The sequence below is a fragment of the Mirounga angustirostris genome, unplaced genomic scaffold (assembly GCF_029215605.1).
Source record: "Mirounga angustirostris isolate CCGP_5_RB_7025 unplaced genomic scaffold, mMirAng1.0.hap1 SCAF_16, whole genome shotgun sequence".
NCBI lineage: Eukaryota > Metazoa > Chordata > Mammalia > Carnivora > Phocidae > Mirounga > Mirounga angustirostris.
In genome coordinates, this window is record NW_026991724.1 from 45,219,814 (window position 1) to 45,341,470 (window position 121,657).

Here is a 121,657-nt window from a genome sequence, read left to right on the forward strand (position 1 = left end):
TTTCTAGACATCTAGGAAATATAAGAAAGAATAAAGAAATGGCATGGATTTTCAGCATATCAAGTGACATTTTAGTTAGATGTAATATGTTTTGCAGTGTTTTATAATCACTGTATTTTTTCTGTTTAAGGTTTGAAGTATTAAGTCATACTTACTCTGCAGTTTCAGTTTCATGGCACTCTGTCTTAATATTTAGGAAATTTTCAGATTTGTATTAATATAGGTATAAATTGACTAATAAAGAAATTATAAGAGTAGTAGTCATTGTTTCACTCCACACACATATATAAATCCTTTATTCTTTCCTAGTTCATTTGTTCTGTTGTTTTTATAGATGCTTTCCAGACAATATCCAAGATTCTAACAATTCTAACTATTCAAGGTGGCACCATTACCATATCATCAGTTTACCTCTCTACATCCACTCAGATAAAATAGGAATATACTGCTCTTTACCCTCATATTCCTCATTACTCATAACTTATGCCCTAAAAATTTTAGGCTCCAACTGTTTTACTTTTACCATGAGTTGAAAATGTCCCATCCTATCTGCTGGTAATATCTTTGTCTGAATCTCTAGTTCCAAAGAAGTTATCCATAAACTTCTTTTTTTCTTTAAAGATTTTATTTATTTATTTGACAGAGAGAGACAGCGAGAGAGGGAACACAAGCAAGGGGAGTGGGAAAGGGAGAAGCAGGCTTCCTGCGGAGCAGGGAGCCAAATGCAGGGCCAGATCCCAGGACCCCGGGATCACGACCTGAGCCGAAGGCAGACGCTTAAGGACTGAGCCACCCAGGCACCCCATTATCCATAAACTTTTTTTTTTTTTTTAAGATTTTATTTACTTATTTGACAGAGAGAGAGACAGCGAGAGCAGGAACACAAGCAGGGGGAGTGGGAGAGGGAGAAGCAGGCTTCCTGCCAAGCAGGGAGCCCGACGCGGGGCTCAATCCCAGGAGCCTGCGATCATGACCTGAGCCAAAGGCAGACGCTTAACGACTGAGCCACCCAGGCGCCCTATCCATAAACTTCTTAAGCCAAGCTTTCAATCTCCCCACAAAAGAAGACCTCATTTACAATTCTATTATATTCTATTACACAGTATGTTTAAACCCATACTGAAAACAGAAAATCAAATAATTCCTTTAAGATGAGGAGCCATTCATTAATATGACGGATCCATTATTCTCTTAGCTTGCCGCTCTTTCTTTAAAGGCCTATAGTGAGTCACCACCACAAATGATTTTAATTCCTTATGGGAAAACCTGTTAAGGAGTTTTACTAGGTGAATTTTTAAAAATCTATCCTTATCATGAGTCTAATAAATACCAAATTAATTTTTATCAACAAATAAAATGTAGTAATTCTCTCAACTTTATGAAGGCTGTGTATTCAACTTCCATATACTTGTTTTAGCAAAAGGTTTCTCAGGATAATTATGCCATAAAAGATTAAGGCTTTCTCACATGTATAGCAAACACAGGGTGTATGAATCAGAACTATAATTCCAAGAGGCAAAAATCCAATTCAAATTAAGCAAAAAGAGAAAATTTATTGGATCACAAAAATTAAAAAGTAAAAGATGGTATAGACTTCAGGCATGATTGAATTCAGAAGGTCAAACAATGTCATCAGATTTGTCTCTTATCTCCATTTTCCTCTGTCTTGGACTGATCTTGGGAAGGCTTTCCTCATGCGGTGACAAAAAAGCTACTGGTGAGTTTTGAACCTTGAAAAATCCTTTAAATCCGTGAAACTTGCAATTCCAGGAAAAAAAATGATCTTTTCTTACTATCCATAACAATACCCCCCTAGGGCTCTAGTGGTCCAAACAGGGCCATCTGCCACTCCCTTATTAACCAAATTGTGGCCAGCCTATGACCAATCCACTGCTCTCCCTAATAGTTTCATCAGAATGATATGCACTGAGGGTGAGGTAAGTTTCAAATGGGGCATAGAACAGATCCAAAAGTAATAGATGTCTACTATTCAGGCTATTTCAAATAAGGGATGCTCATAAACTGAAGGCTTTTCCATATTTACTACATTCATAGAATCATTAACCAAAGAATTCACTGATATTTATTTAATAAGGACTGAGTGGTGACTAAATGTTCTTTCATATACTTGTTATAATCAGAGAGTTTCTCTATTATGAATTTTCTGATGTCGTCTAAGGGCTGAGGCACAGCTAAAATTATTCCCACACTCATTACAGTTATAGGGTTTGTCTCCAGCATGAATTCTCTGGTGTAGCCTAAGGGACAAGATCTGATGGAAAGCCTTCCCACATTCATTACATTCATAGGGCTTCTCTCCAGTATGAATTCTCTGATGCTGATTAAGGTATGAGCCACAACTGAAGGCCTTCCCACATTTGTTACATTCATAGGGTTTCTCTCCTGCATGACTTCTCTTATGATGAATTAGAACTAAAGCATCACTGAAGGCTTTCCCACATTTACTGCATTCAAAAGGTCTCTCTCCACTATGTATTCTATGATGTCGATTAAGTTGTGAGTCAGTCCTAAAAAACTTCCCACATTTGATGCATTCATAAGGCTTTTCACCTGTATGAATTCTCTGATGTTGATTAAGGTGTGAGCGATAGCCAAAAGTCTTCCCACATTCATTACATTTAAAGGGTTTCTCTCCTGTATGAATCCTTTGATGCAGAGTAAGGGCAATGCGTCTGCTGAAGGCTTTTCCACATTGATTACATTCATAGGGTTTCTCTCCAGTGTGAATTCTCTGATGCTGATTGAGGTGTGCACTCTGTCTGAAGGCTTTGTTACATTCCTTACATTCATATGGTTTCTCTCCTGTGTGAATTCTCTGATGTTCAACAAGGAAGGCATAACGGCTAAAGGCCTTCCCACATTCATTGCACGCAAAAGGTTTCTCTCCAGTGTGGATTCTCTGATGTTGAGCAAGGTGTGCACTCTGTCTGAAAGCTTTGTTACATTCCTTACATTCATATGGTTTCTCTCCAATATGAGTTCTTTGATGTTCACTGAGAAAGAAATCATGGCTAAAGGCTTTTCCACAGTCATTGCATACAAATGGTTTCTCTCCACTGTGAATTCTCTGAGGTTGAGTAAAGAATGAATAACACCTAAAGGCATCATCACAGTCATTGAATCCATGCGGTAATTTTCCAAAATGAGTTGCTTGATGTTGAGTAAGTAATGAGTGGAAACTTAAGAGATTTGAAAAATCATTACTTTCATAAGGTTTTTCCCCAGGAGGAATTCCTGTATCTTTACTAAGGTATGTATTCTGGTTGAAATCTTCACATTCATTATCTATCAAAGATTCGTTCTCAGCAGGTAATCTTTTATGTTCAATTAGGATGGAATTTGGGGGAAACATTTTATCATAAATATCAAATTTATGTACTTGCTCTACTGTGGGAACTCTCTCTTGTGTTGAAAGTACTGATTTCAAGAGAACACTTCTCTCATTATTATTATATTTATTGTCTCTTTTCACAGCAGAGATTTCCTTAACAGCTGTCACTTGCCTGAAATGCCTCTCCTGCTTTCGTTGATGCTGCTCAAATTCACCCTTATATTTCCAGGCTTCTCTGAAACTGGAATATTCCAGGTCATAACTTGTAAGTCTTTCCATTACCATCCCCTGGGATATATCCTCTTCATCAATGTACCATTTTGGAGATAATTCCTTGATTTCATACCAAGACTCCCAGTCTGAAAAATATCAAGAAAGCAAATGTGTCCTTTTTGCCTCTGCAAGGAGAAAACTGTTATAGAAGAAACTGAAGAATTTAATTGGAGGAATGAGGGGAAAGTACATGGTTTTGACACCTTTCAAATATGAAAAAAATACAAAGAAAGAACAAAGAATGAAGAGAGCTGATAAAGGAAGATATATGTGTTGGCAATGGGGAGGAGGTTATAGGGGAAATGTAGGGCATCAAACACATTAATATACAGGTAAAATGCAGAGTATCAGCCATGGATTTTCTTTTACCTCAGGCTCTATCTTAACCAAGGCCCAAGAGGGATTTGTTCACTTATCCTCTATTAGGTCTACACTATTGTTCTTTTTTTTTTTTGGTAGAAATTCACTGTTCCCTCACCAACTTTCCTAGAACCTTCTTTCCTATGTTCATCACCCAGGGCCACTACATTCCCTCTTACCAAGAATAAATCTTTTCTCTACTCCAGGCAAATGGCAGCTTTATACAATACCTACTGTAATGCTGAGTAAAAGAAGACTGATGGGAGAAGACTAGATATTTTCCAAATTCAGGTATTCTGAGATGCCTGGAGCTCCAAAAATTCTTTGAAAAAAAGATACTCTGTACGTAGGCATATGAATACTATAGGGGAAGGAATTCCATATAGGGGACTCCAGGGGACAGTATAGAGTATAGCCTGGGAAAGTACAGAGCAGGAAGTAAGTATTGTATATGTGGAAGACATATTCACAATGATTGGAGTACAGAAATACCTAGAAGTCAATGGTATTAAGGTATTATGGTGGCATTCAGCAAAAAGGAGAAGACAGACAATTCACCCATATCAGTGATTGAGAGGAAAAGGAAAGTTATGGATTCAGGCAAAGTGGAAGAGAGTCCAGTGGGCATCCATGTGGCACAGTGGAAACAACACAGGGTTTGGGGTCATAGGTGAGTTTAAATCCTACTTCTTGACTTAGCTATCTAGTTATTCTAACTTTAACAAATTAACAAATTGATTAACCCAACTCTTGAGCGTCAGTTTCTTAGTAGGCAAAATGAGGTGACCTTACAAGTATGGTATAAGAATAAAGAATACATTTAGGGGCGCCTGGGTGGCTCAGTCGTTAAGTGTCTGCCTTCGGCTCGGGTCATGATCTCAGGGTCCTGGGATTGAGCCCCACATCGGGCTCCCTGCTTGGCGGGAAGCCTGCTTCTCCCTCTGCCACTCCCCCTGCTTGTGTTCCCTCTCTCGCGGTCTCTCTCTCTGTCAAATAAATAAATAAAATCTTTAAAAAAAAAAAAGAATACATTTAGAAAATATCTAGGAGTGTCTATTTCACTATATGTATTCAGTGACACTTAACATTTTAAAATGAAACAAATTAATATGTATTCATTAAGTTATTCTTTTTTTTTAAGATTTTATTTATTTATTTGAGAGAGAGAATGAGATAGAGAGAGAGAGCATGAGAGGGGGGAGGGTCAGAGGGAGAAGCAGACTCCCTGCTGAGCAGGGAGCCCAATGCAGGACTCGATCCCGGGACTCCAGGATCATGACCTGAGCTGAAGGCAGTCGCTTAACCAACTGAGCCACCCAGGCGCCCCTTCATTAAGTTTTTCTTATACTTACACCATTAGTACTCTTAGAAATTACATTTATGTCCAAAAAGGGATTATGAAATAGACTGATGGTCAAATGGCAAGACAAAGATTTACTGCCAAAGCCCAGAATTCATGTTCCCATGAATAGCCTAAACAATGACCCACAGACTTATAGACTGGATCTCCATCTTTAAAAAACTGTATAGAGCTATGCTGTCCAATATGGTAGCCACTAACCACATATGGCAATTTAAATTCATTAAAATAAAAGAAAATTTAATTCAGTTTCTCAATAATACCTAGCCATATTCCAAGTGCTCAATAGCCAAATGTGGCTAGTGACTACAATACTGGAAAGCACAGATATAGAATATATCCATCATCACAGAATGTTCTACTAGATGTCACTGGACAGAGATCCAAAGTAACATGACAAAGATGTTATGGTGGAATGAGGAAAAAACAGAAAAATAGGGGCATCAGTCAGTTAAAGGGAGAGAGAAACAGAATAGAGCTTTGAACAGAGAAAATGAATAGTGGTCAGAAATATCTTATAAATCTCAGGAAGCTGATGAATAGAAAAATAAAGAAAGGCACCTGGATTTAGCCAAATTGGAGGGAGCAGAGCCAGACTGCAAGTGGTAAGGCAATGTAAGAGAATTTGAAGTAAAGGCAATGAGTGGAGATTATAATTGGTATACAAGTAATTCGAAGAGAGAAGGTAGTATGGTGTACAGAAACACTGAAAAGGTCCTATGAAATGGTATGAAATTATTTCAAAGGAGTTTTTTTTTTCAAAGAAGATTTAAGTGAACAAAAATATAAGACATAACTGTACAAAAAGGAAAACATACATACACATGCTTGCTTACCCCAACTTAATTTGTATCAGGTCAATTTCAATCAGAACTCCACAAGGATTTTATCTCTGAACTTAAATTATTTTAAAGAATGGATGGCAAAAGATGAGCAATAATATAAAAGAAAATTCTAAAGAAAAAAATTCTAGGACCAGTAATATGACCTAAGTATTGCATTTTATACCTTCCTTTCATTAAAATCCCTATGAAAGGTCTCAACCAAGGTGATTTGTAAAATTCTCTTTAATTATGGGGAAATGTCAAAGAGAAACACACCTGAAGCATACAAATTTATGGGATGCAGAGGAGAACAAAGAGCTCTGTAGTTCATCCCTTACCCCCCCTTCCCTCTCACAACCATCAATTTGTTCTCCATATTTACAGGTCTGATTCTGCCTTTTGTTTATTCATTTGTTTTGTTTATTTAGATTCCACATGAGTAAAGTCATATGGTATTTGTCTTTCTCAGTCTTATTTCACTTAGCAGGTACCCTCTAGAAGTCCATCAGTGTTGTCACAAATGGCAAAATCTCATCTTTTTATAGCTGGGTAATATTCCATTGTGTATTTATACACATCTTACTTCTCCATTTGTCTATCGATGGATACTTAGGCTGCTTCCAGATCTTAGCTATTATAAATAATGCTGCAATAAACATATGGGTGCATACATCTTTTTGAATTAGTGTTTTTGTTTTCTTCAGGTATATACTCACTGGTGGAATTATTGGATCATATGGTATTTCTATTTTTAACTTTTTGAGGAATCTCTACACTTTTCCACAGTAGCTGTACCAGTTTACATTCCCACTGGCAATAGACTACGGTTCCTTTTTCCTCCACATCCTAACCAATACAATGGTCTAAGTTTAAAAATTTTTTTAAAAAGCAAGTTGTAAATAGATGCATATAAAAATTGCATGTGTGTATTTGTGCAAGGGAAATTCTAGAAAGATATAGATCCAACCATGCACAATACAGGTCTTTAGATGATATCTTGAGAGAAGAGTATACTTCCTACTTTATACATTTTTTAATTGCTTGAATATTTTCTAACAATATTATTTCTATTTCAAAGGAAAAAGGAAAGGGGTGCCTGGCTGGCTCAGTCAGTAGAGCATGAGACTCTTGATCGCAGGGTCATGAGTTCAAGCCCACACTTGGTGTAGAGATTACTTTAAAAAAAGAAAAAAGGAAAAATGTTATAGAGCAGCCCTAATGCTGCTGGTCCTTAACTGCACATTTCCATATCAATCTAGATGCAGATTCCATGTGTTTTTTCCATGAGATTCCCTTCAACTAGGTGTGTTCAGGATGATGGAGTTTACTCAAATAAAAAACAACTCAGGGGCATCTAGGTGGCTCAGTCAGTTGAGCATAGGCCTTTGGCTTGGGTCATGATCTCGGGGTCTGGGGATCAAGCCCCTCGTCAGGCCTGAAATTCCACCTCATTTTTAGGGACTCTGGGACCTCAGAGAGTCAGAAATAGCCCAGTGAGCACTCTCACCACTTCTCTCCCTTAACTACTTCATATGATCTCTCTACAAATCATTTACTATCTTTTTTACTCAGTGCTGTGCTGAAATATGTGATGGAAAAGAACTATCCTCTTTAGATGGATCATGATTTGTTATGCTGGAGATCAGTGCAAATGAAATAAAGGACAGAGGTGTGATTACTGAGTGCCCTATTAAATAGGGGGGTCCAGGATGGCCTCTCTGAGGAAGTGACATTTAAGCTAAGAAAAGCCCCAGTGAAAGTAGGGGGTTATTAAAGCCAAAAAAAGGGGGCACCTGGGTGGCTCAGTCGTTAAGCGTCTGCCTTCGGCTCAGGTCATGATCCCAGGGTCCTGGGATCGAGCCCCACATCAGGCTCCCTGCTCAGCGGGGAGCCTGCTTCTCCCTCTCCATCTCCCTCTGCCTTTCCCCCTGCTTGTGCTCCCTCTGTCAAATAGGTAAATAAATAAAATCTTTAAAAAAAAGGGAGGAGGAATAGCAAATATGAGGTTGCTGTGGTGGGAAGATGTCTGACGTATTCTAGGAATATCGCTGAGCCAGGATCCTTAGAGGGAAATGAGCACTATGAGATCAGAGGAGTAGCTGGGGAACAAGTTATGTGGGCCCTTGAAACTCATGGCCAGAACTTTCAGTTTTGTTCTGAGGGTGAAGGAGAGTCATTGGAGTGTTTGTGATTTAATGTGATTTCTATTTTAAAAGGAAAATAGAAAGGAAGTAAGGGTGGAGCAGGGAGATCAGTCGGGAGACTACTACAGTAATCCAGGTGGAAGGTGGTAGCTGCCTGGGCCGTGGTGGTGGCATTGGAGCTGGGGGGATCTGGGGTATATGTTGAAGATAGAAAATATGGGATTTGGCCAGGGACTGGTTGTGGAGTGTGAGAGAAAGAAAGTCAAGGATAACAACAAAGATTTTTGACCTGGGCAACTGTACAAATGACCTTACCATTTACTGAGATGGAAAGACAGGGCAGAATGATAAGATGGGAAGAAAAATTGAGTTCTTGATCTATTAAGTTTGAGAGACCTGTTGGATACCCAAGTGCAATAGTGATTAGATACCTGGAGTCAGGATTGGAGGTATGCATTTGAGAATCATTAGTGTATTTAAAGCTATAGGACAGGATAGGATTTTCTTTTTTTTTTAGATTTTATTTACTTATTTGAGAGAGAAAGAGCACACACATGCACACATGAGCAGTGGGGGAGGGGAGGACACAGGAGAAGGGGCAGAGAGAATCTCAAGCAGACTCCACGCTGAGCGAGAAGCCCCACATGGGGCTCGATCTCAGAACCCCGAGATCAAGACCTGAGCCAAAAGCAAGAGTTGGACGCTCAACTAACTGAGCCACTCAGGCGCCCGTAATTTTATATTTCTATAAGATACATTTCTAAAAGAAGTGTTAAATAAAACTATAAATGTACGTATTTTATTTTATTTTTTTAAGATTTTATTTATTTATTTGACAGAGAGATAGAGAGCACAAGTAGGCAGAGTGGCAGGCAGAGGGAGAGGGAGAAGCAGGCTCTCCACCGAGCAGGAAGCCAGACATGGGGCTCGATCCCAGGACCCCAGGATCATGACCTGAGCTGAAGGCAGCTGCTTAACCGACCGAGCCACCCAGGCGCCCCTAAATGTATATATTTTAAATATTAATATCCATTGTCAAACTGCCCTCCAAGGTAATTTTTATCAACCTGCATACCTACCAGAACATAAAGTACATGTCTTCAAACTAATCTACACTGATTGGTATCATTCTAAAATTTTTGCCCCTTTAAGTAAAGAGTACCTCATTATTTTATAATTTACAATTTTCTGATTGTAAAATAGAGCATTTTCATACATGTATATGTACCAGCTTTGTATTTTGTGGTTTCTTCTTTGGTGAATTATTTATTTGTATCTTTTACACATATTTTAAATGGACTAGCATTTTTTTTTTAAGATTTTATTTATTTGACAAAGAGAGAGACAGCAAGAGGGAACACAAGCAGGTGGAGTGGGAGAGGGAGAAGCAGGCTTCCCACGGAGCACGGAGCCCAATGTGGGGCTCAATCCCAGGACCCTAGGACCATCACCTGAGCCGAAGGCAGATGCTTAATGACTGAGCCTGCTAGGCGCCCTGCACTAGCATTTTCTTTTAAGTGGTTTATAGAAGTCATTTATAAATTTAGGGCATTAAGGCTTTATAGTATTTTTTCCCTCAGATCATCACTTTTTTTTTTCAAGTCATCACTTTTTATTGTCACATGTCATCTTCATTTACAGTGCTTTCAATAAAATTTTTGAAAACACGTTATGAAGTCAGATCTCCCATTTTTCCACTACAGAGTCTGGTCTTGATGTCATTTTAAGAAAGACTTTCCAAAATTCAGTATTCTACAAATACTATCTTAACTTTTAAGAAAATCTCTTCACATCACTAATTTAAAAAAACACTTTGTTATCAAATATTAGGTTCTCATATACACACGGGTGTATTTCTGTACTTTTTCTATTGTTCCACTGATCTATTTCACTACCCTTATAACAGACCAATCTCCCCCATGGATAACAGGCAATATTCTTTAATATTAAAAATTGAATCAAGCAGCATATTTAATGAATAATACACATGAACAAGTATGCAATTCAGAAATACAAAAATAGTTCAGCAATAGGAAATCTTTACTATAAATTCTTATAGAATTTTTCTTCTATAAATTTTATGGAAGAAAAAATGTAAAAGAAGAGAAAAAAAATAATTGCCTTAAAAGATGCTGAAAATATATAAAATCCAAAAGCCTCTCATGCTTAAAATATATACACCCATAGGTACAATACATAGAGCTAGGAGTAGGAAAAAAAAAAAGGTACATTTAGTGTGAAACACCTGAAAATGTCCTGTGATATCAGAAAGAAAAAAAAGTTATAGCAACTGTTCAACATAGATATGGAAACTGTAGTTGATAAAGTAGAACTGAAAACAAGAAAAGGTAAGAGGGAACATAAATACAGAAAGGTCGCTACATCCAGCAAAAATTTTGCCTTAACCATCTAGGTACAGAGGAATCTGTATCTCCCAGACTCCTGTGCAGCCAAGTGACTGAATTCTGGCCAATCAGAAGTAACAGATGTCACAAATGCTACTTCCAAACTAGTCCGTTCAAAATGTCCTTAGAGATCCCCATCCATTTTTATCTTTGTGTGTGTGTGTGTGTGTGTGTGCGCACTGAGTGTTTGTCTGTCTCTGTCTCCTCCCTCTCTTTTTCACTGGCTGGCTTCAGAGGATTCAGCACAGGACTTCAAGGCAATGGTGAGTCCTAAGGGATGACACAGCCAACAGAGGAAATACGACTGCATATCTGAATGACAGTACACAACAGAAGTCCCAGATAAGCTCACACAGGATTGTGACATGTACAAGGAACAATCTTTATTGTTTTTATTCACTGAGGCTTTGTTAAAGTAATTAGCTTTATGTTGACTAATACACTCAGACAATTGAGTAAGAGAGTGCAATAAACTGCCCAGACAGATGAATATATGCAATACTTTTTCTATATACCAACAATAACCAAACATTGAAAAGGAAATAAAGATATATAGTAAGGAAAACAGCATAGCACTGGCTTAAGAATAAGTAAATGGTCAGTGGAACAAAAAAACAGAGGACAGAAATAAGATTCTTGCAAACATAAGGACTTGGCATATTGCAGAGGTGGCATTACAATCAATAGAGAAGAAATGGATTAATATACAGTACTGGGAAAACTCCATGTGGAAAAAAAAAAAGCCTAATACATCATATTTTAAAAGTAAAGTCCAGATGGATTATAGGGCAAGACTGAAAAACTGAACCTTAGAACTATTTAAAAATAATACAGGAGAATATCTTTATGACCTCTGTTAGGGGAAGATTTAGTAAACAAGACTACAGTAAAGAACAAACAGTGATGGAAAAGATGGGTGAATTTGACACTATCGTGAAAAACTTCTGGGTGAGAGAAGGCACTACAAAGGTAAAAGGCAAGGGACAGTCTGGGAAAAGATAACAAAAACACACATTATAGAAAAATGATTAATGCTCAATACATAAAGAAGTTCTACAAGTTGATAGGAAAAAGACAAATAACCTTAGCTCAAAGAATGGGTTAAAAATATGAGCAGGTAATTCACACAAGAGAAAAACTGAATGGTTAATTCATTTCCGGAAAAATGCTCAGTCTTACTAGGCAAATTAAAACAATTTCAAGAGCATTTCTCTTCCATCATACTGGCAAAAAATTATCAAGGGCAGTATCACAAACTTAAATTGGAGAATATCAAGAGAATAAGGAAACAGAAAATCGCAGACATTGTTACTAGAGGTATGAACTGACACTATCACTTTCAAGAACAATTTGAGTATCTAGTAAAATGAAGTGTGCACTCCTATGCTCCAGAAATTTTATTACAAATCCTTGACGAACTCTTATGTGCATGTACATAGAAACATACCGGGCTACTACATGAGACAGCAAAGAATAGAAACAATCTAAATGGCCATCAGTCGTAGGGAAAGAGTTAAATAAAATGTGGCAAATTCAAAACATGAAACACTAGATAGCAGTTTAAAAAATGGAACTATATTACATAACAGATTTACCAAGGACAAATCTCAGAAACATGTTGAGTAATACAGGTAAGTTGCAGAACAAAATGTAAAGAATACTACCTCTGAAAAAATAAAAACCCTTTTTTAAACAGATGCATAAATGTTTACAAAATATGCTTAAAAATGAATTGGAAGGACATATGATTTATGATTGGTGACTGTTGTTGCTTCTCAGAGCAAGAGGTAGATGAGGGAAAGTGAACTGAGAATGAGAAACAGAATTTGTGCTTAAGATAGTATATCTCTTTCATCAAAAAAATGAAAGTATGTCAAAATATTAATAATGATCAATTCTGGGTGGTAGGCATTTGTTGTATCATTCCCTTTACTTTCCTATATATTTTTTTTTAAGATTTTATTTATTTATTTGACAGAGAGAGACACAGTGAGAGAGGGAACACAAGCAGAGGAAGTGAGAGAGGGAGAAGCAGGCTTCCTGCGGAGCAGGGAGCCCGATGCGGGGCTCGATCCCAGGACCCCGGGATCATGACCTGAACCGAAGGCAGACGCTTAACGACTGAGCCACCCAGGCGCCCCTACTTTCCTATATTCTTAACTTCATCACAAAAAAATTTCCTGAGATAAAAACTTGATTCTCCATCCTGAAAGATAATACACGTGCCAGGAAAAAGTGATCCAACATGGTCAAGACTGAGATGTACTCTAACGAAATAACTTTAAAATTAAAGAAAGAACCTACTAGGAGACCAGAACAAAATATAAAGCTAATTATACATAAAGGAAAATATCAAATTGGTATCAGACTTCTTCATAACACTATTCAACATTAATACTATACTACAATAAACTTTAGCAAAGAACGGCCAATTATGAACAAGGCAGAACTTGGGGGGACATTATTGGCATGAACTCTTTGTGAAGAAACTGCGAGAAGACAAACTTCAGCCAAATGAGAGATATCTAGAGAAATTTCAGCAAAAGGACCTTGTGGAAAGCACTGAATATATTTAACTATAGAACGAAGATGAAATGAAAGGTTGGGATAAATGTGACAGAAGAGCATGTAAGTATAATATGCCTTGACAATATGAAAAGTGTACAACTAACAAAATTTGGGAAGAGAAGGTGGGAGGTAAAACAAGCCTACTTACTGACTCATCTGTAATAGGTGAAAAATCAAAGGTTAATTTTTAAAGCCAACTAATCAAGTAATAGAAGGAATAAATATTGTCTACAGAAACAGAGCACTCTAATACTAGAATAAAAGAAAAACCTTCCTAGTTATTACAAAAACTATAGTAGTAAATGAACAAAATAAAAGGCTAGGGAAATAGATAAGTGAAAGTCTTTTTTAAAAACTGTAAAAACCATGATTCATTGTTATAACACCATATCAAAAACTGTATGGTGACTAACATAATAAAAAAATAAAAATAAAATGGAAAAATCTCTCTTTAAAAAAAAATAATAAAAACTGTAAAAACCAGAAAATGTCATATAAAACAATATACAGAATTAAGCCCAAACATATCAAAAATGTAATTGGACTTTCACCGATTAACTTGAAAAATGATATTCAGATTGGTTCACAGAGCAAAACTCAGTTCTATACTGCATATAAATGCCACACTTCAAAGTGATTTTTAAAGGGGTGCCTGGGTGGCTCAGTTGGTTAAGCAACTGCCTTCGGCTCAGGTCATGATCCTGGAGTCCCGGGATCGAGTCCCTGGATCGAGTCCCGCATCGGGCTCCCTGCTCAGCAGGGAGTCTGCTTCTCCCTCTGACCCTCCCCCCTCTCATGTGCTCTCTCTCTCTCTCATTCTCGCTCTCTCAAATAAATAAATAAATAAAATCTTTAAAAAAAAGTGATTTTTAAAAATTGAAAATAAAAGGATGAAGAAAGATCTTAAAAAAGCAGAAAAGGGCAAGAAACAGATTCTCCCCTAGGGCATTCACAAGTAAGGCAGGCTGCTGACATCTTGATTTTAGTCCTATAAGACCCATTTTTCAACTGTTGACCTCTAGAGCTATAAGATGATAAATTCATGTTATTTTCAGCCAGTAAATTTGTGGGAATTTGTTACAGCAGCAATAAAAATCTAATATAGAAAGCAGTCTGCTACAACCTTTATGGAAGGGAATTTGACAATTCCTATCAAAACTACATATGCAATCCTACTTACTTACTTACTCAGCAATCCTACATCCAAGAATCTATCCTGAAAATACAGCCTTGACAATATGAAAAAACATACATACAAGGTTATTTACTGAAGCACTGGTCCTAATTGTAAAATAGTGCAAACATCCTAAAAGTCCACATGTCAAAGAGTACTTGAATAAATTACCATAACATCCAGATAATGGAGTATTTTGCAGCTGTTAAAAAAATGAGGAAGATCTCCATGACTAATATGGAGTGTATTTATAGTTAAGTGAAAAAAGCAAAATGCAAAGGGCATCTATGGTATGCTATCCTTTATGTAGCATACAAAGAGATACAAGAAACTACATATATGTTGACTCATTTGTACAAAAGAAACATAAAAAGGACAAACCTGAAAATAAAGAGATTGGTAATCTATAAGAAGTGGGTAAGAAAGGGGTAGGAATAAATTAGGGAACAGAAATAGGATAGCGGGGATGAGGAGACACTAACACATTTCTGAGGATATTTTCCTATAGCTCTGATTCTTAAAAGCATAGTAATGTTTCAGATACAGAAATAAATAAATAATTAAAACCAACCAAGATGTGGTAGGAACCCAAAATAGAATACAAATAGTAACAAATGAACCTAAAAGAGCTAACCTAGGCAACTTTGGAAAATAGTATTTTGACTGAATCTGTAAGACTAAAGACAAAAAGAACCATATACAAATAATGTAATCTAGTTAATAAATTTGTTTCTCACAGAGGAATAGCTTGGAAATTCTGAAGCTACTTAATGTGTATACTAATGAGCAAATAAGTAAATACATTGTTCCTCATTGTCAGAAAAAGAAATTATGGATAAGTAAAGGAGAAAGGCTAAAATAAACCCTGTGGAGTAGGACTAGAATCAAGATATCAAAATAAACTGATAATTTTAATATATAAAAAGACAGGGGCGCCTGGGTGGCTCAGTTGGTTAAGCGACTGCCTTTGGCTCAGGTCATGATCCTGGAGTCCCTGGATCGAGTCCCGCATCGGGCTCCCTGCTCAGCGGGGAGTCTGCTTCTCCCTCTGACCCTCCTCCCTCTCGTGCTCTCTGTCTCTCATTCTCTCTGTCTCAAATAAATAAATAAATAATCTTAAAATAAATAAATAAATAAATAAATAAATAAAATTAAAAAAAAATAAAAAGACAGAGGCAGGGGCACCTGGGTGGCTCAGTCAGGTTAAGCGTCTGCCTTCAGCTCAGGTCATGATCCCAGGATCCTGGGATCGAGCCCCACATCAGGCTCCCTGCTTGGCAGGGGGCCTGCTCCCTCTCTCCCTCTGCTATTCCCCCTGCTTGTGCTCTCTCACTCTCTCTGTCAAATAAAATCTTTAAAAAAAAAAAAAAAAAGACAGAGGCAGAAACAAATATAGAAATGTGTATACCCGTGTGTATTGGTATACACACATATATTTTCCAGTTCAATCTGCTGTGAGGGCCTAGGAACAATGACATCCCAGTAGCAATGAGCACACATAGCACCCAGACCTTGGTTTCTAAACATCATTTCCCAATAAAAGGAACCAGAGCTCCTAGGAGAAACAGTTGATTCAAGGCTAGGGCAAGGAAAACAAGATGAACCCAGAATACCAGGAACCAGGAAGAAAAGAAGTGCTCAAAAATGGATGGGGGCATGTTAAAAAGTCAAAGAAACCAACTGGAAGGAGATCCCAATGGGAAAAGCAGAAGAACTTGAGCAAAAAATGATTCATTGGATCTACCTCAGCCAGGAAAAATTAAAATCCATGATTTATAAAAAGATAATTGAATATATAAATAAATAGAGAAGGAACAGCTCTTCTCTATAGGACAATCCTAATTAATATACATAAAGAAAGAAGGGAAATGGAAAAATCAATATTAGGCCAACATCACATTAATAACTGTTGCAGACAAGACCCACTGGGCCAATGGATGCTAAAATTAGTAGGCAAAAGTTTCAGAAGAAACTGAATAGTCTCAAAGTATCTCCCCAAAGATATTTATTAATTACAAACAGAAAAATAATAACTTTACAATGGAGAAATCAGGCAGACACCACCTTTACCAAGGGATCAAAATTATCATCCATAGTAAGACTTATCAATATTATGACTCCTCTGGTATGTTGCACTGAGAGGAACATAACGTTATTTCTGTGGCACTCTTTCCAAAAATGCATTACTTCCATCTAATCATGACAAAACAGCAGATAAACCCAAATAGGGTGCAAGCAGATGTAATGAGCCATTTATCCAGAGTGAAGCATATCTGAAGACTCTGGGAGAGATTTCTCCAAGACAATAAAATCAACAGATTACCTTAATGTGTCTGAGTATCTTAAGAGATTTAGACAACTGATGGGGAGTTGGGAATTGAGTTAGGAATATGTATATAGAAAACTAAAGAAAAAAACAAATAACCCCCCAAATTATTAACCCCAGGAAAAATAAAAAATCACATAGAAAAAGCAATCTTGGTATATACACAGCACGGCTGTGACTAGCACTTAATAGCCATAATACTGTAAACACTGAACAGTGATTCAATCAAAATTATGATAGGCAGATGGGAAGAGTGTGTGGGTACATGTGCGCACCTACACACACATATTTTATTCAGGGTAAGAAAGTACTAAATTCTTATTTTTTTAAAAAGATATTGGATGAGGACTAAACCTGGAAAAACAATTAAGAAATAGCAACATATATATTTGTTAAAGAAATGAAGGAAACATCAAAAAAAAAAGACTGCAAAAGCAAAGAAAGTCAATCCTTCTAAGGAGAGGGAAATTGAGGAGGAGGACAAGAGACTGCCTTTTTTAAGGGAATAAGCCTTGTAAAACTACCTGATTCTTTAAACAATGTGCATGCATAAGTTTGACAACTTTGATAAAAATAAAAACTCTAAAATTTAATCTGGAAATGTATATATTTCTGACCCTAAAAGGGAAAGAAGAGCTGGGAAGGACTGAGATTCAGGTTATATGCAGAAGAATCACAAGTGTGTAATTTGATAACAATAGGGAGAAACCCACCCCCGCCAAGCCCAGGGCAGCCTCCTCAAGTGCAGGGCAGCCTTCTCATGACCTCTTGGCCTTGGCCTGACACCCTACAACAGCCCCCCTTGCCCAGTTCCCTGTCACTCACCAGCACACTGACCATCTGACATCTCTTTCTCCACCATCCAAGGCTCCTTCCCTTGCTCCAATAAGGAGATCATGTTGGGCTTAGAAATGGAGAGTCCTGTTTACAGGAGAAGAAAAATGAGAGCAAGAAAGAGACAAACAGGGAGACAATCAACTTGCTATAGCCTTTCTAGGACTCAATCTCAATGTCTTGTTCATTAGGCAAGAAAAGAAATTAGAGGAACGGCCAGAGAATGGAATGATGCTTGTATGAAGGATGAAGATGAAGCTTCTTCCATAGCAGTGGTTCTCAAAGTGCTAGAGCAGAAGCACCACCACCTAGGATCTTATGAGAAATGCAAAGTCTTAGGCCTCAACCCAGACCTACTGAATCAGAAACCACAGTGGTTCTCAAACTTTAATAGGCATCAGAATCATTTGGAGGGCTCATTAAAACCCAGACTACTGGGCCTATTTCCTGAGTTTCTGATTCTGTAGGTCTAGAGTGGGACCCCATAATTTGCAATTTAACAAATTCCTACCTCATTCTACAGCAATGGGAACTACTAATTTCTAACTCTTTGAAACTACTTCAAATTATTTCCTGGGAGCAGGAAGTAGAAATTCAGCTAAAGCACTTAAGTAATGACCTAGATATTCCCAATGGAGGAAACAAAAATACCCCAGAGGGAAGATTCTGAATTATGGGGGAGACATCCTTACCAAGCCATACCAAGTTCCTGTAGTTCTCCAACATGACATCTCTGTATAAATCCTTCTGAGACGGGTCCAGCCATTCCCATTCCTCTTGGGAAAAATCTAGAGCCACATCTCTGAAGGTCACCAGACCCTGAAATTAAAAAAAAAAAAAAAAAAGATCTCGTTTGCCAAGTGCTCCCATATGGTTCTAGCAGAAAAGATGAAATTCTGCCAGAGTTCAAAGCTCTACGTGGTCCAAGGAAAATAACTATTGGGGAGCAAGTACATGCCCAGGTTTGTCAAATATTTTGAGAGAAAGAGAAATATTAGAAACAGACTCACCCCTTGAAAATTTCACATTTTTGTGAATAAAAAAAGACATATATACGGGAAAAAAATTAGCTTATGACATGAAACATGAGTTCATAACATGAAAGTATGTGAGCAAGGCTATTTTATATTACATATACTATGTACCAATAAATTCTCATAGGGATGATTCCATTATACTCCCCAAACTGAGATATCGGATGCGTCAGAGTAGTGAGGGAAGGCCTTGAATTGGGCTTTAACAAAAGGGTATGGTCTGAAACTTAGACTTTATATATAAGGAGAAACTTGCCCAAATGTGTCCTGAAGAAATAATGAAGTATATGTGAAGTGATTTAGATAGAATTTTCACTGGAAGATTATGAAAAATCTGGAAAAAAACTTTAATGTCAAAAAATAAGTTTAGGGGCACCTGGGTGGCACAATGGGTTGAACATCCAACTCTTGATTTCGGTTCAGGTCATGATCTCAGGGTCATGGGATCAAGCCCCACATAGGGCTCCACACTCAGAGGGGAGTCTGCTACTCTCCCTCTCCTTGCTCATGCTCTCTCTCTTTCTAAAATAAATAAAATAAAATCTTTTTAAAAATAAAGGGGCGCCTGGGTGGTTCAGTCAGTTAAGCGTCTGCCTTCAGCCCAGTTCATGATCCCAGGGTCCTGGAATCGAGCCCCACTCCCTGCTGAGCAGGGAGCCTGCTTTTCCCTCTCCCTCTGCCTGCCGCTCCTGCTTGTGTGCTCTCTCCCTCTCGCTCTCTGTCAAATAAATACATAAAATATTTTTAATAAATAAATAAAATAAAATAAAATAAAATAAAAACAGTTTAGCCTACACCACTGGACTATAAGCTGTATGAGGGGAAGGATATCTGTTTTACAAGCTCACAAATATCTGGTGTCTATATAAAACCTGTCACATTGTAAACAGTAAATATTTGCCACTCATTGAATAAATGGTAAACTTTCCTGTAATATATCCATAGGAAGGAAGAGTACTCAATGCTTAAAATAGCAGAATTCCATTTTGCAGATTATGGTCTCATTTTTTTATTAAAAATCATGAAATATCTATCAGCACAGAGAACAGATCTAGTGCCAAAATCTCAGATGCCAGCCAAAAGCCAACTTGCAAGTGGATTCTTCTAAACACAGTATCTTCAGGCCTGCTATGTTAACTCTTTTTTGAGAATTGGTCTATTTAGTTTTCTACTTTTTGAGCTAGTTCTTATATTTTATATTTACCTAGGAAATCTCTTTTGCTTGTGCTTTCAAATTAAAAGTATATAGCTGGGGGCGCCTGGGTGGCTCAGTCGTTAAGCGTCTGCCTTCGGCTCAGGTCATGATCCCAGGGTCCTGGGATCGAGCCCCGCATCGGGCTCCTTGCTCCATGGGAGGCCTGCTTCTCCCTCTCCCACTCCCCCTGCTTGTGTTCCCTCTCTCGCTGTCTCTCTCTCTCTGTCAAATAAATAAATAAAATCTTTAAAAAAAAAAAAAAGTATATAGCTGTTTGTCAAATTGAAAAAAAAAAGACAAATATGGTTATTCTACATAGCAGAAATACGGATGAATGTGGCTAAAGAAAAAAACCTCACACAGCTACATACTGTTATTTAACTCCCATGTGCCTCTCTACACTTCTCTGTGTCCTGGGACGCTGACCTCTATTGACCGCATTAATAGACTCCCTTACCTGACCCCATTTTCAGTTGGGTTCAGCCACATGCAGGAGATGGGAGGGAGGCAAGTGAAGCACAATATTTACTCCCCTGGCACCCTCCTTGCAGCACTACCCTGTGTGGTGTCTGTCCTTCGATCATAGGTCACAATGCCTGTCAGAGGCCCTCCCCACTCAGATCTCTCTATCCCTGGGTTCAGGTCTAAGTTTTACTATTATAAGTCCCAGGGTATAGCACTATCCTTTACAGTTCTCTATATACTGATTCATAACTTGGAAACAGTTCCCTTTTGAGTTTCTTGCCAGAACCCTAACTGATAAAACACGTTGATCCAATGTACTTCTAGGATATGACCAGAGATTCCACAAAAGCACCACTACACTTCCCTAATAAATCCACTTTCCCGTTCTCCCATGACTATTTCATAGATTCTGCCTCTCTCTCAAAATACCATCAATTCCTTCCCTGTTCCCACTTTGAACTTCCTCATCTTGCTCACCACAGGTCCTTGCTGAACTGTATCTATATTCATATATTCTGTCTTCCCTCTGTTACTATGCATGAAACTCTAGGCTCCTATCTATGGCCATTCCCTCCACTTGTCCACACAAGGACATTGTCACCTCTCTCCCTTGTAATTTTCAGGGAAATAGCAGATATCTCTCTTGTATTATCAGTATTTTCTCACTTTCCTAAATTATTTCTATCAGTATACAAACTGATGTAATATCTTTCATCTTATAAATAGACAGATAAATTCCCTTCCATAAGCTCACTGTAGTTATTGTCCTATTTCTCTACTCCTCTTAAAAACAAAATTCTTCCAGGGGCGCCTGGGTGGCTCAGTCGTTAAGCGTCTGCCTTCGGCTCAGGTCAAGATCCCAGGGTGCTGGGATTGAGCCCCACATTGGGCTCCCTGCTCCACGGGAAGCCTGCTTCTCCCTCTCCCTCTCCCACTCCCCCTGCTTGTGTTCCCTCTTGTGTCTCTGTCAAATAAATAAATAAAATCTTAAAAAAAAAAAAAATTCTTCCAAAGAGTTGTTTAAATCAGCAATGTCCAATAGAAAAACAATGTAAACCTCATATTAAGATTTTTCAGTAGCTACATTAAAAAAGTAAATAGATTTAATGATGAAAACAAAATAAGAATAACTGCTATATTTATTGACGAATTACTACATGCCAGACACCCTAATGAGCATTTTATTGATATTATCTTAATCTCATTGTAAAACTTGTTAAAAAAAAAGTATGAAACCCATTTTACAGATGTTTAAGACCAAATGTCATGCTGAATCACTAGGTTATATTGCAAAAAGAAAAAGAAAGTAAGCAGGAATAAGTAAATTTAGGGGCGCCTGCCTGGGTGGCTCAGTCAGTTAAGTGTCTGCCTTTGGCTCAGGTCATAATCCCAGTATCCTGGGATCAGGCCCCAAGTCAGGCTCCCTGCTCTGCAAGGGGTCTGCTTCTCCCTCTCCCTGCTCTTGTGCTCTTGCTCTCTCTAAATAAATAAATAAATAAAATCTTAAAAAAAAAGGAAGCAAATTTAATATATTTAATCCATTATATCTAAAATGTTATTTCAACGTGTACTCATTATAAAAATTATTAATGAGATGCTTTACATTCTTTTTTGTACTGAATCTTTAAAATCTGGTATATATTTTATATTTATAGCATGTCTTAATTCACAGCAGTCTTATGTGGCTACTGGGTACATTATTGGACAGCACAGCTCTAAACTCATCTCTATTCTTATCTTTTAGGCCCACTATTCCCTTGTGTCCCCACTGCAATGCTTTCATACCAACCATTCTATCAAGTAGCTTTTGTCAAGAATATCAGTAGCTTCCATGTTACCAAATCCAACGATCATTTCTCAGTCTTCATCTTCCTCACTCTCTCTCAGAAGAATTTAATTCAGTTGATCATACCCTCTATGAAACACTTTGTACTCCTGACTTCTAGGACCCATACTCTTCTGGTTTTCCTTCTACATCAGTCCTTCTCGGTCTCTTTTGCTGGTTCCTCCTCTTCTTCTCAGCCTCTAGATATTGAATCCTCAAAACTCAGTCCTTGGGCATCCTTCCTATCTACACTCACAATCCTACCCTCCAGATAATCCTATCCTGTCCTATAGCTTTAAATACACTAATGATTCTCAAATGCATACCTCCAATCCTGACTCCAGGTATCTAATCACTATTGCACTTGGATATCCAACAGGTCTCTCAAACTTAATAGATCAAGAACTCAATTTTTCTTCCCATCTCATCATTCTGCCCTGTCTTTCCATCTCAGTAAATGGTAAGGTCATTTGTACAGTTGCCCAGGTCAAAAATCTTTGTTGTTATCCTTGACTTTCTTTCTCTCACACTCCACAACCAGTCCCTGGCCAAATCCCATATTTTCTATCTTCAACATATACCCCAGATCCCCCCAGCTCCAATGCCACCACCACGGCCCAGGCAGCTACCACCTTCCACCTGGATTACTGTAGTAGTCTCCCGACTGATCTCCCTGCTCCACCCTTACTTCCTTTCTATTTTCCTTTTAAAATAGAAATCACATTAAATCACAAACACTCCAATGACTCTCCTTCACCCTCAGAACAAAACTGAAAGTTCTGGCCATGAGTTTCAAGGGCCCACATAACTTGTTCCCCAGCTACTCCTCTGATCTCATAGTGCTCATTTCCCTCTAAGGATCCTGGCTCAGCGATATTCCTAGAATACGTCAGACATCTTCCCACCACAGCAACCTCATATTTGCTATTCCTCCTCCCTTTTTTTTTTTTTTTTAAGATTTTATTTATTTATTTGAGAGAGAGAGAATGAGAGACAGAGAGCATGAGAGGGAGGAGGGTCAGAGGGAGAAGCAGACTCCCTGCCGAGCAGGAAGCCCGATGCGGGACTCGATTGCAGGACTCCAGGATCATGACCTGAGCCGAAGGCAGTCACTTAACCAACTGAGCCACCCAGGCGCCCCTTCCTCCCTTTTTTTTAAAGATTTTATTTATTTACCTATTTGACAGAGGGAGCGCAAGCAGGGGGAAAGGCAGAGGGAGATGGAGAGGGAGAAGCAGGCTCCCCGCTGAGCAGAGAGCCCGATGTGGCACTCAATCCCAGGACCCTGGGATCATGACCTGAGCCGAAGGCAGACGCTTAACGACTGAGCCACCCAGGTGCCCCCTTTTTTTGGCTTTAATAACCCCCTACTTTCACTGAGGCTTTTCTTAGCTTAAATGTCACTTCCTCAGAGAGGCCATCCTGGACCCCCCTATTTAATAGGGCACTCAGTAATCACACCTCTGTCCTTTATTTCATTTGCACTGATCTCCAGCATAACAAATCATGATCCATCTAAAGAGGATAGTTCTTTTCCATCACATATTTCAGCACAGCACTGAGTAAAAAAGATAGTAAATGATTTGTAGAGAGATCATATGAAGTAGTTAAGGGAGAGAAGTGGTGAGAGTGCTCACTGGGCTATTTCTGACTCTCTGAGGTCCCAGAGTCCCTAAAAATGAGGTGGAATTTCTGGAAACAAAGTGAAAACATCAACTTACCTGGGACATGGCTTTACAAAGTCCAACAGCCATTCTTCCTTCCTTCTTCAATCTTCTCTTTTGGAGAACAAGGTCCTGAGAAGGGAGAATTAAAGGGAAAAAAAATGGCAGACCAGCCCTATGTTGCTGACCTGAGATTCACAAAGATAGAACTCTTGTCCCTTTAAGGTCTCCACAGCCTCCTTACATGGGCCAGCCCTATCCTCTTCCAAGATCTGAGAAAAAGGCCAGAGTTGAATTTAACCCCTGAAGTCCTGACTGATATTAAGAACATGTAGCCTAGGGCACCTGAGTGGCTCAGTCTGTTGAGTGGTTGAGCGTCTGCCTTTGGCTCAGGTCATGATCCCAGGGTCCTGGGATTGAGTCCCGCATCAGGCTCCCTGCTCAGCGGGGAGCCTGCTTCTCCCTCTCCCACTCCCCCTGCTTGTGTTCCCTCTCTCACTGTGTCTCTCTCTGTCAAATAAATAAATAAAATCTTTAAAAAAACCATGTAGCCTAAACTCAACAAAATCTAAATGGCCAACAAGCTGGTTTATGATCTGCCACCTGGCTGCCCCTTAGATTTCATTTCCTACCCTCATCCCCCTTGGCTCACCCTACTCCAGGCACAGGGGTTTTCTTACAGTTCCTCAAACACAGCATACTCCTTCTTCAAGGCTGTTGCCTTTGCTTTTCCTTCTTCCTGGACATGGCTCACTCCCTCTTCATTCCTGTTTGTGCTCAGTTGTCACCACATCAGAGGAACTTTCCTGAAAATTCTATCTAAAGAGAACCTCCCTTCTCTTTTCCCTTATGCTGATTTTTCTTCTTAGCATCTGACACCATTGGACATGTTTTTTTTCTCTTTATTGTTGTCTCCCCAAACAATAGTGTAGGATCTAATAGAACTAGGATTCATTTGGTTCATTGGTGTATCTCTGGTGTTAGAATAATGCCAGAATCTTTGCAGGGGCTCAAAAAATATTTGTTAAATGAATAAATAAATCTTGCTGTGCCTCCTGTAATATAAATGGCAATGTTACACATATTGTATATGTCATTATCGTACTTAATCTTCACAAAACTGCAAAGATAAGTATTATTATCCCCATTTTACCAACAAGTAAAACTGAGGTTCAAAAAGCTTAAACAACTAACTCAGTCATTAAGAGTTAAAACCGTGGGGCGCCTGGGTGGCTCAGTTGGTTGTGCGACTGCCTTCGGCTCAGGTCATGATCCTGGAGTCCCGGGATCGAGTCCCGCATCGGGCTCCCTGCTCGGCAGGGAGTCTGCTTTTCCCTCTGACCCTCCCCCCTCTCATGTGCTCTCTCTCTCATTCTCTCTGTCTCAAATAAATAAATAAAATCTTTAAAAAAAAAAAAAAGAGTTAAAACTGCAATGAGACTCAAAAACTGGTCCTCTTTCAAGAGCCTACAATGTCTGAATGAAATATGTAACATAACCTGGGGAATCAATGCTATATATTTACTAGAGAAGCATCTTCAGAGCTGGCAGATATTACCTTTATTACTTCACGGGAATACAGCTTGAGGCAGGCATTGCTCATTTTTAATACAAACCAATAACAAATTGCACAGTCCCCTCAGAGCCAACATTTCTTCATTCTGAAAGTGAGCATAGTTGTGTTTGACCTAGAATTTAGGATACATGACCCCCTAATTCTGGGCTACTCTGCACTAGCCAACTCACTGTTTCAGGAATTTATTTCATTAGCGCAATGCAGCTTCAAATTGTCCATAAAAGCCTTTGCAACCTGAGAGAAGAATCAGTGAAGTATTCTCTGCAACTGGGAACCCTATGTAGCATCTGCATAAAAGAAATGTCTTTTAAATTTCTGTTTGCAAATAGCTGTGTATCACTTGGGTAATGTTTTCCAAGTTTGAGATGAACATCAGTCTCTGAAAGAAGCTGATTTTAAAGACTTGGGTTTTATATAACCCCTAGGCACATGCTAACTCTCCACTCCTTCACTTACTGGCTACATGACCTTGGGCAAGATACTCCATCTCTCAGAACATTTCTTTCCTCACTGTCAAGACTGCATGAGCCAATTCCTGGCATAGAGAAGTGCTACCCTTGTTCCTGCCTACATTTTATACACACATTTGCAAAGGAAATGAGAACATTTTGCTTTATTAACTGAGAAAGTCAGAACCAAAATTTAGCTCACTTGGTACATAAGAAAAAGAGCCATGGATCAGCCTCTCTGAGCACCAAACATGGAAGAGTTCTGACAAAGACAAAGCTAAAATCTCAAAGTCCATGGTCTAAGGAGAGAAAGACTGGGTTTCAGGTTGAGCTTTCCTCCCCCAGAGGCAGTCAATTTGAGGATGGTCTCACTACAGTGTCTTTAGACTGGGTCCTGTGACTCACAAGGAAGAGACCCACATCAAGATCCCATATCCTAGAGGTTCCTAGTCCAAGATCATGGACAATCCTCTCCAAAACCCTTAGAACTCAGGGCCCCCATTTTTCATTCTCACAATATGGGAAAGATCAAGAGAGTTTAGTGATTAAAAGCAAGGACTCTCAGGGCACCTGGGTGGCTCAGATGGTTCAGCATCTGCCTTCGGCTCAGGTCATGATCCCAGGGTCCTGGGATCGAGTCCCGCATCAGGCTCCCTGCTAGGCGGGGAGCCTGCTTCTCCCTCTGCCTCTGCCTCTCTCTCTCTCTCATGAATAAATAAATAAAACATTTAAAAATAAATAAATAAATAAAAGCAAGGACTCTGGAGCCAAAATGCCTAGGTTCGAGACTCCGTTCCATTAATTAACTGTCTGAACTTGGGCAAGTAATTTTAATCTTTCTGTGCCCACAACCACACACTAGGTCCCACACAATCAAGCTTTCCATCTCACAAACTCATACAAATTTTCACCCAGTCACACACATACACTATCCATGGTTACACAAGCTCATATGTAATGTCAAATACCTATGTAGTGGCATTAACGCAAAGATAAATGACACACAATTACTGAGAGAGACAGTCCCACGCAATCTCACACACAGTGACATACCACACAAGGTCACACATCCTGTCATCATTACTCATACAAATTTATACCTGCAGAGAGAAGATGGACACAGGTACGTAATCACACCTGCTGTCACACACAAACACTGTTATATCCACAGAGACAAGTGGTCAAACATAATCACACACATTCATACTGCGACACACACAATGTCTCTCACAAACCCATATACAGTAACACACAGTTATACCTGCAGAGACACACACACAGTTTTGCACCTGAAACATACAGTCGCGCATAAGCACACACGCGGTGACAGACAAGATCACATTCTGTCACAGCACGGCCTCTCACATAGTTAGTTCGACAGTAACCCCAGAGGCACCCACCCCGGTCCCACCCCAGTCCCTGCCGGTCCGCCCGAAGCCCAGTCCTGACCTCCGGCTCCCGCGCGCAGCCAGGCCCAACTCACCTCCCGCCGCCGCCGCGGGCTCTGGAAACCCGCCCAGCGACCCGAGAACCGCGACGTCCCCTCCCAGAGTCCCCCGCGGGGTGAAGCTGAGCAGGGACTGAGGCGCGCGGGACCTCGAACTCGGCTGGGGAAACATCCAGCTGGACTGGACGCGGCTGTTTTTCCTTCCGACCCCGCGAACCACGAGTCCCAGAACGCTTTGCGCCGCGGCCTTCTTTGCTGAACTACATTTCCCAGAGGATCCCCAAGGCCCGCCTCTACGCCGCGCCTGCGCAGGCGTCCGCGGCTGAGGGTGTCTGAGAGCTGTGTGCCGCCCTAGTAGAGCTCGGGCGCTCAAGTGCCGGTGGCCGCCTGTGTGTGAGGAAACCGTGAAGCTCCGCGCGTCCGTGACTGTTATTGAATGCTCAGGTGTGGCGATCTGTGTGTGACCGTCGCTGCACACTTTTATGACTGCGCACCACGGAGCAAAGGTTTCTGTCAGTGCAGGGAGCTTCTGTATTTAAAATCACGTCCCGTGATTGTGGGTCGTCGTGTGACGCCTAGAATGTGAGAGTGTTTGTGGATTTGTGAGAGGGACTGTGGCTGACTTTGGGCGACGATTTCTTTGTGTTCTTACCCCAGAGATCGAAGGAGTTTACCTGTGACACGCGGTGGGGCTTTGTTTGTTTCTGGGCCTGCCTTTAGTGTGGAGCGGGTGGGAGAGGTTTCTTTGTGTGCCTTTGTGTGTGACTGACTCCAGATTAACTGTTCTCCCACGCCTATGCCATCCCTCAGCCCCGGCCACGGGCCGGGTCACTGTTACCTTCGTTTTTATATCCTTTCTCTACTTAGACCTACTGTGATATCACAGAAGGGTAATTAGATTCCGTTTGTTAGGAAGACGCTCATTGCACCAGAGCCCTTTACAATGTGATAACCGGAGCCCCGGGGGTTCTCTTGGTGATGCTTCCACCTTTTCGCCTTACAACTTCAGTTAGGGCCCAGCTTCAAGAAAACTATCAGTCAGGAGGACAAGAATGTGAGCTCCTGAGTGATGTTAAAGAAAGCCACAGCTGAATGGTAGTTAAAGAGGTGTTTTTTGTTTTTTGGGTTTTTTTAAAAGATTTTATTCAGGAACAACTGCAGTAGGGGAGAAGAAACTTCAACATAGAACTGGGCTCAGTTCCAATACAGCAAGAACAAGTAGGGTTTAAAATGTGCAAAGAGCAAGTTGGGGCAGGGCAGTCAGTGGATGGAAAATTAAGGGGAGACATCAAGGGTAGGGGGAAATTCTTGCTAAACTGACCAACAGAATTCTTGCTGAGGGCAGTCCAGGGTGATCAGATAACGCCTGGATGGATGAGGAGTTTAATTAGACTGGAAGAGTAGTCAGATATCAAGGGCTCTGGCTAAACTGAGTTGACAGAATTCTTACTAAAACCAGGTAATGCAAAGAGAAACACTGAAACCCAAAGGTTGAAGCCTCATAGTTGAGAAGAGGGTCCAGAGGAGCCTAACTAAAATTTGATCAAGGAGAAAGTATTTGACAGTTAAAATTCTGAACAAAGCAACATTCATCCGCATCCCCAGACCCTGGAAGATCTGGAAGGTGTACTGAAGTCAAGAGCTTGGTAAGTAGGGGTATGTGGAAACAAGGGGGAAGTTCTTGAAATGAGAACCGATCTTCGGAGAATAATCCCTCCAATCCCCCCCCCCCCCCCCCACAGACCTCTAATAGCTAAAGCCAGAGAGTCTTGAACAAAAGGAGTCTGGCTAATAGGGCTGAAGTGATTTGCTGTTTATTCTGTGAAATTGGGCACTGTTACTTACAGAATAAGGCAAGCACTTTTTTTTTTTTAAGACTCTACAAACATTTAATAGTTGCTTTGCTTTAATGGGGAAATGTACTAGGTAAGTATTCTTTGGATGATAATTGTGGTTTGCTACTTGACCAGTACATTGAACAGCTCTTCCCTGGTTTTGATTATCAATGCAGGTTAGAGATCATCTTGGGACATTTCATACTAAAGTGCTGTTACACTCCCTTCTTGACTGGCACAGTATACCTTCAGAGAAACTTTGAATGTGTATGACTATCTCTTCATATGTCAGTAATTGATCATAGGAAGACTTTTTGTCCTTTATTTATTTTTCTTATCTCATACCACCAAGTCCAACACTGGTTTGAGTCTAATCATCTCCAGCAGAGCAGGTAAGTAGTACTCAAAGTATGTCAACCAAATTAGTGGTTGCAATGCTAAAACAAATTGTGGTAGGACTATGTCCATCAAGATATAATCAAAAAAGCAGAACTACACTGGTAATTTCAAACAGGATATTTAATTACAGGAAATTGATTATGCAATGTTGAATGACTGAAAGAGCAAAAAGGGGACAGATTTGTAACTTAAGAAACAGCTAACACCATAGAGTTTGGGGAACAAAGGGAAAGGGATGGATTTACCAGAACCTAAGAGCTCTGAAGAGGAATCTCAGCCTGGCCGTTAATGGGGTTTAGTAGTCTGGTGCTGGGAAAGCAAAAAGAATTTGCAGGCAAGCTATAGCCCTCTTCTGCTGCTAGAGATACTGAAAGAACCGGAAAATAGGAAATGAGTTCCTTCTCCCTTTCTGCCTTCCAATCTCCCTTTAATGCCTCCACTGGCAAACTATAACAGTAGCAAGGGAGACTGGGATATGTCTTTGTCAGAGTTCCAGCTCCAGTATCACAGAATAGAGAAAGGCATGTTTGAAGCTGAAATGATGACAGGGAAATGATTAGCATATGATCATTTTTCAATTTGCTGGAAAATAAATTAATTCATATAATTTTCCAAGTTTATTTTTCTTCTCAGAAACTTGTCTTAACAATGTTACTAATTCCTTATAAAAGAATCCTATTAGATGACAAAAAATGGTGCATATTTAGTAACAATGCATCTTAATAACAAAGCAATTCAAATTCTGAAATAGCTCTTGTCTAGTTTAATATGTAGTTATTTGGATGAACTCATGTTTTAACCTATTTTGTTGTAATTTTGATAAAAATATAGATTTACATGTTTTCTAACTTTGTGTTATTTAATATAAATATTTCATGGTGAACCACTAATCACACCCATGACTTAACAGTTCTCAATATCCTGGGGCGCCTGGGTGGCTCAATCAGTTAAGCGTCTGCCTTTGGCTCAGGTCATGATCCTGGGGTCCTGGGATTGAGGCCTTCAACAGGCTCCCTGCTCAGCGGGGTGTCTGCTTCTCCCTCTCCCTAAGCCCCTCCTCCTGCTTGTGCTCTATCTCTCTCTCTCAAATAAATTAAAAACAAAACAAAACAAAAAACAGTTCTCAATATCCTAACAAGTGTGAGAATCACAGTATGTGATTTTTTTAAAATAAACTGTTAGCTATATTAGTCATCTCTTTTTTAATTGAAATGTAACTGACATACAGTATACTATTTTCAGGTGTACAACATAATGATTCAATACCTGTATATATTGTGAAATGATCACCACAGTAAGTCTAGTTATCATCCATCACTATACATAGTTACAAAACTTTTTCTTGTGATAGAACTTTTAACTCTTAGCAACTTTCAAATATGCAATATAGTTGTTTTTTTTTTTTTAATTTTTTTTTTTTATTTGAGACAGAGAGAATGAGCGACAGAGAGCATGAGAGGGAGGAGGGTCAGAGGGAGAAGCAGACTCCCTGCCGAGCAGGGAGCCCGATGCGGGACTCGATCCCGGGACTCCAGGATCATGACCTGAGCCGAAGGCAGTCGCTTAACCAACTGAGCCACCCAGGTGCCCGCAATATAGTTTTATTAACTATAGTCACTATGCTGTACATTACCTCCCCATGATTTATTTATTTTATAATTGGAAGTTTGTACCTTTTGACCCCCTTCACCCATTTCACCTTCACCCCTACCCCATCTCTGGCAACCACCAATCTGTTCTGTATCTTTGATGTGGTTTTTTTTAACTTTTTAATTTTTAAGAAAAATTTTTTCATAGTAAGCCCAATGTGGGGCTTGAACTCATGACCCCAAGCATCACATGCTCTACTGACTGAGCCAGGTAGGTGCCCCTCTTTGGTGTGGTTTTGTTTTTGTTTTTTTTTTTAGTTTCTTCTTATTTGAAGGCAGCCATTATGAATTGAGAATAAAATAAAATTGAGGGGATGCATGGGTGGCTCAGTCAGTTGAGTCCGACTCTTGGTTTTGGCTCAGATCATGATCTCAAAGTCATGGGATTGAGCCCCACTTTGGGCTCTGTGCTCAGTTCAGAGTCGGCTTGATTCTCTCCCTTTCCCTCTGCCCCTCCCCCCACTTGTGTGCTCACTCTCTCTAAAATAAATAAAATCTTTAAAAATAAATAAAATTGGGGCGCCTGGGTGGCTCAGTTGGTTAAGCGACTGTCTTCGGCTCAGGTCATGATCCTGGAGTCCCTGGATCGAGTCCCGCATCAGGCTCCCTGCTGAGCAGGGAGTCTGCTTCTCCCTCTGACCCTCCCCCCTCTCATGCTTTCTCTCTCTATCTCATTCTCTCTCTCTCTCTCAAATAAATAAATAAAATCTTTAAAAAATAAATAAATAAATAAATAAATAAATAAATAAATAAATAAATAAAAATAAATAAAATTGATGTCGGGCTCCCTGCTCAGTGGAGAGCCTGTTTCTCCCTCTCCCTCTGCCTGCCTCTCTGCCTACTTGTGCTCTCTATCTCTCTGTCAAATAAATAAATATTTAAAAAAATAAAAATAAAATAAAAATAAGTAAAATTGAGAATGAAGAAACCCCGAATGATTTCTTGTCTTAGTTATTTTGATTGATCGCCCATATTCTTTACACTAGAATATGTAAAACTAGAGTATTTTTTATAACCCTGCCTAGGGAAGGATAAAGCACAATTTTACCAGGGCTTACTTAGCACTGTTTCCTGAGGCGTTTGGAAAGAGTCCGTACCCTACTATTAATGCTAGTGAAGACCCTCCTCACACCATAATTCATGAATGTCAAATCCAGATAAATAAAAAACCGATGGCTAATTTCTGGGGAAGAGAATTTACATTTAATGGGTAACTTATAAGATCCAAGAACTGTGTAATTTCCTTTGTATATGTTATTTCATTTGTTCTTCACAATACTACAAATAAATATTCCTATCCAGTTTACAGTTGGGGGACTCAAAAATGTGACAATTTATAAAAGTTCAGATGAGATAGGAGTCAAACTTATTTACTTCTCCTTAGGCTCACATGTCTGTGATGGTACACTTTGATACATCATTTACTAAACCTGATCTCCTTTATCAGAGCAGTGGTCTTTGAAAGGTTTTGCTACATTCCCCTTGAAACAATTTCAAAAAATAATGTATCCCCTTTTACATTTTTTTTAAAGTAGGCTCCATGCCCAGCATGGAGCCCAAAGCAGGACTTGAACTAATGAACTTGAGATCAACACCTGAGCTGAGATAGAGTCAGATGCTTAACTGACTAAACCACCCAGGCGCCCCTCCCCTTTTACATTTTTAAATTAACATCTACAAGATATTCTTCAGAAGTTTAAATGATGCAAAGATACCATTCTAGCGTATTTTCTACAGCATCATTAATTAAACATACACAAGCTTTTTTTAAATTTAAATTTAGAAATCTTGCACTGGGCCTTTTTCTTGAAATCATTTCCATTCCACTTTCATCACTGAATTTTACCTTAATGTAATAATTGCCTATCCTTAAAAATCTTTTACTAATTACCTTGTTTTACTTCTCAGCAACAAAAATGAAATTTTAATTTTTCCCTGTGACCAAAACACTCTATAAGTGTCAAAAAGCTTTTTAAAGATTTGTTTATCCATTCATATAAAGAAGATGTAATATATATGTATATACACAATGGAATATTACTCAGCCATCAAAAGGATGAAATCTTACCATTTGCAACCACGTGGATGGAAATGGAGGGTATCATGCTAAGCGAAATAAGTCAGATAAAGAATTATCATATGGTTTCACTCATACATGGAATTTGAGAAAAAGCATAGGATCATAAGGGAAGGGAGGGAAAAATAAGAAAAGTCAGAGATGGAGACAAACCGTAAGAGACTCTTAATCATAGGAAACAGACTGAGGGTTGCTGGAGGGGAGGTGGGTGGTGGTATGGGGTAACTGTGCACCTCCCCCTGCTTGTGCTCACTCACTCACTCTCTCTCAAATAAAATCTTTTGAAAAACTTGTAAAAAAAAAAAAAAAACAGGCACGTGATGTAATGAGCACTGGGTGTTTTATGCAACTGATGAATCACTAAACTCTACATCTGAAACTAATAATAGACTATATGTTAATTAATTAAATTTAAATAAAATAAGATTTTTAAAAATTCAGTCATTATTATAATTTTGGTATCCAGTCGATCAAAATAACAAATATATTTAACATTTTAATAATTATTAAACATACACAGGGTCACCATTCGGCTCTCCTTTGGCCAAGTCCCTTTTCTTCCTGGTGAGAAATCGATATGCAAAGATACCTACATGTCCACAGCCCACAACCTCCTTTAGACCATGCTCTAGATATCTGAGAATTTTCCACTCAAGTAGCCTCTAGCCTGCTTCCAGAGCCTATGCTCTTCTGTGTCTTAAGCTCTCTCCCTTCATCTGCCCTCTGAAAGGCAAACATGCTGCCTATGTGTACAAGGTGGCCAAGTGGTAGCTACATGGTGACACTAGACAGCTTAGACATACAAGCTGGGGTGTCCACAGTAAACATGAGGCCCCTTTTGTTGTGGGAGAGAGGTGGAGTTGATTAAGAAAAGGGAGCTGGCTGGGGACCACTTGTACTGTTGACCCAGGTCTCTAAATGTCAGTAACAGGTTTGCTTGTATACAATCTATTTGGAAACCACTGACCTTGTTAAGATAGGGTGCTTTGAATTAGGGTAGTAAATGTCTTTTTTTTTTTTTTAAAGATTTTATTTATTTATTTGAGAGAGAGAGAATGAGAGAGCAAGCACATGAGAGGGGGGAGGGTCAGAGGGAGAAGCAGACACCCTGCTGAGCAGGGAGCCCGATGCGGGACTCGATCCCGGGACTCCAGGATCATGACCTGAGCCGAAAGCAGTCGCTTAACCAACTGAGCCACCCAGGCGCCCTAGGGTAGTAAATGTTAGAGGCAATAAGAAATGGTCAAAATGATATAATTTGAGTGTAGAAGTAACAAGAGTGGCTGATGCTTGGATGTGAATATGAAGGAAAGACCAAAATTAAATATAATGCTTAAATTTTTGTCCTGAACTTTTATATGAATGGTAGTTTCCTTTACTAAGATAGTAAACAATGAGTATGTAGCAGGTGTCTAGGGTGGGAGTGGGGGTGGGGTCATGTTAAGTTTGAGATACTTGTTGAATGTTAAAGAGGTGATATCAGGTAGGCACTTAGCCCTGTGTGTAGCTCAGTGGAAAGGTTGGTAGTGGAGTAAGAATTTGGGATTTTTCAATTAAGATGCTTTTAGCTGTAAGTTATATAATGCCCAGCTGGAAGTGGCTTTTACAATAAAGGTGTTTATTTCTCCACATGGCAAGAAGTTCAGTTGGCTAACAGCTAAACAATTATATCAAAAGTATTTTATATCATTTATTTTCATAGTGGATAACTTTTATCAAATGCAATTGGTTAATTGCAGAAGTTTGGTTTTAGTGGGAAATCATGAAAAATGATACATACTAAAAACATTTAAGTTTTATCCTAAAATATTTAAAGGCATATTCATTTATGACTTTCTTCTCTCAAGCGCCACCCAGCTTTTTTTGACCTAATTTTCATTGCTGCTTCTGCATGTTGATGGATAGAACCTAATTCTTGCAGCATCTATTTACTGCTGGCTTTGGCACATTAGCCCATAGCTAGACATCATTCTGATGCCTTGACTTCAAATCCAGAAGAGAAAGAGCATATGGGGAGGGGAGAGAAAAGAAGTGATTGAGGGAGTTACACTTCCCTGAGTGAACTATTTAGTGTAGTTTAGACTCTTAGAAATGTTAGCGTTTCACATATATTATAAATAGATAAAATTAACAAATATAGTTTTTTATTGTTATGTAACAAATTACTACAGACCCATTTATTATCTCATAATTTCTGTGGGTCAGGAATCTGGGCACAACTTAGCTGGATTCTCTGTCAGGGTCTTACAAAGCTGAAATCAAGGTGTCAGCTGGGCTGCAGTCTCATTGGTAGGCTTGACAAAGAAAGGGTTAGCCTCCAAGCTCTTTTAGGTAGTTCGCAGATATGGTTTCTTTGTGGCTACAGAATTCAGCCAGCAATAAAGAGAAAATCTTTGCTTCTGAGAGTCTCACTTTAGGGAAGACTGAGGCCTTCTTATAAAGATTTACCAGATTAAGTTGGACCCACTTAGGATAATTTACCTTTCCTTTAACTCAAAGTCAACTGATTAAGGAACCTTAATTACATTTGCAAAATCCCTTCACATTTGCCATACAATTTAACATAAAAACAAGAGTGATAATCACATAACCTTTGCCATATTCTGTTGGTTAGAAGTTGCTCACACTCCCACTCACACTCAAGGGGAGGGTATTACCCAATAGTGTGGTATTAGGAGTGAGAATCATAGGAGGTACCCTAAGATGTGTTCACAACAGCAAAGATGGAGGGAATCCCCAAATTAAATACAAACAGAAATTAATTCTATTTCAAATGAATAACATAACCACACTGAAGGTGGGGGGCGGGGGGAGAAGGAACTAACTTGAGTAACTCTCGAACGCAGTGATTTGTCCTCAGGCCAAAGACAAAAAGATCTACAAAAATAATAAACTCTAGTGAATGGGTTTGCTTATCACAGTTGTATGCATTAGCAATTCTGAAACTACTTAATGTATATTCTAAGACTGAGCAAATAAGCAAATATGGATAATGGGAACCAGGTTTCTCACTATAAGAAAAGGGATTATAGATGTGGAAAGGACGATTAGAATGAACACTGTGAGGTGGCTCAGTCGTTAAGCGTCTGCCTTTGGCTCAGGTCATGATCCCAGGGTCCTGGGATCGAGCCCCACATCAGGCTCCCTGCTCAGCGGAAAGCCTGCTTCTCCCTCTCCCACTCCCCCTGCTTATGTTCCTTCTCTCGCTTTGTCGCTGTCAAATAAATAAATAAAATCTTTAAAAAAAGAAAAAAAAAGAATGAACACTGTGATGTTGAATTAAAATTGGAAGTACCCATATGAACAGATTTTTTTTTTCCCGGGAATAGACAGATATGTGTGTATACATACACACATATAAATCTTCTAGCTCTGTCGGCAGAGATGGCTTAAGAACAATGAGCACAATTCTCACCTAGGTCTTGGTTTCTTAATATTCCCCACTAAAAGTAACCATAGTTTCTTGGAGAAATAGCTAATTCCAGGGCTGAGGCTGGGAAAAAGTACAAAATGAGCCTTCAGTTTCTCTCTGTGAGAAATTAAGGAGATGCTTAAAGAATGATGGGTAGGGGCACTGGGGGCTCAGTTGGTTAGGCAACTGCCTTCGGCTCAGGTCATGATCCCAGGGCCCTGGGATTGAGCCCCGCATCCTCAGCAGGGAGCTCACTTCTACCTCTCCCTCTGCCCTTCTCCCATACTCGTGCTCTCTCTCCCTCTCAAATAAATAAATAAATAAAATCTTTTTAAAAAGTTGGGGGAGGAGACATGTCAAAACGACACAGGAGCCAGCTTTAAAGGGGCTCCCACTGGCCAAATCTAGGAAACTGAATTAAAAGTTATAAAAAGGATATATAATACTCATATCCCATAGTCACCCAATTCACCACTCAGAGACAACCTATCAGCCAGGATTCCCTCAAGAAACCAGAATTCTCAATTTCTCCCTTCTTTTCCACATTCCAAATCTTGTGCAAGTGTCTCTCTGACACTCTAACTAGGAGCCATATGGAAAGATGGTTCTGAGAAATGTCATTCACAGCTTCTCCTCTGGAGAGCATAATATGGGGTAGCAGGAATATTCAGTTGTCAACAGACAGTGCAGCTCACAACATAATGTTACCTGTGTCTTGAGTTTCCTCCCAGAGGCATATATAAACAGTTAAATATTCACTGAAATATATACTTATGTTCTTTTTTCTTTGAATGGCAGCATATGACCATACTATTCTGCCCTTGATTTCTTCACTTACTGTTATCTTAATGACTATTTCATTTGCATAAATAGAGTTGACATCATTCTTTTTTAATGGCTGCACATTATACCATTGAATGATTGTACCATAATTCACCTGATTGTTGTTTGTGTGTCTCAACCAGGCATTTGTTTCCATTCTATAGAGTGCTCTGGGGGAAGACTGATACCCTACATATTGGGTGGTCACTCATGCAGACAAGAACAATTTTTGTGTGGCATGCTGAGATCACGTTCATTAAAAAAAAAAAAAAAGGCTCACAAGGACCCTACAAAATGTCTTTGGTGCTGCCTATGCCTCTGTTGCCAAAATATATTTTGATCTTCAGGGTTATAGTGAAAAACACCCATCTTATCCCTGTGGCACACTCAAGGGGTTAATTGTTGAATTAACAATTACCCTCGGGGGGGAGGGGTCCCGAATCCTGATGATACTGATTTGAAGTACTCTAGAAGAAGAAACTTAAAAATATGAGCAGGATAGAGAGGACTTCCCTGAAGTATATCCACTATTCCAACCCACCCACCCACCCAGTTAAAAAAATAAATGAAGGAAGGAAGAAGGGAAGGTAAGAAGAATGGAAAGAAAGAAGGGAAGAGTTACTTTCTGTTATAGCTAACATTGATTTTTTAGTTATCTATCCAAAGCACTCTACAAACGTGACTTTCTGATACTTATATTGTACATTTCACCTTATCTAAATTAAGGAAAATAAAATCCTATGCAGTAATCCAATATGGTCACATGATGAGTGAAGTCTATGGTAAAATCAAGATACAAAAAGTATTAGAGAGCTCACTTGGGATGCTGTACTATTTTTGTCTGTTCAGCTACCTATCCCAATAAGGTGGGAAAGGCAAGGAGAAGTAGGTAGGAAAAATTCACCCATTAACTGCAAAAAAGCAATGCAATAGATAAAGGATAGTATTTTAAAGATTGTACTAAAAAAACTGGATAGTCCAAAGAGAAGAAAATAATCAACCCCTACATCACACCATTCACAAAAATTAATTTGAGATACCTAACATATCTAGATGAAAATATAGGAGAATATATTTATGACGTGGGGTTAGGCAAAGACAAAAAAAGCCATAACAAAAAAAGAAAAATGTGATATATTCCAATTAATTAGATTAAAAACTTCCAATGATACCATTAAGAAAATGATTAAGCAAACCACAGGACAGGAGAAAGTATTCAAAATACACATTTCTTACCAAGCAAGGACTTATAACGAGAATATATAATCAATTCCTATAACTAAAAAATCAGGGGCACCTGGGTGGCTCAGTCAGTTAAGCACCTGCCTTTGGCTCAGGTCATGATCCCAGGGTCCTAGGATCAAGTCCCACGTCAGGCTCCCAGCTCAGTGGGGAGCCTGCTTCTCCCTCTGCCCCCTGCTCGTGCTCTCTCTCTCTCTCTCTCTCTCAAAAAATAAATAAATAAAATCTTGGGGCGCCTGGGTGGCTCAGTTGGTTAAGCGACTGCCTTTGGCTCAGGTCATGATCCTGGAGTCCCGGGATCGAGTTCCTCATCGGGCTCCCTGCTCAGCGGGGAGTCTGCTTCTCCCTCTGACCCTCCCCCATCTCATGCTCTCTCTCTATCTCATTCTCTCTCTCAAATAAATAAAATCTTTAAAAATAAATAAATAAATAAATAAATAAATAAATAAATAAATAAATAAAATCTTTAAAAAAATAAAAAAAATCAAACAACCCCAATAAAAAAGTGCAAAGAAGATGTGATGTGTGTGTATATATATGTGTGTGTGTGCACACACACAATGGGATATTACTTAGCCATCAAAAATGATATCTTATCATTTGCAATGACGTGGATGGAACTAGAAGGTATCATGCTAAGTGAAATAAGTCAATCAGAGAAAGATAATTATCATATGATTTCACTCATATGTGGAATTTAAGAAACAAAACACAGAAGCATAGGGGAAGGGAGGGAAAAATAAAACAAGATGAAATCAGAGAGGGAGATAAACCATGAGACTCTTAATCATAGGAAACAAACTGAGGGTTGCTGGAGGGGAGAGGGGTAGTGGGATGGGGTAATTGGGCGATGGGCATTAAGGAGGGCATGTGATGTAGTGAGCACTGGGTGTTACATACAACTGATGAATCACTGAACTCTACCTCTGAAACTAATAATACACTATATCTTAATTAATTGAATTTAAATAAAATGAAATATAATTTAAAAAAAGAAAAATTAAGAAAAAAAAACAAGACCCATCTATATATTGCCTCCAAGAAACTCATTTCAGACTGAAAGATGCATGCAGATTGAAAGTGAGGGGATGGGGAAACATTTATTATGCAAATGGATATCAAAAGAAAGCTGGGGTAGCATTACCTGTATTGGACAAAATAGACTTTAAAACAAAGACTATAACAAGAAACAAAGAAGGACACTATATAATAATAAAGGGGACAATGCAATAATGAGATATAACAATTGTAAATATTTATGCACCCAACATGGGAGCACCCAAATACATACAACAATTAATAATAAACATGAGGGAAGTAACTGATAGTAATATAATAGTAGTAAGGAACTTTATCACACTATTTATATTGATGGACAGATCATCTAAACAGAAAATCAATAAGGAAATAGTGGCTTTGGATGACATACTGGGCCAGATGGATATAATAGGTATGTCCAGAACATTCCATCCTAAAACAGCAGAATACACATTCTTTTCAAATGCACATGAAACATTCTCCAGAACAGATCACATATTATGTCACAAAACAACTCTCAACAAATTCAAAAAGATTGAAGTCATACCATGCATTTTTCTGACCACAACACTATGAAACTGGAAGTCAGCCACAAGAAAAAATCTGTAAAAAGCACAACTATATGGAGGTTAAATAACACGCTACTAAACAGGAAATGGGTAAATCAAGAAATCAAAGAGGGAATTTAAAAATTACATGGAGGGGCGCCTGGGTGGCTCAGTCAGTTAAGCGTCTGCCTTCGGCTCAGGTCATGATCCCAGGGTCCTGGGATGGAGCCCCGCATCAGGCTCCCTGCTCCGCGGGAAGCCTGCTTCTCCCTCTCCCACTCCCCCTACTTGTGTTCCCTCTCTCGCTGTGTCTCTCTCTGTCAAATAAATAAATAAAATCTTAAAAAAAATAAATAAATAAAAATAAAAATAAAAATTACATGGAAACTGGGGCGCCTGGGTGGCTCAGTCGTTAAGCGTCTGCCTTCGGCTCAGGTCATGATCCCAGGGTCCTGGGATCGAGCCCTGCATCGGGCTCCCTGCTCCGCGGGAAGCCTGCTTCTCCCTCTCCCATTCCCCCTGCTTGTATTCCCTCTTTCGCTGTGTCTCTCTCTGTCAAATAAATAAATAAAATCTTTAAAAAAAAAAAAATTACATGGAAACAAATGAAAATGAAAATCCAATGATCCAAAATCTTTGGGATGCAGCAAAAGCTGGTGTGGAGGGGGAAGTTTATAGCAATACAGGCCTACCTCAAGAAGCAAGAAAAATCTCAAATAAACAACCTAACCTTTTGCCTAAAGGAGCTAGAAAAGAAGAACAAACAAAACCCAAAACTAATGGAAGGAAGAAAATTGTAAAATTGGAGCACAAATAAATGACACAGAAACTAAAAAAAAAAACAGTAGAACAGATCAATGAAACTAGGAGCTGGTTATTTGAAAAGATCAACAAAATTGATAAACCTCTAGCCAGACTCATCAAAGAAGAGAAAGGACTCAAATAAAACAAAATTAATGAAAGAGGGGAAATAACAACTGATACAAAAACACAAGCAACTGTAAGAGAATATTATGAAAAACTATATGGTAACAAATTGGACAAACTAGAAGAAATGGAAAAATTCCTAGAAACATATAACCTACCAAAACTGAAGCAGGAAGAAACTGAAAGTTTGAACAGACCAATTACCAGCAAAGAAATTGACTCAGTAATCAAAAAACTCCCAACAAACAAAAGTCCAGGACCAGACGGCTTCACAAGAGAATTCTACCAAACATTTAAAGAAGAGTTAGTACTATTCTCAAAATATTCAAAACAAAAGAAGAGAAAGGAAACTTCCAAATTCATTCTATGAGGCCAGCATTACCCTAATACCAAAACCAGATAAAGACACCACAAAAAAAGAGAATTATAGGCCAATATCTCAGATGAACATAAATGCAAAAACCCTCAATAAAATATTAGCAAATCAAATTTAACAATACTTTAAAAAAAATCATTCATCACAATCAAGGATTTATTCCCAGGAAGCAGGGTGGTTCATTCGCAAATCAATGTGATATATCACATCAATAAGAGAAAGGATAAAAACTGTATGATTATTTCAATAGATGCAGAAAAATCATTTGACAAAGTACAACATCCATTCATGATAAAAACCCTCAAAAAAGTAGGTTTAGAGGGAACATAACTTGACATAATAAAGACCTTATATGAAACACCAACATCATCCTCAGTGGGAAAAAACTGAGAGCTTTTCCCATAGGGTCAAGAACAAGACAAAGATGTCAATTCTCACCACGTCTACAAAAATTTTTATTTAAATTCCAGTTAGTTAACATACAGTGTAATCTTAGTTTCAGGTATACAATATAGTGATTCAGTACTTCCGTACCACACCCAGTGCTCATCACAAATACACTCCTTAATCCCTCTTACCACTTTTATTCAACATAGTACTGGATGTCCTAGCCACAGCAACAGAGAAGAAAAATAAATAAAAGGCATCCAAATTGGTCAGGAGGAAGTAAAACTTTCACTATTTGCAGATGACATGATATTATATGTAGAAAACTCTAAAGACTCCACCAGAAAACTACTAGAACTGATAAATGAATTCAGTAATGTGGCAAGATACAAAATCAATGTACAGAAATCTGTTGCATTTCTATAAATTAATAATGAAGCAGAGGAAAGAGAAATTAGGAAAACAATCCCATTTACAGTTGCACCAAAAATAATAAAATACCTAGGAATAAACTTAACCAAAGAGGTGAAACACTTGCACTCTGAGAATTATAAAATATTGATGAAAAATTTGAAAATGAGGCGTGCCTGGGTGGCTCAATTGGTTAAGTAGCTGCCTTCAGCTCAGGTCATGATCTCAGGGTCTTGGGATTGAGCCCCACTGAGCAGGGAGCCTGCTTCTCCCTCTGCCCCTCCCCCCCACTCGTGTGCCCTCTCTCTCTCACAATCTTAATTTATTTGTGAGAGAGAGCAAGCTAGCACAAGCAGAGGGAGTGGGAGGCAGAGGGAGAAGCAGGCTTCCCGCTGAGCAAGGAGGCTGAAGCAGGACTCGATCCCAGAACCCTGGGATCATGACCCGAGCCAAAGGCAGACACTTAACTGACTGAGCCACCCTGGCATCCCTAAATAAACAAAATCTTAAAAAATAAATGAAAATGACACAAAGAAATGGAAAGACATTCTATGCTCATGGATTGAAAGAATTAATACTGTTAAAATGTCTATACTACCCAAAGCAATCTACAGATTAATGAAATCCCTATCAAACATTTTTTCACAGAACTTGAAAAAACAACCCTAAAATTTGTCTGAAATCAGAAAAAACCTGAACAGCCAAAGGAATCCTGAAAAAGAAAAACAAAACTGGAGGTACTGCAAATTCCAGACTTCAAGTTATATTACAAAGCTGTAGCAACCAAAACAGTATGGTACTGGCACAAAAAAAGATACATAGATCAATGAAACAGAATAGAAACCCCAGAAATAAACCCACAATAATATGGTCAATTGATCTTTGACAAAGCAAGCAGGAAAAAGACAGTCTCTTCAATAAATGGTGCTGGGAAACCTGGACAGCTGCATGCAAAAGAATGAAACTGGATCACCTTCTTCCACCATAAACAAAAATAAACTAAAAATGAGTTAAAGACCTAAATGTGAGACCTAAAACATAAAAATCCTTGAAGAGAGCATAGGCAGTAATCTCTCTGACATTGGCCATAGCAACATTTTTCTAGATATGTCTCCTGAGGGAAGGGAAATAAAAGCAAAATAAACTACTGAGACTACATCAGAATACAAAGTTTCTGTATAGCAAAGGAAATGATCAACAAAACTAAAAGGTAACCAACTGAGTGGGAGAAGATATTTGCAAATGACGTATCTGATAAAGGGTTAGTATCCAAAATATATAAAGAACTTCTATGACTCAACAGCCAAAAAACAAATAATCCAATTAACAAATGAGCAGAAGTCATGAATAAACATTTTTCCAAAGAAGACATGCAGATAGCCAGCAGACACATGAAAAGATGCTCAACATCACTCATCATCCAGGGAAATGCAAATCAAAACAATAATGAGATACAGGCTCACACTTGTCAGAATGGCTAAAATCAACAACACAAGAAACAACAGGTGTTGGTGAGGATGTGGAGAAATAGGAACCCCCTTGTACTGTTGGTGGGAATGCAATGCAATGCAAATATTGCCATTTGCAATGACATGGATGGAGCTGGAGAGTATAATGCTAACCAAAATAAGTCAGAGAAAGACAAATTCCATATGATTTCACTCATTTGTGGAATTTAAGAAACAAAACAAATAAGGAAAGGAAAATAAAGAGAGAGAGAGACAAACCAAGAAACAGACTCTTAACTATAGGAAACAAACTGATGGTTACCAGAGGGGAGGTGGGTGGGGGGAAGGGAGAAATAGGTGATGGGGATTAGAAAGTACTTTTATCATGATGAAAATAAAATAAAATAAAATGATAAAATAGAAAGATTTTGTTCTGAGTACCTGTTTCTTCTGGGTATATACCCAGAAGTGGATTTGCTGGATAATACGGTAACTGCAAGTTTCATTTTATAGGAACTGCCAAATTATTTTCCATAGTAACTGCACCATTTTACATTGCCACCAGCAATGTATGAAGATCCCCAATTTTCCATGTCCTTGCCAACACTTGTTACTTTCCTTTTTTATTTGTTTATTATAGGTATCCTAATGGGTGTGAAGTTGTATCTTATTGTGGTTTTGATTTGCATTTCCTTAATAACCAATGATGATGAACATTTTTTTATGTGTTTCTTAGCCATTCTTTGGAGAAATGTCTGCTCAAGAACTTGGCCCTTACTTACTTACTTACTTACTTACTTACTTACTTACTTTATTTATTTATTTATTTATTTATTTATTTATTTATTTGGTGATAGGAACAAAGTTTATTTAACACTCATGGGCAGTCTCAGGGAACTACAAAATGAGTTGGAAGGCAAGAAGTTTTTATAAGATAAAGAATAAAGAAGAGGGAAGAGACAAATAGAAAATATCTGATTGGCTGGGGCCACATAGTCAACCTTGTTGGGAGTGAGAAGGCCCAGAGTTGGCTTGGCATTTGAGGATTAGCTGACTGGATTGCATTTCTGGTCAAATAGAGTATTTACAGGGACACAAAAGTTATCTAAGTTTTAGTTTGCTGATATGGCACCCCAGGCAGGTACAGCTCCATCTTGGCTTAGACTACTGATTTATTATGAAAGGACGTAACTCAGGAACAGTCAGAAGGAAGGGATGCATAGAGCAGGGTATGAGAAAAGGGCCTGGAGCTTCCATGCTCTGAGCACCAGTCTTCCCAAATCTCCATGGATTCACCAACCCAGAAGCTCTCTGAACCCCATCTGTTTGGGTTTTCATGGAGGCTTCATTAATAGGACCAGTTGATTAAATCATTGGCCACTGGTGACTGATTCAACCTCAATCTTTGCCCCCCCACCTTTTTTTTTAGTAGGCTCTATGCCCAACATGGGGCTTGAACTCAGGACCCAGAGATTAAGAGTCACATGACCTAACCTACTGAGCCAGCTAGGCACCGCTGCCCACTTTTAAATTGTATCATTATTTTGTTCTAAGTTGTAGTAATCCTTTATATATTCAGTATACTAAACCCTTATCAGATATATGATTTGCCAATATTTTGTACCACTCTATATATTGTCATTTCACTTTCTTGATAATATCCTTTTTTGCACATTCAGTTTTTAATTTTTATGAAGTTCGATGTATCTAAATTTTGTATTGCTCATACTTTTGGTGTCAAATCTAAGAATCTATTGCCAAATAGGTCATGCATATATTCCTGTTTTTTGCTAATAACTTTTTAACTTTTGTTCTTACATTTAAAGTTTAGAAATCTAAATTAATATTAGTTTCAAGAGTAGAATTTAGTGATTCATCACTTCATATAACACCCAGTGCTCATCACAAGTGCCCTAAGGTCTTCTTAAATTTTGTGGTCTCACAGACCTATACCTCTGAAACAAATAATACATTATATGTTAAAAAAAAAAAAAAGGAAGATAGTAGGAAGGGTAAAATGAAGGGGGGAATCGGAGGGGGAGATGAACCAGGAGAGACCATGGACTCTGAGAAACAAACTGAGGGTTCTAAAGGGGAGGGGGGTGGGGGCATGGGTTAGCCTGGTGATGGGTATTAAAGAGGGCATGTTCTGCATGGAGCACTGGGTGATATGCACAAACAATGAATCATGGAATACTACATCAAAAACTAATGATGTAATGTATGGGGATTAACATAACATAATAAAATAAAATTTTTTTTTAAAGTTATTAATTTCTATAGATCTAAATAAAATAGCTTTGAAATGTATTAAGCAAACTTTGATGGAAATACCTGGAGAAAAGTTTTTGTTTTTGTTTTCAAGATTTTATTTTTTATTTTTATTTATTTATTTGAGAGAGAGAGAATGAGAGACAGAGAGCACGAGAGAGAAGAGGATCAGAGGGAGAAGACCCCCCGCTGAGCAGGGAGCCCAATGTGGGACTCGATCCCGGGACTCCAGGATCATGACCTGAGCTGAAGGCAGTCGCTTAACCAACTGAGCCACCCAGGCGCCCTGGAGAAAAGTTTCTTAACATGATCATAAATTTATTTATTATAACCACTTACAGAAATGGAAGTGCTAAGTTTTTAAAGATAATTAAGGCTAATTTCTTCTGCTGGGGTGAATACAATGGTGTTTGTTCTATTAATATTACTTACACCTATATTTACATTACAAATCTAATTTTACATGTGTTAAGCATATAATATAAATTAAATAAAAAACAATCAATACAAAACAAGAGAATGATGAGGTAACTAGAAAAACATCAGTTTGCAAACTTTTGTGTTAATTTTGGTATAATATTGTTAAAATATACATATACACATGTTAAACACTTGCTTTTTAAGATAACATGAAAATTCACAGAACTTGATTAGATTCAAAACTAAATTTTATGAATTAAAATGGAAGAAATCACAAAATATATTGACTATAAAGCTATAAAATAAAAAAACTAAACACTAGGAGATTCTAAAAATGAACTCATCCATCTAGCCATTTGTAGAAATAGTAATTCTTGGCTAAAGGAGAAAATAAAAATAAAAATAAAAATTATAACTGACTTGACTTTCAGAAGAAAAAAGGAAAAGGGTTAAAAAAAGCCTTAAGTATGATTAAATAAGCTTCAAAAAGCAATAAAAATTAGCTTCAAGAGGTTAGTAATTAACAGAAAATAATAAAACATAAAATAAAAAGACACATTGAAAATGTGATTAAAAGAATAAAGTTTTTTTAATTAAAAAAATAGAAAAATAATTGGCAAGAATATTCAGAAAGAGACATAGCTATGGGCACGGAGGAGATTAAGTAATTATGCAATTTAGTTCTAGCAAAAGAGATTCCTCAAGATGTCTGTGTTGTGTCCAGATAGAACAGCATACTTCAGATTGTAGGTTTACATCTGTCAGTGGGTGTTAACAAGCATTTTCTTTGCATTTGTTTTGCTTATTTGGTAATTTTCTTCTATGGTTAGTTTAAATTTTTTTTTAAGTTTATTTATTTCTTTATTTATTTATTTTTGTAATCTCTACACCCAACATGGGCCCGAACTCATGACCCTGAGATCAAGAGTCACATGCTCAGGCGCCTGGGTGGCTCAGTTGGTTAAGCGACTGCCTTCGGCTCAGGTCATGATCCTGGAGTCCCGGGATCGAGTCCCGCATCGGGCTCCCTGCTCGGCAGGGAGTCTGCTTCTCCCTCTGACCCTCCTCCCTCTCATGCTCTCTGTCTCTCATGCTCTCTGTCTCAAATAAATAAATAAAATCTTTAAAAAAAAAAGAGTCACATGCTCCACCGACTAAGCCAGTCAGATGCCCCGTGTCTTGTTTAAATTATATAAGGCATAGATGTTAATAGTATGTTAGGTATTATAATGTGTAACTTTTTTTTTTCTGGCATTTATGTGAAGTATTGTTTGCTGTGCTATAGACCATAAACATCTAAACATTTTTTATTTTTTTGTAAATAGGTTCCATATCCAACATGGGGCTTAAACTCATGACCCTGAGATCAAGAGTCATATGCTCTACAGACTGAGCCATGCAGGCACCCCTAAACTTTTTTTTAAGGATTTTTATTTTTTAAAAAGATTTTATTTATTTATTTAGTTAGTTAGTTAGTTATAGCAGGGGGAGGCACAGAGGTAAAGGGAGAGAGAATCCCAAACAGACTCTGTGCTGAGTGCATGGAATGCAATGTGGGGCTTGACTTGGGACTCAATCCTATGACCCTGAAATCATGACCTGAGCCAAAACCAAGAGTCGGACGCTTAACCGAATGAGCCACCCAGGCACCCTTAAAGATTTTTATTTTTATAAGTAATCTCTACACCCAAGGTGGGGCTCAAACTCACAACCCAAGAGTTGCATACTGAGCCAGCCAGGCACCCCAAGACCATAAACATCTAGAAACAATGCACTTAAAATGAAAAGTAAAGTGTTTTACTTCCACTTGAGTTTGAATATTTTCCACCAAAAAATAACCAAATAGGGGCACCTGGGTGGCTCAGTTGTTAAGCGTCTGCCTTCGGCTCAGGTCATGATCCCAGGGTCCTGGGATCGAGCCCTGCGTCGGGCTCCCAGCTCCGCAGGGAGCCTGTTTCTCCTTCTCCCACTCCCCCTGCTGTGTTCCCTCTCTCGCTGTGTCTCTCTCTGTCAAATAAATAAATACAATCTTAAAAAAAAAATAACCAAATAAATCAGTGAGAAGAGTGGCATTATTTTATAATCTCTTTAATCATAAGTGTAACAGAATACAGCTGATATTTTATATGTGCTCTTGCATTTATTTATTTATTTATTTATTTATTTACTTATTTATTTATTAAGAGGGGGGTGGCGAGACGGGCAGAAGGAGAGAATCACAAGCATGCTCCACACCCAGCATGGAGCCTGACATGGGGCTTGATCTCAGAACCCTGAGATTATGACCTGAGCCAAAATCAAGAGTTGGACACTCAACCTACTGAGCCACCCAGGCATCCCAGTGTGCTCTTGCATTTAATCTGCCAAGATAAAGAAAATCTGGACTCACACATCCAGAATTTAAAAATGAAGAAGTATTCTAATGGCCTTTTCAGGTATTTGTCAGTATTATTGACACTACACCAAAAATCAACAAGTGGTAACTTCTTAAATGTTCCTGTAATGTGGAATCTGACCTTTATCTCTCTAAGATTGGTATTCATTTTAAATTTTTTTTTTTTTGCAGTTTTTTTTTTAAGTAAACTCTATCCCCAAGGTTGGGCTCGAACTCACAACTCCGAGATCAAGAGCTGCATGCTCCACCAACCAAGCAAGCCAGGCACCTCTAGCTTCTCTTAAATTAAAATCCATTTGTCGGGGCGCCTGGGTGGCTCAGTCGTTAAGCGTCTGCCTTTGGCTCAGGTCATGATCCCAGGGTCCTGGGATCAAGCCCCGCGTCAGGCTCCCTGCTCAGCGGGAAGCCTGCTTCTCCCTCTCCCACTCCCCCTGCTTGTGTTCCCTCTCTCGCTATGTCTCTCTCTTTCAAAAAAAAAAAAAAAAAAAAAATCCATTTGTCTATCTTATACTTTAATATCACCACAGATGATCTTGTAGCATCACACAGTAATCATTTAGAAAATACTGGTTCAATGAGTTAGGCAGACCTTCCAAATGTTGACATATTTCATTATATGGTATTACAAAATCACATTCATTAATATCATTAGTAATCTCATCACAAAAGACTAAGTATTAGAAAGCTATCAAGTTCATGGTGACAGACACTGTTTTTTTATAAATATTTATTTATTTGACAGAGAGAGAGAGAGAGCGAACACAAGCAGGCAGAGCGGCAGGCAGATGGAGAGGGAGAAGCAGACTCCCCACTGAGCAGGGAGCCTGATGCGGGGCTCGATCCCAGGACCCTGGGATCATGACCCGAGCCGAAGGCAGCCGCTTAACAGTGGCTAATTTTTTTGCTAATTAATTAACAAAAATTACTACCAGTTTTCTTTACTGTCAGGTTTTATAAATCACTTCATTTTTGACAAAATGTTTAGCAGATATACCGGTCTTCATCTTCTTATTCAAAATTTGTCAGTTACTCTTTCAAATAAAATTGGTGCCCATAAAAAGGTGGCTAGTTCAGCTCACAACTCAAACAATCATAAAAGTGCATTTCCTGGAAACAACTTGATATTTCGGCATGAATAAAAACTTTATGTGCCTTTCTCTCTTCATCACATAAAATACTTAGAAGATGAATATATATAGAAATTTTAATATCCTGGTTGTAACATTATAGTTTTGCAAGACATTACCATTGGGGTAAACTGGGCAAAGAGCTCATGGGATCTCTCTACATAATTTCTTACAAATGCATGTAAATCTAAAATTATCTCAAAATAAAAAGTATAATTTAAAATTTTTGTACTCAGGGTCAAGTTCAACAAAACTAATTTTAACTGTTTTATGAAGAACATTCTTAAGTGGAACTAGCAAGTTTTTACCACAAGTGTGTGGTGGTAAAGAACACAAGAACTATAGTACAGTTTGATAACACTGTCCTGATTCAAGCTAAAGGCCCAGCAGTTTCCCCACCATTGCTTTTTGCACAATTAGTGCAAATTTCAGCACAAGAGAAAAAAGCAAATCAGGTCTTAGTGTTATAATGAAATTTGTTTTAACCACGTATATCACCCGAAAGGGCCCCCAAACATCCTCTGACCACACTTAGAGAACCACTGATCCATAATAAGTTAAAACAGAATAGTTACTGTCACCCCTTTCTTTTACTTTTTTTTTTTTTTAAGCAATCTCTACATCCAACATGGGGCTCAAACTCACAATCCCAAGATCAGGAGTCCCATGCTCTACCTGACTAAGCCGGCCAGGTGCCCCTGCCACCCCCTTTTGAAACAGATTTCAGTGGTGACCATAACAGGCTTATGGATTTGAAGTGATATTATTTCATACTGTTCATCATCTTTTCTCCAAATTTTTCTTCATGCAGTATAGTCTATTACTTAACCATAGGAGTGGTAGGATGGGCAGTGGTTGAGCTCGGGCACTTTTTGTTTGTTTTAAACATCTAGAGCTGTTATCTATCTCAGGATATGAAATATGGGGCACTGGTAGATAGCTAGTCCAGACAGACTGGAAAAAGAAAAATAAAATCAGGGCGCCTGGGTGGCTCAGTTGGTTGGGCGACTGCCTTCGGCTCGGGTCATGATCCTGGAGTCCCGGGATCAAGTCCTGCATCGGGCTCCCTGCTCAGCGAGGAGCCTGCTTCTCCCTCTGACCCTCCCCCCTCTCATGTACTCTCTCTCTCTCTCTCTCTCATTCTCTCTCTCTCAAATAAATAAATAAATCTTTAAAAAAAAAAAAAAAGAAAACCGTAAGATTTTGAAGATTCACATATATGAACACCATCCAGTGCTTGCCTCCTAATCAGCTTCCAGACTTGCACACAGGTTTTAATGCTAGGCCCAAGTGGAGAACTCAGGTGGCCTGTTCCAATTCTGTCTTCTGAGAGGTTCTAAGCAGAGGATCTAATGCAGATTTAAGAATCAGTACAGGTGGACACTGGGTAGGGCCAAAGTGTAGGGCATCTTTCTACCATTTCCGGTCTCTGTTTGGTTGCTGTTCTATATAAATGCCTCCCCGGGTTTGAGTCTCTTTGAATCTGTTTGAATCTTCAGATATCAGCAATGCTTTATTTTTTGTTGTTGAGAATTTTAAATAATTTAAGGCAAGATCTTTTGGATTTACAGACTGATTACAATGAAAACTGAAATATTTCTTCTTAAAGTTAAAAAAAAAACAGTAAAAAAGATACATGTTTACTTTTGGAATCCTTATTTTTGTGACATCATTTTATGGAAAAGAGTAATTCAATTCTAAGATGCAAAGAGATTAAAACTCTCAAAAGTATTTTTCTATTGAGAAGGAGAAATAGCAGGCCAGGATTTACCATGGGAAGGAATGAGAAGGGCAAGCCACACCAGCAGCTCCATCTAGGATAATATTCCATAATTCTTCACCAGGTTCTTCTCACTCCACTGAAACTTGGATTTTGAACGAAAACTAAGACTCCTACACATTGGGGTGCCTGGCTGGCTCAGTCACTAGCGCATGTGACTCAATCTCAGGGTTGTGAGTTCAAGCCCCATGTTGGGCATGGAGCCTACTTAAAATAAAAAATTAAATTCAATTAAAAAGACCTCTGTACCTCATATTATCTGAGCTAGTGATTTCCTAACTCTAACTTTGGATATTGAGACTTTGGAACCTATGTTTATTTTTTCCCTCAGTTGAGAGCCAATGACCCAAACACTGAATCTTGTACTTGCTATTTTCATAATAACTTGAAATCCTGCTTCCTCACTTTCTAAATACTCATATACAAGTGAGTTTTTCTATTTTTATATGGTTCTATTCTAGGTATCTGTCCACAGATAAAAAGACATGTTATTATACAGTCCTTAATATCCCACCATTCCTCAAAATTCTACTTTCCAAATAAAACTCAGAATCATTTAGTCAACTTCTGTGAAAAAAAATTGGGCCTTGGCTCAGAATTATACATGAATCTGTGGGACACCACCATTCTCAAAAAGAGAGTATTCCAAACCAGAAAAATCATATATTTTACAATGGTTGGAAAGATTTAAACCAAAGAATTACCTGTGGGATGTAGTATGGTAATTCAAAGAAGAATAGAAAGTAATTTCATTTTCTATTTCTGTATATGTGTGTTTTCTTCATGAAAGCATAGAATACGTTTCTAGTCTAAATACACCAGTAAATAAAAATATCTTTAGTATGGATTCAACTTGGAAACCAGAGAGGGTCCCAGGAAACAAGCAAAAATGGATACTTCTTCCCAAAACCTAGAGCTAGGATAGTCACAGTCTTTCTCACCAGTCAGCTCTTTGCATAATAAAACCTTCTTCTACCCATGCACCATCTCTGATCCCATGTATTCACCCTTTCCCAAACTCTCCCTGAAGCTGACTCTGCTGGGTCATGCTCTGGGAAACCAAGATTAAGTCGGCCATGGTTTCTGTCAAGTCTCTTGTTCTCAGAAGGTAAGGCAGACATTAAGAGATGAGCTCTAGTGTTGCTGTTTCTCTAACATCCAGGCTACTGTATAAGGAGTGTCCAAGTATTCTTGGGAAATGACATTAGAAGAGCCTCCATTCCCTAATTTCAACCTACTTAAAAGTACCCCTTCCATCACGTTACCTGACAGATCTTCCACAACCCACCAACCCCATCAGGGAATGCCAAGCTCCTGAAAATGAGCCAGCAGTTCTCCTTCATGTGGACTGGAGATGTGGACTCTTACCATGAGGCTCGTGAACACTCCTGTCACACATAAGATGTCTCCACCTTGGTGTCTGGCAATGGCTGACTTACTACTAAAGCCACAGCCCTAGGTGTGACTTTTGGCATCTCACGACGTATGAGTCTTGGTTAAAGATTCCACTACACTCGTACATACAAGGTTTCTATCCTGAGTGTGTCCTCTGATGTCTGATGAGGTTTGATTTCCGACTAAAGCCTCGCCCACACTTCCTACAAATATAAGGCTTCTCTCCCGAATGTATCCTCTGATGTCTAATAAGGTGTGACTGCCGGCTAAAGCCTTGCCCACACTCCCTGCACACGTGAGGCTTCCCCCCTGAGTGTGCCTTCTGGTGTGTGACGAGAGTTAACTTATCACAAAAGCCTTGCCCACACTCCCTGCACTCAAAGGGTATGCTACCTGAGTGTGCCCTCCTGTGCCTAAATAGGTTTGGCTTCTGGCTAAACCTTCTACCACACTCCCTGCATACGAAAGGCTTTTCCCCTGAATGTGTTCTCTGGTGTGAAATGAGGGTTGACTTATCATTAAAGCCTCGCCCACACTCCCTGCATACAAATGGCTTTTCCCCTGAGTGTGTCCTCTGGTGTGTGATAAGGGTTGATTTCCTGGTAAAGCCCCTCCCACATTCCCTGCACACAAATGGCTTCTCCCCTGTGTGTGACCTCTGGTGTTTGCTGAGGTTTGACTTCAGGCTAAAGCACTGCCCACACTCCAGGCATACATAAGGTTTAACCCCTGAGTGTGTCCTCTGGTGTGTCTTGAGGTTTGATTTCCAGCTAAAATGGCGCCCACATTCTGTGCATACATAAGGCTTCTCTCCTGTGTGTGTCCTTAAGTGCCTAATGAGGTGTGACTTCTGGCTAAAGCTTTGCTCACACTCCCTGCACACATAGGGCTTCTCTCCCGAATGTGTCCTCTTATGTCTGATGAGATGTGAATGCTGGCGAAAGCCATGCCCACACTCCCTGCAAACATAAGGCTTCTCCCCCGAGTGTGCCCTCTGGTGTGTGATAAGGTTTGACTTCAGGCTAAAGCTCTGCCCACATTCCTTGCACAGATATGGCTTGACCCCTGAATGTGTCCTCTGGTGTGTGAAGAGGTTTGACTTCCAAGTAAAGCCTCGTCCACACTCCTTGCACACATAAGGTTTCTCCCCTGAGTGTGTCCTCTGGTGTGTGATGAGGTTTGACTTCCAGGTAAAGCCTCGTCCACATTCCTTGCACACATAAGGCTTGTCCCCAGAGGGTGTCCTCTGGTTTTTGATGAGGGCTGACATATTGCTAAAGCTCCGTCCCCACTCGGAGTACATGTAAGGTGTCTCCCCTGCGTGCATCTTCTGGAGGCTGAGCAGGTTTGACTCCCTCATAAAGCCTAGCCCAAACTCCCCATATTTGATTGCTCCAAATCCTGAGACTTCTACACCATGCAACACTTTGTCTGTTCCCCCAAGGTCTGTCCTCTGGTCTCGGCTGGGCCCTGTGTCCACCGCTGTGTTGTCTTGCTTGGACCTTACTGGCTGTTCTTGCCGTGGGCTGGACAACGCCTCTGAAGTGCCTCTTTTGCTTACTCTCCCCAACAAGGGCTTGGAGTCTTCTTCTGTCTCTTGAATTTCTGCTTTGTCACTCCAGCAGGTTTGATCAAAGAGTTGCTTCTGCTGCTGGTTTTGATCTTCTGGATAGTGCTTCCCCAGGGGGAGATGGTTTCCTGCACATAAACTTGAGAAGAGCTGAGGAAGGTGACTGAACCACACATGCTGGCTGAGGCCTTGCTGACTAGCGAATGCCAGTGGGCAGTGGGGACAAGGTTGAATGTTTAGCTTTGATCCTGCTGAAGAAAGAATATTTTGAATCAGAGTAGCCACAAGTAGGGTGGCCGGGGCCATTTTGCTTTGCCCATTGGTCGTTTGTAATATGTTTATATCACAATCTGTCTCCCACTCAGACATCCTTGCATCTATAAGAAGAGCCTATTTTTCATTTTACTTTATACACTACATTTTTAATCACAGGAGTTAGCAAACTTGTCAGGTAGGCCGAATTCAGCCTGCAACTTGTTTTTGTATGGCCCACCAGCTAAAAATGGATTTTACCTTTCTAAGGATTCAAAGAAAGAAAGAGAAATAAATAAATAAGCAAACAAACAAATAAACCAATGAGGCAATAGACTGCATGTGACCTGGGAAGCTTAAAATATTTACTGGGTGGCCCCTTACAGAAGAAGTTTTTGGCCCCTTGTCCTACTGCAATGTAGAAAACTCTGGAGCGCCTGGGTGGCTCAGTCGTTAACTGTCTGCCTTTGGCTCAGGTCATGATCCCAGGGTCCTGAGATTGAGCCCCGCATTGGGCTCCCAGCTCCACGGGGAGCCTGCTTCTCCATCTCCCACTCCCCCTGCTTGTGTTCCCTCTCTCGCTGTGTCTCTGTCAAATAAATAATTAAATCTTAAAAAAAAAAAATGTAGAAAACTCATACCAAAAACTTACTTTCACAATACTTGACAGAGTAAATAGTTTACTTCCAGAAATCAATCAACACATATAATACATTGAGAAGTATTTATTCATGAAAAACACTGAACTCTGGATAAGGAAAGTGGGAATCTGGAGCATGATTGCCTGGAGTTGCTCTCACCCTTCCAATCTCCCAGCTTGGGTATTATGGTAGTTATACTAGGTCAGGTCATAAAACCATCAGTTCTGTTGCTGCTACAGGGACAGTCACCTGATTTGAGTGGAAGGTGAAAAACCAATGCTGGGTGGAACTGTCAATAAATGTGATCTAGGTGGTAAGCGAACAGGGAAGGCCACCAGTGACTGCTATCTGAGGTTGCAGTCTTTCTTGGTTGGGACCAAAAGAAGAAGAACAAGAAGAAGAAGAAAAAAGACTGGTAGACCATCCAGAAATGCAGCAGGGGAAAACCTGAAAGTAAGAGAGCCAGGGAGGGGCTTGATAAACTCTCCACACAGCCCTGGCTGACTGGAAGGCTGTTTGCAAAAGCAGGGGGGATGGCTGGGGCCCAAGCTATGCACATAACCCTGCCTGACACAGAGACTATAACCAGGTACAGAGGAAAAATTAGAGGGATCAGTGGAAAGTAAAAAGCCAGACAAGACTTGGAAACTATCTGAACTTTGAATGAGCTCCCAACCCACCCATTTATCCACTGGCAGAGGCAGGGAGCCTTACTGGTTCAAAGTCTTTGAACACAACCTATTGCCAATTGTTGCAGATCACTAAGCCCTGCAGACATAAGGCTGAAATCAGGAAGCCAGGATTAAAAATAAACACAAGAATACAATAACAAATCAAGTGGAAACATCACCTTCACAGAGAAAACTTTTTCCACATATTTAGTCTAGAAAAGTTACTAAAACTGGCAACAACAATATCTAGGCAGGAAACATCATCAGCTCTCAGAGGGGCTAAAACATACTAAAATATCCAGTTTCCAAAGAAACAGGAAAAGAGTGACCCATACTGAGGAAAAAATGCAGACAACAGAAACTGTTGCTCGGTGGCCCAGATGTTGATTTACAGGGGGAAAGAAAGAGTTCAAAGCTGATATTATGAATATATTTAAAGAACTAAAGGAAACAACATGTAAAAACTTAAAGTATGGTAACTTAAGAAATAGAAAAATCTCAATAAAGAATAAAAATTACTAGGGGCGCCTGGGTGGCTCAGTCATTAAGTGTCTGCCTTCGGCTCAGGTCATGATCCCAGGGTCCTAGGATCGAGCCCCGCATCAGGCTCCCTGCATAGTGGGGAGCCTGCTTCTCCCTCTCCCTCTGCCTACCCCCTCCTCATGTTCTCTCTCTCTCTCAAATAAATAAATAAAAATCTTAAAAAAAAAAAAAGAATAAAAATTACTAAAAAGAAATAAAAGGAAACTCTGGAATTAAAAAGTAAATTAACTGAAATGACAAAATTACTAGGAAGATACAACAGCATATTTGGACTTGCAACAGAAACAATGAAGTTGAAGATAAATCAACAGAAATTACCTAAACTGAAAAACCAGATGAAAGAAAGATCGAAGTAAAGCAAAGAGCCCCAGAAACCTGTGGGACACCATCGGATAAAACAATCTATGCGTAATGGGAACGCATGAAAGAGAAGACAGAGAAAAGAGCAGAAAAAAAATGTCTGAAGAAATAATAACTAAAAAGTCTGAAATTTGTTGAAAAACATTAGTCTATAAATCCAAGAAGCTCAACAAACTGCAAGAAAACATAAAACATAAAGAGGGTGCCTGGGTGGCTCAGTTGGTTAAGCATCTGCTTCCAGCTCAGGTCATGAACCCAGTGTCTTGGGATCGAGTCCCGCATCGGGCTCCCTGCTCAGTGGGGGGTCTGCTTCTCCCTCTGCCTCTGCCTCTCTCACCACTTGTGCTTGTGCGCAGTGCACTCTCTCTCTCAAATAAAACCTTAAAAAAAATTTTTTTTTAAATCTTTAAAAAAATACTCCAGGGGTGCCTGGGTGGCTCAGTTGGTTGAGCATCTGCCTTCAGCTCGGGTCATAATCCAGGCGTCCTGGAATGGAGCCCCACATCAGGCTTCCTGCCTAGTGGGGAGTCTGCTTCTCCCTCTCTTTTTGCCCCTCCCCCCTCTTGTGTTTTCTCTCTCTCAAATAAAATCTTAAAAAAAAAAAAGAAAGAAAAACATAAAGAGAGACACATCATAGCCAAACTGTTGACTATCAGAAAAAAAGACAAAAGAGAACATCTTGAAAGCAGCAAAAGGAAAATGATTCAACATGCACAGGAGGAAACAATATGGTTAGTGCTAACTTCTCATCAGACAATGGAGTATGGAATGATTTATTCAAGGTGCTGAAATAAAGGTGAAAAGGCTACTAAGGAAGAATTCTATTCTCACGAAACTATCCTTCAGAAATGAAATTGATACAGATATTCACAGATTCACAAGTACTCAGAGAGTATCTGTTGCTAGCAAACACGCCTTATAGGAAATACTAAATAAGTCTGTCAGGCTGAAAAAAATGACACCAGACATTAACTCAAATCCACAGGAACAAATGAGGACCACCAAAACTGGTAAGTATGTGGGTAAATATAAAAGACTACATATGTATATTTTTCTCCATTCTTCTCTTAATTTCTCTGAAATGCGTAAGATTATTATAAAAGGTGGTAACTGTAAATTATGTAGATTATGTTAAATTAGATGCATTTTTAATGCCTAGAGCTGAATTAAGAAAATAACTACAAAAATTATATATATAATAAATAATAATAATTATTATTACTATTATATACACACACACCCAAAAGGTAGGGGAATAAAAAACATGAAGCACATAAAAAATAAGTAGCAAAATGGCAGACTTAAACCATATCAATAATTATTTAAATATGAGCAAACCAAACATTCTAAACAAAAGACAAAAAGGTTTTAGTTACACCACCAAAAGCACAATCCATTTAAAATTTTGTTAAGTTGGACATCACCAAAGTTTAAAACTTTTATGCTTGAAAAGACACCATGAAGAGAATGAAGACAAGCTGCAGACTTGTCCTTTTTCTGTAACTTGACTTTATAGAGTTGAAAGTATGTGAAAACCATGTATCTGATATAGGACTGTATCTAGAGTATATGGAAAACTCTTATAACTCAAAAAGAAGACAAAACAATCCAATTTAAAAATGGACAAAAGAACTGAATAGCTATTTTGTTAAAGAAGATATGCAAAGGGTTACTAAGCACGTAAAAAGATCAACATAGGGCGCCTGGGTGGCTCAGTTGGTTAAGTGTCTGCCTTCAGCTCAGGTCATGATCTTGGGGTCCTGGGATTGAGTCCCGCATAGGGCTCCCTGCTCAGCAGAGAGTCTGCTTCTCCCTCTGCCCCGCCCCCCACTCATGCTCTCTCTCTCTAATAAATAAGTAAAATCTTTAAAAAAGAAAAAGATCAACATCATCAGTCACTAGGGAAATGCAAATTAAAACCACAGTGAAATACCACTACACACCCCACTAGAATGTCTGTAATCAAAATTAGAGACAATTCTAAGTGCTAACAAGGATGTAGAGAAACACACTGCTAATAGAAAATGTAGAAATAGAAAACAGAAATGTAAAATAGAAATACTAATAGAAATGTACAGCCACTTCGGAAAATAATTTTGCAGTTTCTTAAAAAGTTAAATGTAAACATGTCATACAATCCAGAAATTTTACACCTACTTATTGACCCCCAAATGAAAATGTATGCCCACAGTAAGACTGGTACATGATTGTTCTTAGCAGCACTATTCACAATAGCCAAAAAGTAGATACAACCCATATATCCCATCAGTCTCTGAATGGGTAAACAAAATGTGCTATGTCCATACAATGGAATATTATATGGCAATAAAAAGGAATGGATTACTAGGCCACCTAGGTGGCTCCGTCGGTTAAGCTTCCCACTCTTGATTTCAGCTCAGTTCATGATCTCAAGGTCATGGGATTGGCTCTGCCTCTGCTGAGCACAGAGCCTGCTTGGGATTCTCTCTCTCCCTCTCCCTCCCCCGCAACACATGTGCACACTCAAAAAATAATCCAATCAAGAAATGGGCAGAAGACATGAACATTTTTCCAAAGAAGACATCCAAATGGCCAAAAGACACATGAAAAAGTGCTCAACCTCACTCGGCATCAGGGAAATCCAAATCAAAACCTCAATGAGATACCACCTCACACCAGTCACAATGGCTAAAATTAACAAGTCAGGAAATGACAGATGTTGGCAGGGATGCGGAGAAAGGGGAACCCTTCTACACTGTTGGTGGGAATGCAAGCTGGTGCAGCAACTCTGGAAAACAGTATGGAGGCTCCTCAAAAAGTTGAAAATAGAGCTACCATTCGACACAGCAATTGCACTACTGGGTATTTACCCCAAAGATAAAAATGTAGTGATCCAAAGGGGTACATGCACCCCGATGTTTATAGCAGCAATGTCCACAATAGCCAAACTGTGGAAAGAGCCAAGATGTCCATCGACAGATGAATGGATAAAGAAGATGTGCTGTATATACACAATGGAGTATTATGCAGCCATCAAAAAAACTCAAAATCTTGCCATTGCAACAATGTGGATGGAAATAGAGGGTATTATGCTAAGCGAAATAAGTCAAAGACATGTATCATATGATCTCACTAATATGAGGAATTCTTAATCTCAGGAAACAAACTGAGTGTTGCTGGAGTGGTGGGGGTGGGAGGGATGGGGTGGCTGGGTGATAGACACTGGGGAGGGTATGTGCTATGGTGAGCACTGTGAATTGTGTAAGACTGTTGAATCACAGACCTGTACCTCTGAAACAAATAATACATTATATGTTAAAAAAAAAAAAAAAAGATAGTAGGAAGGGAAAAATGAAGGGGGGGAAATCGGAGGGGGAGAAGAACCATGAGAGATTATGGACTCTGAGAGACAAACTGAGGGTTCTAGAGGGGAGGGGGATGGGGGAATGGGTTAGCCTGCTGATGGGTATTAAAGAGGGCACGTTCTGCATGGAGCACTGGGTGTTATACTCAACAATGAATCATGGAACACTACATCAAAAACTAATGATGCAATGTATGGTGATTAACATGACATAAAAAATTAATTAGGGGCGCCTGGGTGGCTCAGTTGGTTAGGCGGCTGCCTTCGACTAGGTCATGGTCCCGGGGTCCTGGGATCGAGTCCCCCATCGGGCTCCCTACTCGGCGGGGAGTCTTCTTCTCCCTCTCCCTCTGCCTGCCTCTGCCCCTGCTTGTACTCTCTGTCTCTGTGTCAAATAAAAATAAATAAAATCTTTAAGAAAAAAAAAATTAATTAATTAAAAAAATTTAAAAATAAAAAAATTTTTTAAAAAGGAAAAAAGAAAATAAAGAAACGGATTACTGATACATGCCATGACCTGGATGAACCTCAAAAATATTACGCCAGATACAAAAGACTATATATTTTATGATACCATTTATAGAATATGTCCAGAAACAGCAAATCTATAGAGACAGCGTTATTAGTGGTTCCCCAGAGCTCAGATGGGAGGAAGGACAGATGCAAATGGGCATAAGGGAGCTTTTTGGAATGACAGAATATTCTAAAGTTAAATGGAAGTAACGATCATACAATAAACGTTTACCAAAAATAATGTAACTGTATACTAACAATAACTAGATTTTATGGTATATAAATTTTATCTCAATGAAGTTGTTAAAAAACTGTAAGACTAGCGGCGCCTGGGTGGCTCAGTCGTTAAGTGGCTGCCTCCAGCTCAGGTCATGTTCCCAGGGTCCTGGGATCAAGCCCCGCATCGGGCTCCCTGCTCAGAGGGAAGCCTGCTTCTCCCTCTCCCACTCCCCCTGCTTGTGTTCCCTCTCTTGCTGTCTCTCTCTCTGTCAAATAAATAAATAAAATCCTTAAAAAAAACAAAAACAAAACTGTAAGACTATATTTCTAAAATATCAGTGTCATAAAAGACAAAGAAAGGTTACTGAAATGATCTATATTAAGGGAAATTAAATAGACATGACATGTAAATGCACTACTGAAACCTGGACTGGATCGTTTTCTGGAGAGTAAAAAAAAGATATTATTGCGTCTACTGACAAAATTATAATATGATAAATAGATATTAGATAAAATTACCGTATCAAAGTTAAATTTACTGAGGTTGTTAACTACTCTGGTTATATGAGATTACTATCCTTCTTAGAAAACCTTTTAACAAACATACACATATGAACATATGCACACACATATATACATATACATAAATATATATACATATACATTGAGGGGGGAAGGAGAAGGGAGAACATGCATATAAGATAGCACACAAATATAAAATATTAATAGGTGATGTTATTATGTCATTTTACTTTTTTTAATGATTTTTGGGTTTTTTTTTAAAGATTTTATTTATTTATTTGACAGAGAGAGCACAAGTAGGCAGAGCAGTAGGCAGAGGGAGAGGGAGAAGCAGGCTCCCCACTGAGCAAAGAGCCTGATGCAGGGCTTGATCCCAGGACCCTGGGATCATGACCTGAGCCAAAGGCAGAAACTTAACCAACCTAGCCACCCAGGTGCCCCTAAAGATTTTTTTTTTTTTTTAAGATTTTGTTTATTTATTTGACAGAGAGAGACACAGTGAGAGAGGGAACACAAGCAGGGGGAGTGGGAGAGGGAGAAGCAGGCTTCCCGCTGAGCAGGAGCGGGGCTCGATCCCAGGACCCTGGAATCATGACCTGAGCCAAAGGCAGACAGTTAATGACTGAGCCACTCAGGCGCCCCTAAAGATTTTATTTTTATGTAATCAGTACACCCAACATGGGGCTCAAACTCACAACCCCAAGATCAAGAGTTGCATGCTTTGGGGCACCTGGGTGGCTCAGTCGTTAAGCGTCTGCCTTCGGCTCAGGTCATGATCCCCGGGTCCTGGGATCGAGCCCCGCATCGGGCTCCCTGCTCAGTGGGAAGCCTGCTTCTCCCTCTCCCACTCCCCCTGCTTGTGTTCCCTCTCTAGCTGTCTCTCTCTCTGTGTCAATAAATAAATTTAAAAAGAAAATCTTAAAAAAAAAAAAAAGTTGCATGCTTTACCGACTGAGACAACCAGGTGCCCCTGATGCCATTTTATAATAACATATATGCCATATATTTTTCCACATATGTGTGTATGTAGAGGATATAAAGGTGTCCTTTGTACTATTTTTATTTTTGCAAATTTTCTGTAATTTTGAAGTAATTTCCAAATGTCAAGTCAAAAACATACAGGATGAAGCTTACTTCTGAAAATGGCAGCAGACTGAATTAGTCACAAGAATCCCCTGCAGAAAACAATGATAAAACTGGATAAAATACAATAAATAATTACTTCAAGCCACTGGAAAACACCCAGAAGTGACTAGAAGCTGGCTGGAGTAAAGAGTTCACACTAAAAAAACTGCAATAAAAAGGGAGGGGTAAGAATTTTCTTGCTACAAAGCACTCCCAACACACACAACTACAGCAGTGGAGAAATACCACAGCCTTATGAGCTCAAGGTGCCACGGGTTAGGATTCAGAGATGGAACAGAAGCTCCAAATACGTGTTAAGAATAGAAGGAAATGGGGCGCCTGGCTGGCTCAATCGGTGGAGCACATGACTCTTAGTCCTGGGGTTGTAAGTTCGAGCCCCGTGTTGAATGTGGAGATTACTTAAAAATAAAATCTTAAAAAAAAGAGAATAGAAGGAAATGTACAGTGTCAAATCCTTGTATTAGAAAAGAAGGAAGCCTGAAAAGTAACAATGTTAAGCATCCATCTTAAAAACTTGGGAAAGAAATACTAAAATAAGCCCAAAGTAAGAATAGAAAGGAAATACTAAATAGAAGTTCAAACATAATAAATATAATAGACATGATGAACAAAGCAAAAAAAAAAAAGGCAAAATAAACAGATGAAACAGTTGTCTCCAAAGAACATACACAGGACAAATTATGGAATTAATTAAACCATTCAGCAAGGCTGCTGGTATATGCTCATTATGATCAAATGAATTTGAGTTCTGCATTTTAACAAAAAATTATAAAAATTTAGTTTTTAAAAACATAACTCTCAAAAAAAAAGTAACTCTCAAAACAACAAAAAAAATAAGCCTATGTATAAATTTAAAGAAAGATGTATATTTACATTATAAATTATAAAATCTTGCAAGAGGTAGTGATAAGGATGTATTAATAAATAAGTGAAAGAAGACACCACACTAAGAGAAAGACTTAATATTCTAAAAGATGTCAATTCTCTCTAAATTAATGAGTATATTAATATATGTATATGATTGAATATATAAATTCAATGCAACTACAACAAAATCCTGACAGGAGACTTTATGAAATCTGACAAGCTGATAATAAAAGCCCACTGGGCTGAAGCTACAGAGACAAGAATAAGACAGGAAGACTTACCCTACCAGACACTAAGACTTATTACAAAGCTATAGGAAATTGAAACAGTGTGATATTGGCGTAGGCATAACAGATACAGCAGTGGAATAAAAGAGAGCTCAGACATATCCTGATCCAGGCATATACAGGCATATACTGAAATTCAAAATACGAGAGGTGGCATTAAAAATTGGGGAAAATGATGAATTATTCAATGAACGGGGCCCAGTCTGATGGTGACGTATTTAGAAATCTATAAAAATAGACCCGTATCTCTCAACACACACAAAATCAATTCCAGACAGATTAAAGACCTAAGTCGTAAAAAGCAAAAATATTTTTTAATTTAAAGAAGAAAATCTAAATAATGTCTTTATGATCTTGACAGAGAGAAGGAATTCTTAAATCAGACAGACACACATACAGACAACACAAAAAAATCTGACAAATCCAAACACATTAAAATTTATGAAATTATTATTAAAGGCCATTAAAACATTGGGTAAATTTCATAACACTCTTGAAATGAAAGTAACGGGAAACAGATCAGAGGTTGCCAGAGGTTAAGGGTGGAGGGAGGGTAGCATGAAGGAGTTTCTTTCTAGTGGTAGAACATTCTGTATCCTTACTGTGGTAGCACTTACATCAATCTATGTAAGTGACAAAATTTCACAGTACTATGCAACAACAACAAAAGAGTACATGTAAAAACTGATGAAATCTGAATCTGATTAAGGTCTGTAGTGGATTTAATAGTATTGTACCAATGTCAACTTCCTGGTTTTGAAATTGGAGAAAGCTGGGTAAAGAATAGATGGGAACTTGCTGTATTATTTTTACAAACTGAGACTTAAATTATTTCAAAATTAAACAACTTTTTATTTTTTAAAAGATTTATTTGAGAGATAGTGACAGAGATATCGAGAGAGAGCAGGGTGGGGAGGAGGGGGAGAAGCAGGCTCCCCGCTGAGCAGGGAGCCCAACATGGGGCTCAATCCCAGTACCCTGAGATCATGACCTGAGCCAAAGGCAGACACTTAGCCACCTGAGCCACCCAGGCACCCCTAAACAGCTTTTTATAAAGCAGGTAGGCAGTCCACAGATTGGAAGAAGATGGACATAATACATTTAATGGACAAAGGAATCATTTCCAGGATTTATTTAAATACTTCTACAAATGAACAAGTAAAAGAAAAGCAGGCTAGAGATCTGAACAGGAAATTCGCAGAAGAGGTAACATCAATGCTAATCAACCTAGGAACATAGGAAAAGATGCTCAAACTCAATGCTAATTAAATTAAAACTGGTGTGAGAAGCCATTTCATACCCAAAGGATGGTCAGAAACATAACTCTTTGTTATGGCAGCCTTGCAAACTAATGAAATAACTGTTGAGAGCAATTTGGCATTACCTAGGCAGGATGAACAAGTGCACACTCTTTGATTCAGCTACTCTACTCCTACGCATCTATCTTAGAGAAACAAGGGCTTATATGCCCAAGGACACATGTATTAGAATGTTTATAGTTGGGTGCCTGGGTGGCTCAGTTGGTTAAGCAACTGCCTTCGGCTCAGGTCATGATCCTGGAGTCCCGGGATCGAGTCCCGCATCGGGCTCCCTGCTTGGCGGGGAGCCTGCTTCTCCCTCTGACCCTCCTCCCTCTCATGCTGTCTCTCATTCTCTCTCTCTCAAATAAATAAATAAAATCTTTAAAAAAAAAAAAAAAGAATGTTTATAGTTACAATTTTTTTAAGATTTTGTTTATTTCAGAGAGAGAGAGTGCACACGAGCAGGGGAAGGGGCAGAGAGAGAGGGAGAAGCAGACTCCCTGCTGAGCAGGGAGCCTGACACGGGGCTCGTTCCCAGGACCCTGGGATCATGACCTGAGCCGAAGGCAGACGTTTAACCGACCAAGCCACCCGGCGGCCCTATAGTGCATTCCTTAATAGCCAGAATTGGTAAAAACATAGACGTCCAACAAAATAAAATGGATAAATGAATTGTAATTATGCATATAATACAATAAATACTATATAGTAATGAAAATGAATGAACCAGAACAACATATATCAACATGGGTTAATCTTACAAACTCAGTGTCAGTGGAGAGAGCAAACTACGGGAGGATATACATAATATGATGACATTAATGAAAGTTTAAAAATGTCAAACAACACTGTAGATGGTTGAGGGATTCACATATATGAAGTAAAGCAAAAGGCCATGCATAAGATTTATAAATCCCTAATTTTGAAAAAACAGTTCCCTTTGGCCATGGTATGGGGAGGCAGGGGAAATAGGAACTTCAATTGTTTAGGTAATGCCTTATTTCTTAAGCTGGGACGTTGGCTCATGAGAGCATATTTTTTTATTATTCATAGCTTGCTGTAATCTTAATTACTAAGTAACACATTTTTTAAATTATGGGAATTGGAAAGGTAGAAATAATCAATTACACTTCACCTACGGGAAACTGAAAAGTATCTAAAGGGTGGCAGACTTAATGTCCATAGGATAGATGTAGTTTTTAAGATCAAGAGAAGAGAAAGAAGCCCATGAATGAGGGAAGACTGAACATGATGAAGAAGGCAAGCCAAGTAAAAGGAAGGGAGGCTTCCTGGTGGAGGAAAGAAACAAGGAAACCAAGAAAGCCCCGCCACCCCAACTGAAAATGATATTCTGGAAGGGAGGTCATGCCAGGCAGACTTACCAATGACCTAAGAGGCCTGAGAAGAGCTTCTTCCCCGTACCTGAGAGATGCCTCCTCCTTCCCTATCTTCCAAGCTGTGGATGGTCCCATCTACCTTGCGTCACACTCACCTGGACAGAGGCCCAGTGGATGTTGTTTCTCCTTTATCCAGGGCTCTTCCCCTTGCTCCAGCTGAGAAATGAGTTTTGGTTTGGAAAATGGAATTTCTGCTCATGGGGAAAAACAACAACAACAACAAGGAGATTCTTGGTTATGGGCTCAAGGGGCCATTTCTTAACTCAGAGCCAAAATGCATAGGGAAACCCAAAGGGCGATACAAAGGACCTATAACTGTGAACTCTCCTCAGAAGAGCTGAGTAAGTAAAGGTGACTCTGGTCAGGAAAACAGCATATTAACACTTAGTGAAGGAAAATCACCTAGGTTTCAAACAAGATAAAGCAAAAAGAGAGCCCCAGCCTTGAGAAAGAGGCGTGGAAATGCAGTGTTAAAGGCAACATGAGTAAATCTACATGTTTTCAATTCCACTAAATCCAGATTTCCCCTGAGGGAGGGGGGGGGATTATTGTTTCTAAGCCCAACCCTAGGACAAAGCTGCTTCCTGGGTAGCCTTTTCCTCGTGATATGTAGAAAATACTCTGTGGGGCAGATTTTAAGTGCTAAGGGAAACCATCCTTACCTAGTGAGACCAGGTGATTGTAGGTCTCCAGCATCACTTCCCTGTGCAGGGTCCTCTGAGCTGGGCTCAGCAACCTCCACTCCTCCTGGGTGAAGTCCACAGCCACATCCCTGAATGCCACGAATGCCTTTAACACAAAACACAGCACTGTTCATCCGGAGTGCGCCTTGCTCGCAGCTCAGGATAAGCAATCAAAAGGCTTCCCTGTGGGAGGTAGATATTTCTAAACCCTACTTTGGATTGTGAATGAAGGGTAGAATATGCCACTCCAATTTATGCCATTTTGGCATAAGGATTATTTTGGGCTGAAGGCATTGAGAAGAAGCAGACACAAGAAAAGTTCTCTGCTCTCCCCCTATCTGCCTAAGAGCAGAACCTAAATTTGTGAAAGTATCTCCGCTGCCGGCTCTACCGGGAAGAATAGGAAGTCAATCTCTGGAAACAACTCTAGACCCTTACCAGCCACGAGATGGCACCAAAGGAATCCACACAACAAACCTTACTAACTACCCCTTATCTTCCACCACAATTTGCTGTCCTCAAAACTCAAAATGCTTTTCCTTTGTCTTGTCGCTTCTCTAAAAAGTTATTGTTCTTTTGTTAAGATGCTGTATGCGCCCAAGTTCTAACCACCCCTTTGAGATACTCATCACTGAGGGCTCCCATGTGTATCTGTTAATAAACTTCTGTTTGCGGGGCGCCTGGGTGGCTCAGTCGGTTGAGCGACTGCCTTCGGCTCAGGTCATGATCCTGGAGTCCCGGGATCGAGTCCCGCATCGGGCTCCCTGCTCGGCGGGGAGTCTGCTTCTCCCTCTGACCCTCCTCCCTCTCAAGCTCTCTGTCTCTCATTCTCTCCGTCTCAAATAAATAAATAAAATCTTTAAAAAAATAAATAAATAAAATAAAAAAATAAACTTCTGTTTGCTTTTCTCTGTCTTTTGTTGGTCTAATTTATAAGGCCCCAGCCAATGAACCCAAAATAGGTAGAGGAAAAATCAATTTTTTTTTTCTTCTCCAAGGGTTCAAAGACACTTATTCTCCTTTCTCTATCCAGCCAGCATCATTTATGCACCCATTACTGTCAACATTCGAGGCTAGCTGCTACCGGGGATGAAAGCAAAACACAAGTCCCTTCACATTGGGAGCTTTAAATCTAGGCAGGGAGAAGAGGAAGACATCACACACACGAAGTTAAACAGTAAAAAAAAAAATCATCTGACTGAGCTTGAAGAGTATCAGAGACTACTTGGTCTAAGCATTTATGCTCTACCTACCTGAAGCCTCTGAGTCTCTGGGGGGTGAGTACCCACCAGTATGTATACTTTGTAGCAGGACCCGTTCCTCCCCCTTGCTCACACTCCAGCTGCCCTGATCCTGCCTGAAGAGTGCAAGTGTGTGGTTGGAAAGACTATGGACTCGAATCACACTGTCCCCAACTAGAGTACCCTTCAGCAAATTAGCTAACCTCTCGGCATTTCTGTTTCTACTGTGAACCAAGAAAACACAGTGTTTATCTCACAGGACTGTGCTGAGGATCAGAGAAGTTGGTACATGTAAGGATTCAAGACAAAGGACTGTTGCACATAGTGAGTGCTCAGGGAGGACTTCCCTAGCCGTTCTAGAATTCTTCCTTTTCACTCAGGTTCTTATTCCCCTCTGCTGCTTTAATGTACCCCCTTAACTCTAGATAATGCGTTACTCACTTTTATTTTCTGACTGCCTACTAGACTGAAAGTTCTATCTGCATTGTTCACTGCTATTGCCCTGGTGCCCAAAGCAGAGCCTGCAAACACTAAGCAGTCAAATATTTTTAGGTGACTGAATGTGCACTTACTATTATTATTCCCCTAACAAAGTTTCAAATGCCCTTCTGCTACCTAGAACGCTGTACTTCGGAGGGTGGGAATATAAATGGCCGTTGGATGAAGGTTTTGGTGAGGTGTCTTGGTGTGGAGGTGTGCAGAAACCAAGCCCCAAGGAGCCTAGGGATCCAGTTTGGGGATTTTTCCTAGCCCATCAGTTTTTTTGTCTTTTAAAAGAGAACATAATCTGGGACGCCTGGGTGGCTCAATCAGTTGAGTGTCCAGCTCTTGGTTTTGGCTCAGGTCATGATCTCAGGGTTGTGAGATCAGGCCCCACATCAAGCCCCACATCAGGCTCTGTGCTTGGCGGGGAGTCTACTTGGGATTCTCTCTCTCTCCCTCTGCCCCTCCTCCCTCTCTCTAAAATAAATAATCTTTTTTTTTTTTAAGATTTTAAAAGAGGACACACTCTGCAGTCCATAGATAGGGTCATTTTGAGCCATACACTATATTTTCTTTATATCCCTTATATGTTGGATGATTTCACATGAAAATATCAACTTATGAGTCCTGTTGAAAAAATCCATAATCTGACCACTCTGGGCTTTGCATTGCTGCAGGGCCACAGATGGCTGAAGGTGACCCACACTAGGGGTCCATTAGCCCACCCATATTATTGGCAGATTGCTGCAACTCCTACCTTACTTGTTTCATTTAGCTCCCTGCCTGGTCCCTTTGGTGATGTGATTTTGCATCCCTTCTCAGAATACCATCCCCCTTAAGGGATGACACTGTGTCTCCCAAACTAATTCTATGCTGTGCCCTCTCAGGGGACGCTCCCCTAAATTTCCTGTTCTCTATCAGCACAACTGTTCTGCACTGGCTGTGGAACGGCCTTAAAACAGGACCCCCCTGCCTGCCCCCCCACCTTTGGTAATAGCTATCCCAGAAGCCAGCCCTCCATCAAAGTAATTAATTATAAATAAAGCACAGCCAGGATGAGTGAGAACTATGGTTCTTACCCCTCATCTCTAGCTGTACTTTAGAACTAACTGTGGTGTTTTAAATTATGGACTCCTGGGTCTCTCCACAAATGGATGAAATCAGACTCTCTGGGGATAGGGCTTTTATACTTTTAAAGGCTCCTAAGTATAGTCACGGTTTAAAATCAGTAGGTCAGAGGAATGTCAAGAGGGAGAGGTCACTGTAGGATAGAGAGATCACAGCAGGTTTTATGAGAAGAAGGTATGATCTTGGTCATAAAGGGCAGGCAGGATTTTGAAGGATTAAGGAGAAATAACAGGGGTGGGCCCTCCAGATAAGACATCTGAGATGGGAGGAAATAAGGAATGAAAAGAGAGCAGGCAGGTCATAGCAGACTACAGAGGGTTCGAAAGGCCAAAGGAATATAAAATCCTATCCTCTACTGTGCATTGAAGGTAATATATGAGTAATACCCTTGATGAGTACACGAGTGTACACGATGAATAGATGAGTGTACATGTGGATAGACAGGTGATAACGCACGTGTAGCAAAATATTCATTGTTGAATCTAGGTGGTGGGTATGTGAGTCAATGTTAAGGTATATTTTTTTCTGTAGATTTGAAACTTTTCATAATTAAATATTGAAAAGACTATTCATTCATTCAGATATCTGCCTAGCCCCTGTGGTGATTTTGGTTTTTAAAATCCCTTCTTAGAATGAACACACACACACACACGCGTGCACACAAATACCTAGAAAATCTCTGACAAAGAAGCTACACTGCAGACCAACCTACGTTCTTTCAACAAGTTTAACACAACTGGTATTCCTACAGCCCTGGAAAAATTCATGGTTTCTTTGTCTGAGAGCCACACATGTAGGGGGGTACGGAAACACTAAATGGATGACTCTCCATGACCTATTCCAAACCTCTCTCACTGAGGAGCAACTCAGCCAGCAGGTGGTGGCACTAAATCCAACTCAAGGGGAGGCGTGACTGGCAAAAAAGTAACCTATCCCTTTGTCAGCTGAAGAATGGATTGGTAGCTGATGAGAACTGACAAGACACAGTAGCCTGCAGCTGGATCCTAGCAGAAGACTTCAACATTTTTAAGATGGAGTAATGCGGAGCCAATACTTTGCCTAAAGCTCATAAACACGGGCACAAATGACCCAACAGAGGCAGCGGAGTTCAGTGCACTGGTCTTAAGTGTGGGCCCTGAACCTACAGCAACAACATCCCTTAGGAACTTGTTAGAAATACAAATTCTCGGGGCGCCTGGGTGGCTCAGTCTTTGAGCGTCTGCCTTCGGCTCGGGTCATGATCCCGGGGTCCTGGGATCGAGCCCCCCATCAGGCTCCCTGCTCCGCGGGAAGCCTGCTTCTCCCTCTCCCACTCCCCCTGCTTGTGTTCCCTCTCTCGCTGTGTCTCTCTCTGTCAAATAAATGAATAAAATCTTAAAAAAAAAAAAAAAAAGAAAAAAAAGAAATACAAATTCTCAGGCCCTAGCCCAGAACCACTGAATCAGCATGCGGAGCCCAGCAATCTGTTTTAACAAGGTTTCTCAGTGATTCTGATTGACAGAAAAGTCTGAGAAATGCTCAGGGGCTAAAAGGACACCCTGGAGACAGACTGTGTTCAAATGAGAGCCCTCCTTCTCCCACAACTTGGCATCAGTAACTTGACATTTCTGTGTCTCAATTTTCTAAAAACGGGCACTTTAGGGTTGTTGTGAGACTCAAAGTTGCTAATAATCAACATCCTACGGCTGTGAGGGGAACTAGCCTGATGAGGCTGACGCTGTCAACAACATCAAGTGGAGGAATCACACAACCCCAGTCCCTGATAAGCTTATGAAGGGAGAGGACCAACCCCGAAGTGTGTCCTGGCTCTGGACTTTCTTTCATGTGGGCTCAGTTATTGTTTAGAACAGCCCAAGTGGGGTTTCCTGTTGCTTGCAGCCAAAAGGTATAATATCCTATCTTGTAACAATCCCCCGCCCCCTCCGCCATGAATCCTGCTTCTCTTTTTCTACCCTTTATGCATTTTCCTCCTATACTAACGCTAGGCTTGGCCATGGGACATGCTTTAGCCAACGGGACATCGGCAAACATGACGCAAGCAAAGGTGTGGAAGGCATTTGGGTTTGAGGCTGGCCTTGGTTCTTTCTGTGCAGTCGACCTTGAGGCTGCTATGTAAATAAATGGAGCTTGCCTGCTGACGAGGCCACACAGAGAACCAAGAACGGAGGTACCTCAGCCAACCAGCCTGTCAACCACCAGCCATGTAAGGCCATCCAGCTCCAGCTGAGCAGCCAGCGGACTACAGCCACATGCGTAAGCCCCGGTAAATCAAGAGAAGAACCACTCTGCTGTGCCAAGCCTACCTGCTGACCCACAGATTGTGAACGAATAAATGATTGTGTTTTAAGCCGAACTGGCAGATAGAAATGAAGTGCCATCACAATTACCCAAAACACGTGGCATTAGCTGTGGGAACAGGAACGGCGGAGGTTATCAGCACCAGTGGGAAAAGTAGTAGACAAACTGTTAGTGGGGGCTAAGAAAGTGGTTAAGGAAACCACTAGGGCAGCCTGAGAAAGGCCATGCCTTTTACGTGCTGGCAACACTGTCGCCTGTACTCAACTTGGAAAACAGAAAAAAATACCGAATGATTTCAGATCTGGCTAACGAGATCTCCAGGAACCCTGTTAAAGGCTTCAGTTGGATGCCTCTAGCCACATACGAGAACTTATAGAAAGAGAAAAGCTAAGGCGCCTGGGTGGCTCAGTTGGTTGAGTGTGTCTGCCCTCGGCTCAGGTCATGATCCCAGAGTCCTGGGATGGAGTCCCGCATCAGGCTCCCTCTACCCTTCCCCCTTGCTCATGATCTCTCTCTCACTCACTCTCTCCCAAATAAATAAATTTTTTTTTTTTTAAAAAAGAGAAGAGCTAAAGAAGCAACTGAGCAGTTTGTAAGCATCATTTAGGGGAAGTAGAGACACATGCGAAAAAAAAACCTTAACCAACTAGCTTGTTACTGTCGTGCATGGATGGTCATCCCGCCCCAGTCAAACTGCCAGCAGATTGCAGCGACATGAGCAAGCCCAGGTGAAACCTCCCAAACACCCATCTATGCCTGGCTCAAAATGTTGATCTCAAACTGTATGCTAATAAATTACTTTGTTTTAAGTCAATAAGCTTTGGGATGGTTTGTTATACAGCAAGGGCTAACTGATACACTGATAAAGGAATGTCATGTTAGATGAAAAATACTTTACAACTAATATCATCCTTGACTTGCTATGATGCTCATGCTGACAGAAACGCCTTAGGTTTGGAGGCACCTGGGTGGGCTCAGTTGGTTAAGCGGCTGCCTTCGGCTCAGGTCATGATCCCAGGTAGAGCCCCACAGCCGGGCTCCTTGCTCAGCAGGGAGCCTGCTTCTCCCTCTGCCTGCTCTGCCTGCCGCTCCCCCTGCTTGTGCTCACGCTCTCTCTCTGACAAATAAATAAAAATTAAAAAAAAAAAAGAAACTCCTTAGATTTGGCAAGCATTAGAGTCAGTCCTCCCATCTTTCTCTCACTCCCGAGCCTGAAATCATTACATGGAAAAGAGGATAGATTCCTCTGAATGACTCAAACAGTTATTTTTCTTCCTTCCTCCAGCCAACCTCCTAAAAAATGAATTAATCTAAGTTAAAGGTGTATATGAGATGACTCCACTGTGTTGGTAATAAACACACTTTCAGAATTAATAATCAGAACATGTCAGAAACAGGACAACACATTTGAAATGAGGAGTGTCCTGGGGTGCCTGCGTGGCTCAGTTGGTTAAGCGTCCAACTCTTGGTTTCGGCTCAGGTCATGATCTCAGGGTCATGAGATGGAGCCCCTAGTTCAGCTCCACACTCAGCAGGGAGTCTGCTTGAAGATTCTCTCCCTCTGCTCCTCCCCCTTCACGCTCTCTCTCTCTCCAATAAATAAATCTGAAATGAGGAGTGTTCTGAATACCTAAGACACTGTTGTGAGCCACTGAAGGAGGACTTCTGAACAGAAAAGTGATATTACTGTAATGTTTGGGGAAAATGAGGATGACAGAAACACGCTGCGTAGCAAAGGACCATATCAACATGTAGAAACCAACCAGGACACTATTGTAAACATTCACGTGAGAAAAGAAAAAGATCTGCACTGGCAGGTCTACCCTGGGGATGTAAAACTGTACAGTATAAGAATAAAAACAAAACAAGAAAACTGCAAAACATAAAGCAGACATCATGATGGAAGAAGGGGGCCTCAAAACAGAAGAAATAATCAAAACAATCAAATGTTTTAGAACAGGCAGAGTTCCAAAGCTCCAACTGGTGTGAGTCCCCACTGCTTTGAAATGGCCATTTCAACTCACCTTATCATATTTTTGTTGTGAGAATAAATACAAACCTATAAAAGAATTTCATGCACAAAATTGATCACAGAAGCAAAATTTACAATAATTAAAATATTGGGACTAAGTTAAATGGTCCCCCAAATTGGAAGGGACCCTCTTGTACTGTTGGTGGGAATGCAAGCTGGTGCAACCACTGTGGAAGATAGTATGGAGCAAAAAGTTAAAAATAGGGGCGCCTGGGTGGCTCAGTCAGTTAAGAGTCTACCTTCAGCTCAGGTCATGATCCCAGGGTCCTGGGATTGAGCCCCACACTGGGCTCCCTGCTCGGTGGGGAGTCTGCTTCTCCCTCTGCCTCTCCCCCCACTCCTGCTCTCTCTCAAATTAAAAAAAAAAAAAAGTTAAAAATAGAACTACCCTATGATCCAGTAATCACACTACTGGAACATTTAGCCAACAATACAAAAACACCAATTCAAAGGGTATTTAGCCAACAATACAAAAACACCAATTCAAAGGGATACATACACTCCTATGTTTATAGCAGCATTACTTACAATAGCCAAATTATGGAAGCAGCCCAAGTGTCCATCAATAGATGAATGGATAAAGAAGATGTGATATATATATAATGAAATATTATTCAGCCATAAAAAAGAATGAAATGCTGCCATTTGCAACAACATGAATAGAGCTAGGGAGTATAATGCTAAGCAAAGTAAGTCAATCAGGGAAAGATAAATACTATATGATTTCACTCATATTTGGAAATTAAGAAACAAAACAAATGAGCAAAAGAGAAAAGAGAGAGCGACAAACCAAGAGAGAGACTCTTAACTATAGAGAACAAACTGATGATTACCAGAGGGGAGGTGTGGGGGCAGGGAATGGGTGAAATAGGTGATGGGGATTGAAGAGATTAAGGAGTGCAGTTGTGATGAGCCCTGGGTGATGTATGGAAGTGTTGAATCTCTATATTGCACACCTGAAATTAATACAACACTGTATGTTAACTATACTGCAATTAAAAAAATAATAAAAATGATCCCCCCAAAGTGGAAAGTAGTGGATGGGTTCATCCATTTGATGCGCTATTATAGAAATCACTTCCAGTGGGTTAAGTGTTGGCTGTTTCTGCACCTATAAAATATGGGTCTGGGTAGATACACTGGCACTATTTTTAATATACTGATCGTATCATTAAGCTCTGTCAAAATGTGTCTGAGTTTGTGTGTGTGTGTGTGTGTGTGTGTAAAATGAAACAAAATCCCAATGGTAACAGAATCCCAAAATAAGATGGAAGACCCATAAGGTGCAGGCTGTGTCTTTACACATTACTGATTGTCATCCATCAAGTATTCTGCGCACAGCAGACAGTCAGCAAATTTGTTCAATGGAGTCAGTGAAAAAAATGCTAAGGATTAGTAATATCATGCGCCTGCCAGCCCATCCCATTTGTTACAAATTTTACTTTATTCTCTCAGGCAAAGGTCCCTGCCAGTGACCTAATATAGAACTGTATATTTGTTTAAACTGGTTTGTATAATTCAGATGTCATGCATATCAGAGTACCTGGATAGTCTACCCAAACCCCCTGAAATATGTAGTTAATTATATGCCCCAAATAACATACCAACACAAACAACAGAAACTCCTTTGTTACTTAGTTCTTTCAAATTAATTTATTTAAGGCTGTGGTTCCTCTATGCACTCAACATTTCCTATGTGTCAGGTACTCCCCTAGGCACAGAGGTTTCATCTTAAATGACTTCTCCATTCAAATGCTTGTACCCTTGGATCAGTTCTTCCAATACTTTTTTTTTTTAAGTATTAGGGGCAGGGAAAAATCAGCTCACACAAATGTCTGGCTTTTCCCAGAAAATCAGAATGCTTTCCTATTAACATTATGAGTAGTGAAGAAAATACACACAAAATATTCAATGTTACCTTAGGAAATGTTCTGAATTAGATTCATTATGCATTCTTGGTACTAACACTTTCAAATGAATGAAATATAAATGAGAAACACAGAACTCTCAAAGTTGTTCTGATAACATCCAGGAAACTGTAAATCTCTACCATAGAGGGCCAGGATTAAGAATAAATCAAGGTCTCCAGAAAAAAAAAAGAAAGAAAGAAAGAATAAACTGAGGTCTCATTTTCTGCTTAAATTTTCCTCTCATTTTTTTTTTTTTAAATAAGGATAGTCAAGGCAGATCTGAAATAACCAAGTTAATGCATATCAAAAATGATAGTAAACCAGCCTGGCAACTTTGTTGGCACTCAATAACTGTTAATCACATTCAATTAAGTCAAGGTCATCATAGCCACCATTCATAGGGGTTAGAAAGTTTCCCCTTTAAGTCCCTATACATCCATGTCATTGATTTCCTTATATCAAATTCCCTCTCAAAATCCTTCAAAACCTAGCTTATTCAAAGACAAAATCTACACTCCTCAGTCTGGCACTCAACTTAGCCACCCAGACTAAGAGGTAGAAAATGAAAATCCTTCAGGGACCAGGTAGGTAATATAAATGAGAGAGGTAGGCAAAATGTTAGCTAGTCAATGGTTTCAACCTGAGTTTGGAAGATACTGTGGAAAGTGCAGCAAATAAACTCTGCGGGACAATGTTCAGTGTGAATTCCCTGACACCACAGTGCAATTTATTTTCAGAGAGGCAGGCAATCCAGAATTTTTGGTGAAATCTCCCCAACGGCCTGATGATGAAAATGCTCTCAGCATAAAATTCAGGTCAGACCATCAAGCTCCCCACGTGTCTGTATCTTCACCAGCACATAGTTAAAAATCAATCTTAAATAATTCCACTGGCCACTACAATCTTCCCACACTGTGGCAAGGGCAGTGTGCCCAGCCTCAGGCTAACCATGCTTCCTGCTCTCTTCCCTGCTCTGCCAACTCTCCAACTTACCAAACCCTCAGGGGCATTTCAGACAGCCCTACTTCTTCTGGAAGCCCTCCCTAACCACTTCAGGTCATAAGCATCTCTGTCGTCCCTGTCCTGCATCCTTACCACTGGACAGTCAAGCCTGGATGTTCCTGTATTTTTACTTAAACTGTTCCATGTGTGTTGTTCACAACTGACCACTTCGCGGGTGACAGGTATGGATGGAGCAGAAAGGAACGCTGAAGGAGGGGACTCCATGTAAGATGAGCCGCCACTCCTCCAGGAACAGGCGTGAACTTTGCCCAATACCAACAAGGCAGCCTGCAGCGCAAGAAAAAGGAACAGATCCATCCTGGTGGCAGCCAATATGGAATTTGATGAAAATTCTCACCTCTTTTTTGGCTTTCAGGAGCCCCGTGGCCATTTTCCTGGTCTCCTGAATGCTGTCCTTGGAGAAGGGCAAAGTCTCAGAGATAGACCTGGGGATGTGAAAAGAAACGAGAGCGTGCCTAGATGGAAAAGCCCCTCCCTCTCCAGCAGTCAAGACGGGGTCGGCTCCGGAGCCCCACACCTGGGGGTTCAGTGTCACAGAAATCACCAGCACAACCCAATTCCCATCCAGAGCCCTGGGAAAAGGGTTCAAAGTGACCGAGCACCGTCAAATTCAGCCCTAAGCTCTGGCCACGGAGTGGAGCCCATGTCCCCCTACAAAGGAGTAAGTGTCTCTAACTCTCTGGGCTGGAATGAAAAAGATAATGGCCTGGAATGCCTATGGAAGAAGGCCCGAGTTCAGAGGCAGCCTGTACCCCCACGAGTAAAACAGGGACAAGTAGAGGGACGCGCTGACTGGACAAGGCAACGACTACAGGGCACTCACGTGACGCAGGGTGCACGTTGCCGATCCTGAGGCTGAGGCTCGGGCACCAAGTACAAAAGCGTGGGAACGACCGAATACGGAGGCCTACCCCGCCGCCAACCAGCGAGTGGGCGGGACCCACCAGCCGGAAGTGCTCCGGCTACGTAAACTCCGCCGCAAGGAGAGCGCCAGGGACAGCGGAAGTGGCCGCGCGGGCGTCTGGAGAGTGTAGTCTTTGGGGTGGAGAGGTCTGGGCGAGCAGGCTTCGCCAACGGCAGGGTGACTCTGACATCTGCACCTCTCGTGCAACGAAGCTTAGGAGCTCATGTTAAGATGCCCAGACCGCAAGGTGCACATGTTTCTTCTCCGAGGGCCAATGAGATCTCGCGGACCACGAGAGAGTCGCAGAAATGCCCGAAGATTCGAGAAAATGTGGTCCTGGCGCCCCGCCGGTGTTACTGAGGCGGGTGGACAGACTGTGCGCGCTGACCTTCAGCGGCACGGGTGAGCTGGGGTAACCCACGCCAAGGCTCCGCCCTGTGTGCCCTTCCAGGAGCAGAAACCAGGGTCCGGATTGGGGCGAGTGGGCGCAGCTCAGGGCAAAGACCTTGGGGAACGAAGCAGTGGAGTGACGCTCTGTTGGGACTCCGGGATAGGAGCGACACCGGCCTTGGTGCGCCAGTCCGCGCAGGGAACGCCAAGGCTATTTTCTAGGAGAGCGGGATCGGCTTGGGCTAACTCCCGGGATATTGGTGGATGGCTCTAGTCCTGTGTCCCTGGGATATTGGTGGGTGGGGAGGCGGGACTTGAGACCAAGAGCAAAAAGGCCCCCTGGTGGTAGAAGTAGTAGTGTGGTGAGGAACCGTGGCTTGATCCAGAAATCCCTGGGGTTTTTATTGGAAGCTAGGTGCACTTAGGGGAAATTTACCAGAGTTGTGGTTGGGAGGTGGGGGGATGGGGTGTGAAGAGGAAGCAGAACTTGACAGTTTTGTTCATAATGAATTTTTTTGCATTAATTTTGATTTTCAAAGATACCACCTTAAAATACTTATCTTGATTACTGAGTTTTTATGGTGCCCCCTTATATTTTGCCCCCAGAGTCCCGGCTGTAGGGAAAGGCATGAATAGATCTTACACTATATGAACTTCATTGGCACCTATTGGCCTGTAGTCTTGATAGGAAGTGAGGGCTTGGCTTCTGGGCATTAAGTAGCCAGAAAGAGGCCTTTGGGAGCTTACCCTGAATTGCTGAATTGTGAGTTCTTTTCTTTCCTGACTTCCTTAATATCCACAATTCCCTGATAACTGAACCTTCCAAAGCCCCACCCACCAGGCACCTCCAAGACCTATCATGATGCAAATATTCAGAGACTACTCTTGAATCTTCACATCCCACTCCAGAATCTCTTCCAATATCCCTTTACCTGGAGAAGTAAAAAAACAAAGTTTGTGTGTTAGTTTCAGCCTACCCCATTGGATGGTGTTCAGGAAGGATCAGCCTAGTGCCCTATTCCTGTCCTGCTGGCACAGCTCACAAAGGGTTTCATATCCATTAATGTGGAGTGCTTGTTAACAGAACTCAGTAAGAACCAAAATCAGGCATGGGGCTATGAAGAGCACACATGAAATGGAAGGACTGAAAGCTTTAGAGAAGGGATTGGGGTGCAGGGGGTGGGAGGTGGGATCCTGAGATAATCCAGATCCCTATGTGTAGACATGTTTACACAGTCAGTGAAGAGAGACCCAAGCTGATAGGTTACCTATTAATAAGTCAAACAGTATAACAGCAGGTCAGGTGATGATGTGACTCTGCGAACTTACTCCCCTTTCTTTCCTTCAGGGAAGGAAAAGGGGCTGGAGGTTGAATCAATCACTAGTTCATGCCTGTGTAGTGAAGCCTCCATAAAAAAACAAAAAGATGGGAGTTTGGAGAGCTTCCAGATTGATGAAGACTCGGGGAGAGTGGTGCACTCAGCATGAAAGCTCTGTGACCCTTCCCCATACCTTGCCCTATGCATCTCTTCCATGTGGCTGTTCCTGTATTATCCTTCCATAATAAAATGGTAATCTGGTAAGTAAAATATTTCTCTAAATTCTGTGACAATTTAGCCTGAAAGTAATCTATGACTTAGAAATTAAGGCAGAAAACAAAGGACCTAGTAATCACATTTCAGGTCAGAAAACTAACATAAAAGTAGGATATGAGATAGGGAAGAAATAATCAGATGAGGGTGGGGGGTGGGGCACTTATGGGGATGCAGGAGGCAGGAAGAAGTGCAGTTTGTGCATAAAATCATTACAGAGAGACAGTCTTTGGGGAGGTGTGTGCACAAGGATCGTGGCTAGATTGGAAGATGACAGATGCCCCTGAAAGGTATATTCAGGGGTTGACACTGAATAAAAAACAAGAGAAAGTCAAGTGTAGAGCCTTTCCCATCTTGTGCACAGATGGGAGGAGAGCATGAATAACATCAGCAGGTGATGGGCAAATGGGGAGTAGACAAATGGGGAGTAAATAAGCACAGCAAACAGCCCCTCAAGAGGGAGATGAGGAAAATGAGCACAATCCTGTCCTCAGAAAGACACACAGCAGTTAAATCTCATGCGGAAACTCGTCAGGTTCAAGGGTAAGAGATGGCTGCCCACACCTCTGCTATGTCACCTGCAGCCACAGGGTGGTGGGCAACACCTTCTTGCTCCAAAAGAGTTGGCCACAGAAGGCAGAGCAGATCCCACACTGAAGCTCCAGAAGGGAGGAGGTTCCACAGTGAGAGAAAAAACACAAAGTAAACATAGTATCTGTTTATTTTTATTTTTAAACATTTATTTTTTATTTTTATTTATGTATTTAACAGAGAGCGAGAGAGCACAAGCAGGCAGAGCAGCAGACAGAGGGAGAGGGAGAAGCAGGCTCTCCGCCAAGCAGGGAGCCCGATGCAGGGCTCGATCCCAGGCCCTGGGATCATGACCTGAGCCGAAGGCAGCCACTCAACCGACTGAGCCACCCAGGTGCCCCTGTTTATTTTTATAATAAAATATTTCATATACATTCAAGTAGAGATGGGTACAGTGACAGAAAATAAGGTCGAGGAATCAGGTAAGACCCCACAGAGATGTAATGACGGATAAATAAATGATATATAAGGGCGTTTATCCACATATGCAGACTTCATATGTTCACGTAAATACTTACATTTGTGCATCATTCAGTAGAGAGGTTTACACAGACTGCACTCACACTGTGAAGTCAACAGGAGATGAAGTAAAAACAAAGCAGTTATCGAGTATCAGTCTTTTCTTTTTTAAAGATGTTATTTATTTATTTGACAGAGAGACACAGCAGGAGAGGGAACACAAGCAGGGGGAGTGGGAGACGGAGAAGCAGGCCTCCCGCTGAGCAGGGAGCCCGATGCGGGGCTCGATCCCAGGATCGATCCCAGGATCCTGGGATCATGACCTGAGCTGAAGGCAGACGCCCAACGCCTGAGCCACCCAGGTGCCCCGAGTATCAGTCTATCTTGTGAGACACACACAAACACAGCTCCTCGCCTCCCTTCTGAACACCGCCACTGCCTTCAGCAGTAGGTGGCAATTCCAGCCTCGGCCACTTCTCTCACAGTGTCACAGACATGGAAGCACATACCACAGAACTCACTAGAAACAAAAGCCAGAAAGTGCAGAGGCTGTGGAAGACAGACTTCAAGTAGGAGGGATTATTAAGTCCAGGAGAGGGATTCCGAGAGGATCCAGACGCCCGCACAAAGTGCAGGCAGTGAGCAGCCCCAGGTGTCTGTGACTAAGTTAGCATGAACTCAAACATCGTCTGATACAATGCTTCTCAAAAGCTGCTACAACAAGGACGCCTGGGTGGCTCAGATGGTTAAGCGTCTGCCTTCAGCTCAGGTCATGATCCCAGGGTCCTGGGATCGAGTCGTGCATCGGGCTCCCTGCTCAGCAGGGAGCCTGCTTCTCCCTCTGCCTCTGCCCCTCACCCCTGCTCATGCTCTCTCTCTCTCTGTATCTGTGTCTCAAATGAATAAATAAAATCTTAAAAAAAAAAAACAAAAAACTGCTGCAACAGACCCGCCTGGGGGGCTTAGTAAACACAGATTGTTGGGCCTCCCCATGAGTTTCTAATTCAGTGCCTGTGTGGCACCTGATACATGCATCTCTATCATGTTTCCAGGTAGCCGTGATGCTGCTTGTCCAAGGAACACACTAGGCTCTCCTCTAACACCAGGTCAGGGGGAGGTCCTAAAGAGCAAGGCAGCAGCACAACGGACTTGAAGCCTGCCTGTAGGGGCTTCTCTGGAAACTCCTGCAACATAAAAACCTCCAAGATGATGCAAGAACATCGACAGCATCATGTCTACAAATAAAAGGTACCACTCAGGAAGTGCTCAGCCAGGTAGTGACAAGCCCAACCACTGGACCCACGTAAACCTTCCAGAAAACCTGGGACCCCGGCACTCTGAGAACCCCTACTTTCTACCCTCCCTCACTGAGACCTGACACCCTGTTTCCTGATAACATCCCATTATAGCACAGGAAGGAACGTCACTGATATGCCCATTTTTATGGACTTTCTTAGATAAAAATAACCACTCGAGTAGAAATTTTTTAAAAATAAATGTTTATTTTTCATATAAAAGAACACAAAATTTTACATCAGTTTAATGGAAACCCTAAAATACATAGAAAAGATATAAAAATAATTATAAAAATAGTCAACGAGGCAAAGCAATACTTAAGAGTGAGATCTTATATCCTAAAATACATATATAGCCATATATGCTATTTTAAAAATCAAGGCAGAAACAAAAGGGGTGCTACACACCTCTAAACTTATGCATTCCAGTTTAACTCTAAAATTAATCTGGAGATCTGTCATGAAAAAAATGGGGAAAGTGTCTAACTCAACTGATGGGACAAAGAAAATAATCATTAGTAAGAAATTGCAAATAAATACCCAACCAAGACAAAAAAGCATGGCACCTCCTATGGGGAAAGGCTGAAACGGGGGATAGAGGAAAAAACTGTGACCCTCAAAGGAAAATAAGAAGAAATCAGGAAGAAGGAGTCTCCGTTATCGGAAAAGGAACACAACAAACGGCGAGAGAGGAAAGAGGGAGGCAAAAGTCACCGACTCCAGGGGTGTGGAGGTCCACGAGAATGGAGGCAGGAAGAGAGGTGGAGTGTGTACATAAAATCATTCCCTAGAGCTGTGCTGACCGATGACGCAGCCACTCATCACATGTGGCTACTGAGCACTAGAAACATGGCTAGTTTGAACTGAGAAACGGTGTAGATATAAAATACACTCCAGGGGCACCTGGTGGCTCAGTCGGTTAAGCATCTGCCTTCCGCTCAGGTCGTGATCCCAGGGTCCTGGGATCGAGCCCTTCATCGGGCTCCTTGGATCAGCGGGGAGCCTGCTTCTCCCTCTCCCACTGCCCCTGCTTGTGTTCCCTCTCTCGCTGTGTCTCTCTGTGTCAAATAAATAAATAAAATCTTAAAAAAAAAAAAAAAAAAAACTATCCCAATCACAGACCGGCAAGCTGAAGAATTTTAAACTGTTAAGGGTCACTGTCTTGATTATCATCATGACATGAGATCAAAACCAAATCAGCACATGCCATATAGACTGGATGTCTCATCTGAAATAGATATATGCTGTGCATGGAGAAGCACTGAACTTATCCAGGGGGCAGCATGCCAGGAGGTGCCACACACGTATCTGGGTGTGCATCTGAATGGAGTGATCAAACTCTCATCCCCACAGCTCCGCTGTCCTTCACTAGCACTGCAGGGGTAGACCTGGGAGGGGAATCCACATCCTGGTGATACCATGGGGAGAGAGACACTTTGGGATTTTGCCCTGATTTCTAAGGGGTATCTTCTCTTCTCCCTCTGGGTTATATTTTCTTGCTGGCCACCTGTCTACCATTTTGCCACCCCAAGCTGTAGCCCAACTCATCTCCTCGGCCTTTCTCAGTGTGAATGTTGAAAGTTTAGTCTTCCCTCTTTAATCTCTACAAGATTTGCCCAAAATTCAGACCTAAAAGAATAAAAACAAGTTTGCTTGAGAAGGTTCAGCCTCCCCCTTCTTAGGGGAACCCTTAAGGAAACATCAGCCCAGTGTCTCCCCATCTCTGCTCAACAACTCCTTGTGACCTCTCCTTCAGGAGCAGAAGGCAAATTCTTAACCTAGGCCCACCTGCCTCCATGAACTGTAATACAGCACGGACACACAGAGAACAATAACTCAATATAATTTAACATAATACAAAGTCAGGAAGGGATGCCCATCATGAAATGTTTAAGCAATAAAGCTGCAGTGACGGGGAGGGACAGGAAATAGTACAGGACTCTAGGGATGGGCTGGGAGTGAGTCCCGAGAAACTCTACATCCTGGTAGAGGTAGGGTGCGGGCAATCAGACTCTGAAGAGAAAGGTAAGCCAAAATTCTATCTATGCAAACACACACAAGATCACATCAGATAGAATCAGGTAGGTTAGGAATGACAGAAAGCAAAGGAAACAATTGAAAATGTGAAGGTTTCTCCATAAATCATTAGGAGGGTAAATGCCAGACACACCTCCAGAATGTGTTTATAGTAGTATTTCTTCAATTAACAAGGCAAAGGTTGGAGCAGCAAGGAGAGATGGAGGCCAGGCACTTCCCCTGGATCATCAATGTGAACCTGGCAGCAAGCCACTCTGGATGCTACCATTTTCCCCATGACGAATCAAAGCCACAGTGAGGCTCACTGGTGGGTTCAAGGTCAGAGAGCTAATGAGGCTCATTGGTGGGTTCAAGGTCAGAGAGCTAATAAAGGCTGCATCTGGGATCTGAATGAGGCTGTTGGCCTCCCAGGCTTGTTCCTGATGCCCAATGACTAAAAATCAATGGTAAGTACAAGTGGGGCGCCTGGGTGGTTCAGTAGTTAAGCGGCTGCCTTTGGCTCAGGTCATGACCCCAGGGTCCTGGGATTGAGTCCTGCATCAGGCTCCCTGCTCTGCAGGAAGCCTGCTTCTCCCTCTGCCACTCCCCCTGCTTGTGTTCCTCTCTCCCTCTGTCATATAAATAAATAAAAACTTTTTAAGTACAAAGTATCTCTCCAAATCCCTCAAGTTATTCTTTTCTGTATTTGTTCTGTGAGCTAGACAAGGCAGAAGAAAAGGGAGAAAATGAAAACTCAGGAAAGTAAACACACTTCTAAACTTATGCATGGTCAAAGAAGAAAATGCAACGTACCCAACGATAAAATTGCATTTGGCATAGGGACCTAAGCCTGTATGAGGTCTCTCATCCAAAGCTATGAAATAAATCCTACAAAAATAAGAGATCCACTCACTGAGTAACATTTTAAAGGGCTTGGGAAGGTAATCCTATTATCTATTACTAAAAGAGTCAAACCAGGGTTATAGTTTTTAAACAAAACAAAAATCCCTAAACCTCCTTAACTGGCTGTTCCTTTTACAAGAACTATGTATATCTGTCAAAAAAATAAGATATTAAAGAAACTGGGGAATTATTACTAATAGTAAGGTACCAAAGTCAGGAACATATTTTCCCTTAAAAGAAAAAAAATCCGGGCGCCTGGGTGGCTCAGTTGGTTAAGCGACTGCCTTCGGCTCAGGTCATGATCCTGGAGTCCTGGGATCGAGTCCCACATCGGGCTCCCAGCTCAGCGGCGAGCCTGCTTCTCCCTCTGACCCTCTCCCCTCTCATGCTGTTTCTCTCTCTCTCACTCTCTAATACATAAATAAATAAAATCTTAAAAAAAAAAAAAAAATCCAGGGGCGCCTAGGTGGCTCAGTCGTTAAGCGTCTGCCTTAGGCTCAGGTCATGATCCCAGGGTCCTGTGATTGAGCCCCGCAAGGGGCTCCCTGCTCAGCGGGAAGCATGCTTCTCCCTCTCCCACTCCCCCTGCTTGTGTTCCCTCTCTCGCGGTGTCTCTGTCAAATAAATAAATAAAATCTTAAAAAAAAAAAAATTCAAAATAACTTGCTATGCCTTTCACAGCAATTTCTCAAAATAAATTTTTATGAAGCCTAGGACAATCAAAACTAAAAGTTGGTTTTATTACAACATAAAATCCCCAAAGCCACTGTAACTGGCTGTCCTTATCACAGACATTCCACTAAATAGTACAGCTAACAAGAATGGGATTTTTAAAAGGTTGGGGACCTATAGTATAAATACACTCCTAACCAGGTATTCACTCATTTAATAAACCTGAATCCATTGGCCAACCCTTCCCGCGGAAGGTGCTGCAAAAAACACCTGCCAAGGGGCGCCTGGGTGGCTCAGTCGGTTAAGCGTCTGCCTTCGGCTCAGGTCATGGTCCCAGGGTCCTGGGATCGAGTCCCACAACGGGCTCTCCGCTCAGAGGAGAGGCTGCTTCTCTTTCTCCCTGTGCCTGCCGCTCCCCCTACTCGTGCGGGCTTTCTGTTAAATAAGTAAGTAAAATCTTAAAAAAAAAAAAAAAAAAAAAAAAAAACTACCAAAAAATGAAAGGGCGTTTTACCCGGGTGAGCTGGAAAATGTCTGCTTTTACTTTTTTTTTTTTTTTTAAAGATTTTATTTATTTATTTGACAGAGAGAGAGAGAGATAGCGAGAGCAGGAACACAAGCAGGGGGAATGGGAGAGGGAGAAGCAGGCTTCTTGCCGAGGAGGGAGCCCGATGTGGGACTCGATCCCAGGACCCTGGGATCATGACCTGAGCCGAAGGCAGACGCCCAACGACTGAGCCACCCAGGCGCCCTGCTTTTACCTTTAATACCAAGACCCTGCCAGTCGGAGGTCTGATCAGCCTCTGCGCGGGCGCCCACCTAGTCCGGCTGGAAACCTGAAAGAGCTGGAGGTTTAACCGCTCAGGTTTCCAGCCAAGTCCCGACTCTCGCCGTCGCGACAGCCGGATTCCCAGGCACGCAGGACGGACCCGGAGGACTTCACGCCGCGCGGACCCGAACGTCCCACGTCCGGCGGTCTCTGAAACCACGTTCAGCCCCATCTGCGTGCACAGCTTCTTCCGGCCTCGCGCTTGCCTGTGCCTTCGCGTGGGGGCGGGCTTCCGGAAACAGTGGCCGATGGGAAACAGGATTAAATACACGGGACTCAGTTTCAAAGCAACACCGAGGAAGAAAGGAAGAATGCAGGTATCTCAAATATAGACAGAGGCCTTAGCCAATGGATGTGCAAAAAAGGAAGGGCTCGCCTCTCATTGACCAATAAAAAGTGTTTACGGCCGACCCGCCTACAAAGAGTAACAAAGGTTTCTTGCGGGAGTCCAGGCAAGGACGCTTGCTCTGGGCGCCTCACCCCCACTTTGCAATCATCTTTCGCGCTGTTGGCTGAATCGTCTAGGAGATTTGCACTCGGCGATGGAGACCCCCTGTCCTCGTCCAGGTGTTACGACCCCTGAACTCCGAGACCTGACTTTGCACACAGCAGGTCTCATTATCAATGGGCTAATAAATAATAAAATAAAGGAAATGGACAGTGAAGACCTTAATGAATAAAATCAAAGAGACACTTGCGGTGCCGGCCCCCTTCTTTGCAAAACCAAATTCAGGGGCAAAACCAAATCCAATACGTTTCTAACCAGCAATCAAGAGTACAGAGGGGGCAGGCAGCAGAGCTCTGCATTTGTCAGTAGAGTCCCAGAGTTTGCAGCCATTTCAGTGTCCTACAGTTTACCTCAGTTCTGGGAGCAGCGCTTCTCTTACAAGCAACCGCGACCAACGGCTTTAATTTCAGCAAACTCCTCTTTGTGTGGGTATCTGGAACTGTCTTTGAGGTAACATTTTAAAATTTCTAATTCGAAGGGATCCATGGCCCTCGTGTGTGTGTGTTTGTGTGTGTGTGTGTTTCTTGGCATCCCCTGGGATCCGCGGGCCCCTCGACTCCAATCTCCACCCACGCAATTCAGAGCCCCATTCTTCTACTCCGCGATTGTCTTCCAAATAGAGGAAACAGTATTTTGCAGACTGGCTCTCCGGTTCTGATCTAGGCGGTCGCGTTGATGTCCAGACAGTGCTGTGCGTGTGGACCGTGGTTTTGAGTGAAGGGAGAGCAGGAAACAGACCGTGACTGACAGACGTGCGTTCCTAAGCCTGGATTGGTCACAGCTGGAAGAAGAGCCTCCCTAACGTCCCCAGGGGCCAAATGGAGGCCTAGTGTGACTAGCGGGGGCGAGTCCTTCCAAAAACAAAGGAGCTAGTGGGAGGCCTGCGAGGCTGGGCCAATCCGGCTGTGAGTGACCCGCGGGGGCCAGCCCTCCTAACAACAAAAGGCCCCTAGGAAGGAATCCTGCATAACAAGGGACGCTGAGGCGTTGCTATGGGAACTTAGGGTCGTCCAGGTCTTGATTAGCTCCTTTCTCCCACAATTTTTCTTTCTCTAACTGGCTCTTATATCCCTGTGAGGCCTCAGTGTGCCGTCTCTCACGGCAGAGTTTTTTCTAGTGTCGGGGCTGTTTCCTAAATCACTGCGCTAATCTCACTCCTCTGCTCCTGATTACCCCAAACATTTGTCGCGTGCTGGCTCTTGTCCCTGCTAGACCGGCTCTCTCGCCGGCTACTGAGAGGGCAGTTGGGATTTTGGAAGATGGGGCAGGTGCAGGGTACCCGTGGCGGGGTGGGAGGGTGGGGGGACGGGCTCCTCCACACCTTTGCCCACTCAGGTTCCCCAAGGCTGTGACAGGAGAATCCTTATCTTTTCCGCGAGGTTTTAAATTGAGACACTTGGGACGAGGGCAGAATTGCAGCATGATAGAAGTTGGGGGAAGGGGGAGATGGGAAAGGTGGGAGATGCATCAACTAAGGCGGTATCTTTATTACTTTATTCCGGTATTTTTATCTTTATTTTACACCATACCTTTGCCTAATCACGTTTCTCTGTCTCTACCAGGCGCCCCTCTCCCCTGGGGCGGGGGCTGAGGGGATGTTAGTCCCCAGTCTCTGCTCCCTTGGCCTGAATTGGAATTAGTCCCTTCTTTTTATTATTATTATTTTTTAAAGATTTTATCTATTTATTTGACAGAGAGAGACAAAGCAAGAGAAGGAACACAAGCAGGGGGAGTGGGAGAGGGAGAAGCAGGCTTCCCGCTGAGCGGGGAGCCCGATGCGGGGCTCGATCCCAGGACCCTGGGATCATGACCTGAGCTGAAGGCAGACGCTTAACGACTGAGCCACCCAGGTGCCCCTATTCATAGTTTTTAAATGTAGAAAATAAGACCAGAAAAGGCATTAGAAGGATTTGTCCAATGTAACACAGCAAATGGAAAGCATGGATTTGTACCACAAAGATAGCTTCTGAGTCTGCAAGCTAAGTCACAACGATACACTGCCACTTTTGGACTTTTTTTTTTTAATTTTGCTTTATTTTCCCCTTCTCTTCAGGCATTTTGAATTGGTTTACTTCACCTATTTAATTATATAGGAAAAAGTCAATGTTCTCCCTCCACTTCATCCTCTGACCCAGTCCCAGTGTTAACAAGATGATGAACATCTTTCCTTAATGTTCTCCAGCATTCATATAAGTATTTGCAAACATATGAAAATATATATAAAGTTTCATGTTTTCATTATTTTATTATAAACCATTTTACTTTTTTCACTTTTACCTTTTTACATTTTACTTTTTGAAGTGATAGATATCACTTCAGAACTGTAGATAAACAGCAAACTCATTCCTTGTAAGAGTTAAGGTATCTTCCATTATATGACAGGATATAATAGGATAATAATAATTTAAGATGTTGAAATACTTTTATCACCAAAACTAAAGCTTCAATAAATTACTTTTTTTTAAGATTTATTTATTTGAGAGAGCGAGAATGAGAGAGAGAGAGAGAGTACATGAGATGGGGGAGGGTTAGAAGGAGAAGCAGGCTCCTCACCGAGCAGGGAGCCCGATGCAGGACTCGATCCAGGGACTCCAGGATCATGACCTGAGCCGAAGGCAGTCGCTTAACCAACTAAGCCACCCACGCGCCCCTAAATAAATTACTTTTATTTGTATCTTTATGAGTTGTTACTAGGGAAGGCCCTAAGATTCACCTCTGATTTACCTTCAGGCTCTGTCCAACCAGGAAATGAAAGTTAAGGCATAGTTGCAAAATGCCTAAAGGATTGAAAGTGTGACACACACACACACACACACACACACACACCATCTGCAAAGACTAGGGGATTGTTTTTGGTTCCAGGTAAAGAAAATTTCTATTGATCACTAGTTCCCCACAAACCAATAGAACAGAGATTTCCATGGCCACATGTGACAAAGGATTTAGACTTTGCAAAATTCGTTCAGAAAAGCCACTGAATAAATGAATATCAACAACTATAACAAGCAGCCAAAGTAAACCCTGGGGAAGGGGGCAAATATGATCTCCAGAGTTGCCACATTATAATATTCAGGAGTACTGGTTTTCAAAAAAAAATTATAGGAAGAGAGTCCTTCAGACTGAAATGAAATGTCACTAGACAATAACTCAATCCACATGAAGAAATAAAGAACACCAGTTAACTATATAAGTAAATATACAAGTCAGTGTTCATATATTTTTGGTCTATAATTGTCTTAATTCCTATATGAATTAAAAGACAACTGTATGGGGGCCCCTGGGTGGCTCAGTTGGTTAAGTGACTGCCTTTGGCTCAGGTCATGATCCCAGGGTCCTGGGATCAAGCCCCGTATCGGGCTCCCTGCTTGGCTGGAAGCCTGCTTCCCTCTCTCCCACTCTCCCTGCTTGTGTTCCCTCTCACGCTGTCTCTCTCTCTCTGTCAATTAAATAAATAAAATCTTTAAAAATAAATTAATTAAAAAAATAAAACAACTGTATGAAGCAATAATTATAAATCTGTGTTGATGGCACACAGGCATAAAGATGTAATTTGTGACAATAACAACAAAAAGGGAGGGCAGAGCTGTAAAGGAAGAGAGTTTTTGTATACTACTGAGGCAAAGTTAGTATTAATTCAAGCTAGATAATTATAAGTTTAAGATGTCAATTGTAGGGCACCTGGGTGGCTCAGTTGGTTAAGCGACTGCCTTCGGCTCAGGTCATGATCCTGGAGTCCCTGGATCGAGTCCCGCATCAGGCTCCCTGCTCAGCAGGGAGTCTGCCTCGTCCTCTGACCCTATCCCCTCTCATGTGTTCTCTCTCTCTCATTCTCTCTCTCTCAAATAAATAAATAAAATCTTAAAAAAAAAAAAAAAAAGATGTCAATTGTAACAGAAAATCAACAAGGAAACAATGGCTTTGAATGACACACTGGACCAGATGGATTTAACAGATATATTCAGAACATTCCATCTTAAAACAGTAGAATACACATTGTTTTCTAGTACACACAGAACATTCTCCAGAATAAATTACATCTTAGGCCACAAAACAAGCCTCAACAAATTCAAGAAGATCAAAGTCATACCATGCATCTTTTCTGACCACAACATTATAAACTAGAAGTCAACCCCAAGAAAAAATCTGTAAAAATATCTCCCTCTCTATATATAGATAGACAGATAGATAGATAGAAAGATAGATGATAGATAGATAGATAGAGGGGCGCCTGGGTGGCTCAGATGGTTAAGCATCTGCCTTCGGCTCGGGTCATGATCCCAGGGTCCTGGGATCGAGCCCCATATCCAGCTCCTGGCTCAGCGGGGAGCCTACTTCTCCCTCTGCCTCTCCCCCTGCTCGTGCTCTTTCTCTTTCTGTGTGTCTTGAATGAATAAATAAAATCTTTAAAAAAAAAAAAGATAGATAGATAGATAGATAAAGAAAAAAAGAGAATGGACCCAAATAAATAAAATCATAAATGACAGAGGAGAAATAACAACCAACACCACTGAAATACACACAATCATAAGAGAATATTATGAAAAAATATATGCCAACAAATTGGACAACCTAGAAGAATGGATAAATTCCTAGAAACATATAAATTACCAAAATTGAAGCAGGGAGAAATAAAACATTTGAACTGACCAATAACCAGCAAAGAAATTGAATCAGTAATCAAAAAAATCCCAACAAACAAAAGTTCAAGACCAGATGGCTTTACAGGTGAATTTTAACAAACATTTAAAGAAGAGTTAATACCTATACTTCTCAACCTATTCCAAACAATAGATAAGGAAGGAAAACTTCCAAATTAATCTTATGAAGGGAGCATTACCCTAATATTAAAAACAGATAAGGACACCACAAAAAAAGAGAACTACAGGCCAATATCCCTGATGAACATAGATGCAAAAATTCTCAACAAAATACTAGCAAACCAAATCAACAATACATTAAAAAAAATCATTCACCACAATCAAGTGGGATTTATTCCTGGAAGAGTGTTTCAATATTCACAAATCAATCAACATGATACATCATATTAATAAAAGAAAGGGTAAGAACCATATAATCATTTCAATAGATGCAGAAAAGCATTTGACAAAGTACTACATCCATTCATGATAAAAACCCTGAACAAGGTAAGTTTAGAGGGGAACATACCATAATTATATGGTCAACTAATCTTTGATAAAGCAGGAAAGACTATCTAATGGGAAAAAGACAGTCTCTTCAACAAATGGTGTTGGAAAAACTGTACAGCAACATGTACAAGAATGAAATTGGACCACTTTCCTACACGATACACAAAAATAAATTCATAGTGGGTTAAAGACCTAAATGTGAGACCTGAAACCATTAAAATCCTGGAAGAGAGCACAAGCAGTAATTTCTCTGACATTGGCTGTAGCAATTTTTTTCTAGATAGGTCCCCTGAGGGAAGGGAAACAAAAAGCAAAAATAAACTATTGAGACTCCATCAAAATAAAAAGTTTCTGTGTAGTGAAGGAAACAATCCACAAAACTAAAAGGCAACCTACTGAATGGGAGAAGATACATATTTTTTAAGATTTTATTTATTTATTTGACACAGAGAGAGAGAGACAGACAGAGCACACAAGTAGGGGGAGTGGCAGGCAGAGGCAAAGGGAGATGCAGACTCCCCACAGAGCAGGGGAAGCCCAAGGCAGGACTTGATCCCAGGGCCCTGGGATCATGACCTGAGCTGAAGGCAGTCACCCAACCAACTGAGCCACCCAGGCACCCGGGAGAAGATATTTGTAAATGACATATCCAATAAAAGGTTAATATCCAAAATATATAAAGAACTTCTACAACTCAACAGCCAAAACACAAATAATCCAATTAAAAAATGGGCAGAAGACACAGATATTTCTCCAAAGAAGACATACAGATCACCAAAAGACACAGGAAAAGATGCTCATCATCACTCATCATCAGGAAAATGCAATCAAAACTACAATGAAAGATCACCTCACGCCTGTCGGAATGGCTAAAATCAACAACATAAGAAACAGTGTTGGCAAGGATGTGGAGAAAAAGGAACCCTCTTGCACCATTGCTGGGAATGGAAACTGGTGAATCCACTGTGGAATGGAGGTTCCTCAAAAAATTAAAAATAGAACTACCTGGGTGCCTGGGTGGTTCAGTAAGTTAAGCAGCTGCCTTCGGCTCAGGTCATGATCCTGGGGTCCTGGGATTGAGCCCCTCATCAGGGCTCCCTGCTAGGCAGGGAGTCTGCTTCTCCCTACGCCCCTCCCTCCTACCCATGTGCACGCTCTCTCTCTCTCTCTCAAATGAATAAAATCTTTTTTAAAAAATAGAACTACCCTATGATCCAGCAAACACACTATTGGGTATTTTCCTGAAGAATACAAAAACACTAATTCAAAGGGATACAGGCATCCCTTTGTTTATAGCAGCATTATTTACAATAGCCAAGATATGGAAGCAGCGCAAGTGTCCATTGACTGATGAATGGATAAAGAAGTTGTGATGTATATATACAATAGAATATTATTCAGCCATAAAAAAGAATGAAATCTTGCCATATGCAACAACATGGATGGAGCTGCAGAGTATAATGCTAAGGGAAATAAGTCAGTCAAAGAAAAAAAAATACCATATGATTCCATTCATATGTGGAATTTAAGAAGACTCACTTTAAAGACTCACTTAAAAAAAAATAAATAAGGGCGCCTGGGTGGCAAATAAATAAATTAAATAAATAATAAATAATAAAGACTCACTTTAGACCCAAAGACACATATAGTTTCAAAGTGAAGTCATAGAAAATTACATTTAGGCAACTGGTAACTCAAAGAGACCTGAGATGGCTATAATAGCATAAAAAAGTAGACTTTAAATAAGAAAAGTTTACAAGAGACAATGAATTATATATTAATTAAAGCGTCAGTCTTCAGAAGATATAACAATCATAAACAGAGCCTTATAATATATAAAGCAAAACCTGATAGGATTGAATGAAGAAATAGACAATTTAACAATAGCTGAAGACTTCAAGACCCCATATTCATTAATAGACACACAACTAGATAGATCAACAAGGAAAGAGAGGACTTGAGCAAAGGGAAAAGACAGAGAGAGAGAGAGGGAGGAAAAGAGAGAGAGAGAAATCAAGGAACAGACTCTTAATTATAGAGAACAAACTGTAGGTTACCAGAGGGGAGAGGGGTAGGGATAGGGGTCAAATAGGTGATGGGGATTAAGGAGTACAATTGTTGTGATGAGCACTAGGTGATGTATGGAAGTGTTTAATCACTATATTATACATATGAAACTAATATAACACTGTATGTTAACTGGAATTTTAAAAAAAAACTTAAAAAAAGATGTCAATTGTAGTCCCCATTATAACAAATAAGAAAATAAGTTAAAGATACATAGAAAAAGAAATAAAGAGGGAATCAGAATGGTACACTACAAAAAAAAATCAAAATAAAAGGCAGTAATAAGGAAATTAGGGAACAAAATATGTATAACATAAAAAACAAATACCAAAACGAGAGAAATCGCTTATCAGTATTTATTTTTATTCATTTTTATTTTTTTAAAGATTTATTTATTTGAGAGAGAGAGAGAGAGCATGAGTGGGAGGGGCAGAGGGAGAAGGAAAAACAATCTTGAGCAGACTCCATGCTGAGCACAGAGCCCAAAGCAGGGCTTGATCCTAGGACCCTGAGATCATGACCTGAGCTAACACCAAGAGTCAGATGCTTAACCCACTGCACCACCCAGGTGCCCCAGTAATTAGTTCATTAATTTTTGAAAGATTTTTAATTTATTTATTTGAGAGACAGAGACAGAGAGCATGAGAGAGTGAGCATGAGCAGGGGGGAAGGGCAGAAGGAGAAGCAGGCGCCCTGCTGAGTGGGAAGTCCGACATTTGGATCCATCCCAGGACCCTGGGATCATGATCTGAGCGAAGGCAAATGCTTAACTGACTGAGTCACCCAAGGGCCCCTATTTATTTTTTTAAAGGTTTTTTTTTTTTTTTTTTAAGATTTTTTAAAGTTTATTTGATAGAGAGAGACACAGCAAGAGAAGGAACACAAGCAGGGGGTGTGGGAGATGGAGAAGCAGGCTTCCCGCAGAGCAGGAAGCCTGATGCGGGGCTCGATCCCAGGACCCTGGGATCATGACCTGTGCCGAAGGCAGACACTTAACGACTGAGCCACCCAGGCACCCCTACCCCTATTTCTTTTTTTTTTTTTTTAAGATTTTATTTATTTATTTGAGACAGAGAGAATGAGAGACAGAGAGCATGAGAGGGAGGAAGGTCAGAGGGCGAAGCAGACTCCCTGCTGAGCAGGGAGTCTGATGCGGGACTCGATCCCGGGACTCCAGGATCATGACCTGAGCCGAAGGCAGTCACTTAACCAACTGAGCCACCCAGGCGCCCCTACCCCTATTTCTTTTTTAAGTAGTCTCCATGCCCAGTGCAGAGCCCAAAGCAAGGCTGAACTCATCACTGTGAAATCTTTTTTTTTTTTTTAAGATTTTACTTATTTGACAAAGAGATAGACAGAAGAGCACAAGCAGAGGGAATGGCAGAGGGAGAGGGAGAAGCAGGCTCTGCACTGAGCAGGGAGCCCTATGCGGGACTCGATTCCAGGACCCTGGGATCATGACCTGAGCAGAAGGCAGACGCTTAACCATCTGAGCCACCCAGGCGCCCATGACTGTGAAATCTTGAACTGAGCCAAGATCAAGAGTTGGTCACTCGACTGACAGAGCCACCCAGGCATCCCAGTAATTATTTAAATGTAAGTGCCTTAAACTTTCCAATGAAAAGGCAGATATTGGCAGGATGGATTTTTAAAAGGATCTAACTATTTGCTATCTACAAGAGACTCACTTTATTTATTTTTTATATTTTATTTATTCACTTGAGAGAAAGAGCAAGCAAGTACGAGTTTGGGACAGGCAGAGGGAGAGGGAGAAGCAGACTCCCCGCTGAGCAGGGAGCCCAATATGGGGCTTGATCCCAGGACCCAGAAATCATGACCTGAGCTGAAGGCAGATGCTTAACCATCTGAGCCACCCAAGCACCAAGACTCACTTTAGACCCAAAGACACATATAGTTTCAAAGTGAAATAATGGAAAATTACATTTAGGCAATTGGTAACTCAAAGAGATCTGAGATGGCTATAATAGCATAAAAAAGTAGACTTTAAATGAGAAAAGGTGGGTGCCTGGGGGGCTCAGTTGGTTAAGCGACTGCCTTTGGCTCAGGTCATGATCCTGGAGTTTCAGGATAGAGTCCCACATTGGGCTCCCTGCTCAGCAGGGAGTCTGCTTCTCCCTCTGACCCTCCTCCCTCTCATGCTCTCTCTCTATCATTCTCTCTCTCTCTCAATAAATAAATAAAATCTTTAAAAAAAGTAAATGAGAAAAGGTTACAAGAGACAATGAATTATATATTAATTAAAGTGTCAGTCTTCAGAGGATATAACAATCATAAACATATATGCAGCTAACAATAGAGCCCTATAATATATAAAGCAAAACCTGATAGGATTGAATGAAGAAATAGACAATTCAACAATAATAGCTGAAGACTTCAAGACCCCATATTCATTAATAGACACACAACTAGACAGATCAACAAGGAAATAGAGGACTTGAACAACACTGTAAACCAACTAGAACTAACAGACATATATAAAACACTTCACCTAACATCAGAATAAACATTATTCTCAAGTGTACATGGAACACTCTTTAGGACAGACCATACATTAAGACACACACACACACACACATACCACACAACTCAGTAAATTTATAAACATCAAAACCATACAATATATCTTCCCTGACCAAATGGAATGAAATTAGAAATCAATAGAGAAGGAAATCGACTATTCACAACTACATGAAAATTAAACACAGTTTGAAACAAACAGTGGATCAATGAAAAAAATCACAACAGAATTTAGACAATACTTTGAGATGAATGAAAACAAACATATCAAAACTTCAAGGCTGCAGCTAACACAGTACTCAGAGGGAAATTCATAGCTATAAATGGCTACATTAAAAACAAAAAAGAGGGCACCTGGGTGGCTCAGTTGTTAAGTGTCTGTCTTCGGCTCAGGTCATGATCCCAGGGTCCTGGGATCGAGTCCCACATCGGGCTCCCTGCTCGGCGGGAAGCCTGCTTCTCCCTCTCCCACTCCCCCTGCTTGTGTTCCTGCTCTCGCTATCTATCTCTCTGTCAAATAAATAAATAAAATCTTTAAAAAAATAAAAAATAAATAAATAAATAAATAAAAATAAAAACAAAAAAGATCTCAAATCAATAACCTGACTTTCCACCTTAAGGAAGTAGAAAAAGAAGAGCAAATGAACACGAAGTAAGCAGGAGGAAGGAAATGGTAAAGATTAAAAAGGATATAAATAAAATAGTAAATAGAAAAACAACAGAGAATCGGGGTGCCTGGGTGGCTCAGTCATTAAGTGCCTTCGGCTCAGGTCATGATCCCGGGGTCCTGGGATCGAGCCCCGCATCAGGCTCCCTGCTCCGCAGGAAGCCTGCTTCTCCCTCTCTCACTCCCCCTGCTTGTGTTCCCTCTCTCGTTGTGTCTCTCTCTGTCAAATAAATAAAATCTTAAAAGAAAGAAAGAAAGAAAGAAAAACAACAGAGAATCAACAAAATAAAAAATTGGTTCCTTGAAAAGATTGACAAAATCGATGGACCAATAGGTAGACTAAGAAAAATAGAAGATTCAAGTTACTAATATCTGGAATAAAAGTTGGGACATTACTATTGACCTTACAGAAATAAAAAAAATTATAACAGAATATTATGAACAATTTTATAAACAAATCAGATGACTCAGATGAAATGGACAAGTTCCTAGAAACACACAAACTACCATAACCTATTCAAGAGGAGTATGTAACAGTCTTTCTATGACAAATAAGGAGATTGAATCAGAAAGCAAGTAAATACTGTTAATGGAATGAATGTTTGTGTCCCTCTCAAAATTCATATGTTGAAATCCTAACCTCCCACATGAAGATATTTCAAGGTGGAGGCTTTGAGAGATAATTAGGCTTAGATGAAGTCATGAGGGCAGGGTTGCCACGATGGGACTAGTACCCTTATAAGAAGAAACCAGAGAGTGTGCTCTCTCTCTCCCCTTTTGCCATATGAGGATACAGCAAGCAGGCAGCTGTCTGCAAATCAGAAAGAAGGTCCTTACCAGATGCTGAATCTGGTGGGACCTTGACCTTGGACTCCCCAGCTTCCAGAACTGTGAGAAATAAATGTTTGTTGTTTAGGCTACATCATCTATGGTTATTTTATTATAGTACCACAAAATGACTAAGAAAACGTCTAACAAATAGACATGGTCTACTGTGGTTTTACTGGTGAATTCTACCGAACATTTAAAGAATTAGCACCAATACTTCTGAAACTCTTCCAAAAAAATAGAAAAGAAGAGAATGCTTCCAAATTCATTCTATGAGACCAGTATTACCCTAATATCAAAGCCAGATAAATACATCACAGAAAACTAAGACCAATATTCTTTATGAATAGAAATGTAAGAATCCTCAATAAAATACTAGCAAATTGAATTAAGCTGCATATAAAAAAACTATGCAGGGGCGCCTGGGTGGCTCAGTTGGTTGGGCGACTGCCTTCGGCTCAGGTCATGACCCTGGAGTCCCAGGATCGAGTCCCACATCGGGCTCCCTGCTCAGTGGGGAGTCTGCTTCTCCCTCTGACCCTCCCCCTCTCATGCTCTCTACCTCATTCTCTCTCTCAAATAAATAAATGAAATTTTAAAAATAAATAAATAAATAATAAATAAATTTAAAAACTATGCACCATGACCAAGTGGGATGTATCCCAGGAATGTAAGGCTGGGTTCAACATAGGAAAATCCATGAATGAAATATATCATATTAATAGAACAAAGAGAAAAGGGCATCTATGAAAATTAATAGTGAAAGCTTTCTCCTCTAAGACAAGGAACAAGACAAGGATGTCTGCTCTTGCCACTTCTCTTAAACATCATACTGGAAGTTCTAGCCAAGGCAACTGGGCAAGAAAAAGAAGTAAAAGTCATCCAAATTGGAAAGGAAAAAAGCAAAAACTATCTCTGTTCACAGATAATATGATCTTGTATATAGAAAACTCTAAATAATCCACTAAAAATTATTAGACCTAATAAATGAGTTCAGCAAAGTTGCAGGATACAAAAATCAATGTTCAAAAATCAGTTGTATTTCTATATACTGGTAATGAACAATCCCAAAATGAAATTTAAAACAAGATTCTTAACTTTACCTAACAAGGTGAAAGATTTGTATACCGAAAAATATAAAACACTGTTGAAAGAAATTAAAGACTTAAATAAATGGAAAGAAATCCTGTGTTCATGGATTGTAAGCCTTAATGTTGTTAAGATGGCAATATTCCCCAAAGTTACTGCAGATCCAATGCAATCCCTATCAAAATCCCAATGGCCTTCTCTTGCAGAAATGGACAAGCTGATCCTAAAATTTATATGGTGTTGCAAAGGACTCAGAATGGCCAAAATTATCTTGAAAAATAAGAAAATTGGAAGACTCACATTTCCTGTTTTCAAAACTTACTACAATGTTACAGAATCAAACCAGTATGGTACTAGCAAAGGCTAGACATATATCAATGAAATTGAATTGGGAAGCTAGAGATAAACCCATGTATCTAAGGTCAATTGATTTTCAACAAGTGTGCAAGACTATTCAGTGGGGAAAGAATAGTCTTTTCAACAAATGGTGCTGGGACAATTGGGTATCAACATGTAAAAGGAGGAACTTGGACCCCTACCTTATACCGTATAAAAACTATAAATGGATCAAGGACATAAATGTAAGAGCTAAAACTATGAAACTCTTAAAAGGAAATATAGGTATAAAATTTTGTGATTTTGTATTAGGTAACCATTTCTTTTCTTTTTTTTTTTTTTGAAGATTTTATTTATTTGTTCATCAGAGAGAGAGAGAGAGAGTACAAGCAGGGAGAGTGGCAGGCAGAGGGAGAAGCAGGCTCCTCGATGAGCAAGAAGCCTGATGTGGGGCTTGATCCCAGAACTGTGGGATCATGACCTGAGCCGAAAGCAGATGCTTAACTGACTGAGCCACCCAGACGTCCCTAGGTAACCATTTCTTTTTTTTTTTTTTAAAGATTTTATTTATTCATTTGACAGAGAGAGACACAGAGAGAAAGGGAACACAAGCAGGGGGAGTGGGAGAGGGAGAAGCAGGCTTTCTGCCGAGCAGGGAGCCCGATGCGGGGCTCGATCCCAGGACCCTGGGATCATGACCTGAGCCAAAGGCAGACGCTTAACGACTGAGCCACCCAGGCACCCCCTAGGTAACCATTTCTTTTTTTTTTTTTTTTTAAAGATTTTATTTATTTATTTGAGAGAGAGAGAATGAGAGAGAGAGAACACCTGAGAGGGGATAGGGTCTGAGGACGAAGCAGACTCCCTGCCGAGCAGGAAGCCCGATGCGGGACTCGATCCAGGGACTCCAGGATCATGACCTGAGCCGAAGGCAGTCGCCTAACCAACTGAGCAACCCAGGCGCCCCCTAGGTAACCATTTCTTAAATAGAACATCAAAAGCACAAATATCAAGAAAAAAGCAAATAAATTAGACTTCATCAAAATTAAAAACTTGTGCATCAAAGGAAACCACCAAGAAAGTGAAAATACAACCCACAGAATGGGAGACCATATTTGCAAATGATAGTAACATATAAATAATTTTTACAGTTCAACAACAAAAAGATAATCCAGTTTTAAAATGGGCAAAGGACTTGAATAGAGATTTCCCTAAAAAAGATATACAAATGGCCAATAAACACATGAGAAGAAACTCAACATCATTAGTAATTACAGAAATGTAAATCAAAACCACAGTAAGATACCACTTCACAGCTACCAATGGGATTAGGATTTAAAAAAAGGGTGGGGGGAGGACGGGGAATGACAATTGTTGGTGAAAATGTGGAGGAACCGGAATCCTCATACATTGCTAGTGGCAAAGTAAGATGGTGTAACCACTATGGAAAACAATTTGGCAGCTCCTCAAAAAGCGAAAGATAGAATGATCGGGCGCCTGGGTGGCTCAGTTGGTTAAGCGACTGCCTTCGGCTCAGGTCATGATCCTGGAGTCCCGGGATCGGGCTCCCTGCTCAGCGGGGGGTCTGCTTCCCCCTCTGCCCTCTTCCCTCTCGTGCTCTCTGTCTCTCATTCTCTCTCTCTCTCAAATAAATAAATAAAATCTTTAAAAAAAAAAAAAAGATAGAATGATCACATGATCCATGAATTCCACTCTTCCACATATATCCAAGAGAATTAAATGCCTATACTCAATGAAAACCTTGTACATGAATTGAATGTTCATCATAACATTTTTCATAATAGCTCCAAACTGGAAACAACTCAAATGTCCATCAACTGAAGAATGGATAAAATATGTGCCATATCCATACAATAGAATATTGTTCAGCCATAAGAAGGAATGTAGTATGGACACCTGCTACAACGGGGATGAACCGTGAAAATATTATGCGAAGTGAAAGCAGCCATAAAAGGCCACATAGTTTGTGATTCCATTTATATCGAATGCCCAGAATAGGCAAATCTATAGGGACAGAAAGTAAGTTAGTGGTTGCCAGAGGTAGGTGGGAGGGAAGAATGGGGAGCGACTGCTTAACAGTAAGGGGTTTTCTTTTTGGCCTGATGAAAATGCCCTGGAGGGCGCCTGGGTGGCTCAGTCGTTAAGTGTCTGTCTTCGGCTCAGGTCATGATCCCAGGATCCTGGGATCGAGTCCCGTATCGGGCTCCCTGCTCTGCGGGAAGCCTGCTTCTCCCTCTCCCACTCCCCAGCTTGTGTTCCCTCTCTCGCTGTCTCTCTGTCAAATAAATAAATAAAATCTTCAAAAAAAAAAAAAAAAAGAAAATGCCCTGGAAGTAGACGGTGGTGATGGTTAGACAACTTTGTAAATGTACTAAAACTACTCGGCTGTGTTCTCTGAAACGTTAAAATAGTAAATTTTATGTTACCTGAATTTTACCTCAATAAAAAAATTTTAAAGCAAAGGATAATTCTTTGAAAAAAAATTTTAAATAAATATTTATTTTTTGAAGATATATACAAAAGTATTTAAAGATGAAACAATATCATAGTCTAGGATTTGCTTTAAAATACTCCAGGATTGTGTGTGTGAGGGAGGAGGATGGAATAAGGGAGACAATTCATCATGAGTAGCTAGATGATGGGGACATGAGTTTGTTACACTGCTCTTTTTCTATATTTGTTTGAAAATTTCCAGGTACATGTAAAAATCCAATGTGCAAGATAACATTGTTAAATTGCATAATTATTTCCTCTCTATTGACATATAGTAAAAGTTAATCATGTGTTTTAAGACTTCAATAAATTCAGTTTTTGAAAAAGTTTTAGAATACTTGTCAATTCTACTCCTATAAATACCCCAAAGAAATTAAAGTATATGTCCACACAGAGTATATGTGTACCCAGATGTTCACAGCAGCTTTATTTATAAAGCCAAAAACTGGAAACAACCCAAATGTCCAAATGTAAATGTCCACCAACAAGCGAACGGACAAACTGCACTTGTGTTGTATGGAATACTATTTAGTAATAAAATAGATGAACTTAAGAGTACCTGCAACAGGGCGCCTGGGTGGCTCAGTTGGTTAAACAACTGCCTTCAGCTCAGGTCATGATCCCACGGTCCCGCATCGGGCTCCCTGCTCTGCGGGGAGCCTGCTTCTCCCTCTCCCACTCCCCCTGCTTGTGTTCCCTCTCTCGCTGTGTCTCTCTCTGTCAAATAAATAAATAAAATCTTTAAAAAAAAAAAAAAGAGTACCTGCAACAACATGGGTGATTCCTGCAAACACTGAGTGAATGAAGTCCTACATAAAAGACTACATGCTGTAAAATTCCACTTACATGATATTCTAGAACTTGCAAAATATATGGTTTTAGAAGTCCGGAGAGTGATTTCCTTTGTAGGGGGCCAAGCAGAAGGGAGCAGGCAGACGTCTCTAGGAAGAGCTGGAAATATTCCGTTTCTCCAGTCAGGGGCTGGACACGGGTGTGTTCACTTTGTGAAAATCTACCAACCTGCATACTATGACATCTTTCCCATCTAAACAGGAATAAATGCCCTATACCGTTAAGCCTGCCATGCCGTGTATCTCAGCACCCATGCCCTGGCATTCCCCCGGGCTCTGGAAGGCACCTTGCAGACAACTGCTGTTCTGACATTTGGCGACGCCCAGTCCCAAAAGCCTCTCCCTACGGTGCACCTTCTGGTGCATCTACAGGTGGACTCTCTGACTGAACCCCTTCCCACACACGGCACAGGGATAGGGCTTCTCCCCTGTGCGCCCTCTGGTGGCTCCTGAGGGCTGAACAGTGCCTGAAGTCCCTCTCACAAGCCCCACACCGGTAGGGCTACTCTCCCGTGTGGACCCTCTGGTGGATGCCCAGGTCCTTGCTCCGGCCGAACTGCTTCCCTCAGGCCTCACGCCGAATAGTCTCTCTCCAGTATGGACGCACTGGTGCAGGTAGAGGCTGGCTCTCTGGCTGAAACCCCAGCCATATCTGTTACACACATAGCCCTTGTCTCCTGCACGGTCCTGCCAGTGTAGAGTGCAGCGTGAAGCCCCGGCCACACACCTCACAAGCATGGGGCTTCCTTCCTACGTGGGGCTTCCTTTCTACGTGGACGTCTGGTGGGTCTGCAGGGCTGCCCTGCGGCTGAAGTCCTTGTCGCAGTCTTGGCACCTGAAGGGCCTCTCGCCCGTGTGGACGCGCCGGTGGATGGACAGGTTGGAGCTGCAGCTGAAGTCCTTCCCACATTCCTCACATGTGGTCCTTCCTGTGCCTTCTCAGAGTGGCTCCTGAGTTGGAGACTCTGGAACTCTCCATGCATTGGTAGGCCTTTTCTCTGGGAAGGAGCCTGGGAAAGTTAAGGTCTGCTGTCCTTACCCTGAAGGCTCTTCCACGCCCAGCGTATGGAGAGGGCTTCTCTCCTGTATGGGTTTGCTGGTAAAGTAGAAGGTTTCTGAGCTGTCTGAAGTCTTGGCCACACTGGGGACAGCTGTAGGGTTTTTCTCTTGGAGATGTCTGCCAAGGGAGAATCCCATCATTCTCATCCCTGACACCTGGGACAAAAAAAATTAGATGATGAAGCGAGCAGGGGTTTTGTCCAAAGCTGCATGGTGCACACTCTGGACACACTCTCAGGCAGCGCTGGTAAGGCTGAGAAGCTTCGCAAAGTAGAGAAGTGTTGGGCTGCTGGTCTTTGTCCTCTTGACCTTGGGTTTTTCATTTTTGCTTCAGGGGTAAAGGGAACATACGGAGAACCCTTTCCTTAGTGAGGAAATGAAGTGTTACTAAAACACTTGATTAAACTCTGTGAACTACAAATGTGTTAGTGTTGTTAAAGCATAATTATCAAAAAGTTAAAAAGATAACTTTTACAAATATGAAGTGAACAGGGGCACCTAGCTGGCGACTCTTGATCTCAGGGTTGTGAATTCAAGCCATGTGTTGGGGGTAGAGCTTACTTCATTCACACACACACACACACACACACCCCAAATATGGAGTGAACATCTGTCAAAAATTTTAATGAGGAACCAATAAGATGGTAAGGCTGGTTCTTAAGCATGTATGGAGCCTGAGCATTTAATGCTTTTATAAACAAAGGTATTTGTCTCCAATCAAAAAAATATTTAAATATTTTCAACTAAATGAAAAGCATAAAAAGTCAAACAAGATGTATTTTTAAAATTGCTACCCATCCCTTCATGGATTCGTGGGTTACTGATGGCATTTACTCCTGGCTGACTGGTTCTCACCTGAATAGGAGCTTCTTGGCATTTCTTCCTCCATCCATACACCATCTTCTTGTTCAAAATAGAAAATCATTTCCGGTTTGGACAGCAGATGCCCTGCTTGAGGGGAAAGACATGTGGATTAGGGCCCTGCAATGTGACTAAGGACCCTCACACAAGTCAAATCTAGGCCTTGGTATCCGTGAAGATCCTCTGAAGACTGAGAAAGGTGAATAAACCTACTATACATTAATATCACATTTTGCATTTACTTATACACTTACAAATATGTATATATATTCCCTAAACAAGGAAAGTTCCAGGAATTCTTGGGAACTTCAGTGAAGAGACCCATTTGCAATATAAAACAGTAATAATGCTCAATGGGTTGAATAGGCAGTGATGAGGCCGAGGAAGTGCAGCCCCAAGTATGATTTGAAGAAACTTGTCAAAAATGCAGACTCCATCCCAAATCCACTGAATCAGTAGCGCTGGTGATAGAAGCCAGGGTTGTAGGTTTTTTGGATAACCTCGTACTTTATAGAAAAGTAGCAAGAGTAACACCAAGAACACCCATAGAACCCTGACCCATATTCACCAGTTGTTATTGTTTGGCCCGTTTACTTTATTACTTTCTCTCTCTCTCCACACACACAATTCTTTTCTAAAACCATCTGAGAGAAAGTTGTAGGCCCCATGGCTCTCTAGGACCCAATTCTTAGTAGGTATTTCCTAAGAACAAGGACATTCTCCCCCATAACAGCAGCGCAGTCATCAAAATCAGGGGACTTAACATTGACACAGTATTTTACGTAATCCAGTTAATTTGCAAAAGACGCCAGTATGTCCCTTTTGGCACTCTTCCTGGACATTTTTTAGCATTGCATTTAGTTGTAATGTGTCTTTAATCTTCTTTAAGTTGGACAGGAACTGGCATTTCTAATGATCAGGTATTTTTCTGCACTCTCAAATCTGATACCTTCTGCTATAAGGGATCTGGAATATGTGGGTGCCCAAATGCTAATCCCCTCGGGATTTAATCCATTTGGTTGAACCCACTGTGAGAGCAGATGGGTTCGGGAAGATGCTGTGCTCACCCAAGGAGATGAGATTCTCATAGTTCTCCAACATCACTTCTCCGTACAAGTGACTCTGAGAAGCGTCCAGATGTTCCCACTCCTCTTGGGCAAAGTCCACAGCCACATCCTTGAATGTCACCAGCTGTTAAAATGACAGACATAGTCACACACAGACATACCCATTCCCACAGAGTAATGCAGTTGACAAGTACAGTGAATCTTGATGGTTTCTAGGGTCCTGATTTTGGCAAACATCCATGCACCTGCTTCCATTATATTTTGTAGAAGATGGAAAAGACATATGAGACATATGAGACACATTTAAAGCTCTCCAGCCCTTAAAGTTTCTTTGATGGGAAGACTCAAACTTCAACCAGAGTACACCCAAAGCTACACAATTCCAGAGTGCTGCCCACACCACATTGTATGAATCAGGAGAATAAGCTTGAGATTCAAAGTCCATAGTTTACATTAGAGTTCACTCTTGATTTTGTACATTCTATGGGTTTGGACAAATGTATAATGATATATATCCATTATTATGGTATCATACAGAGTATTTTCACTGCCCTAAAAATCCTCTGCACTCTTCCTACTCACCACTTCCTGTCAACCCTGGTAACCACTGAGCTTTTTACTGTCCTTATAGGCTTTGATGTACCTTCCACATGACAGTGACAAGCTGGCTTAAGAGGTCTGCCTCTTCCTCTCCAACCCCCAAAGAGAAACTTTACAGTGGAAAAAACTGGGAGACCCTACATTAATTTTTTAAAAGATTTTATTTTATTTTATTTATAGAGAGAGAGAGGGAGGGAGTGCAAGCAGGAAGAGGGGCAGAGGGAGATAGAGAGAGAGAGGGAGGGAGTGCAAACAGGAAGAGAGGCAGAGGGAGAGGGAGAGAGAGAATCCCAAGGAGACTCTGCACCAAGCATGGAGCCTGACACAGGCTCGATCCCAGGACCCTGAGACCATGACATGAGCCAAAATCAAGAGTTGAAAACTTAACTGACTGCCACCCAAGCACCCCAACCCTACATTAATTTAAGTCACCAAAGTTAATATCACTAGTAATGAAACAAATCAATATTATGTGCTATCTGATATGACACACTGAGGACAAGTCACTTCTGCATCATTCCTGCCAAAAGTGTAAAACCTAAATCTAATCATGAAGGACTATCAAATAAATCTTAACTGAGGAACATTCTACAGAACAGCTGAGCCTGCACTCATCAAAAATCATGATCAAAAATCATGATCAAGAAAGACAGAGAGGGGCGCCTGGGTGGCTCAGCCATTAAGCGTCTGTCTTCAGCTCAGGTCATGATCCTGGAGTTCTGGGATCGAGCCCCTCATTGGGCTCTCTGCTCGGTGGGAAGCCCGCTTCTCCCTCTCCCACTCCCCTGCTTGTGTTCCTGCTCTCGCTGTGTCTCTCTCTGTCAAATAAATAAATAAAATCTTTAAAAAAATAAAAAGAAAGTGTTCCAGATTAAAGAAGACTAAAGAGAGGAAACAAAGGGGAAAAGGCCATAAAGAAAGTAATTAAGACAACTGGCAAATTTTAATTATGGGTTAGAGATCAGACAATAGTACTGTATCACGGTTAAATTTTCTAAATTATACTATGGTCATTTAAGGGGCTGTTCTTGCTTATAGAAGATGCGTGCCAAGGTAATTAAAGGTAAAAGACATGATCATGTCCACAATTTAGCCTCAAATGATTCAGAAAATGATAAATACACAGAGATGCAATGATAGAGTAACTGTGACAAAAAGCTGGCAATTGATGAATACAAGTAAAGGCAATATTGGTGTTCTTTGTACTGTTATTGCAATTCTTCTGTAAATTTGATATCATTTAAATTTTAAAATCCATTGCAGTAAAAAACAAAACCAAACAAAAACCATTTTAACAAGGCCTACAAAGCCTGCAAGAAAGGACAGTACTTCTCAATGTACACGGTAGACACTGGGGCTTGTGGAAGAGATACTGGACCATTTGTGACCTAAATTAATGGAAGTAGGGGCAAAGGTTAAGGTGTGCCAGGGCTCTGATATGGTGGTGGGGTTGGGGGAGTGCATTGAGGAGGGAGAGTGGGCTCTCCTCTGGAGTATCCTAAAGCTGTGCCATGTTTCATGTTTGTCTTAGAGTCCTGGTGGGCTCCGCAAGGCAGTGAACAAACATGTCCCCTAACCGGGGACAGGGATTACTACACGAAAGAGGTTAAATCCCACTCACTGGGGGTCTTGCTGCCAGGAACCTGGGGGCCATTTTCTCCTCTCTTCACAGATCACTCAGGGCCAGCAGATTCCAAAGAGGGCAGAATAGGGAGCTGGGAGAAATGAGGATTGAGTCACATGCCAGAAATCCTCATACCCAGTCTGTGCAGATCCACCCTCACCTAAAAGGAAAATAAAAGCATCAATAGAAAATCCAGAAATAAACCCACAATTATATGGCCAATTAATCTTCAATGAAGCAGGAAAGACTATCCAATGGGAAAAGGACAGTCTTTTCAACAAATGGTGTTGGGAAAACTGGACAGCGACATGCAAAAGAATGAAACTGGACCACTTTCTTACACCATACACAAAAATAAATTCAAAATGGATTAAAGATCTAAATGGAGACCTGAAACGATAAAAATCCTAGAAGAGAACATAGGCAGTAACTTCTTTAGCGTCGACCATAGCAACTTCTTTCTAGATATGTCTCCTCAGGCAAGGAGACAAAAGTAAAAATAAACTATTGGGACTATATCAAAATAAAAAGCTTCTGCACAGCAAAGGAAACAATCAACAAAACCAAAAGACACCTATGGAATGGGAGAAGATATTTGTAAAAAACATATCCAATAAAGGGTTAGTATCCAAAATATATAAAGAACTTATAAAACTCAACACCCAAAACACGAATAATCCAGGGCGCCTGGATGGCTCAGTTGGTTAAGCGACTGCCTTCGGCTCAGGTCATGGTCCCGGAGTCCTGGGATCGAGTCCCACATCGGGCTCCCGGCTTGGCGGGGAGCCTGCTTCTCCCTCTGACCCTCTTCCCTCTCATGCTGTTTCTCTCTCTCTCTCTCTCTCTCAAATAAATAAATAAATAAAATCTTTAAAAACAAAACAAAACACAAATAATCCAATTAACAAACGGGCAGAAGACATGAACAGATATTTCTCCAAAGAAGACATACAGATGGCCAACAGACACATGAAAAGATGCTCCACATCACTCATCATCAGGGAAATGCAAATCAACAGTACAATGAGATATCACCTCACACTTGTCAGAATGGCTAAAATCAACAACACAACAAACAACAAGTGTTGGTGAGGATGTAGAGATAAAGGAACCCTCTTGCACTGCTGGTGGGAATGCAAACTGGTGTAGCCACTGCGGAAAACAGTATGGAGGTTCCTCAAAAAGTTAAAAATAGAACTACATTGCGATCCAGCAGTTACACTACTGGGTATTTATGCAAAGACTACAAGAACACTCATTCAAAGAGATACAGGCACCGTGATGTTTCTAGCAGCACTGTTTACAATAGGCAAGATATGGAAGCAGCCCAAGTGTCCATCAGTTGATGAATGGATGAAGAAGAGGCAGTATATATATACAATGGAATATTATTCAGCCATAAAAAGAATGAAATCTTGCCATTTGCAACGACATAGATGCAACTACAGAGTACAATGCTAAGCAAAATAAATCAGAGAAAGATAAATACTATATGCTTTCACTCATGTAGAAATAAGAAACAAAACAAAAAAGCAAAGGGAAAACAATAAGAGAGAGAGAGAGAAATCAAGAAACCAACTCAATTATAGAGAAGAAACTGATGGTTACCTGAGGGAAGGGGGGTGGGGGAAGGATTAAATGGGTGATGGGCATTAACGAGTGCACCTGTAATGAGCACAAGGTGATATATGGAAGTATTAATCACTATATTGTACACCTGAAACTAATATAACACTGTATGTTAACTGGAATTAAAATAAAAATGTAAAAAGAAAAGCGTCAAGAACCAAAGTCCACCTGCAAGACCGTGAAGAATGGAGAACTCGCATGTCCTTCAATCTCTGCACTCAGAGGGGCTTTGCTTAATATAGCCAGTCTGTGACTCAGGGGTGGCCTGGGATACCAAATTCACAACTGGGGCACCTCCACCTTTAACATCTGGGGCCATAACTTCCACTGGGACAACAAAGTGAAAACAACACCCCTCTAGCCTTTCTGGCCAAGAGTATGGAGAATTCTCTGTTGAAGATACCTGGGCAGGGGCATCCACTTACTAACTCCTCCCTCATCGCCCAAACCCGAGAATGCACAGATCTAGCCACTCCCACAAACACCTAAGAACATGCAGCCCTAGACGGTCCCCCCCAAACCCCTGTACCCTACCTCACTGTCCTCTCTCCACCAACCTGGGGTTCCCATGGCCCAGCTGCCCCCCCAAACCAAAATGCCCGGGCGAGATTTATCCAAGGGACCCCTGGCTTCTGCCCACCCTCCCCCCAACCCAAGGATGCATCACAGCTCACCAACCCGGGAACACACAGTCGCAGCCATCCGCGCATCTCAATAGAACCAAGAACCCCCCATGTCGCCGCCCAGACCCTGCGAGCCCCGAACGTTCGGTTTTCCCTGGTCCCCCTTCGCACGACCCGGGTACTCTCCGCTATCCCCGCCGCCCTCAGCCCGTAAGACTGGCGGACTCACCTCTCCGGGCGTCCGCCTGGGAGGTCTTGGGCACGGAGGCCGCCACGAGACCTTCGTGGCCGCGTCCCCGAGAACGGCCCAGCCCACCCGCGCTTCAGACCGAGAAGGCCCAGCAGCTGGCGCCCCGGCGCGGGGGCCTGGCGGCTGGACCACAACTCCCAGAAGCCCCCGCGCAGGCCGGGCGCGCTCCGTACCCCTCCCGGAGGCGAGACTCGCCTGGGTGAACGCAGAGTCTAAGCAGTGGTGGTCCCGCTCCTGGGGGCTGGGCGCACCCGCACAAAGACAGACACGTGCCTCCGCGGTCTACAGTCAGATGTAAAAAATGCCTGTAATTAGTCTGTTCACACTTGGCTGTATTTAAGCTTATATCTTTTATGTGAATATTGACGTCATCTTTTTTTTAAGATTTGTATTAATTTATTTATTTGAAAGAGGGAGAATGATAGAGCACCAGAGGGGGGAGAGTCAGAGGGAGAAGCAGACTCCCTGCCGAGCAGGGAGCCCGATGTCGCACTCGATCCTGGGACTCGATCCTGGGACTCGATCCTGGGACTCGATCCTGGGACTCGATCCTGGGACTCGATCCTGGGACTCCAGGATCACCTTAGCTGAAGGCAGTCGCTTAACCAACTGAGCCACCCAGGCGCCCCTATTTATGTCAGCTTAACCTGCCTTTAAAAAAATGATTTATTATTTAATGATTAATGATTAATTGTTTAATTATTAATTATTATTAATTATTTGATTTTAATTATGTTATGTTAATGTTAATTATGTTAATGTTAAAGTGTTCCATGATTCATTGTTGAGTATAACACCCAGTGCTCCATGCAGTACTTGCCCTCTTTAATACCCATCACCAGGCTAACCCATGCCCCCACCTCCTCCCCTCTAGAACCCTCAGTTTGTTTCTCAGAGTCCATAGTCTCTCATGATTCGTCTCCCCCTCTAACTTCCCCCTGTTCATTTTTCCCTTCCTGCTATCTTCTTCTTTTTTTTTTTTTTTTTTTACATATAATGTATTATTTGTTTCAGAGGTACAGGTCTGTGATTCAACAGTCCTACACAATTCACAGCGCTCACCATAGCACATACCCTCCCCTAACCTGCTTTTTAAATCAAATATATATGAACACGAAGTGTTCTTCCATAATATTTTGTAAATTCTACATGCCACTTATGTAATTGTCTTATCTTGTTATCATTAGGTTGTTTCAAATTACTGGTATTACAACCACCATCACCTGTGTTTGGCAGAGCTCAAAGGCAGGCAGGGGAGTAGGAAAACTTTATAGTGAAAAAGGCGCCTGGGTGGCTCAGTTGGTTAAGCGACTGCCTTCGGCTCAGGTCATGATCCTGGAGTCCTGGGATCGAGTCCCACATCGGGCTCCCTGCTCGGCAGGGGGTCTGCTTCTCCCTCTGCCCTCTTCCCTCTCGTGCTCTCTGTCTCTCATTCTCTCGCTCTCAAATAAATAAATAAAATCTTAAAAAAAAAAAAAAGGGAAGGCTTCAGGAATACAGTGATTGGAGATTATTGGCATAGAGACGCTGGAGGTGAGCTAAAAAGAAGCAGTGCATATTATATGACTGGTTTGGGATCGAATTTGGCTTTCTCTGGTTGGTCCTGAACTGGAAGCAGAGGCAAAAAAAAAAAAAAAAAAAGAAAGTGGGAGGGGAGCTAGCAGTCATTATCCAAAGCCTGAATGTTGTGGGCTGATCACTGCCAAGGTTTAGTTTGGTTTCCTGATTGGAAACTAGTTGGTTGCTGCAGAGTTTGTAGGTCAGAATTCTGTTGGCATATACGATCTGTCATTGTCTGTTTGTATATCCAGTCTGTCAAGTTTAATGGTTTCAAACAACAGCAATCATTTACTATCTTTCATGGTTTCTCTGGGTCAGGAATTCTGGAACAATTTGGATGGACAGTTTTGGCTCAAATTTTTCATGATAGCTGAACCTGGAAGAGTGCAGAGTTCCCGGAGCCACTGGGAGCTGGTTGGACATCTCTCTTATTTCATGTAATCTTAGGGTTTCTCCATGTGGTCTCTCTGTGTGGGCTAGTTTGGGCTTCTTAACAGCATGGTAGACTCAGACATTTTACACTGCAGCTCAAGGTTCTAAAGGCAAGAGTCCCAAGAAAGATCCAGATGGAAGCTCTATCATGTTTTACACCTAGCCTCAGAATCACATAGCATCATTTCCACTGTACTCACAATTTAAAAGGTCCATCCAGATTCAGTGGAAAGGGGAAATTGTCTCCACTTTCTGATGGGAAAGTGGCAAGGTTCTGGAAGACCATGTGGGACCAAAAATATAGTTGCACTCACTTTTGGAAAATACAATTTGGCATAAACTGTAAACAGATCGAAGCAGAGGAAGAAGTCTTAATTTTTGCTCAGCCATGAAGACTGGACATTGTTATTACTGAGCTGAAACCATTTGTAGGTGTGATAAAAAAAAATCATGATCTCTAAATAAATTTTCAACAGGATCAGGGAAGATCTAGCTCCACCGAACATATTTAAAGTGACAATGAGAGACAAAAATGAAGCTGTTTTCTATTTACTCTCCTTGTCCAATTATCTGTTCACTGTTACTACAGTTTTGTCATTTTGAAGTTGTTGAATAGAGTCATACAAAATGTACCTTTTGATACTGGCTTTTGTTCATTAAGCATAATGCCCTTAAGTTCCATCCAAGTTGTTGCATGTATCAATAGCTAATTCCATTTTATTGATGGGTATTATTCTATTGTGTATATGTGTTCTGTGTTTTCTTAGATTCTGTGTTTGTCTTGTTTGGCATCTATTCACCACAGGGCCAGTTGCATTAAGTATATTTTCTTATTTTCTGTATTCTTGATCTGGCATTTGGGAGCCTTACAGATCTGGAGAGAGAGTCCCTCCAAGGGCTAGTCAATTCTTAGAAATAGCAAGGGGCTTAGCAAGAAGCATGTCTTTTACATATAAATCAACCAAACCAGAGTCTATATATCCCAACCATCTCCTTATCTACCTCAAGTCAATACTTCCTCTGCCCTATATCATCTCAGAGACAGACACCAGGCAACTAGAGACCACTGCTATGTTAAAATTCAACTGGGTAAAATTTAAAGATCTCCCTGGCTTTATTCAACATTCCTTAATTGGGTAGCATTCAATCTAGCAGATAAAAAGGAGTTCCAAAGAGCCATACAAAGCAAGAGATTTTATAGTCAGAAGGGAACAGGAACAAGGAAATTGTACTAGGCAAATAAATAAATAAATAAATATCAGATTTGTTATTGCAAGGTTACTTTCCTTTAGGGGCTAGCAGGAGTCCATTAAGCAGATTACCTAATTAATGCTGATCAGGCAGTTCCTGAATGACTGGTTTAAGATTCCATTTCTGAGAGAGCTACACACCTATCAGAATGGCTAAAATATTGTGACAACAGCAAATGTGGGTGAGGATGTGGAGAACTAGATCACCCATACATTGCAGTATATATAATATAGTAATACAGTACATCCACTCTTGAAAATAGTTTGACTGGAGGCGCCTGGGTGGCTCAGTCGTTAGGTGTCTGCCTTCAGCTCAGGTCATGATCCCAGGGTCCTGGGATCGAGCCCCGCATCAGGCTCCCTGCTCGGCAGGAAACCTGCTTCTCCCTCTCCCACTCCCCCTGCTTGTGTTCCCTCTCTCGCTATGTCTCTATCTGTCAAATAAATAAATAAAATCTTTAAAAAAAAAAAAAAGAAAATAGTTTGACAGTTTCTTATAAAACCCCAAATGCGCTTACCGTATGACTCAGCAATGGAACTCTTACGCATTTCTCCCAGAGAACTGGAAACTGTGTTCACACAAAATCTGTACACGAATGTGCATATTAATTTTATTCATTATAGCCAAAATTGGGAAATAATTCAAATATCCTTAAATGGAGGAATAGTTTTTAAAATTGTGGCACATTAAAAACAACAACAACAACAAAACAAAAAACAAAAAAATTGTGGTATATTCACACCATGGAATACTATTCAGCCATTGGTACATGCAACAACTTGGATGGATTTCAAGGCAATTATGCTAAAAAAAAAAAAAAAGAAAAGAAAAAAAAGCCAGTCACAAGATCTACATATTGTATGTAGGTGTGATACTCCATTTATATAGCATTCTTGAAATTTAAAAAATCAGTGAAATGGTGAACCGATTAATAGTTGCAGGGCTTAAAGATGTGGGAAGGGGTGGGCATGGCTATAAAGTGGTAGGCATCAAGGTAGCCTTGTGGTGATTAAACAGTTTTGTATATTGTGGTGGCTACAGGAAACTTACACACATGATAAAATTATACAGAACAGTTACATACAGAAATATGTGCATATAAAACTGGTAAAATCTTTTTTTGATATTGGACTATAGTTATGCAAAATATTACCATTGAGGGTAACTGAGTGCAGAGTACATGGGACCTCCCTCTATGATTATAGATTGAAGAAAATGATTACCTTGAACTTATAAAATTATATAAATGAAGTGATAATCAAAATAAAACATAAGAAACAGATGAGGTAAATCTTACAGGAAATTTATAGTCATAAATATACGTATTAGAAAAGAAGAAATGGTAAAAATCAATGAAACAAAAATTCACCTAAATTTTAAAAATTGCATTAAATTAAACCAAAAGTTGAGTAAGAAAATAATAAAAACAGAAAAATAAATACATAAAAAAGAAAACAGCCACACAACAGAGACTACCAAGAAAGCAAGAAGTCATTCTTTCAAAAGATCAATAAACCACTACAAAAACTAATTAAGTGAAAAAGAAAAGGCACAAATAACCAAGAGCAGGAATATAATGTACAATATAATGAAGATTTTAGAAAGAATAAGATTATACCTACTGATCTGAAGGGATGTACAAGATAGACTGTTGCTTGAGCAAAGAAAGTTAGAGAAAACAATGCATAGCATGGTGCCATTTATTTTTTAAATATTTTATTTATTTATTTGAGAGAGCGAGAACGAGAGAGAGAGAGAGCACATGAGAGGGGGGAACAGTCAGAGGGAGAAGCAGATTCCCTGCTAACCCTAACCCAGGACTCCAGGATCATGACCTGAGCCGAAGGCAGTCGCTTAACCAACTGAGCCTCCCAGGCGCCCGCCATTTATTTATTTTTTAAGTGATCTCTGCGCCTAATGTGGGGTTTGAACTCAGGATCTCCGAGATCAAGAGTCAGATGCTCCACCAACTGAGCCAGACAGTTGCCCCAAGCTTGGTGCCATTTAAAAACTTGAATAAGGACAAATCAGATTGACATGTGCGATGTTGATATGAGCAGGGAGAAAGGTATGAAAAGATAAATAAGCTTTGTTGAAATTATAGATATGTCTGAAAGAATTGAGATGGGGCATGATATTTATTTATATGACCTCATTGTTTACTAGTTGTGAAAATATATTACTGCTGTAATTTTGGTAGAGGAATATAATAAAAGATACATTAAAAATGTATGCATATGTGGAAAAGAAAGGTTTGGATTCACTTTTTCCTGTAAAAATTACCATAATTCGGTGTTCAAGAAAATCTCTCTCACAGGATCTGACTGAAGAGGAAATTATAGAAGAAGGAAAGATTTATGAGATCTTTGGTGAAGGAAATTTCCTTCTGCAGAGTAGGACACCTTTCCCTGACAAACTAGAGCCTAATACTAGAGACATGGAAAAGCCCTAACTCCAGATACTTGGCTAACTATCTACAGTAATCTCCTAAACTTTATCCTTCTATCATGTGCTTTGGTCAAGTAACTATTTCCCAGATGTGTTTATTTCTCACAAATGTTAATGACCATGAGGAGGAAAACGGTTTTCACGGTCAAACTAATTTGTGACACACTGGAATATACAAGTTGAACTCTTTTTTTTTTTTTTTTAGATTTTTTTTTTTTTTTTAATTTGAGACAGAGAGAATGAGAGAGAGAGAGAGCGAATGAGAGGGGGAGGATCAGAGGCAGAAGCAGGCTCCCCGCTGAGCAGAGAGCCCGATGCGGGACTCGATCCCGGGACTCCAGGATCATGACCTGAGCTGAAGGCAGTCGCTCAACCGACTGAGCCACCCAGGTGCCCCACAAGTTGAACTCTGAGGCTTACTGTTCTCTATTTCTGGACTCTATTCTACTGCATTGACCTGTTTGTCCATCCTTAGACAAACACTACCGTCCTTATCGGCCTATCAGAGCTTTATAGCGAGGCTTGAACTCAGATGCCACAAGTCCTCCAATTTGTTCCTTTTCAATACTGATTTTTAACTATTCTAGGTCTTTGGGTTTCTAGACAGTAGCTCCCCCCTTATCCACGGCTTCCCTTTCCGGGTTTCAGTTACCCACGATCCGACCACAGTCCAGAAATAGCAAATGTAAAATTCCAGAAGTAAACACTTCGTCAGTTTTAACTCGTGAGCCGTTCTGTGTAGTGTGATGAAGTCCCACTCAGGACGTGTCCCTTTGTCTAGTGTTTCCACACTGTCTCTGCCACCCGCCTGTTAGTCACTTAGCTGTCTAGGTTCTCGCATCAGCTGTTACGGTATCATAGCACCTGCGCTCAAGTAAGCCGTATTTTACCTAATAGCCCCAAAGCACGAGAGTAGTGGTGCTGGCAATTTGGATATCTCAACGAGAAGCTGTAAAGTACTTCCTTTAAGTGAAAAGGTACAAGTTCTTGACTTAATAAGGAGAGAAAAGAAAAAAATCCAGTTCTTTTGTTTTGTTTTGTTTTGAAGATTTTATTTATTTATTTGACAGAGAGAGAGTGCGAGAGCAGGAACACAAGCACGGGGAGTGGGAGAGGGAGAAGCAGGAAAAATCCGGTTCTGTACTAGCTGCAGTTTCAGGCACTCACTGAGGGTCTTGGAACCATATCCCCTGCAGATAAGGCAGTGGGGCCGGGGGAGGACTACAGTACAAATTTTAGAATAATTTTACCAATTAAAAATAAAAAAAAATGCTGGTATTTTGACTGGGGTGGCACTGAATCTGTAGATACTTTGGGGAAGATTGACTAAAGATACTGAGTTTCCAACCCACAGCCATGGTATTTCCATTTATTTAAATCTTGTCTAACTTCTCTCAGCAATGTTTTGCAGTTTTCCATATAAAAGTCTTTCATATCTTTTATTACACTACTCCTAAGTATTTTGTATTCTTTGATATTATTATAAACTGTATTTTTGTTTCATTTTACAATTGTACATTGCTCATATAAATTGTTGCTTTATTTATGGCCAATTGATTTTTTTTTTAAGATTTTACTTATTTGACAGAGAGAGAGAGAGAGCAGTAGAGGGAAAGGGAGAAGTAGACTCCCCACTAAACAGGAAGAAAGATGTGGGACTTGAACCCAGGACCCCGGGATCATGACCTGACCCGGAGGCAGATGCTTAACCGACTGAGCCACCCAGGCACCCCATGGTCAATTGATTTTTTTTTTTTTATAAAAGTGCCAAAGCACCTACTGTAGATGAAAGTCTTTTTTTAACAAAAAGTACTGGAGCAACTGAGTATCTGTGTGAGGGGAACACACACACACACACACAAAATAAAAAAAAAAACAAACCAGAAACCTCAACCTGTACTTTATCCCATACACAAATATTAATTCTAGGTGAATCACATACCTAAGTTAAAAGCTAAGACTATCAAGCATCTGGAAGAAAACAGGATTTTTTATATAATCTTTAATCATTGAGCTGCGTTTAGTTCTGTATTAAAGAACGTAATCTGTATGATGTAAGTCTGTTGATAGTTACTGAATCTTATGATTCAGCATGTGGTCTATTGTAATGTTTCCTATATAATAGACAAGGAAGTATGTTCTGTGGTAGAGAGTGTACAGAGAGTATCATTAAATAAATATCAAGTAGGTAAAGTTGGTTGATAGTATTGTTTAAATCTTTGGCATTCAGGGCTTTTCAGATTTTAATCCATCCAGAAAAGTCCTAAGTATCATTGTAGGCTCTCATTTCTCTTTATCTCCATGGTCTCTTCATCTATATTCCTTCATCCTCATCCCTATAACATGCACTGCACTTAGGTATGGAAAGTCACACAGTGATCTGTTCACTTAAAAGGGGGTTATTTCCATCAGAAATTCAGTTCAATGCTTCTTTGTCTCCATCACTCTTAGATAGTCCCATATAAAAGTATGATTTTTATCTTGTCAAGGTTTTTCTTGCAGTCATGGCAGTGAAGGTTTTTCATATTCGTCTACGCTCTAATTGCAATCAAAGTTCAAATTCTATGTTGAATAAGCTCCTTCCCACCTCCCACTACACCCTTACACTAATATGCATGGCAGTAATTGCATTCATTGACTTTGTTTAAAGACTCTTCAAGTGAGAAGTAGACAGGATATAAATGGATGAATGCAGTGCTTTTGCAGCAGGTAGGATAACTCTTTTTATTTATAAAATAAATCCCATTCTGTCAAATACCGCTAAGAACAAGAATTGTGCATTTAGAAGGCATTGGGGCTTGATAGTATATTTTCACTTATAGTGCTTTAGTTATTTGAACTCTAGAAATTCCATGTCAATTATCTTGTGTTGTATTCCAAGAATTCCTTGCTGTCCCAATCCATTTGGTTCCTGAGCTTCTGATACTAAGAGATACGATGTTATCTAAATCAATTTGATTTTCGTTTCAGAAAGCAAATAGCGAGTTTGGATAAGGGTTTATCAGAAACATTTTGTTCCTAAATCCAAATTGTGACAGGTATTTATTTTCTTTCAATAGATGACTAGATTTGATGTGCGCATTTATAACATTGCATGTTTTCATAACCAATTCTGGGCATATTATCTTTTTGTGTTCTTTTAGCAAGTTTTAACATTAGGATTATAGGGGCGCCGGGGTGGCTCAGTCGTTAAGCATCTGCCTTCGGCTCGGGTCATGATCCCAGGGTCCTGGGATCCAGCCCCGCATTGGGCTCCCTGCTCAGCGGGAAGCCTGCTTCTCCCTCTCCCACTCCCTCTGCTTGTGTTCCCTCTCTCGCTGTGTCTCTGTCAAAAAATAAATAAAATCTTTAAAAAGAAATACTGATTAACATTAGGATTATAAATTCATAGAAATAGATAAGTTGCTGTCTCAGTCTGTGTCCTGAAAGAGTTCCTAAAACATTTCATAGATTTCATCTATTATTTGCTGTCTCCCTTAATATAGCTGTGTGGCATTTGAAGTAATTTTGGTGTAATTTAAAAATGTTCCTTTTGGAGGGGAATCTATTAAGATTTTACACCTCTGCTGTAGTCAATTCTGTGTCAGTTCAATTTCTTTATAAAAATCCCATACGTGGGGCACCTGGGTGGCTCAGTCATTAAGCGTCTGCCTTAGGCTCAGGTCATGATCCCAGGGTCCTGGGATGGAGCCCCCCATCAGGCCTCCTGCTCAGCGGGAAGCCTGCTTCTCCCTCTCCCACTCCCCCTGCTTGTGTTCGCTCTCTCACTGTGTCTCTCTCTCTCTCTAATAAATAAATAAATAAACAAACAAACAAACAAACAAACAAAATAAAAATCCCATACTTTGTCCAGATTCTCAGATATGGTATAAAAATACCTATAGTACTTTTTTTTAATTGTGATAAAATTCATATACTATTATATTCTTTTTAAAGTATACTGTTCAGTGGTTTTTAGTACATATTCACAAAGTTGTGCAACCTACACCACAAATCTCAGAACACTGTCATTAACCAAAAAGATAAAATCCTTTTAATTACATATGTAGTTGTTTCAATTTCACAATCCTGTTCATCTATCATCCTTACTTCCCCAAACAAATGACTAAGGTGTGTCTACTTTTTTTTTCTGTCAAATAATCAAATTTTCTATTTCAGCTTGTTTACTTTTTTCATTTATTTCTGTATAATAATGGCTTTCTCTACCCACATTTTAGGCTTATTTTTGCTTATTTAAGCTCCTTGAGTTCTATATTGAGTTTATTAATGACCTGTCTAGTATTTTAATATATACATGCAAACTGGTTTATAAAACTTCCAATACAACCTGCCATTCACAGGTTTTTCAATTGTGTTTTCATTCACATTTAAGTAATATGTATATTAAGGACTT

The 121,657-nt window shown here is 40.7% G+C and overlaps 3 protein-coding genes and 2 long non-coding RNA genes across 14 annotated transcripts; 2 read left to right on the forward strand and 3 right to left on the reverse strand.

Annotated features, from left to right (window-relative positions):
* Positions 1-1,533: 1,533 nt before the first annotated feature.
* ZNF527 (zinc finger protein 527) lies at positions 1,534-67,655 on the reverse strand. 9 transcript variants are annotated; one of them, XM_064581356.1, is made up of 6 exons: positions 67,529-67,655; positions 66,962-67,022; positions 23,861-23,935; positions 18,313-18,439; positions 17,612-17,707; positions 1,534-3,711 (listed from the first exon to the last, which is right to left on the reverse strand). In XM_064581356.1, the coding sequence occupies exons 3-6, from the start codon at positions 23,891-23,893 to the stop codon at positions 2,138-2,140; spliced, it is 1,830 nt and encodes a 609-aa protein (XP_064437426.1). In that variant the 5' UTR covers positions 23,894-23,935; positions 66,962-67,022; positions 67,529-67,655; the 3' UTR covers positions 1,534-2,137. The 9 variants fall into 9 exon arrangements, with proteins under 9 accessions (XP_064437426.1, XP_064437429.1, XP_064437422.1 ...); XM_064581359.1 differs by lacking the exons at positions 66,962-67,022; positions 67,529-67,655 and adding exons at positions 25,362-25,464; positions 27,312-27,477 and having other exon boundaries at positions 18,323-18,439; XM_064581352.1 differs by lacking the exons at positions 66,962-67,022; positions 67,529-67,655 and adding exons at positions 25,362-25,464; positions 27,312-27,424.
* Positions 27,646-41,160, forward strand: LOC135362857 (uncharacterized). The gene is made up of 2 exons (XR_010408231.1): positions 27,646-27,719; positions 28,735-41,160. It is a non-coding gene; the product is annotated as an uncharacterized LOC135362857 (long non-coding RNA).
* Positions 44,241-78,533, reverse strand: LOC123855614 (zinc finger protein 875-like). 2 transcript variants are annotated; one of them, XM_064581348.1, is made up of 5 exons: positions 78,488-78,533; positions 78,002-78,089; positions 67,529-67,655; positions 66,962-67,057; positions 44,241-55,052 (listed from the first exon to the last, which is right to left on the reverse strand). In XM_064581348.1, exons 2-5 carry the CDS (start codon positions 78,032-78,034, stop codon positions 53,371-53,373), a joined length of 1,938 nt encoding a protein of 645 aa, XP_064437418.1. In that variant the 5' UTR covers positions 78,035-78,089; positions 78,488-78,533; the 3' UTR covers positions 44,241-53,370. The 2 variants fall into 2 exon arrangements, with proteins under 2 accessions (XP_064437418.1, XP_064437417.1); XM_064581347.1 differs by having other exon boundaries at positions 44,241-55,055.
* A 141-nt stretch (positions 78,534-78,674) lies between these two features.
* Positions 78,675-81,748, forward strand: LOC135362856 (uncharacterized). Its single transcript, XR_010408230.1, has 3 exons — positions 78,675-78,970; positions 80,307-80,537; positions 81,322-81,748. It is a non-coding gene; the product is annotated as an uncharacterized LOC135362856 (long non-coding RNA).
* Positions 81,749-101,456: 19,708 nt separating this feature from the next.
* Positions 101,457-109,087, reverse strand: LOC123856048 (zinc finger protein 566-like). Its single transcript, XM_064581436.1, has 4 exons — positions 109,069-109,087; positions 106,848-106,971; positions 105,775-105,867; positions 101,457-105,075 (listed from the first exon to the last, which is right to left on the reverse strand). Exons 2-4 carry the CDS (start codon positions 106,879-106,881, stop codon positions 104,774-104,776), a joined length of 429 nt encoding a protein of 142 aa, XP_064437506.1. The 5' UTR covers positions 106,882-106,971; positions 109,069-109,087; the 3' UTR covers positions 101,457-104,773.
* Positions 109,088-121,657: the final 12,570 nt, after the last annotated feature.

Excerpts from the sequence above, each read along its gene's own strand:
- ZNF527 (XM_064581351.1), bottom strand. The coding sequence starts at position 27,447 with ATGTTTCCCCAGCCGAGTTCGAGGTCCCGCGCGCCTCAGTCCCTGCTC. Across the intron at positions 18,440-27,311 it reads GCCCGCGGCGGCGGCGGGAG|GGTCTGGTGACCTTCAGAGA; the intron begins GTGAGTTGGGCC and ends TTTTAATTTCAG. Across the intron at positions 3,712-17,611 it reads GTCAGATGGTCAGTGTGCTG|ACTGGGAGTCTTGGTATGAA; the intron begins GTGAGTGACAGG and ends GATATTTTTCAG.
- LOC123855614 (XM_064581347.1), bottom strand. The coding sequence starts at position 78,034 with ATGGCCACGGGGCTCCTGAAAGCCAAAAAAGAG. Across the intron at positions 67,656-78,001 it reads TCCTGAAAGCCAAAAAAGAG|GCATTCGTGGCATTCAGGGA; the intron begins GTGAGAATTTTC and ends TTTGTGTTAAAG. Across the intron at positions 55,056-66,961 it reads TCCACTGGGCCTCTGTCCAG|CAGGATCAAAGCTAAACATT; the intron begins GTGAGTGTGACG and ends TTCTTTCTTCAG.
- LOC123856048 (XM_064581436.1), bottom strand. The coding sequence starts at position 106,881 with ATGTTGGAGAACTATGAGAATCTCATCTCCTTGG. Across the intron at positions 105,868-106,847 it reads TGAGAATCTCATCTCCTTGG|GGCATCTGCTGTCCAAACCG; the intron begins GTGAGCACAGCA and ends CCCCTCAAGCAG. Across the intron at positions 105,076-105,774 it reads GCCAAGAAGCTCCTATTCAG|GTGTCAGGGATGAGAATGAT; the intron begins GTGAGAACCAGT and ends TTTTTGTCCCAG.